The sequence below is a fragment of the Phocoena phocoena genome, chromosome 1 (genome assembly GCF_963924675.1).
Source record: "Phocoena phocoena chromosome 1, mPhoPho1.1, whole genome shotgun sequence".
In the NCBI taxonomy this organism is placed as follows: domain Eukaryota; kingdom Metazoa; phylum Chordata; class Mammalia; order Artiodactyla; family Phocoenidae; genus Phocoena; species Phocoena phocoena.
Genome location: NC_089219.1, coordinates 164,854,670 through 164,998,848, shown reverse-complemented (window position 1 = coordinate 164,998,848; position 144,179 = coordinate 164,854,670). Strand labels below are relative to the sequence as shown.

Below are 144,179 nucleotides of genomic sequence, written 5' to 3'. Positions count from 1 at the left end.
CTGGCTACTCTAAGAATTAAATTGACATGACACATGTATTAACAGAAGAAAATCAAACAAAGTTTAATAACATGTATACATGGGAGAGACCCAGGAGAACTGGATAACTGCCAGAATGGCTGAAGCCCTCACCTTAAACACTGTCTTCAGCTAAAGAGAAAAGAGGGTGTTGAGCATGGGGAGAGTCAGTTATTGGAAAGCCAGTTACCAGGAAAAGCACAATAAACAAGGAGAGAATATTCTGCAGATTTAAGTCTTCTCTACTGATAAGTTTCTAGAAATTTGGTCATTCTCCTCTTCCTGGTACAGTGGTGGGTGATACCCTTACAAATGGAGTTTTCCCTTGCAAATGGAAATATTTCTTACAAAAGAGTGATTCCTACTTGGTTTTCAGAGTTTTTCCCAAGTCTGCTGTTTCTTAGAAAATAACCAGCTTAAAATAATATTCCAAAGAAACACATTTTGGGGTGGCAAATTCTGCTCCCTTACGATTGCCATGTCCTACTTTTAAAAAAAATTTTTATTGGAGTACAGTTGATTTACAAAGTTGTGTTAGGTTCAGGTGTACAGCAAAGTGAATCAGTTACACATATACATATAGCCACTCTTTTAGATTCTTTTCCCATATAGGGCATTACAGAGTATTGAGAAGAGTTCCCTGTGCTAGACAGTAGGTCCCTACTAGTTATCTATTTTATATATAGCAGTGAGTCTATGTCAATCCCAATCTCCCAGCAATACCCTACTTTTAATGTAATGGAACTTGGACATAGGGTGGTAGCAATGGCAATGGAAAAAGGTTCAATTTGAAAGACTTAGCAAAAGAATAAGGAGGACGTGAATTGGTATTAGACCACTCCCTGCTCCAATGTATGTGATGTCCTGAGCCATTCCCCACTATGAAATAAAATTCATAGTTTATGGCAAGACAAAAAAATTTAAACATAAATATATTTTCTTTGTCCTTTGGCCTCCTCTCTCCCCTCCACTGTGCATTGTGTGTCTGCATTACGCATCAACCAAGCCTACCCATTGGCCCAAATACCTGCTCAACCATAAAGAGCAACGTTCTCCCAGGACCAAGAAGACAACTCCTTAAAAGGTAACATTTCTTCTTGATCTTGTAATGAACCGTGGTGACCCATGACCCACTACTTGCTTTGTACATTTAGATCTGGATGGTGTAAACTGTCAATAATACGTACGTCATTGAATACACAGCCCTCTGTCTCAGAAAACTTATATAAGTGTGCTCTGACCTCTGACAGGCAGAAAAGTTCTCAGAGCTTTCTGAGAGGCTGTGCCCATGTTATAATCCTCAATGTCTTGAATAAAATTTTCCATTTCTTTTTTGTTGTTGGTACTTAGCTCATTTATTTTGTTTTTTGTTTTTGTTTGAATAGGTAATCACAACAATTTAATAATAAAAGTACTATAATAATTATAAACAAAGCCTAACATTTACCAGGGTTTTTTTTAAAATTTTTATTGGAGTATAGTTGATTTACAATGTTGTGTTAGCTCCTGCTATACAGCAAAGTGAATCAGTCATGCATATACACATATCCACTCTTTCTCAGATTCTTTTCCCATATAGGTCATTACAGAGTATTGAGAAGAGTTCCCTGTGCTATACAGTAGGTCCTTATTAGTTATCTATTTTATATATAGTAGTGTATATATGTCTATCCCAATCTCCCAGTTTATCCCTGCCCCCACATTTCCCCCCTGGAAACTGTAAGTTTGTTTTCAAATTTTCCATTTCTTTCTTAGATCAACTGATTAATTTTTTCATCGACATCACTATCTATGTATCTTTCAGATTAGAACACGCTAGTTTTTCCAAATCACTTGTGGCTGCATTAGCCTCACCTATAACTCTTTCCTTGGAAGTAATTCTGCAGAATATGTATTTCTTTGAGATCTTGGTGGGCAACTTTTAAAAAGGATATTTTTGCACACTGATATTGCTTACATCATTCTTAATGTTTCAAAAGCATTTTATTATAATTTCCAGCTTCTTTTTTGTCCCATTCTCTCCTTTATTTATTTATTTATTTCCTTGTTGGTTATCTATTTTATTTTATATTTTTAAAACTTTTTAATATGGGAATTTTCAAATACATATACAAAAGTAGAGAGAATCATGAACCCACATACCCATCACCCAAATTTAACAGTTATCAACATTTTGCCATTCATCTTCATCTGTCCCTCACCTCAATTCTTTCTCTCTCCTGGAATTTTTGTTGTTGTTAGTTTCTGCTTTATAACAAATGAATCAGCTATACATATACACGTATCCCCATATCTCCTCCCTCCTGCGTCTCCCTCCCACCCTCCCTATCCCATCCCTCTAGGTGGTCACAAAGCACCGAGCTGATCTCCCTGTGCCATGCGGCTGCTTCCCACCAGCTATCTATTTTACACTTGGTAGTGTATATGTGTCCATGCCACTCTCTCACTTTTTCCCAGCCCTAGGAAATGAATACTGTGTGCGGCAGCGGGGTAGTGCCGGCATGTGGGCTTGTGCTCTGGCTGCCTGTGCCAAGGCGTGCGCCCTATGGGATTTGGCATTTACACGGGCCTGCGTGGGAATATAGACAGGCTGAAGGAGCCAGAAATAAAGAAGAGTCAGGGATTGGGACAAGGGAGGCTGTGGAGGAGGGCCGGAGACCCAGGACGCCAGCCCTCGTGGGGAGCGTAGCACCCCAGAACACTGAGAGCGATCAGCCACGGCAGTGGACAGGAAATTTTTCCTGGGGTAGGAAATCGGTGTCCAGAGGAGACCAGAAACACCTCAGTAGAGGACAGGGGACAGCATGTGGGCTGGATGCCAACAGGATAGGAAGTTTCCCCCTGTACCCTGGGGCCACCTTGAGAAGGAAGTGGGTGTGCAGCCAGAGTTCCTTTGGAAAGGGGAAGAGAGCTGATAGGGAATTTGAACTTGGAAAGTGAGTGAATCTTTACGTGAAAGAAATGTTTCTAATCTAGAAGAGCCTGAGTTATTTTTTATTGGAAAATTTAAGATTTGTGTATGTGTGTTGTCATTGGGGATTGAGCACAAGGTAAGACTATAAGAAATATTTAGAGAAAATGTTTCTGGTTTCTGCATATTTGAGTTTTATGTAAATGTCAACTTCAATCCCAATCCACCCCTGAACACATATTCTGTTGTGTTTTTCTCCCAGTGTTTCTTTCCTCCACTGAACTGTAAACTCCTCCTAGGTAGAGATGATGTGATACATCTTTGGATATCTGTGTCTCCAAGACCTAATGGTACAATTATGACACAAAGTATGTCCTGATTAAATATTTGTTGAATGAATGGAAAACTTCAAAATGATTAAGTAAAATTTTCTTTTATTTTTCCTCAATATATTTTTGTCAAGTTTTAGTTTTTCATTATTTTTCCAGTTTTATGGAGATACAACTGATATATGGCATTGTATTAATTTTTTTAAAAATTTATTTACTTATTTTTGGCTGCATTGGGTCTTCATTGCTGCGTGCAGGCTTCTTCTAGTAGTGGCGAGCAGGGGCTACTCTTCATTGTGGCACGTGGGCTTCTCATTGTTGTGGCTTCTTGTTGCAGAGCACGGGCTCTAGGCGTGTGGGCTTCAGTAGTTGTGGCACACGGGCTCAGTAGTTGTGGCCTGCAGGCTCTAGAATGCAGGCTCAGTAGTTGTGGTACACGGGCTTAGTTGCTCTGCGGCATGTGGGATCTTCCCGGACCAGGGCTCAAACCCGTGTCCCCTGCATTGGCAGGTGGATTCTTAACCACTGCTCCACCAGGGAAGTCCCTGACACAATACAAAAAGTATTAGTTTTAGATGTGCGCCATAATGATTTGCTATCTGTATATATTGTGAACTGATCACCACAGTAAGTCTAGTTAACATCAATCAACCTCACATAGTTACAAATTTTTTTTATTGTGATGAGAACTTTTAAGATCTATTCTCTTAGCAAATTTCATATATAAAATACAGTATTGTTAACTACATATAATCACCATGCTGTACATTACGTCCCCAGAACTGATTTGTCTTATAACTGTAAGTTTTAACCTCTTGACCACCTTCACCCATTTTTTTCAGGTTTTAATGAGTGTCCAGATTTTCTTAGAGCCCTTGCCTTGGAACTGCCCACTGCAAGAGTATGAAGTCTGGGGAGCAGGCTCAGGGTCCAGGCGGAGCCAGGAGGATGGCAGTGGCTCTAGATATGATGTCTGAGTGTGAATTCCCATTTAGGATTTCTCTAAGCACAAGAGTCATGGCTCTGTGGCAGGGTGTCCTACACCTGTGAATAAATCAGGGATGGAAAAGAGGAATTTTTCCAAAACAGCGCGAAGTTTCTGGTAAGAGCTTTGCTGCTACTTAAGAAATATTTAAAACTTCCACAAGTGTAAATTAATGCAGATGTAGATAACCATTCAGACAACCAGGAATTTGACAAGCAGAGGTGTCTGCCAACATGTCCTGAGTAATTAACTCGATTTTTGCACTTTCTTTCTTTTGCTGGCAGCACTAGGCAACACTTACTTATTTCTTAGCTCTGGCTGGATGCTGCCGATTCTAGGAGTTAAAAAAAGATTTTGGATTTTATTGTCCAACTTCTCAGACTATGGAACCTACTGTGAGAGTAAAGGCTGACCCTAGAAACTTCTGTTCTCGATTCTGAAGCTGGTTTAGCATTAAGCCTTGGGCCAAGCCACTAGCTTCTCCCTGACCCTTTTTTTTTTTTTTGGAGCCATTTCACACGCGATCATTCTATCGATCAATTTTCCAGATCTCCGTGGGAACTGATTAAAGAGGGTGAGCTCTGGTGATGAAAGCGGCTGAGTGAGCACAATCATTGCTGTTCAGAAAACTTGAAAATGCCGAAATTTCCTTTTCTAAGTTTGGATCTGCTTTTGCCTCACCTTTGCCTGGACATTACAACATCTAAATAATTCTCAGGGGCAGAAGCTCAGTGCGTTGCTATTCACAGGCTCTGCCACAGAAGGTCACTGAATTCCCAGCATCTCTGTGCTCATTTCTTGTTCAAGGGCACTTTGAAGGTATAACTGGTCATTGTTTAGTCTCCTCAGATGAGATGGACTATCTGGGGTTAAAGGAAAAATAAGTTACATCCCTTCTATGTGCGGGCAAAGCTGATTTTTGTCCTGTGAACTGCAGGCTGCAGCTTCTTTTTGAAGCTGACTCTTGGAGGGTTTGGCCAAGGGCTGATTTTTTGGATTTTTTTTTTTTTTCCAACAGTTGGCCACTTATCTCTGATGGCTGCTCTGTAGCTTAAAGTGATATTTCTGCCCCAAACTCAAGTTTCAGGGATGAGAAAAGATTTTTAACCCAGAATACACACACAGCTGGCCAGCTCCAGGGAAGGACTCCTTGGTCAGAGCGAGAGAGCTCCTTTGGGTGTTCTTTGAGTCTCTTCGGCCCTCACCTCCACACGTCAGTGTGGCACTGAGAGAGGAGAGTGAGGGCCCTGAGGGCGGGGCTGGGGCTTTCCAGCAGCACCCAAATGGGGGCTTGGTGGGGACCAAGTGGGACCTTATTGTTTTGCTTGGAGTTTTGCGAATTACCAGTATATCGGCATATTTGCTTTTAAATGTGAACACAGTACTTGGCATGTGGTCGACCATGAATAAATGTTTGTTAAACAAATGGAAAAATAATTGATGCCCCAATTCCACCACTGATCATATGAAAGATTTTTGGGTTATCGGTTCCTTGGGGTGGTTTTACCACTAACTTCCTCGCTTCTCACGGTAACTGCTCTCCGTCTTAATCTTGAACCTGAGGCTGTACCTATGCCACAGTCTTCCTTTCCATGGCTTTGACTCTTTCCCACCATCTCCCCTCCCAGGTGATGGGTCCTGGCTGAATTTGTGACAGCAGTGTCTGGAGGCTGGTAGGACTCCTGGGGCTATTATGCATTACATTTTGCTGTAAGATTTATAGGGGTCTTGGCCACAGAAACAGCTCCTTCCCTAGAGTTGCATGTACAGAAACATGATGTGGAAGTCAATTGGAAAGGCAGACTCTAACTTCTCTTCAACCTGCTTTTATTTAATCCGGGTCAGTGTTCAAGGCAGCAAACCTACTTTTCTAATTAAGCTTCCCTTCTCACTTTTATTAATAAACTCACAGCCAAGCTAATCTGTTCAGTGGGGTCCTGCACCCCATCACCTCCATATATCCCACCCACCTGTTCCTCCAAGTGTCGCTAAAGGGTCAACTCCTCCATCAAGTTTCCCCTCTCTCCCAGCCACCACCCCCTCTGAACTGTGAAGTCATTTATGACCTGCATTACCCCGGTACAGTTAGTCCAGTCCCTTTGTGAAGTGTGGGATTTGGGAAATCTGTGGTCAGGTTGCCTGGCTTTGAATCCCGACCCGTCCATCTACTAGCTGTGTGTTGCTGGCAAAGTTACCTAACTTCTCTGTACCTCTGGAACTTACAGATGGCATCTGGGAGGAGCTTGGTCTCACTGGGGGAGATGGGCTCCTTGGAGGCCTGTTCCCGAGGATCAGGAGAGAACACAGACTAATCAGGTCCAACTGTTTTGGTACCTGCTCCCTGCTCTGCACACCAGGACATAAAGGTTGGCACAGTCCCAGCTGCAGATCTTCCATTTTTATAGACCCCTGGCACTGTAAAATGTAAAGCAGGGGCTTCCCTGGTGGCACAGTGGTTGAGAGTCCACCTGCCGATGCGGGGGACATGGGTTAGTGCCCCGGTTGTGGAGGATCCCACGTGCCGCGGAGCGGCTGGGCCCGTGCGCTGGGCCTGCGCGTCCGGAGCCTGTGATCTGCAATGGGAGAGGCCACAACAGTGAGAGGCCCGCGTACTGCAAAAAAAAAAAAAAAGAAAAAAATGTAAAGCAGCCCATTTTTACTCCCAGACGCGTAGCTGCCAGGTTTCCGCAGTCTCTCTCCAGGAAGCCAGCATCCCTCGGCTTCCACCTATGACGTACAGTGAGGGGGCTTTAGAGTCAGAGCTGGACGTGGAGCCTAGCAGGCTCTGCTACTTACTGTGTGACCTTAGGCAAGGGCCTTACCTCTCTGAGTCTCAGTTTTCTCATTGGTAAAATGGAGATGATAAATCTCCACAGTGCAGAGTGTGGGAATGAGAGGAGAGAGTGAATGTCAAGTGCTTGCCCAGGATCTGGCCCCCAGTAAGCACCCAGCATTCGGATTCATTTTTTTTCCTATTTTTAAATTTATTTTTAATATCTTTATTGGAGTATAATTGCTTTACAATGGTGTCGTATTTTCTGCCGTATAACACAGTGAATCAGCTATACATATACATATATCCCCATTTCTCCTCCCTCTAGCGTCTCCCTCCACCCTCCCTATCCCACCCCTCTAGGTGGTCACAAAGCAACGAGCTGATCTCCCTGTGCTATGCGGCTGCTTCCCACTAGCTATCTATTTTACATTTGGTAGTGTATATATGTCCATGCCACTCTCTCACTTCATCCCAGCTTACCCTTCCCCCTCCCTGTGTCCTCAAGTCCTGCATCTTTATTCCTGTCCTGCCCCTAGGTTCTTCAGAACCTTTTTTTTTTTTTTAGATTCCATATATATGTGTTTTAGCATATGGTATTTGTTTTTCTTTTGCTGACTTCACTCTGTATGACAGTCTCTAAGTCCATCCACCCCATGACAAATAACTCAATTTCATTTCTTTTTATGGCTAACTAATATTCCGTTGTATATATGTGTCACATCTTCTTAATCCATTCATCTGTCGATGGACACTTAGGTTGCTTCCATGTCCTGCCGATAGTAAATAGTGCTGCAATGAACATTGTGGTACATGAGTCTTTTTGAATTCTGGTTTTCTCAGGGTATATGCCCAGTAGTGGGATTGCTGTGTTGTATGGTAGTTCTATTTTTAGTTTTCGAAGGAACCTCCATACTGTTCTCCATAGTGGCTGTATCAACTTACATTCCCACCAACAGTGCAAGAGGGTTCCCTTTTCTCCACACCCTTTCCAGCATTTATTGTCTGTAGATTTTTTGATGATGGCCATTCTGACGGGTGTGAGGTGATACCTCATTGTAGTTTTGATTTGCATATCTCTGTTGATTAGTGATGTTGAGCATCCTTTCATGTGTTTGTTGGCAATCTGTACATCTTCTCTGGAGAAATGTCTATTGAGGTTTTCTGCCCATTTTTGGATTGGGTTGTTTGCTTTTTAAAATTGAGCTGCATGAGCTGCTTGTAGATCTTGGAGATTAATCCTTTGTCAGTTGCTTCATTTGCAAATATTTTATCCCATTCTGAGGGTTGCCTTTTTGTCTTCTTTATGGCTTCCTTTGCTGTGCAAAAGCTTTTAAGTTTCATTAGGTCCCATTTGTTTATTTTTGTTTTTATTTCCAGTTCTCTAGGCAGTGGGTCAAAATGGATCTTGCTGTGATTTATGTCATAGAGTGTTCTGCCTGTGTTTTCCTCTAAGGGTTTGATAGTGTCTGGCCTTACATTTAGGTCTCTAATCCATCTTGAGTTTATTTTTGTATATGGTGTTAGGGAGTGTTCTAATTTCATTCTTTTACATGTAGCTGTCCAGTTTTCCCAGCAGCACTTATTGAAGAGGTTGTCTTTTCTCCATTGTATATTCTTGCCTCCTTTATCAAAGATAAGGTGACCATACGTGCATGGGTTTATCTCTGGGTTTCTATCCTGTTCCAGTGATCTATAGTTCTGTTTTTGTGCCAGTACCATACTGTCTTGATTACTGTAGCTTTGTAGTATAGTCTGAAGTTTGGGAGCCTGATTCCTCCAGCTCTGTTTTTGTTTCTCAAGATTGCTTTGGCTATTTGGAGTCTTTTGTGTTTCCATACAAATTGTGAACTTTTTTGTTCTAGTTCTGTGAAAAATGTCATTGGTAGTTAGATAGGGATTGCATTGAACCTGCAGATTGCTTTGGGTAGTACAGTCATTTTCACAATGCTGATTCTTCCAGTCCAAGGACATGGTATGTCTCTCTGTCTGTTTGTATCATCTTTAATTTCTTTCATCAGGGTCTTGTAGTTTTCTGCATACAGGTCTTTTGTCTCTTTTGTCTTAGGTAGGTTGATTCCTAGGTATTTTATTCTTTTTGTTGCAAAGGTAAATGTGAATGTTTCCTTAATTTCTTTTTCAGATTTTTTCGTCATTGGTGTATAGGAATGCAAGAGGTTTCTGTGCATTAATTTTGTATTCTGCTACTTTACCAAATTCATTGATTAACTCTAGTAGTGTTCTGGTAGCATCTTTAGGATTCTCTATGTATAGTATCATGTCATCTGCAAACAGTGACAGCTTTACTTCTTCTTTTCCGATTTGGACTCCTTTTATTTCTTTTTCTTCTCTGCTTGCTGCGGCTAAAACTTCCAAAGCTATGTTGAATAAGAGTGGTGAGAGTCGGCAACCTTGTCTTTTTCCTGATCTTAGTGGAAATGTTTTGAGTTATTCACCTTTAAGAACGATGTTGGCTGTGGGTTTGTCATATATGGCATTTATTATGCTGAGGTAAGTTCCCTCTATGTCTACTTTCTGGAAGGTTTTTATCATAAATGGGTATTGAATTTTGTCGAAAGCTTTTCTGCATCTATGGAGATGATCATATGGTTTTTATCCTTCAGTTTGTTAATATGGCATATCACATTGATTGGTTTGCATATATTGAAGAATTCTTGCATTCCTAATATAAACCCCGCTTGATCATGATGTATGATCCTTTTAATGTGCTGTTGGATTCTGTTTGCTAGTATTTTGTTGAGGATTTTTGCATCTATGTTCATCGGTGATATTGGCCTGAAGTTTTATTTTTTTGTGGCATCTTTTTCTGGTTTTGGTATCAGGGTGATGGTGGCCTCGTAGAATGAGTTGGGGAGTTTTCCTCCCTCTGCTATATTTTGGAAGTGTTTGAGAAGGATGGATGTTAGCTCTTCTCTAAATGTTTGCTAGAATTCACCTGTGAAGCCATCTGGTCCTGGGCTTTTGTTTGTTGGAAGATTTTTTAATCACAGTTTCAATTTCAGTGCTTGTGATTGGTCTGTTTATATTTTCTATTTCTTCCTGATTCAGTCTCTGAAGGTTTGCTTTTCTAAGAATTTGTCCATTTCTTCCAGGTTGTCCAATATAGTTGCTTGTAGTAATCTCTCATGATCTTTTGTATTTCTGCAGTGTCAGTTGTTACTTCTCCTCTTTCATTTCTAATTCTATTGATTTGAGTCTTCTCCCTTTTTTTCTTGAAGAGTTTGGCTGATGTTTTATCAAGTTTGTTTATCTTCTCAAAGAACCAGCTTTTAGTTTTATTGATCTTTGCTATGGTTTCCTTCATTTCTTTTTCATTTATTTCTGATCTGATCTTTGTGATCTCTTTCCTTTTGTGAACTTCGGGTTTTTTTGGTTCTTCTTTCTCTAATTGCTTTAGGTGTAAGGTTATGTTGTTTATTTGAGATGTTTGTTGTTTCTTGAGGTAGTATTGTATTGCTATAAACTTCCCTCTTAGAATTGCTTTTGCTTCATCCCATAGATTTTGGGTCATCGTGTTTTCATTGTCTTTTGTTTCTATGTATTGTTTGATTTCCTCTTTGATTTCTTCAATGGTCTCTTGGTTATTTAGTTTAGCCTCCATGTGTTTGTATTTTATTTGTTTAGCCTCCATGTGTTTGTATTTTTTACAGATTTTTTTCCTGTAATTGGTATGTAGTCTCATAGCATTGTAGTCAGAAAAGATACTTGATATGATATCAGTTTTCTTAAATTTACCAAGGTTTGATTTGTGACCCAAGGTATGATCTATCCTGGAGAATGTTCCATGAGAACTTGAGAAGAGAGTGTATTCCGTTGTTTTTGGACAGAATGTCCTATAAATATCAATTAAGTGCATCTTGTTTAATGTATCATTTAAAGCTTGTGTGTCCTTATTTATTTCCATTTTGGATGATTTGTCCATTGGTTAAAGGGTGTGTTAAAATCCTCTACTATTATTGTGTTACTGTCGATTACCCCTTTTAGGGCTGTTAGCATTTGCCTTATGTATTGAGGTGCTCCTATGTTGCATGCAAAAATATTTACAATTGTTATATCTTCTTCTTTGATTGATCCCTCAATCATTATGTAGTGTCCTCCTTTGTCTCTTGTAATAGTCTTTATTTTAAAGTCTGTTTTGTCTGATATGAGAATTACTCATCATAATTGCTACTCATCAAAATTTCTTTTGATTTCCATTTGCATGGAATATCTTTTTCCATCCCTTCACTTTCAGTCTGTATGTGTCCCTAGATCTGAAGTGGGTCTCTTGTAGACAGCATATATACAGGTCTTGTTTTTTTATCCATTCACCAGTCTGTGACTTTTGGTGGGAGCATTTAATCCATTTACATTTAAGGTTGTTATCGATATGTATGTTCCTATTACCGTTTTCTTAATTGTTTTGGGTTTGTTATTGTAGGTCTTTTCCTTTTCTTGTGTTTCCTGCCTAGAGAAGTTCCTTAAGCATTTGTTGTAAAGCTGGTTTGGTGGTGCTGAATTCTCTTAGCTTTTTCTTGTCTGTAAAGGTTTTAATTTCTCCGTCGATTCTGAATGAGATCCTTGCTGGGTTGAGTAATCTTGGTTGTAGGTTTTTCCCTTTCATCACTTTCAATATGTCCTGCCGCTCCCTTCCGGCTTGTAGAGTTTCCGCTGAAAGATCAGCTGTTGACCTTATGGGGATTCCCTTGTGTGGTATTTATCCCTTGCTGCTTTTAATATTTTTCCTTTGTATTTAATTTTTGATAGTTTGATTAATATATGTGTTGGTGTGTTTCTCCTTAGATTTATCCTATATGGAACTCTCTGTGCTTCCTGGACTTGATTGACTATTTCCTTTCCCATATTAGGGAAGTTTTCAATTATAATCTCTTCAAATATTTTCTCAGTCTCTTTTTTTTTCTTTTCTTCTTCTGGGACCCCTATAATTCTAATGTTGGTGCATTTAATGTCCCCAGAGGTCTCTGAGAGTATCCTCAGTACTTTTCATTCTTTTTTCTTTATTCTGCTCTGCAGTAGTTACTTCCACTATTTTATCTTCCAGGTTACTTGTCTGTTCTTCTGCCTCAGTTATTCTGCTATTGATTCCTTCTAGAGATTTTAAAATTTCATTTATTGTGTTGTTCATCATTGTTTGTTTTCTGTTTAGTTCTTCTAGGTCCTTGTTGAATGTTTCTTGCATTTTGTCCATTCTATTTCCAAGATTTTGGATCATCTTTACTATCATTATTCTGAAGTCTTTTTCGGGTAGACTGCCTATTTCCTCTTCATTTGTTTGGTCTGGTGGGTTTTTACCTTCTCCTTCATCTGCTGTGTATTTCTCTGTCTTCTCTTTTTGCTTAACTTACTGTGTTTGGGGCCTCCTTTTTGCAGTATGCAGGTTCGTAGTTGCTGTTGTTTTTTGTGTCTGCACCCAGTGGGTAAGGTTGGTTCAGTGGGTTGTGTAGGTTTCCTGGTGGAGGAGACTGTTGCCTGTGTTCTGGTGGATGAGGCTGGATCTTGTGTTTCTGGTGGGCAGGACCACGTCTGGTGGCATGTTTTGTGGTGTCTGTGAACTTATTATGATTTTATGCAACCTCTCTGCTAATGGGTGCAGTTGTGTTCCTGTCTTGCTTGTTGTTTGGCATAGTGTGTCCAGCACTGTTGCTCGCTTGTCGTTGAATGGAGCTGGGTCTTAGCGTTGAGATGGAGACCTCTGGGAGAGCTTTTGCCATGTGATATTACATGGGGCTGGGAGGTCTCTGGTGGACCAATGTCCTGAACTCAGCTCTCCCACCTCAGAGACTCAGGCCTCACACCCAGCCGGAGCACCAAGACTCTGTCAGTCAGTCGTCTCAGAAGAAAAGGGAGAAAAAACAAGAAAGACAGAAAGAATAAAATAATAAAGTTATTAAAATAAAAAGTATTATTAAAAATAAAAATGCATTTTAAAAAAAACAAAGAGAAGAGCAACCAAACTAAAAAACAAATCCACCAATGATAATAAGTGCTAAAAACTGTACAAAAGAAAACAAAACAATAAAACAGACAGACAGAACCCTAGGACAAATGGTAAAAGCAATGGTGTACAGACAAAGTCACACAAAGAAGCATACACAGAGACACTCACAAAAAGAGGAAAAGGAAAAAATATATATATATTAAAAGAAAAGGAAGAGAGCAACCAAATCAATAAACAAATCTACCAATGATAATAAGCTCTAAATACTAAACTAAGATAAACATAAAACCAGAAACAAATTAGATGCAGAAAGCAAACCCCAATTCTATTGTTGCTCCCAAAGTCCATTGCCTCAATTTTGGGATGATTTGTTGTCTGTTCAGGTATTCCACAGATGCAGGTACATCAAGTTGACTGTGGAGATTTAATCCGCTGCTGCTGAGGCTGCTGGGAGGGATTTCCCTTTCTCTTCTTTGTTCGCACAGCTCCTGGGGTTCAGCTTTGGATTTGGCCCCGCCTCTGCGTGTAGGTCGCCTGAGGGCATCTGTTCTTTGCTCAGACAAGATGGGGTTATAGGAGCAGCTGATTAGGGGGCTCTGGCTCACTTAGGCAGGGGGGAAGGAGGAGTACGGATGCGGGGCGAGCCTGCGGCGGCAGAGGCCAGTGTGACATTTCAACAATCTGAGGCATGCCGTGTGTTCTCCCAGTGAAGTTGTTCCTGGATCATGGGACCCTGGCAGCGGCAGGCTGCACAGTCTCCTGGGAGGGGAGGTGTGGATAGTGAACTGTGCTTGCACACAGGCTTCTTTGTGGCTACAGCAGCAGCCTTAGCGTTTCATGCTTGTGTCTGGTGTCTGCGCTGATAGCCGTGCTGCCGCGGCTTGCACCCATCTCTGGAGCTCATTTAGGCGGTGCTCTGAATCCCCTCTCCTCACGCACCCCAAAACGACAGTCTCTTGCCTCTTAGGCAGTCCCAGAGCTCTCCCTGAGCTCCTTCCTGGCTAGCTGTGGTGCACTAGCCCCCTTTAGGCTGTGTTCACGCAGCCAACCCGTCTTCTCCCTGGGATCTAACCTCCGAAGCCCGAGCCTCAGCTCCCAGCCCCCGCCCACCCCAGCAGGTGAGCAGACAAGCCTCTCGGGCTGGTGAGTGCTGGTCGGTAGGCACCGATCCTCTGTGCGGGGAAACTCTCCGCTTTGCCCTCCACACCCCTGTTGCTGCGCTCTCTTCTGTGGCACTGAAGCTCCCCCCCGCCCCATCTCTGCCAGTGAAGGGGCTTCCTAGTGTGTGGAAACCTTTACTCCTTCACAGCTCCTTCCCACTGGTGCAGGTCCTGTCCCTATTCTTTTGTCTCTGTTTTTTCTTTTTTCTTTTGCCCTACCCAGATATGTGGGGAGTTTCTTGCATTTTGGGAAGTCTGAGGTCTTCTGCTAGCATTCAGTAAGTGTTCTGTAGGAGTTGTTCCACATGTAGATGTATTTTTGATGTATTTGTGGGGAGGAAGGTGATTTCCACGTCTTTCTCCTCCACCGTCTTGAAGGTCCCTTTCCAGGATTCTTAATAACCACTATTTATCCATACTTCCGCAGAACACATAAACGGTTGCTGTTGTTAAGTGGTGGGGTCATTGTGACATCTGGTGCTCATTCAGATGACGCTTCAAGGACTTGTTTTGTTCAAATGTGACAGAACTTACTTCATTCCAAATGCGTGTGTGTGTGTGTGTTGCATGTATGTATACAGACACTCTGATCTTTATAATGATTTCAGATAATCTTTACGAGAACTGAGAAAATGGAATAATTGACTCACAGTGTTTTTGTTCCCAATGAAATTATTTTATTTTATTTATTTGTGTGTGTGTGTGTTTTATTTTAGTTTTTTAAACTTTTTATTTAATATTGGAGTAGAGCTGATTAACGATGTTGTGACAGTTTCAGGTGCACAGCAAAGTGACTCAGCCATACATATACGTGTATCCATTCTCCCCCAAACTTCCCTCCCATCCAGGCTGCCACATAACATTGAGCAGAGTTTCCTGTGCTATACAGTAGGTCCTTGTTGGTTATCAATTTTATTTTAATTTAAAAAAATTTGGCTTCATTGGGTCTTCGTTGCTGCATGTGGGGTTTCTCTAGCTGCAGTGAGTGGGGGCTACTCTTTGTTGTGGTGCGTGCTCTTCTCACTGTGGTGGCTTCTCTTGTTGCAGAGCACGGGCTCTAGGCATACGGGCTTCAGTAGTTGCAGCACGTGGGCTCAGCAGTTGTGGCTCGTGGGCTCTATGGCACGTGGGCTTCCATAGTTTTGGTGCACGGGCTTAGTTGCCCCACGGCATGTGGGATCTTCCCAGACCAGGGATCTAACCTGTGTCCCCTCCATTGGCAGGCAGACTCTTAACCACTGGCACCACCAGGGAAGTCCCTATCCATTTTAAATATAGCAGTGCGTACATGTCAATCCCAAACTCCCTAACTATCCCTTCCCCCCACCCTTTCCCCCTGCTAACCATAAGTTTGTTCTCTAAGTCTGTGGTGACTCACAGCTTTTAAAAACAGAAATGCCGGTAGAGCACAGAGGTGTGGAAAAGCTCAAGGAGAAGAGATGGGACTCTCAGAGCACGTTAAAGAAAGGAAAGGAAATCATGGCAGTAATATTTAGACTCCATAAAATTAGATTCAACATTAATCTTGTGAGTTACAGACTCATAAGCTGTGGGGCTAAACATAGTAGCCTCAGATTTTCTGCAGGACTCCTGAAATTGTTATTAAGGGTGGCATGCCTGCTCACAGCATGTGGGAAGCATGGGAATATATTTCACAACTGACAGAAATGCTCAGAGCCTCAAGTCTCCTCTCTGAATTAGCAAACAGAAAAAAAGTAACGGCATTACAGACTTATCATGTTAATAATAACGCCTGCCCTGTATGTGAAGGCATCCACTTCTGTGCTTTAAGAGGATAAAGGGCCAGACTCCAGCATGTACCATGAACCTCTTCCTGAAAGCTCTACAGTTTAAGACAATTTCGCCTGACACAACAGCTGCCTCTTAAGTGGTATTGTTAAAATAGACGTTATATATCCAGGTGTGGAAGGAGCCAGGACCCAGAACTAAATGGGATGTTTCTAACAAAGGCTCATTGTTTGCCATCTGTTTACAGTGCCTGTTTAACATTGCTAATAATAGCAAAATCACAATTTCCACAGAAGGCAGCGTTGGCAGGAAGATGACACTTAGACGAGTTCAGAACATAAGCAGGGAGCTGCCTCCCATTCCTCTGCTTCCCTAACCCCCGGACCCTCTGAAATGGTCAGTTTTGGGGTTCAAGTCCCTCCCTGGTCCCCCTCTGTCCCTCTCCCCACCATTCTTTTGTGAAAATGTGGCTTCTGTGAAAGGCTGGGTCCTGTCTGCACAGGCCAAGCTGGCTTATAGCTGGTGTTCATGTCAGAACTGAAACACATCTGCAGGGCGTGGAGAGATGAAGTAAGTAATTTGACTAAAGTCACACAGCTTGCAAGTGGAAATTTAAGCTCAAAGCTTCCCGACTAGTTTGTCATCTGATTCAATTCAGTGAAAAATACTCCTATTGAACACATTCTATGTCCAAAGCCTTGTCCTAGGAGCCTGTACAGGTATTTGCACTCCTCTGTTGAGGTTCTTATCGTAGATGGCTCTGTGCATCTCCGTTAGATTCTGAGTTCCTTACAGGCATGGATTGTGCCATGTTTATTGGGCTTGCAGAGTAGTAAGTGCTCTTAGGTAAGTAAGTAAGAGGTAGATATGGTCCATCTGCAGGTTGCTCATCATCAGTGGGGCAGACTAGTTTAAGTCAACTACCATACCACTCAGACCGATAACTGCATCCATCCATCCATCCATCTGTACACATCCATTTCTTGAACACTTACTGGATTAAGTGATACAAGCTTCCAGTTATAAAATAACAAGTCAGGGTGATAGATATACAGCGCAGGGAATGTAGTCAATAATATCAAAATAACTTTGGCGACAGACGGTTACTAGACATCACGGTGATCAATTCACAGTGTATATAACTGTTGAATCAGCGTGTTGTACACCTGAAAATAGTATCATATTGTATGTCAACTATACTTCAATAAAAATTTTTTCTAAATTCTTTTTGCATCACAGCATTACAAACTGTTCATTGATATCAAAAATTCTTTCAGTTTTAGCCTCAGTTCCCAGATCATCAGAGATATTGTTTAATTCTCTTTGTTTATTTGATGTATGGTATTGTTGTGGACTGAACTGTGTCCCCCACTAATTCATATGTTGAAGCCGTAACCCCCAATGCTTGGAGATCGGGACTATAAGGAGGTAATGCAAATTAAGTGAGGTCATAATGGTGGGTCTTTAATCCGATAGGAGTGGTGTCCTTATAAGAAGAGGAAGAGACACAGATTCCTTTCCCTCTTCCTCTCCCTCCCCATCCGTGTGTGCACAGAAGAAAGGTCATGTAAAGACATGGTGAGAGGGCGATCATCTGCAAGCCAGAGAGAGAGCTCTCACCAGAAACTAAACTTTCTGGTACTTTGATCTTGAACCTCTAGCTTCCAGAACTGTGAGAAAATAAATTTCTGTTGTTTAAGCCACCCAGTCCGTGATATTTTGTTATGGCAGCTGGAGCAGACTAATACAATAATAAATACAAAGCTTCAAGAAAAAAATTTACAGTGAATTATTGACTTTACATCTTTCATTGCATCATCCAGGGGTAATTGAATACAGTGACTTAGTGCCAAATTAAAAACATTTAAAAACATTTCTAAAATTTTGGCTGAAATACCAGACTTTCTCCCTAACATACAGGCACTAGCACCATCTGAACAAAAAGTTTCCATGAAAATATATCTCACTGACACCATTTTTCTTAAACATTGACAATAAAGTTTGGTCATTATGTCAAGTATTATTCCTTCCAACTCCACAAGATCAACAAAATTTCTCATTTTAAAATAAAATTTTAATATGCTTTTATATGAAACAGTTGAAGGTTCATAGAAAGTGAATATTTTACTCTTTTGATTTATAACTTTTAAATTAAGTTGTTTTCTCATTTCAGTAGATATATATTTTCCAACAAGTGGGAACATAAATCTAGAATGTAATGTATTCTTATATAGGTACTAGCCTTTTGAAAATGGCTATTGAATATTTCGTGTTTGGAAATGCTTGATTGTGTTTAAGCACATGCTGGCTAGTGCTAACCTTTTAAAAGTTACTTTCTTAATATTTTTAACCATTTAATCAACATTTTGCTAAACTTAGAAGATTTTGTTCTTTCAAATACATTATTGTGTGAAACTGATCTTTTGATTGTTTTTCTCAGTGATAATTACAACTCTCTTTTATTGAACCATGAGCTTTGGCAAAATGTGATTGCCACTCTGATGAATATCTAAATCTTTTAACAGTCAACTCAGAGCACCATTTGCGTCCCATATTTATATCCCTAGCACTGATGAGACACTTGTATTTTTGTTAAAGTAATCTAATTATTTTACATTAAAGAAATAAAAAGTATTGTGTGCATTTGCACTGATTCTTGCACACTGTAAAAATGTTCAGGTCGTTTGGATTTCCACACAGTAAATATTCTAGGCTATACTTCATTATTTTTTTTTTTTTTTTTTTTTGCGGTACGCGGGCCTCTCACTGCTGTGGCCTCTCCCGTTGCGGAGCACACGCTCCGGACGCGCAGGCTCAGCGGCCATGGCTCACGGGCCTAGCCGCTCCGCGGCATGTGGGATCTTCCCGGACCGGGGCACAAACCCGCGTCCCCTGCATCGGCAGGCGGACTCTCAACCACTGCGCCACCAGGGAAGCCCTATACTTCATTATTAATATTGCTTGTTCTTTTCAGGCTCAGAAGATTGAGTTGTATGATATTTAAATGGAACATTAAAAAATGTATCCATGTTGGTTTTCTCTTTAGTCTGTGGGTTTGTTTTTAATATTTTATTTATAAATTCTTAAGTTTATAAATATTGAAACACTACATTTACCACTTACACAAGCATTACAATGCACAAATACAAGTAAAGTGACAACTATTTGGAATCAGTGGCAACCACATGATTTCAATATAGTGATAAACCAGGATGTCAATAGCACAGTGTGCTCTGTGATAAATAAGCATCCGAGAGGCCCGTTTGTCAATGATCCTTGTGACATCCTATGACAACTGGCCCAAATGAATGAGTTTAATTTAGAATTTTTAATTATTTATTAATTTTCCTGTTTGCTGCAGCAACTGTAATACTTACCAACTGGAACAGAAATCTTTCAAGAGTATCACAATCACTGCAGTTATACCAGTGAGGGAATAGGAAGTTCAGGGCTGGTGGAGTGGCCTAGTTATGATGCCAGTGGTATTTCCTCCCTCTGTCTTTTTGGCTTCTCCACTCTTAATGTGTTGATTTCCTTCTCATGATCACAAGATGGCTGGTGTGCCTCCAGGCATCAGGTTTGCATTCCGGGTAAAAAGAAGTATATATCTCACAGGTTCAAGCTGTGTCACATGGCCACTCCTACCTGCACAGTGGCTAGGAAAAAAAAAAAATCAAGGAATTGGCTTTTCAATGTCTACAGTAGCTGAAACAATGTAGGTTGGCAGCATATTATGATTTATAAGAAATATATCAATAGATTTGGTCATTCAAATGTCCACCATCTTAGCTCTGCTCCCAAAACCCCTGAAATGTCCTGAGTGATAAGAGCAGTGGGAGCATCTTTTGTGATAATATTTAGTCTCTTGTCCTCAGTTCCTGAAATCACTTCAGAGTCAGAAAGGTGAAATGGTGTCTCGTTATTCATAACAAGCCCCTTTCCACCACAACTGGGTTTATGTTAATGGTGTGACTCCTGGAAAGCATATAAGGATGGGGGCTAGTTGTGCAGGCAATCAACCATGAATAGAGGGTTGGAACTTTTAGTCCCACTCCCTGATTTCTGGGAAGGGGAGAGGGGATAGAGGTTGACTCTGTTACCAATGATTTAATCCATCATGCTTGTGTAATGAAGCCTCCACAACAGTCTAAGAGGACAAGATTTGGAGAGCTTCCATGTTGCTGAACCAGAACCCATCACTGTAGGTGGTGCATCCCAAACTCCACGGGGACAGATGTTCCTGTGTTCAGGACATTTTCAGATTTTGTCCTGCGTATCTCTGGATCTGGCTGTTCATTCGTATCCTTTAATATCCTTTGTAATAAACTGGTAATCTACTATGTAGACTAGATTGCTAAGTACTGTGAACCATTCTAGCAAATTAATCAAACCCAAGGAAGGAGTCCTTGGAACCTCCAAATCAACAGCCAGCCAGCAGAAGCACAGGTAACAACCTGGTCTTGTGATTGGCATCTGAATTGGAGGACTGGCTTATGAGACTGAGCCCTTAACCTGTAGAATCTGATACTATCTCCAGGTAGACAGTGTCAGAATCGAGTTGAATTGTAGGTCACCAGCTGGTTTCTGAGGGGTGCGTGGTGATGTGGGAAAATCCTCCACATTGGAATTGGGTGCAGAACACTTTAGCTGGTCACTCAACATCTATTTCTAATCACTTTATTTCTTGTCTTCCTATACTGTGTCATAGCCACTTTTTTTTTAAGACACTGCCTGGTGAAAGAGTTATTAATTACCTCAGCAGTTAGACTGGGAACCTTGTGGATCCCTAACGATGCCCACAACATATGGGTACTAAACAACAGTTGTTGAATAAATAGTAACTGCCTGGGGTTCTTATTTTCTGAAATTCTATCACTGCAGTCACCTTTACTGAGATACCATTCTATAACCAATAAAACTAAATAAAGCATGGCTGGGGAAAGGGCAAGAAAAATAGAGGCTGTGATATGGATGGAGACTTGAAAGTCAGAGTGGTAGGATAATGAAAATTTCTCCTGATGTAGAGACTTCTGCTGCTGGTAATGCTGGGCTAGATAATTCAGACCAATCCTCCGACTGAACACAATTTTAAAAGCTGGATGAAATATAAAAACATCTTCTTAAAAGCACCAAAGACTCAACAAGGGAGTAAGAAATTACTGGGGTCAAGTTCTGAGAGTGGTTGGGAATCCAGAAACATCAGCCTAGCACTTGGGGTCAATTTTGCCCCAGAGGCATTTGCTAATCTAGAACAGGTGGCTGAGAGGCTGCTTTTAGTGCTTTGCAGGGTTGGAGCAAAAGTCAGAGTCCAAGGACCACCAAGACTTGGGACTTGAAAACCCACTCGCTTTGGCTTGGGATCCAAAAGGACTGTTGCATGTGAATAAGAGTGAACCATAAAAAAACCAGCCCTTACACAGACCACAGTCAATGGGTAGCCCACAAATCTCAATCCCTGAAATTGGACTGAGGTAATTCTAGAGTGTTCATTTCCCCTAGACACTTGGTAAATGAAGTAGAAATTTTTCTTTGGAGGAAGATAACATCATCTCAGACCTCAAATTTCCACAAGAACTTTTAAAAACAATGTTTGACATACAATAAAAAATTACTAGACAGATGAGGTGCTAGGACTCCGGAAGCAAGAACCGGCAGAAACAAATGACAACAGATCAGCCTTAAAGGGACTCCAAATATTGAATGGTCAAATTTCCCTTTGAGATTATAGTATCGTTTTGGTGTTACAAAAATTTATGCAGTATAATTACAACAATTAAAAGAAATAATTGATATCAAGTAAAAAGCAAAAATAGAGCTAGAAAGAAATATACCAACCACTTTTGTGTTAGTGGTGTCTGAGGGTGGTAAATTATAGCGTTTGCTTCATCTTTTCCCATCTCTGTATTTGCAAATTTTCCTTAATGAAACTTTATACTTGGAGACATACTTTGGTGAAAGATAAAGTGGCAACAAATACAACACAGAGCAGGGCTGAAATCACAGGTATGCAACCTCTACAGTTGCGGGGCGTGGGGCGGGGGAAGTCCTGTACTCAGAAGGGCCTCACCCCTGGTTTAAAACTCTGACGGTTGCTCTCTTGAAATTCTTTATATATCAATACATTTAAACAAGAAGCCCCACATTTTCATTTCGCGCTTGGCGGTGCAATGGAGACCTAGAGGCAATTACATGTTGACCCTTATGCAGATAAGGAAACCGAGATTTAAAGAGGTTTAGAAAGTTGCTCTTAGAACGCCGAGTCTGACTGCAAAAGCACATGCTCTTGACACTTTAGACCAACACCAATACACACAGAGTCACTGCTGCCGCCTTTCCGGCCCACAATAGTCCTCAAAGTCTAGTTTCCTCATTCCCAAGGTCAGACGGCGGGGGAGGGTGGAGGCGGCGAGTGAAAGACGCTCATGCAGAATTCTTCAGGGATGCGCTGCAAACGCAGCCCGGAGTATTAAATCCACAGCTCGGGAAAACCCACCCGAACAACCCTGGGTTCCAAGAGCTTGTCCTGTGTGCCCAACCAACACGCTTCCAACTGCCTCGGCGCCACATTTCTCACTGCCGAGCAAGTGGCGAGATACGGAGCGGCTCCTGCAACCTTTACGTACGAGGTACACACATACCCTTCCGCAGCTTCCCGCCTCCTTCAGACGCACGTGTTTAAAGAGTCCCTGCTCCTCCCCACCCAGCCCCACCTCGGCGCGGCCGTCCTGCCCCGCCTACGCCGCTGGCTCCAAGTTTCCTCGGAGAGGCCCGCTGGCGCAACCGCAGCGGCGGCGGCGACCGGGATCCTGCCTGCGCTTGGCCGCCCACCTTTCCCCAGCCTCGGCCGCCTCAGTCTCCGCCCGCCGAGGAGGGCGTGCTCGGCGGAACCGGAGCCGAGAGGGAGGGGATCCCCGGCTGCGCGTCTTCACTTCTCGCAGTGGCACAGGCGGCGGCAGCAGCAGGTGGAGCGAGCTTCCGCGGCGAGCGGCTCTTGGCCCGAGATCCACTCCAGCTCCCCGGGCGGGAGCAGGCCCGCTGGGCTGGAGCCCGTGCCCGGCCCGGTCCAACCCCTCGTTTCCGGGGAACTTGTATTACCGAGGCCGGTGGGCCGGGGGCCGCAGCAGGGGCCGGGCGCGCCCAAGAGCGCAGGGCAGCCGTGGAATCCGCGTCCGGGGCGCAGGACCAAGGGGACCTGGCTCTTCCCGGCTACCTGAAGACCTGTTCTCCAGGGACTTGGGAGCAGCTCGGGGTCTGCCCGGGCACCTCGCTGGACGCTCTCGGTTGGCTCCTGGCTGGCGCGGGAGAGTCCCGAGCGGCGCTGTCGGCTCTCCTGTGTGGCTTAGGCGCGGAAGGCAGGGGGCTCTTCCCTGGGATTCCGGGGCCACGGGAGCTGTTCACGCGGTCCTCCGTGGAGTCCTCGCAGCCCTCGCCGTGTTGTCTCGAGAAGCTCGCCGGTTGACGCTAATCTGCAGGAGCTCTCTACTGATTTGGTTTCTTCCTCGATTTGGGGACAGTTCCCGCCAACGACGCCCGACGCACTTATTTTCGCAAACAAGCAGGAGTCCCGGGTCGCCAGAGCCTGCGGGAATCCTGGCCCCGTTCGCGGACCCTCAAGGCGCTTTCCGCTTGGCGTACCTTTTTTGCCCCCCTTTTGAGGGAGTGCGGTCCTTGAGGGGGACAACGGCTTCCTAGGCGCTGCTTTGTGTGTGGTGGGGTTGGAGTGCGGGCGGCCCCCGGCCGGCCATGGCCTTCACTTTCGCTGCTTTCTGCTACATGCTGTCGCTGGTGCTGTGCGCTGCGCTCATCTTTTTCGCCATCTGGCACGTGAGTAACCGGCAGCGGCTTCTAACTCTTTCCTTTCGCCCCCAAACGCGCCCCTGGCGACCTCCTTCCTCAGGTTCCCGAAGATGCCACCTCACTTTATCCACATTGCGAGTGTGGACGGATGGGAGGCCGGCTGCGGCGCACCCGAGGTTAGACTCTCTGCCGCTCCGTTGTCCCAGGGCGGGAGACGGTTCGCGGCAATCCTGAGGCCGGGCGCGCCTTCGGTGCCCTGGCTACTGGCTGTAGGCGGAGAGACCGCCGGTTTCCGGGGCAGAGCACCCTTGCCAGGGCCTGGCCTTGTGTCCCAGACCCCGGGGACTAGCGTCTACAGCCCCATCTACCCCCTTACTTCCCCGGCCGCCTCCTCTGCTGCCCGCGGGAGGCGAAGGAGAAGTGCCACTGTCGGCCCGGCAATTAGTCAAGTAACTATAACAACTAAACATTTAAAATGTCAGTATCTGTGGTGGGTTGCATTTAGACATAATTGGAGACAAAGTGGAAACACGACGGGAGCGCCTTGTAAGAGGAAGTAGGGAGAGGCCGGGCCCGGGGAGCGGAGTGGACGGGAACCAGGTGATGGGGTTTGGCAAGGAAGGCAGCGGGCGGTGAGGACGAGAGAAAAGCCAGGAGAAGGCAAGGGAGACTGGGGAAAGACGGGCGTGAATGAGGCTGTGCAGGGTGGTCACGTAGAGAGAGGCGAAGGAGGGCGAGTTTCCTCCTTTGCCTTCCTGGGGTCCGAGACAACCAAGTCCCGAAAGACTTTGCAGGTGGCACATCCCCGCTTGGCCAGGTGCGCAGCATCTCCAGCGGGCACAGACTTGCGTGCTGCCCTTCCTGGGGCTACACCAGGTTGAGGGCAGTCTTGGTGAGTCCTGGTTCTGCAGGGGTGGTGTGGGAATAGTGGACAGAGTGCTTCTGAAGAGAGGGAGAGAGGAGTGAGGAATGCTGATTCTCTCATAAAGACAGCACAACATTGGCCAAGTCAGTTGAACTCCCAGAACTTGGTCCTCTGAGGTTGTTTAAGCTCCCTGGCTTCACCCTCAGAAATTTGGTGGGAAGAATGGTTAAGGTCACACGTTTTAGAAGGAGAAGCACCTCAGTGCATCTTCCTGCCCAGCAAGTCAGGCGGCAGGGAAGGATCCCAAGATGAATTCCTGGACAAGGCTCTCTGGCAGGGAGGAGGGAGAACCCCGGGAGGAGGAAGACTTCTAATTATGTCACCTTAGGGAAGACATCTCAAAAGTGAGAAAGTTGACCTGGATGATCTCCAAGCCTCCCCTGATGTCTAAGATGTTGTAAGTCTGTGAATCAGTTGCCTTAGGAATCTGGGGGTGAGAGAGAAGGAATTCAGACGTGGGAATTTCGGGACCGATCAAAAATGCTGCGAGTGAGAAGTGATGGGATTTTGCACCATCTCTTCCTCTGCACGGGAGGGTGGGTCTAATCTGCAGTGGAGAACTGAGCCTTGAAGTTGTTGGCAGTTGTTAAGGGAAAACAAACCTTTACCTAACTTAGAATGAACAAGGGGTGCAGAGCAGATCATGCCCAAACAGTACAGTGGACCTCTACTAATGTGTTAGAAAGGAGTTTTCTGTGCTTCTTTGGATTTGGTAAGGTGTTTGAAATGTAGAAGGCTAACTACCTCTCTTCTTCAGAAATACTTTATTTGCTGTTTCTTTATGTTTTTGCCTTGGCCAGAGAGTGGCAGGTACCAGGGAGCTCCATCCAACTGTCAGGCTTGGAGTTCTCTGAATTAGCCCTTGAAGCCAAGCAGGTAACCAGAAAGAATAATTTTCTCTCACTCGGGAAGACAATAAATAATTCAAGAGCAGGTTAATTAAATAGGTGGTTTGTGCACCTGGTTGACTAACAGACATTTGACTCAAAATCAGGCATTCCTGTGATCCCATTGATGGCCTCTACTCTTCAGGTTTCCAACACTCACCCCCTTGTCTAGGGGTAGCTGAATGCAGTCAGATTCCAAGTCTGGGTCAGGTCCTGACCTCATCCCTGACCTGGCAAGATTCCAGTTTCTAATGATGAAAAGAATTCGTGCTCTTTGAATTCAAATTGCGGTAACAACTCCTAAGTCTCAGCCCCTTTTCCTTTCCTAGTCTTTTCCTTCTCCCTGTGTCCAAATCAAACATCTCAAAGCCCTACTGCGTTGCTTTGGTTGCTGAACATTGAAAGGGGAAATCTGAGACACATCGACACAATCTGTGTACGCATTGTATGTGTGGGTGTTGGTTATAGGCGGGTAATTATTTCAACCAAAATTTATGTTGGTCTGTGTTAGACTCTGTGTTTGCTTTCTTTTCAGCTTCTATTCCTTGTATATTTCTCGATCTGACGAACCATATTGATTGCTTACTCTATATTGACATCCCAAATAGTGAATTGGGCACTTCACAGTATATAGCAGTTAAAAGACCCACCCCACTGCCATGTCTGGGTTGTAAGATAAGAGGTTAGCACTTTTTCTTATTTAATGGTACACACCTACTTAGGGATAGTAAGAGTAGTTACTATTTATTGAGTGTCTGTAGTAGGCCAGTCTCAGGCATTTACAGAGGACCCCTCAGATGTACCTCCAACTGTTTACCTGCCTCTTCCTCCCACTGGAGGTCTGGAAACAAGGATGGATGTGGCCGGCTGTAGCACAACATTTCTTTCCAGTCTTGGTTTTTACTTTGAAAATTTATCTGCATTTGTTTTCAAATGAGAAGATTTCAAATTACCAATTTATTTTATATGAGCCACTGTCTTTGAGTACATTTGTCACATTTGGAAGATGCAGAATAAAACCGAGGGTTTTGGTTTTTTGTTGTGTGTGTGTGTGTGGCTTTTCATACCATCAGGCACATGGCCCCTTACTGCCCAGGCAGCCTTTTCATCCTCACAACTGACATTTTACAGATGAAGAAACTGTATCAGAGAAGTTATGAAACTTGCCCAAGGTTGCACAGCTGGGATGTATTAGATCTGAGATTTTAGCTGAGTCTGAGACTCTTACGCCCATGTCCTTTTTTTTAACCCTAGTCACTGCCTTTGGATTGTTTAACTTTGATAATAGTGAATAATGTTTCTATCCAAAGGATTACCTTTCTCTGTATAAATGAAATATTTGGAGTTGGAATTTCTGATTGGAGTTGAAACAAGAAGAAGATGACACCAAACATACTATGTATCCTTTTTAAAAAGAGGAAATTCTGTTTCATTTTTTTAAAAATTATTTTTCTGCTTATAAAATTCTACAGGTTCATTGCCCCAAATTTTGAAAGTACAGGGACATAATAAAGGAACAAAATCACTACTAATCTTACCATCCAGAAGAGATTTGGGTGTCTCTTTTTCCAAATATGGTGTATACGTGTATCTTAAAACATTGCATACTGGATGTTTAGAAGAAAAAAAAAGTGTTCTAAAGGGTTTCAGATGTGAAGTGATGTCTGCTTCCAGCCAGTATAAAATGAACAGTGTTTATTAGTAAGAGCCCTCTCAGCTCCAGCTTGGTTGAGCCTGTTTGCAGACTGTCTCTTTTATATAAAGACAGATGAAACCATTCTTTGGAAAGATCAAAGATTCATACCAGTTATTTCAGGTTAAAAGAAATTTTTTAAAAATATCTAGAGTCACTTTTTAAAACTCTGAGTTTTGACAACATACAAATAAAATTAATTCCCAATAATATTTCATTGGATTCCCAGCAGCATTTGCTACTGGAGAGTTTTAACGGGGCCCTGACAGATGATGACAAGTAGTACGTACTGAGGGACAGTTTTGCTAGGTGAAATGTCTTTATGGTTGATCCTTTCAGCCAGTTCTAGCCTGTCAGAGATTCAGTCATAGGGAACTGAGTAAACCCCTCAGTTTCTCAGATTATCCATCTGGAAACAAAAAATGGGTTTACATAAATGATAGGACGCCTGGGGTTGGCGACAGCCTGTCCCTTGAGGACCTACTTTGGCCTATTCATATGATGCTGAGCTCTTAGCCATGTCTTATCTGGTCTCCACTTTATGTTCTGTCTGAGGCATCCCCATACCCCCCACCCCCGCCGGTATCTCACTTTGACATGTGATGTTTGCACCTCCTGCCTCCCCGATTCCCCTCGTCTCTGGTGCCTCCACCTCGTTCTCCACTGCCTCATAGCTAGCACAGGAGGCTGCTCCATGAGAGCAGGGACCCTTTCTGCTCACCATGGTTTCTCCGGAGGCTGGAACTGTGTCTGCCATGTAGAAGGGGCTCAGTATATCCTCATACAACTTAATGATGAGGCTGGCAATATTCTTAATTTGGCATAGAAAGAGAGGCAAACAGGAGACATTCTTACATATGCTAAAATACAGCCAAAATATAAAACACTAAAAGAGATAGCTAAACCAAGATTAAGCTTTTAGACTCTCATAGAGCCACCAACGTTTCTGTGCAAAGTGTCGGAGGCATTTAACGACTTGGTTGGGACAATCCCTGCTACAGGGCACAGGGACTGCAGACTAAGGGTGGGATCTCAGGATATCTTATGGGACAATGTCCACATCAGTTTGGTGTTGTGGGGGGGGCCCTGTCATGGAGTGGTGTCTACCTACCCCTGCCGCCAGTCTCCCACTCTTGCCGTCTCACAGCCCCAACTCCATAGGTAGATTCTGTTGCCTCCTGGAAATGTGCATTTTATTCCTCTTTGCAAAAGGAAAGACTTCTACCCTCTTGGATCTAAATTCTGCACAGTTTTTTCACTGTCTCACTCACATCTCACCATCATCAACTCTGCTCACTCCAGCCTCCCACAGACTCCCGAGACAGCTCACATGGCTCTCTTGCTCTTGTGCACATATGACCTTGCATGAGGACACACTTTCACATGTGTGTGCCTGGGCTGTCTACGTGCAGGAGAAGCAGATGGAGGGCAGGGCCCTTACCTGTCCACGTTATGCATTTGCAGAACTTAGGAGGACACAGTGACCACGTGGGGAGCGCGTGGCTGGTGGTTCTCAGACTGGCCGTGGAAGGAGGAGTGAACGTCCCATCTTTGGTAGCCTTGTTTGGCTTGGGAACTCAGAACTCACCCTTCAAAGAAACGAGGGAGCCTGCGGCTCTGGGCTGTGGTGGCTGGCTGTGGGAGCAGTGCCTGGGAACTGGCCCGGCTGGGTGCTGTGGGTGCTGGGTGCACTGGCAGCTGCTCCTACCATCTGCTCTGAGACTCGACTCGGAAGGGAGAGTCAGCGCAGTACAGCCTCCGGGATGCAGCGGCCAGGGTCAGGGCCGGGTGCCACTGTCAGAGACAATGGCTTCACCCTCCGGGGCTGGCCACCACCACAGGCCTCGGCACTCCTGTCTGTGATGGGGTGCTGAGAACAGAACCTTCATCACCACCTGACTCCGAGGCCATTGTCATAAATGAACAAGTCCATTGCTCTGGCTAAAGGGTTTGTAAGGGCCTCAGTTACATACAGGCCTAGAGAGACAGAGGTTGTGCAGACGCTAATTCAGCGTGTGTTGAATTGGACTGGGTGTTCCTGTCCAGTCTCCATCAGTTAATTACTCTAGCCCAGGTTGAGACTCAGCCTACCTGGTCAAGCAGTCTGTTTTCTCTAGTTCTATCCTGTTGCTGCCTTTTGCTCAACCTTCTCTGTGTTGCCCTGGTTACCTGAGAGAGAAAGTGATTTCACCTAGCCCCACAGTTTCTACTTTGGGCTGTCTCTGGCTCCTCTAGTTTTTCAAATTGATTTAAAAAAATTTTTTTTAATTGGGTAAAGTAGACATAACATCAAATTGACCATTTTAACTCAGTTTTAAGCGTACGGGTCAGTGGCATTAAGTACATTCACATGGGCGTGCAGCCATCACTACCATCCCTCTCCAGAACTTTCTCATCATCCCAAACTAAAACTCCATATCCATTAAACAATAACTCCTCATTCCCCCTTCCCCTCAGCCCCCGGCAACCACCTTTCTACCTTCCGTCTTTAGGAATTTGACTACTCTATGTACCTTACATAAGTGGATTTATACAGTATTTGTCCTTTATGTCTGGCTTATTTTACTTAGCATAACGTCCTGATTGTTCATCCATGTTGTATCATGTGACAGCAATTCATACCTTTTAAGGTTGAAAATATTCTGTTGTATGTATGTACCACATTTTGTTTATCCGTTCATCTGTTGGTTCCACCTTTTGGCTGTTTTTGTGAATAGTGCCGCTGTGAACATGGGTGTGCAAGATATCTCTGTGATACCCTGTTTTTCATGTTTTTGGTGTATATACCCACAAGTGGAAATGCAGGATGAAATCGTAATTCTGTGTTTAATTTTTGGTGGCTCCTCTGATTTTACAAGCAGGAACTCTCTTGGTGCCTGGTCTTTGTTGCACCAGCTCTGCCCTTTGTTGACCCTCTGGCCCCTGTGCGTTGCTTCTCTCTGTGTTCCTCTAGGATGGACCAACAGTAGGGTCCCAAACATCCCATGTTTATTTGCTTGCTTAAATATCTGGTCTGTTTGGCTACATCACTCTGGAATCCTCAGGTCTTTCAGGTGAATAAAATAGTTACAGAATCTTTCTTCAAGTCTTAGCATTGGGTCCTAGCTGTCAGAAGTTATAAATGCTCCTTAAACAGATTTTACCGGAGACAAATCTTGCGGTTGGCCGTCATCCCTTGACCACAGTCATTTCTTCCAAGGGATTTCATCAGGAAGAGCTAAAAGTGTTTTCCAGGATTTTAGGCCTGCGAATGTTTTGGGTATGTGAGAACTGAGAAATGTACCTGACATTGAGAACGAAGGGCTCTTGTGCAAAAATTCGTTGTTGTTGTTCATTTAAACCATTGCATTTCAGCTCTTGAATCAGTGGGAGGCCCAAAGGCCCAGCACTTCATTTGGTGGCTGCCAGGGAGGGGGACAGGCAACCTTACCTGGGCCACAGAGGAGTCAAAGACTCAAGTTCGGGCTTCCCTGGTGGCGCAGTGGTTGAGAGTCTGCCTACCGATGCAGGGGACACGGGTTTGTGTCCTGGTCCGGGAAGATCCCACATGCCGCGGAGCGGCTGGGCCCGTGAGCCATGGCCGCTGGGCCTGCGCGTCCAGAGCCTGTGCTCCCCAACGGGAGAGGCCACAACAGTGAGAGGCCTGCGTACTGAAAAGAAAAGAAAAAAAAAAAAAAGACTCAAGTTCATTTCTGCTCCTAAGCTGGGGACTGCTGGGGCTTGGAAGTGAAGCAGGTTTGAGCTCACAGGGAGACAGTTTGGAGGATGGCTTCATTTCCTAGTCTCTTTAATCTGCCTTGGGTCACAAAAGTGGTTTTAAAAGACAAACCAGATTTGTAAAAATGTCATTCACACACACGTGCACACAATTAACACCACAACGAAAAATACTCCCCAGCAATGCAAATCCCACACTTTCCTGGCCATGAACTTTGGGAGGATGGAATTAGCTTTTCTCTGTCTCTCTGGGGTCAGGGTGGGTGTAGGAGGTGGGGCATCCCTGTGTGTCCATTTGCAGTCCACACGGTTGGGGTTGAATGCCTTAGTGGGAGCAGTTAACTGTGCACACGTACCCAACCAGTGTCTGCTTCTCACCACCCAGAGGCTCGGGGCCAAGGGCCCCCACCTGTGTCTGCATAGTCTGCCCTTGAGTACAACCAACACCTGGGACTTCTGGTGAGCTGAGGCCGTATTTCTGTGATGCCGTCTGGCCAGATGGAGCCATGGCCTCTTGTCCTTTGCAGTGTCCGTAAAAGCTGTAGGTCTGTACTCAGGACATGTTTCCAGCTGAATGACACACTGATCACTTTTCTCTGGATGCCTTTCCTTTCTAGCCAGGAAGAAACTGCAGGCCAGGCCACTGTGAATCCAAGGTTCATCCCCCTCTCTCCGTTCCTTAGCTTTCCCATTCACGTTCTTTTCCGGTTTTGGCTTCCCATTTGTATTGTTTCCTTCCCTGGCCAGCGGCCTGCACCCAGAGCTCTGCTCCCGGGCTGCCCGGCAGGTGCTCCAGGCTGGCTGGCATCTGCGGTTGTTGGTGATTCCCTGGCATTAGGGATCCCAGGCCTTGACGGCTCTCTTTCCTTCCTTCCTTTTCCCCTTTTTCTACTGCTTCCTTTTCTTCCTTTTCCTCTGCATATATCTTAGCTCTGCCGGAGGCCACACAATATTACTTAGCCCAGCTGGAGGGCCTGAGCGCTGGGAAGTTAGCTGACACCACCTCCCTCCCCCAAGGCATCTAGAACTGTGGGCTGATATTTCCAGAACATTAGTTTTAGGTATCTTTTCTGTTTTTGTGTTCACATGGTCCATTTTGATGATGGAATAAAGCTCTCCTGCTGAGGAAAAATGCAGGGGAGGAGAGCAGAGTCTTGGAGCTGACTTCCTTTTTTTTTTTTTTTCCTTATTGGCAACTGATTCATGAACCCTAAAAAAAGAGTTGATAGCAACATAGCCAGCTAGCGATAGCAGCCCAGATGGTCCCCTATATAATAGAGACATTTGTATCTTGGATAAAAAAATATTTAAATGTGTTCTGTGAACCTTATTGAGAAAGGAATTAGCAACAACTGCATTCAAGGGCTGTGGGTATGGAAATAGCCAAAAGATTCTAGTCCCCCTGAATGCAAAAATGAAGAAATGGAAATTGCGAGGTGTCAGGCTGAGATATGGGGGACTCCAGTGCGGGGAAGATGGGTTTGGAACACATGGCACTGCTCTTGTCTGTCGGCCTGAGGTAACCCACCCTCGGGTGTGTCAGGGGAGAGGGGTCCAGTCCGGTCGTGTGTGTGTGGAGGTGGAGCTACGTGTCCGGTCTGTGTCCACCCAGGCATACTGCCAGCTGTGGAGGCTTCACAGCAGCTGTAGGCAGACCAGGGCCAAAGAGAACAGGTTGGTGCCAACGGTCTCTAAATTTTACATCGAAGAGATACACAGATGCTGCTTCCCATCTTCCTTTCTCTGTTCACTGGGAGATGGTACAGGCCCAGTGAATCCCACGGGCCTGCCTGAAATCTTCATAGAACTTTTATCCTCCTTGTCCTATATCCTAAGCGGGCCATTGCGGGGGGCTTGGAGATTCTTGAGAGGCGTTCTGAATTGGGTGGCATCAAGCTTACGTTGGCCACTTTGGAGGATGGAGGGGGAGGTGATTAGTAACAGTCACTGAACTGGAGTGTGTGAGGGGCAGTGCGTGGGGAAAGCCGGCCTCTTAGAGCACATGGAGTCACTGTCTGGAGTTAGGAGCAGGGACCAGAGGCTGAGAGCGTAAAGCCGCTTCGTCATTACCGGACTGTGACTTATCCCGCGATAACTTTGCTTGGAGGTTCTGGAGAGTGATGAGGAAATTGAGCTGAGACCAACCAAGCATATGTGCTGACTGGAGAAAAATGACTGGAGAAGAATGTGTTTGGGCTTGACATCCTTTTCTCTCATTGGTTGGCAGTTTTAGAAGCAAAAGGCCTGCCCTAGAAAGGGGCTGACAGCTAATGAGGCCGATGAGCTGCTGCTGCAGCGGCTCTCAGCGAGCTGCTCGGGGCTTTAGACGAGTCCCTGCATCTCCCTGGGCCTTTTGTTTTCGTGTGTGTAAAATGAAGGCGCTGAGCCAAGTGATCCCTAAGCTCCTGTCCAGCTCCAGACTCTGTGGTTCTTGCACTGCCTGCTGTATGCATCTCATCCAGTGCTTGCTGCGTGCATCTTGTATTTCTCTTCCTTTTCTCTTGTCATAGCTTTTCTTTTCCAATGGCCTCCCTGGGCATTCGGTATCAGATTTCTGTGTAGGGAATGTACTGATTAAGGTTCTTAGAAATCAGTGCAGGCCACCTTAATCAAAGAAGGAATTATGGAAATAGAATTGGAGTGCTCCTAGAAGGATGGAAAGCCTGGGAAACAAGACTTGCAGCAACAGGATAACCTTGATTTTGATTGCTGCCCACTCTGTCTTCTGTCCCTCATTCTCCTTCTAAGGATAGAGAGTCTTACGGGCTGAGCCTGGGTCAGTGCCCCCTGTGGGTTGTACCGAGTGGTGGGTAGAAGTAAGACAGGGATCTCCAGGCCTCCCCGGTGGAAAGACAGGCCCCTGGGTTTACCCTCCCACCAGGACTGTGCTCAAAAGGAGCGAGGTAATTCTCCAGAGGAAATCAGACCGGTGTAGGAAGGGGGCATGGATGTTGAGTGACCAAAAAAAATGACAGATGTTCACTGCTTGAGCTCTTCAGTTTAACTGTCACCTCCCCTGTAATCGGAGAAAGCAAAATTTTCTCTAAAGCGAAGGTTAACTTGTTACCACAGGCCCTGTGATGTGTTTTCCCAAGGGAGTTGCCGGAAACGATCTTATTTATCTTCATTCTCAGCTTGATGAGGAACAGCTGTGCTCTGGCCAGGAGGATGGACTTACTGGACTCCTGGTCCTGAGTGTGTTTCCCCCACTTGAGTGATGACTGCCCACTGCCCTTTGTAAAGTCTCCATCTTCCAATCCTTAAAACATTCCATGGAGGCAAGGTGATGGAGCCTGCAGCTTTTACAGAGGCCACTGGATGACAGCTTTGTAGGAATTTAGCAAAGTGCGTGCTAACCTAGAAGGTGGAACAGCAGTTGTGTGAATCAAGAATAAGAAAAAATGGTGTCTTGCCAGTTTGGTGTCCTCCAGGCTATTTAGCCCCAAATTCTAGAGCGTACATGGTAAAGTGAAACCCAGCTCTTCCTTTTCCTCTTGGAAAAGCAAACCTGTACCCTCAAATTCCCTCCTCTTTCTGAGAAAGTCCCCCACTGCCCCTCATCTAGACTGTGCTGAGCAGATCTGCTCAATTTCCATTCCCTGCTTCATACAGAGCCCGGGGCAGGGGGGCTCCCTCCCAAGCCCTGTCTGAACCACTTAATATGACCCCTCTGCATTCCTACCAGGAGTCACTCTCTTATAATTAGCAAAGTTGGCAACTTCCACCACTGTACAGAGTAAGTTATTTTGCTTACTTTGACAACTGAGGCAGCATCAGTTGTCTCCCGAGGGGAGAGGTGATGTTACGGCTCAGAGCTATGCCGTGTGCTGGCACCTCTGTTAAAATTAGCTCCTCCGTCATTCCAGGGTTGTCATGAAGGAACCAAAATGAAGTTTGGTGTGGCAGGATTATTAAAGCCAAGGGAGAAATGACTCTAGGACCAGCATGGTGTTTTCAAGAGGTCAGTCCCACTGAGCCACAGGGAGGCCATCGAAGTGCTGGGCCTGAGACATTGACCTTGGAGAGAGAACGCCGGCAGCACCACACAGAGAACTGGTTGCTGGAGCTGCTTCTTAGTCCATGTAGTCCCTCAGTTTTTCAGTTTTTCCTTTCTTATGTCAAAACACCAAGTGGAGGGCTTCCCTGGTGGCGCAGTGGTTGAGAGTCCGCCTGCCGATGCAGGGGACAGGGGATGCCCCAGTCTGGGAAGATCCCACATGCCGCAGAGCGGCTGGGCCCGTGAGTCACGGCCGTTGAGCCTGCGCGTCCGGAGCCTGTGCTCCGCAACGGGAGAGGCCCCAACAGTGAGAGGCCCGCGTACCGCAAAAAAAACAAAAACAAAAAAAACCCACCAAGTGGAATATCTTTTTCAAGAAAAAAAAAATCGATAAAACAAATGAAAACCCAAGCTAGTAAAGCGTCTGGGGTCCAGGCTCAGTCAGCTGTTAGGGAGCGTGGGTTGCTGTGCCTTGGCCCGTGGCACCCTGCACTCTACTTCTTCTGGAAATGAGGCCGAGTTGGATGGGTTAGCTTTACGGTTTGCTGATTTGTTTTCTTTTTATTGACTTACATTGCTGACAGAGGACAGAGTCATATAATCGTATAGTCCTGGAATCCCGACACGTAAGGCGACCTAAGATCATCTGGTCTGTCTTCACGTCTGGAATGAGGTACTTGAACCCAGAGAGGCGAGGTCATGGCCAAGCCCAGAGCAAATCTCTAGGTTTCCAAATTCCCCTGCCAGTTGCTTCCTCCAGTCCAGAGGGGTTTCATCAGGCAACTTGTCACGTTTTACAGCTACTGAAATAAAGAATAAAAATGTATCTCCTTGACCGTCCCAGCTGTGCAGACTAAATCCTCATACTTCCCCAACAACTCGCTATCGGATTTTGTGACATTTGGTTGTTTTCTAGATGGAGCTAAAGAGAACAATGTTGGTTGAATTAAGAAAAGAGGGACATGTAATATTCCGGCAATCCCCATATTTAATTTGTTGCACAACTCTGAGGAAGATGTGCGTTGAGGGTTGTTTTAAAATTTTCGTTTATTTACAATGCTTTATCTTTGAGAGGTGCCTTCTCCCCTCGTGGACAGAGGTTTCCATTTGCGAGGCCCGGACACGTGGGTAGTCCAGATTCAGGGTCCTGATTCAGGACGTGTGCAGTGCCTGGTGCCCATCCCCAAACCACGTGACATGTCAATTCACCTCTCTTTGGGTTGCAATGTCTTTGCTCTTCAAACAAGTGGGTCTTTTCTTCTTCCTGGTGTCCTGACTTGAGGGTCACCTTCTTTCCTGCAGCTTTTGTGCAAGATGTTTTGGTCACACATCTTCAGGGTCAGGTTTCGCACTGGCCCCCCGCCCCAGCCCCTTGCCTTGAGAAGAGCCACACCGTTCCTCCCTTTTGTCATGGTGTCTGTCCTCTGACTCAGCCTTAAAGGACACAAGGTCCTAAGCTAGGCGACGGCTGGCTTGTTGCTCACACTGCGGCTGTGTAACCACCGCCCTCTCAGCTGGGTGTGGACAGCGCTACGGCAGTGTGTCCTCCACCACTAGATTTTCAGTTGATCCCTTTGGCCAGTGAACACCCACCCTCGGCACCCCGACTCCCAATCCCTCCCAGGTGCTCCCCTCCCTGCCAGCAGCGCGTGCGACCCTTGCCTTGCAGAGGACAGTCAGATGCGCTTGTGATTTCGATGCTTTGCCAATGGATGAATAAGAAAGACATACAAAGCAAGTGGCATTTCCGGTTTAGTATAGTGACTCCAAGATAGAAACCCCGCTTTGGAGTTAGATGGGAAGAATGCTTCGCAGCCACGTCTGGGGAGAAGGTGCCAACCTGCCGGTGGACGAGGCAGGGCTAACCTGCGCCTTGGACCCGGGACCCGCGAGCGTTGGCCCCGCTCCCTGAGCTTTACGGTCGCTCCGGGTGATGCTGAACCGCCCGGGAGACGGCGGGCGGTGTCTGCAGAGGATGAAGGCGAAGAGTTGGAAGCCACAGGGAGATGCTGGAGGGACACAGGATGGTGATGGCGCTTCAGCCCAGCCCCTGCCTCCAGGCTGGGCAGGGCCCGCCTTTTGTGGAACCTCTGCGAGGCTCCGCGGCCCACCTCTGCACTCTGTCCGCCAGGATGCTCATCCCAACGGTCAGGTGGATTCTCTTCGCCTGTTGTGGACCCTTCTTCCCTGTGTCACGTCAGGCCTGACGTTCTGAATCTGGGCTCTAGAACTCTCCTCCCGTTTGTCTTTCCAGACTTCACCACCCACATTCCACTGCTCTGGGCCTCACCTTCCTGCTCTGTGAAAGGAGGTGGCCGGGCTAGTGTCACCCCGAGATGTTATTTCTCAGAAGGGTAGGGGCCGGGACTCTGTATTTTTAGAAAGCTCCCAGGTGATTGGGACACGCAGGCAGCGTTAGGAAGTGGCGGGCACTGGACCGGGGATCTCCCCAACGGTCCATGGCTCTTTTGAATCTTATTTGCGAATGATTCCTTTCCAGGACACCACGTTAAATAAAGTTAATCACCTGGTCGTTCCTTTACTCTCAGTTTGGTTCCACATGTGTACCTCTAGCGTGTGATCCTTTTATTGCAGTTCTATTTTCTATTTATCCGTACAGTATTTCCATTTTTTCCTTCTCCAGGAAGCTTCCTATGATTTGCTCCCTACTCACTGGTTTCTCTTTTGATTCAGGGCTCCCGTACGCCCTCAAGGAGGTGTATCTATCTCACAACAGAGGGCAGTCCTTACTGTTTTGATGAGGAAGTGTGTTCTCTTGGTTGTTTGGTCTGTGAATTTTCATTCCCCCCCTAACTAGGTGGACCCCTGACTGTTCTCGCCTCCCAGCAAGGAGCCTGGTTGTCAGTAATCAGAGGTCCAGTAAACACGATTGATCTTTGACCTCTGTCTTCTACGGCAGTGGTCCCTAAACATTTTGGCACCAGGGACCGGTTTCGTGGAAGACAGTTTTTCCACAGACGGGGGGTGGGGGGGCGGGTAGGGGAAGGGGGTGGCTCAGGCGGTAATGCGAGCGCTGGGGAGCAATGGGGGGCGGCAAATGAAGCTTCCCTCACCTGCCCACCGCTCCCCTCCTGCTGTGCGGCCCGGTTCCTAACAGGCCGCGGACTGGTACCACTCCGTGGCCCGGGGCTTGGGGACCCCTGTTCTATGGGACATTGACGGCGCTGCTTCACTCTTTCCTTGAAGTGGACTTTCAAATACAGGAAGCCCCTTTATCTGATGCTTCTGTGCTTCAGACCTCGGGTCCACTTGTCCCCTCCTCCCCCAACACCGCCCCAGCTTCAGGCCCAGCTGGCTCGAGTAGGAGGGGGTCAGGGCGGAAGAGGAGTGGCATCGGCTGCCCGCCTTGTGGCCTGCAGTTTCCTTTGGCTCCCCGTCGTGTGGGAGTGCAGGCCGGAACACCTCTGCTTGGTGACAACGGTCTTCCTACATCACGGCCTCAGCCCACCTCTCTGGGCCGTGGTTTTCCCATCTGTAAAGTGAGGGCGTGGGCATGGTGACAGCTGAAGCCCCTTTCTGTTCTTAGGAGAGGCCCCACTCACGGCCCGGTGCCCTTAACAGCAGGTACCCACAGAAGCGGTTGATGAGAGCTGCTCACAAAAGTCCTTTCTTTGCAAAGGATGTTGGTGTCAAGTCTGTCAGGGGAAGCCACGTGTGCGCTCTGGTGGTTCAGACTCTCGGGGCCCTTTGTGTCTTTTGGTTCCTGTGATGATCTGAATAATTTATTTCCTCTCAGCATCCCCACTGTCTTTTCCACCTCTTCTCTGCTCGTTAGTGTCTGTGCCCTGAGTGGGCAAGGCCCAGAGGGGCAAGGGAAGTGAGGATGAATTGGTGGAGCGGGGGCGGCACTGGGCCCAGGGACAAGAGGTTTGGGTGATGAGGGAGGACCTCTGCCACCATCTGCTGAGATGCCCTGTGTGCTGTCACTCGAGGGATGGTGAGTGGTCGTTAAGGGGCAGGACTGTTAGGGGTGTGCCGAAGACCACTGCTTGTCGCTTCCTAAGCGGCGGGTCCAAAGGTGAAGGAAGAAGGAACACTCGATTGTGAAGAGGAGTTGGAGGTGACACGTTTCCCTTGAAACAGTTGACGTTCCACCATGATGACACTGAATTATTGTACTTTGCATTTGCTATATTTGCTTCCTTGAGCAGGCAAGTGCAATCCCCCAGGGCCCCCGAGGCTTATCTTCAGTGCAATTGGGATACGAAGATGCTGCACTTAGAGTCTTCGAGGCGCGGTGTGGTGGTGACAGAGCTGCTGAGGGGAGCGGCCCGGGCATCACCCCGGGCTGACTTGAAGGGCGGCACCTGCTGCGTGGAAGGCGGTTTAGCCCCACCTGTAGGGCAGGCCTGCAGTGCCTTCGGGAGGAAAACAGAAGGTTCCCTTGCCAGGGAATGCGCCTCCCTGCTCACCAGTCATTTCCTGGGGATGTGCCCAACATGACCATGTATGACCCAGCCGGGAATCCCCCCTCCATCCATCCCGAGCTGGCCTCTCTGAAGTCCTGCTTTTATTCAGCGATGCTGTCCTTTCCCAGGCACGCTGGAGACCCTGAGAGAGCTCTTCCTTGCCTCTCCATCCCCCAACCCTGTGTGCGGAGAAGCAGGGCCTTGCGGTACCTTCCAGTCTTTGCTTCCCCTTGCAGCCACCAGCTCAGCCCAGGACCCCAATTTCTTAGGCCCCGAAGGAAGCCAGGAGCCACCAGCTCTGTGACTAATCAACGTCATGACGTCCGAGTGGAACATTGCCGAGAGCACGGTTTCCACAGGCGTGGCCTCTGCTCCTGCAGATTGAACTGGATTCCAGGGTCTATCTCAGCAGTGGTGCGTTTCTCAAACGAAGGACAGCCAGCTCTCAGAGGCTGTGGGCCTCTCGCTACAAACACACTTCCTTTTTCCTCTGTCACGTTCTCTTTGTCGTGTTCTAGCATCTCTCTCATAGGATGGGGATATTGGCCTCTCCCCACCTCCAACAATTCCTGAAGCTGCCAGGCCCCCACTTTCCTTCCGCATCAATAGTTAATGGAAACTAAATGGGCTGTCATTTGTGAGACTCCTGGGGCAGTGGTTTTTGATTTGTCAAGACAGTTGAAGGAGCGGTCACATCTAAATCACTTGCACGTCACCTGAGATTAGGACCGTGAACCGTCGCGTCTTGTGTGCTCTCTTCCCCCCTGTTCTGTTTCCTCTGATGATGATGGTTAATTGACGAGAATGGAACACTGAATTGTCTTTGTAGAACCGGTGAAAGCTATAGGTTCCGTTCCTCCTGCATCTTGCTGTAGTTTCATTTAGGGTATCCCCTACAGGTATGCTCAAACTTGAGTATGCATGTGAATCACCGGGAAACTTTCACAAAGTTCAGATTAATTCCTGCCCTTGGGGATTAAGGCTTGGGTGGGTGGGCTGGTCATACTCAGTTTGGGCATAGAGATTGGTTAGAGAATGATCTTTTACATGGATTGCTATTCTGTGCATGGATGGGGAGGCTATTAGCTACGATGATAGCTAATCTTGATTGAATACTTAGTCCACCAGGCACTGCCCTAACTGTAGTGACTCATTTAATCCTTACAGTGTCCTCTTGTGCAGATCCTGTTGTTAGCTCTAGTTTGCAGAGGAGTAGACGGAAGCACAGAAAAAGTGCCCGTGGTCACACAGGTAGTGCATGGCCAAGCCAGGAGTGATTCCAGGCGGTCCGATCCCAGAGTATGGCTCCTTTCCATGTGTTACCCCACCTCTTTGCTCTGCTGTAGCTTTTGAGTAACGGTTTCAAGCTCTCTGTGCTCTGTAGGTAGAGATTTTTGTGTGTGTTTTTTTTTTAAAGAGAATGATTGGTATTTGATTTCTCATAGTCCTAGAACTGCACGTACATGTGAGTAGCTCTGATGAGAGAAAACCCAAAGGTGGTTGGGTCCTCCATCTCGAAATAGAAAGCCTGACCCCTACTCAATACTCTGTAATGACCTATACGGGAAAAGAAAAAAGAGTAGATTTATGTATATGTATAACAGAGTCACTTTGCTGTACACCTGAAACTAACACAACATTGTAAATCAACTCTACTCCAATAAAAACTAAAAACAAAAAGGAAGCCTGACCCTGTGAGGTTGAAGATAGGGGGTTAGGCAGAAGAAGAAGTTGGGACATTGTTAACGGACGCTGCTGTGAGTCATAAACTCTTTTCTAAGAGAGTTCTTGGCAATGCATCTGGACATAAAAGTCAAGATGCAGCCCTTCTCCAAGACCCCCAAAGGGTCCCTATTTCTGCCTGTGTCAGCCAGCTACGACCTGGCAGCTTGGATACATCTGCAGGCCTTCTGTGGTCCTGGTGGCTCTAGGCAGGCGTTTGGAGAGTGTGCATTTTGGTTTTAGCTCTTATATTCCTGTCCTCAAATGCATATAGTCATTCCACAATTATCAAGTACCTACCAAGGATCCTGGGCCTCAGGAATAAGGGAGGAACAAAATATGGCCGGCCCTGAAGGAGATAGCAGTCTACAGGAGAAAATGCCCACGGTGTGAGCAATTGCACTCTGGTGTGCTGGTTGCTGTCTCCACAGAGCATCTTATTTGCAGTACCTTTTGGATATTGGTTCCAGCCGCATCTACGTGGAGGCTCATTCACACTTAAGGAAACTGGAGAAGATGCAATAGATGTTAAATATAACCACACTGGTCCTGCTTTGACCCCTGCAGGCCCGTCACCTTGATGGGAGTGACTGAGGCAGGACAGCGGGGCCAGGAGGCAGGACCAGGCGAGGCAGGAGGCCAGGCAGCCTCCTTGCTGTGGTCCCGATGTTCGGGGCACCTGGGGTGAGAATCCAGCCCAGGCGAGGCAACTCCAGCGTCTCCAAAGCTGGGAGGTGGCTACAGGTGCAACCCTGCTGAATCTGGTGGGGCGTTTGAACTGGGGTAGAGGCTGAGTGACCCTGGGGGCCTCTTAGACTGGACATTCTCCGTGAAGGCGGTGCTGAGTCTGCCTTGCTTTAACCATCACCCCAGCGCCTGCATGTACCAGGCACTCAACATTTGCTTGGTGACTGAATGTGTAGAAGAGACTGTAAGTATCTCTACTGGATAATTTCACATCCAAGGTGGTCGGTAGCTATGGAGCTAGATTACGGCTTATCGGAGAGAGTGGGTTTGGACTAGGTGGTGTCTGAGGGACCTTTCAGCTCTAACGTGCTGCCCGGCATACAGCAGCATGCATTTGTTGAAACAAATTCTACAGTTCTCTGGAGGAAAAAAGCATCCACATAACCCTTCCCCGTTTATCTTTGTTCTCATCCGTCCTTCGTTAAGTTTCTCCTGGCTGCTGCAACGGGACGACTGTCCTTCATCCCGCAGACAGCTGACCGTTCCAAACAGCCGCGTCTTCAATTTGAGACCCAGTTTTTTCTCTAATTCGCTGTAATGCTCATCCCCTGCCACTAGGAGGCCGAGGCCTTCCGGATCAGCCTCCAGTTCAAAGGTCTGGGAAACTGGACAGTAGGCAAAGGCCAGTCCTGAGGACTCAGCAGTAGATGCGTAAGCGGCCAGGCGCCTGCACATCTGAGCTGGGGGCGCAGGGGGACGGCGATGGCTCCAGTGCCAGCAGCCCCTGGGCAGTGGTGGCCGAGGTCTCTGTGTGGCTAAGGGAGGTGGGACTGTGTTAGACCCCGTGTGGGCTGTGCCCACGGGGGTGACAGCGGCTGCCTCGCCACTTTGAGCCTTGAGCAGTATGAAACTGCTCTCTTTCTCTGGGAGGGCGGGGCTTGTTTTATTTTAAAGGGGCAGAAATACTCAGAAGGAATATTTCTTTCCTTTACGGAGGAAAATGGTATGCTTGCTCTCTGTGCCTCCCTAATGTGTTTGAAGCTTCTTGCTGTCTCGTCTCCCCCCCTCCCCCCCCTGCCCCGCCTCTCCTTTGCTGCTTTGGCTCACCCCTCTCCTCCTCTCTCCTGCATTACTCTCTTGGGTTTTGCCTTCTTTGGTGTCTGGCCATTGCTGGGTGCTGCTCTGGGTACTCAAGCCCAGCTCTAGAAGGGAAATCCAAAAAGGAGTGACCAAGAGACTGGGCGTGGCCTCCCATCCCTGGCTCCCTGCCTGTTACGGAACTTGCCATGGAGGATGCAAAGCCAGCGGTGCCGAGCGTTTTCAACCTGCTCTGCAGTCAGGGCTGCGCAGCTCACCCAGGAACATGTGTGCGACACGGCCTCCGTGCTCCTGATGTGTCCGTTTCCAGAGCACGGAGGGTAGTGAGGTTTAGGCCCTGGTCCAATTTGGGCTGTTGACACATCGAGGGGTCCTAGTCTGGAAGCCTCTGCTATGGCAGCATGTACAGCAACCATTATGGGCACCGAATGTTTACATCTACCTTAGCTTGAAAATCTAAGGAAAAGCAGATCCAAAAGCCAGTCGTTTCCACCACGCCACCCCCCGCCACGCACCGCCAAATGTAGGAGTTTATGTTGTAGCGTATATATTCTCTTTCCCCAGCCATACCTTCCCTGAAAGAGTTAATAAGGGCTGAAATGACCAACCGGCAGGAAGCAGCGGGGGGAGATGCAAGGAAAGGATGGACCATGTTTAATTCATGGATCAGATCATCTCTTGCCCTTGGCAATGTGTGGGATATTTTCAGCCCTGAGCTGGGCAGCCCTTTAGGGAAACGAGTTGTATTTAATTCTATTCATATTTATTAAGCACTCGGTTGTCAGTCACTTGTGTTTGGACTTACAAGAGACATAAAGTGTAAGATAAAGGCCCAGTCCTCAGAGATCTTGGAGTCTAAGATAATAAGTATAAGATAGGGCCGCTGAGGTCTATGATGGAGGTTCAAAGTGAGGTCACCTCTGATTGGGGGCATCACGGAGAGGTGACATTTATATGGGCCTGAGCACTCTGGCAGATGGAGAGGAGGAGAAAGATGGAGGGATTAGTCCAAATGGTTGGGACGCATTTGGGGAGCTCTTACGTAGTCTGGCCTGGCATGTCCATGGAGTATGAACTTCAAGGAGGGAATGTTGAGGTGAAACAGGAGTGCCTGGGCCCGGGGACCAGGAGTGGGCAGAAGCTGGCTAAGCATTTGCTGGCAGAGACTTGGTTCTATGTGGCCAAGGCTGTGGCAGGAAGTTCTCACCCAAGACTGAGGTGATGACAAGAACCAAAGCAGTGAGCTGGGTCAGAAACCCTAGGAGAAACTGAAGCTCAAAAACTTGGGAGACCCTAAAAGAAATGCACCGGCAAGCCATGAAAAGGCTTGAAGGAAACCTGACTGCATATTACTGTGTGGAAGAAGCTAATCTGAAAAGGCCATGTACTGTGTGATTCCAACTCTATGACATTCTGGAAAAGGCAAAACTGTGGAGACATAAAAACATCAGTGGTTGCTAGGGGTTGAGGGAGGGATGAATACGCAGAGCACAGAGGATTTTTAGGGCAGAGAAACTCTGTGTGATACTATAATGTGGATATACGCCATTATACATTTGTCCAAACCCATAGAATGTACAACACCAAGCGTGACCCTTAATGTAACTGTGCGCTTTCGGTGATGATGACGTGTCGGTGTAGGTTATCAACTGCGACAAATGTACCACTCTGGTGGAGGATGTTGTTAATGGGGGAAGCTGTGCGTATGTAGGGATAGGGCGTAGCAGGGGAAACCTCTGCGTCTTCCACTCAGTTTTGCCGTGAACCTAGAGCTGCTCTAACAGATCAAGTCTTAAACGACTTGGGAGAATATGCGTTAACCTCAATTCTGGAGAGGACAAAGGCTGGCATGGGGCTGAGACTCCGTGAGCCAAGAAGTTGTGGCTTGGTGGCAGAGTGGTCAACAAGAAAGCAGGTTGGATGCAAGTAGGGTGGTGGAGAGAAGAGGAGACATCCTAGGAGATGGTCAGATCATCAGCCGGTGAACCCAGATCAGTGTAATGAGCAGGTAGAGGGTCTGGGTGGGTGAGACTGGCTTAAGTGACCAGTGGCAGGTGGATGAGAAAAGAGTTAAAAATAGATGGAGTCTCTGAGCCCCTCTTAGGGGTGCCGCTTACAGAAATGGGAGGAGCTTTTGGAGAGGTGTGTTCATGAGTTCTTTTCTGGGCATGTTGTGTTTGAGGTTTTGGAGGACGCTGGTGAGGAAACTTCAGGTCTGGAGCTGGGGAGAGAGTGAAGCTGTCCAGCTTGGAGTTATCAGTCTAGCCATGATAGTGGAACTTGTGGGAAGGGATGAGTTCACCAAAGGAAAGAGCATGGAGAGAGAATGTTTTCCATTCTTTTCCTCATTCATCTAATGTTTGTGTAGCACCAGGAACTGTAATAGACAATCGTCATTATTCAGAGTCATCTAGGAGCCGAGAGCACTGTTTGGGCTTGGGGAGAAGTTTGCTTATTAAGGTGATGTTGGAGCTAGTGACGCAGGAATATCTGAATTTTTTGTCACTTCTACCCTGGGATGTTTCTGAATGAGATGTGGTTATAAGGAACGAGAAAGCACTCTGGGAAACGAGGATTCACTTCATCACGGCCCAGGCCAGTGCTCAGGACTCTCCCCAGTGCAGGGAGCTCCAGCAAAGCTGCACGGGGGCTCACGGCTCGTATTTAATGCCGAACTGGGAATCTCTACCTCCTCTTAGCTCAAATCCAAATTTGATCACCAGCTAGCGTCCACACCCACAGGGCGCGATGGAGAGCTAAGATGGCAGGGCGTTTGGCTCAGGAGAGAGGAACGTCTTGTGAGGGCTTAGTGAGCTTTTCGTGCACGGGGACCTTGCCCACCAGTAAGCAGGGCACTCAGGTTCTGCAGTCAGGCTGGTAATTGTTCCTTCCTCGGTGGGAGGAGCGAGGAGGTTCTCAGCCCTTCTACACGCATGGGCTCCAACCACCACTACAAAATGCTCTACAGAAATAGCAGGAAATAGCAGGCCCAGAACTGCGATTTGTCCTGAGTTGTGAATAACCCACTGTCCCTTGTTCCTTGAGTTTCTTCCTTTGGGAATCCCTGCCCTCCGCAGCCAGCCCGTAAGTGGTGGGGCTTCCCTTAATTATTGTGCCCACAGATTGTGGTAGAAAGATGCCCCAAAGATGTCCACGCCCCATCCTTGGAAACTGTGACTGTGTTACCTCACGTAGCAAGAGGGACTTTGCAGATGTGATTAAGTTAAGGACACCGAGGTGGGGGAATATCTGAGTGAGCCCAGTGTAATCACAAAGGTCCTTTTAAGAGGGAGACGGGAGGGTCAGAGTCAGAGAAGGAGATGTGATGATAGAAGCAGAGGTCAGAGGGATGCCATCGCTGGCTGAGGCCCACAGCCAGGGAATGCGGGCGGCTCTAGAAGCTGGGAGAGAGAAGGAAACAGATTTTCCCCTAGAGCCTGCAGGACTGTTGACGCTTGATTTTAGCCCCTTGTGACCCATTTTAGAATTCTGACCTGCAGGACTGTAAAATAATAAATATTTGTTGTTTTAAACCACTGTGCTTGTGGTAATTTGATACAGCAGCTATAGGGAACCAATACACCAGTATCTACCTGATTTCCAATATATACCTACATATAGGTGCTCAATTAAATTTATTGGATGAATAATTTAACTCTAAAGCCCAAGGTAGTGCTCTTGACAGTATTTTCCCGAATCTGCTTGGCTTCATTTGGGTAGGTAGAAACTTGGGGGAAACTGCCCAAGCCAGGAAATCCCCAGGGGCTGCTCCTTTGTTAATTGCAAAATGATCAGTTCTCTAGTCCAGGCCGCCCAACGGAGCAGAGCGTCTGCTGAGCGGCCCTGCGAGGGCTGATTTGATCGCCTCCGCTCTGACTTACGCTTCACTGCTTCCACACTCTCTCCATCGCAAATCCAAATCCAGGAGATTCCCAGTGAGTTCAGAGAGCCAGGTGGAGTGATAGCTGCACGTGGACTGGAGTGATAGCTGCACGTGGACGTTGTCCTTGACGAAATCTTAGCGGTCTTGGAATTGGCAGGAATTTAGAGTGAGCAAGGTGTGACAGAGAGTGGAGTCAGATGGGCGTTTGTCTCAGGAGAGAGGAACAGTGTGTAAGGGCTTGTTGAACGCGTGTGCTTCCTACTCTCAAGGTGCTCATACAGGCCAGTGGCTGTTGTCTGTAATGATCTACGGAAGAGCTCTTGTGTCGGGGCGACAGCTGAAGCTCTGCTTTGCACACAACCTAAGTATCCTGAAAGAGGTGAATTCCCCAACGCTGGGCCTGGGGCCCTGCTGGCCACACCCTCAACCAGCTTCTGAGGCCAAGGAACCATTCTGGGCTGGGCTGGGGGGGCTGGGGCTGGGGAGGGAGGATGGAGAGCTGGGAAGTGGGGGGAGCCTCCCCCAGAGGACTTTCTGGAGTGTGGAACAGGCACTCCTTGCTTAAGTGGCGCTTTTCAATGCGATAGCTGCGTCTCAGGACCCAGACCAAGCAGGGAGGCTAGTTGGACACATACTTCCAAGAAGTTGCAGAAACTAAGCAATTTGATTTAAAAAGCTTGGAATTAGGCCTCTTGAGACCCACGTGTAAATTTGCACAAGTAAGTGCCAGAGCCATGTGGCCTGGCCCGGCTCCCTGGCTCCGGACGGCGCCCCTGACCCTGTTGCCCCGTGTGTGGCTCTGTTTTTGGCTCTCGGACTCTGGGCTGTCGTGTTGGCAAAATGTGGGCAGGAGTGGGCGGTAGAGGGAAGGACTGTGCCAACGGCCACAGCAAGGAAAATTCATTCAGTGCATTGGTGTGCTGTCCTACACAGCTTTCTATTCACAAGGTTTTAGAGGCCTTATAAACTCTCTGCTTTGAAGTGAGAAGTTAGGAGAAGATTTGTCAGAACCCAACTCCTGACATGGTGATTGAAGAGAAGGCTCCTTGGCTGTCTGGTGGAGCCGCCATTGCTGCTGCCGGAACTCAGGCAGGGCTCCCCCGAGCTTGGTTTAAGACCTGGGCTCCCTCCTCCCACAAAGGTGAGGAGGTAGGTATGACCCGCCTGCCTGTGTTCAGTATAGACACTGGCCTTGATGGGGTCTTCTGGCCCAAGTCAGAGAGAGAGAAGAGGATGGTATATCACACACATGCACGCACACACGTCAACACTGAGTCCAGTGCAGTGGGCAGCTGCCTCTATGATGCGGTTTATTTGGTTGGAAGGAAGGACTTCGGAATGACAATACAGTTAGAAAAGCAGGGGAATAAAAACAATTAACAGTAAAATAGCTTTGAAGAGTATTTTTCTGATTATATGAATAATTCATATTATTATAAAAATGCAAATAATACAGGAATGGTATAAGGCAACCACCTAGTGATAACCTCTATTATCGTTGTGGTGACTATACTTTCATCTCTCTTTTTATGGATAAGCATAACATAATTTTACATAGATGAAATTACATGGAATTATGTCATAAATTCTATTATTTTTACCACCACTTTACATATTTTTAATATTTATTTATTTATTTTTGGCTGTGTAGGGTCTTCATTGTGGCGCACGGGCTTCTCTCTAGTCGTGGCACGCAGGCTTCTCTCTAGTCGTGGTGCCCGGGCTCCAGTAGTTGTGGCGCGCGGGCTTAGTTGCTCCACGGCATGCGGGATCTTAGTTCCCCACCCAGGGATTGAACCCACATCCCCTGCATTAGAAGGCGGATACTGAACCACTGGACCACCAGGGAAGTCCCTTTACCACCACTTTAAAAAGTTCTGTTTTTTGTTGCTGTTCTTGTTCGACTGTTCCCTCCACCTGTGGACACTTGTCTTCCCCTCCCATATTCAAGGTCACCAGTGTTGGCAGCCTGGTGAACATCCTTCATATATTTCTTCATGGTCATGTAATCATATACAAACACAAATGCTCTTTAAGGGTGTGTCTTGGTATTGGTTTTAAATTTTTCTGCACCTTGCCTGTCTCACTGAACTCAATGAAGTCCCTCTCAGTACACCAGTATAGATCCAGCTCAGGGCTGCATCAGAAGCCATGGATTGGATGCATCACTGCTTAGGCAGTAATTCTCTTATTGATGAGCACTTACTGTGTCTCCAATTTTTTTTTTGCCATGTCAAACAGTGCTTGGACATCTAGTCTTACTTAGTGGTGCCTTTATTTCAATAAGCCAGAACCCCAGAAGCAGGACTGCTGGGTGAAAGGTGCGTATATTTTCCTTCACAAGAGGTGTTATCACATTGCCTTTCAAAGGCTGTGTCCCTTCACATTCTCACCAGTAGTGGGTGGGGCTTCGTTTTTCTCTGCTTCCCCGATATCAGTTGACTTATCACAATTAAATTTCTTTTCCATCTGATAGGTATCAAGTAATATCTCGTTGTTACCTTCATTTGCATTCCTTCGCCTATCAGTGAGGTTGAGAAACTTCCATAACGTTATTGACCTGTTGGCTATTCCTGCAAAGAAGTACTGCATGGAAGTTTGACCTGTAATTTCTGGGTTTTGGGCGGATGGAAGGTAATTGGCCTGTGACCTCACCCAGACTTTTCTTCCCTGTGTTGTGCCTAGAGCTAAAGGCTTGGTCGAAAGGGAGCAGGCAGATGGTGTCTGTGTTGAAGCAGATCAACAACGGGGAATGGGGGAACTTTAATGCCTGGACTGGGACTCCACATAGGGTGGCGGGAAATAATGCAGCCCCAGTCCCCGAGGGGATGCTGGGTGGTCTGTGCACAAAAGCCAACAGGTTTGATGAGTTTAGCAGCGGCAGGGAGGCTGCTGAAAGTCAGGTTGGCACAAGTATCCATTCCAGGTAATCAGTCCTTTTGCAGTCAGCTGGACCCTAGCCGGTTGCTTGGTATAGGAGGAAAGGGGGTGGGGTAAGGGGAACAGACTCAAGGCCCCTAGGAGAGGGGTAGACAAGGGCTAAGCAGTGCTGGGGCCCTGACAAGTACATTCCTTATTCAGCAAGCAAGTGCTATACTGGGCGGGGTGGCTGAGGAAGGATCCTGGTTGTACAAACCACATCCACATAGAAAGAGCATGAAAGACAGCAGAGATGCCCCACAGGGTTACCTCTGGACTTCCTTTAGAAACCAAACCCAGGGAAGCAAAACTAAGTCTAGTCTGCAGCAACTGGTGGGCCTGGGGCTGCTAATGTGTTTCCTGTTCCTGGTGAGGATGGCCCAGGTCATGGGCTTCTGTTCTGCACCCAGACCTATCCAGGCAGGTCTCAGCAGCTCTGGCTGTGCAGGAGTAGAGAGGGCAGAGGTAGTGGAAATGAGGCAGAAGCAGGAGTCATCAGAAATTTCCTTCACCAATGGTGAGGGCCGACACAAGGAAAGGAAAACATTTTGTACCAACCCAGTTGAGTGGCCACTTTTTAACAGCTAAAATAAATTGTGGATTAGGTTACATATTACTTCTAAATCATTTTTTGGCTAATCGTATTTCAAACTGGGAAGACCTCATCCTTAGAAGCGACCGTATCTTATTACACATTGCATCTGCAGTTGTTTTTCTTCCTTAAGTTATGGGTCTGCATTTCTCAGACCAGTATTTTACATGAGGAGCAGTTGGGTTTCGAGTATCTCTACCTTATATCGATCACTTGAACATACTTCACTCAGGAAGGAATCTGTTAAAGAAAATATAAGACTGTCTTAGGCTTTCACTCTGTGGATGGTGAAGCTGTATGAACGCAACAGAAACTCAGTTACTGTTGCTTTGTAACATTGTTGCAAGTCAGTGTAGACTCCAGAGGCCTCCTACTAGGTCAGCTATCCGTTTTGAACAAAGTAAGGCAGCTGTGTTCCAGCCCCTCTTCCTTCTTTAACCTAAGCTTAAAGATTAGAAGTTGCTTTTAGATAATTTAGGTGCATGTCTCCTTGCTCTGGAGCTTGTCTTTTTTTTTTTTTTTAATAGGATTTTCTATATGCTGATCATACAGTTTTTTTCTTTTTTAACTTCGGTCATAAGCTAAGAACGATTGCAATAGACACTTATTTTAGCCATTGTGTGAAGCCTAGTTCTAAAACCAGCAGCAGCAGATGTCCTGCAAAATTTAATTGGTTACATCCAATAACTCCATATAGCAGGTTACTTCCTTTAGTTACTTTGAGACACACTTTGCATGTAACTCATCCTGAAGAATTCATTAGGAAGCTGTGTTGTTCAAAGCCAGCTCTTTCCAAGAAAGCTGCCAACCCATTCCCTTATGTGTCTAGCCAACCGTGAAAAAGCACCTCTAAATTACCCCCTGCTCACTTGACTGAGGAAGTAGCGTTTGTTTTTATTTTCTAGGACAGTCAATCAGTCATATGTGATGGAAATAAAGATAAATACCAACCCCCCCAAAAAAAGCCAGCTGTTTCACATGAGTCTTACTGAGATCAAACAAACAAACAAACAAACACACCCCTCTCTCTGCTGAGCAACTGGTAACTAGTAGTACTTGCTTTGAAATTTCTCCAGGCCAAAATGGTTCCATTCTTTTTTTTTTTTTTTTTTGCGGTACTCGGGCCCCTCACTGCTGTGGCCTCTCCCGTCGCGGAGCACAGGCTCCAGACGCGCAGGCTCAGCCGCTCCGCGGCATGTGGGATCCTCCCGGACAGGGGCACAAACCCGCGTCCCCTGCATCGGCAGGCGGACTCTCAACCACTGCGCCACCAGGGAAGCCCAAAATGGTTCCATTCTGTGCACTATATAGAACGTTGAGGACTTGTTCAGTCATCTATTCACATACTGGAATGTATCCAGAGTATTTATTTGTTTGGTTTGGTACCAAATTACTTTATTTGAAGGAATGGTACTAAGAAAAGAACTTAAGTAGATGTTTTGTTATTAGAGTATTTATTTGTTTAATTTTTCGTTAGACCTGGCCTAACCTTCATGCCTCTGGTTGGCTCTGTATTGGTCAGGGTCCCAGTAGAAGACATATGACACATTCAGAGGAGGGTTTAATGAAAGGACTATTTACAGAGGAGGGGCTGGGGTAAGAAACCAACAGGGATGGTGAAGCACCAGGGTCTAGCAGAAGGGGAAGCTGGTACTCCCCTAGGTCTGGAGAGGCAAGAGGGCGGCAGTTACCAGAACTTCACGAGAGTTATGGGGTTGGGGGTGCCTCCTGATGGGCCTGTGGCCTCAGGTGGAGGAACAGAGACACTGCCAAGCCAAGGTCCAGCAGGAAGGGACCCGGGGCATAAGTGCCCTGCTGGTGGCTCCTAGTGGCCTGACGTAATGAGAAGCCAGAGGGCAAGGAAGGCCAGGTGGTACATTTCTCAAGAGACTGAGCATAGGGTGGAGGAGGGTGGAACGGGATCTGGAGGGGCAAATGGAGACTTTTCAGCATAGCTTACCTTCAGGTGGAAGGAAAATGGACATCCAGGCAGGAGAGAGGAGCCTGGTTAGACTCCTCATTTTCGCAAATCATTGTCAGGGTCACTGGCGGCCACTGGAGTTCCATGTGGTAGGAGCAGCACAGATCACCTGCAGTTGAGGTCTCTGCTGAAACCCAACCTCTTTCTGCGTGTTCTCCAACTGTTCAGATGCCTTGTTGGGAGACAGATTAGTAGAAGACTATTTGCAGCACATTCAAAATCTGGGTGCTGTTGTCCTGCCTCCATAAAATGTTTTTCCTGAGTCACATTTTGTGTTGACTTCTCAGCCATCATTGAAGGTGGTGCCAAGGAAAAGTCTAATACCTGTTGCTGTGTTGCTGTTACTTGTGTGTGTCCTCTACTGTGGTTAAAATAGTGCGGTAAATAATTTTCAGATGTGAGTGTTGGGGATAGTTTGTTTCCTCCGAAGAACCTTTTTCTTTCTGGACATTGAGAACTACGTGTCTGATTTCTCTTCCTACTTTAGCTTCTGGGAAGCTTAGATCCAAATTTTCAAACCAACTTATTTGGCTTCCTTTGGGATGCGAGAGAGAGAGAGAGAGAGAGAGAGAGAGAGATTCCTTCTCTCAACTATGGGTAAATTCAGTTAATCACTTAGGGGGTCTGGAGGAGAACGATCTGGATGGAGGTTTTGAATCCTGGGACCTGCCTCTTGATGGATGGACATGTGACTGCCCTCAGGGAACTACCCTCCTGAATGCTTGAGTCCCCCAGGGCTCCATCTTTGGTGCGGAGATAATTTGTTCTTAAGCGCAAACAAATCCACTTAGGAAGACTAGCGTGGGGTAGGAGAAAGACATCCCCCACTTTGTCTGTAAGAAGCATTGGGTGGGTGGTGTGATCAACTAATGAAATATTTATACAGATATTTTGAGAAGTTTAAAATGTTCCATGCTTGTTCATGCACTCATTTAATGTTTATTGCAAACACTGGGCCAAGGATACAAAGATGGGCAAACTCGTTCATTCATCTTTTTTTTTTTTTTGCGGTACGCGGGCCTATCACTGTTGTGGCCTCTCCCGTTGCGGAGCACAGGCTCCGGACGCTCAGGCTCAGTGGCCATGGCTCAAGGGCCCAGCCGCTCCGCGCGGCATGTGGGATCTTCCCAGACCGGGGCACGAACCCGCGTCCTCTGCATCGGCAGGTGGACTCTCAACCACTGCGCCACCAGGGAAGCCCTATTCATCTTTTTAATAGATATTTATTGAGTAACTACTGTCTGCCTGGTCCTGATCCAAGAGCTGAGGATGCAGCCATATAAGGAAAAACTGAGGGTTTTCCCTTTCTGTTGTGTTTCCATTACTGCTTCACTTCTGGTCACCAAGTGTGTGGAGGTTTTTTCCCCACACCAAGAAATCAGCTTGGGTGTCCTACAGTTTAACTCAATTCTAACACCGTCTGCATGGAGACAGTGTCAGATCCCACAGTTGAAGGGCTCAGTCCCACAGGACGGCTGCCCATTTCAGATATCAACTGTAAGTGGTAGGTCCCCACTTTCCATACAACTTCTGGCTACAAACTGGAGGTTCCCACGATCCCCTCCTCAGTTTCGATTAATTTGCCTCAGCGGCTCACAGAACTCAGGGAAACACTTCTTACGTTTACCAGGTTATTAAAGGATATGATAAAAGATACAGATGAACGGCCAGATGAAGAGATACATAAGGCGAGGTCTGGGAGGGTCCTGAGCACAGGCACTTCTCTCCTCATGGACTTGGGGTGCATCCTCCTCCCAGTGTGGATGTCTTCACGAACCTATGAGCTCTCCAAAGCCTATACTCTTGGGATCTTATGGAAGCTTCCTCTTATGGGCAGCATCAATCATTTACTCATTTCCAGCCCCTCACCCCTCTCCGGAGAATGGGGAGCTGAAAGTTCCAAACTTCTAATCATGACTTGGTCTTTCTGGTGACCAGCCCCCATCCAGGAGACCACCCAGAGTTGCCTCAGTAGGACGAAAGATGTTCCCACTCCCTTAGGAATTTGTAACAGTTTTAGGAACTCTGTGCCAAGAACAGGGGCAGAGAACAATATATCTATTTTCTATTGTCTCACAGTAGTGATGAACGAAACGGTGTCTCCTCTCGCAGAGCATTGCATCCTGAAATCCCACTCATAACCCAATGGGATCCTCTGCATATATTCTTTGCATATGTGGTATGTGCCAGGACTCACTTTTGAGATCAAAGCTATGTTTCCAATTAGGGTTACTATGTTAAAGATGTTTGTATTTGCAAAGAGATTTACAGCTTTTTTCCCATTCTCCCTACACCATGGAATGGTATCTACAGGTGAGAGTTAAAGACTTAGTGATAAACCTGAGGACTGTCTGTAGTTCCTGAGAAGGCTAATGTGCTGGGCTTTTATTGTCTGAAGGGTGCTGCAGGTCATGTGACGTGATAACATTCTCCAAGTCTCACACAGCACATTAGAGCTGGAGCGATGGTCAGGTAGTTCTCAGCTGGCCCTGGCAACGCTATCCTCCAGTTTTTTTTTGTTTTTTTTTTTTTTTTTGCGGTACGCGGGCCTCTCACTGATGTGGCCTCTCCCGTTGCGGAGCACAGGCTCCACATGCGCAGGCTCAGCAGCCATGGCTCACGGGCCCAGCCGCTCCGCGGCATGTGGGATCTTCCCGGACCGGGGCACGAACCCGTGTCCCCTGCATCGGCAGGCGGACTCTCAACCACTGCGCCACCAGGGAAGCCCCTATCCTCCAGTTTTGATTTAACAGATCCAGGGCAGGGCCCATGCCCCCTTGTGTTTTGACAACTTCCCTAAGAAAGCTGAAATGCTTACCATTCCTGTCCCACGTTCAGAAATGCTGATCTGCTCCCATGTGCTGATTTGGCACACAAGGAAACTGAGGCACAAGAGGGCAAAGAGATTGCCCCACATCACACAGTCAAGAGCAAAGCCAGGACCCAAACTCAAGTTCCTGACTCCCATGCAGGAAAGTGCCCTTTCCGTGAACCCAGGCTGTTTACCTTATATAAGCGTGCAGGTAGTGAGGGTAGGGATGTGGGGTGTTGACACACCCTTGCTGTGAAGTTATCCATCCCGCTTTCTCCCCTGCTCTGGAAGGAGTGCCAGCAGGAGCATGGCCTGGGCATTTTAGTTTCATTCTCACTTGATACTGTAGTTGCTGTTCTTCCATTGAAGTATTTCAATTATTAAATTTATAGCGTCTGGCTCTTAAGACTTCTCAAAGCAGATGGTGCTCCTTTAAAAACCTTAATAAACAAAATGTTTAGGTATTCCCCTGGTGGTGGGAGAGTCTCTCGGCAGGAGATCATTCCAGTGGGCATTTGCTACCAGAAGTGTCACAGCAGCCCATGTAGGTTTCCACAGAGAGTTATGGCTCAGCCTTCCTTCACCAAACTCATTCGTGGGCGTGTGTGGGTTTGGAGGAAATGACTCTAAGAAAATGGCTTTACAAGGAAGGAGTCTGCCCATTAGGTGCACCATGGAGGCTGAGTTGAGTGCATTTGATCCATTTTTTCTTAGTGATTGATTCCGCATTTGGTTTTGAGGACTTGAATATTAAAGCCTTACATTCTAGTCCTGGTACAAATCCTTCTAGATTGGGAAAAGAATTCTTTTTTTTTTTTTTATTGAAGTATAGTTGATTTAGAATGTTGTGTTAATTTCAGGTGTACAGCAAAGTGATTCAGTTATATATCAATATATACATATATATGTGTGTGTGTATATATATATGTATATATTCTTTTTCAAATTCTTTTCCCTTATAGGTATTACAGAATATTGAGTATAGTTCCCCGTGCTATACAGTAGATCCTTGTTGGTTATCTATTTTATATATAGTGGTGTGTATATGTTAATCCCAAATTCCTAATTTATCCCTCCCACCTCCTTTCCCCTTTGGTAACCATAAGTTTGTTTTCTGTGTCTGTGGGTCTATTTCTGTTTTGTATATAAACAGTTCACTTGTATAATTTTTGTATAATTTTTTTTTTAAGATTCCACATATAAGCAATATCATATGGTATTTGTCTTTGGCTTACTTCACTTAGTATGATAATCTCTGGGTCCATCCATGTTGCTGCAAATGGCAATATTTCATTCCTTTTTTATGGCTGAGTCATATTCCATTGTGTATATATACAGCACATCTTCTTTATCCATTCATCTGTCGGTGGACATTTAAGTTGCTTCCATGTCTTAGCTATTGTAAATAGTGCTGCAATGAACATTGGGGTGCATATATCTTTTCAAATTATAGTTTTCTCCAGATATGTGCCCAGAAGTGGGATTGCAGGATCATATGGTGGCTCTATTTTTAGTTGTTGTGTTTTTTTCTTGACAAAGTTTTTTTTTTAATTAATTTATTTGTTTTTTAAAAATTTTTGCTTGTGTTGGGTCTTTGTTGTCGTGTGCAGGCTTCCTCTAGTTGCGGCGAGCGGGGGCTGCTCTTTGTTGTGGTACGCAAGCTTCTCATTGCGGTGGCTTCTCTTGTTGCGGAGCACGGGCTCTAGGCACGTGGGCTTTAGTAGTTGTGGCACACGGGCTCAGTAGTTGTGGCTCATAGGCTCTAGAGCGCAGGCTCAGTAGCTGTGGTGCGCAGGCTTAGTTGCTCCATGGCATGTGGGATCTTCCCGGACCAGGACCAGGGCTCGAACCTGTGTCCACTGCGTTGGCAGGCAGATTCTTAACCACTGCACCACCAGGGAAGCCCTATTTTTAGTTTTTTAAGGAATCTCCATACTGTTCTCCATAGTGGCTGTACCAATTTGCGTTAGACTGGGAAAGGAATTCTAAAGCCCCAAGGATGTTCCTCTCTGGGCTATTCTTGGGATATACAAATATTTGCATAGTTATTTTCATCTGACCTGCATATGATTTACATATGCCTAATGGACTTGGACTTGGACTTCCCTGGTGGCGCAGTGGTTAAGAGTCTGCCTGCCAATTCAGGGGACATGGGTTCGAGCCCTGGTCTGGGAAGATCCCACATGCCGCAGAGCAAGCCCATGTGCCCCAACTACTGAGCCTGCACTCCAGAGCCCGTGAGCCACAACTACTGAGCCCACGAGCCACAACTACTGAGCCCGTGTGCCTAGAACCTGTGCTCCACAACAAGGGAAGCCACTGCAGTGAGAAGCTCGTGCACCACAATGAAGAGTAGCCCTCACTCACCGCAACTAGAGAAAGCCCACGTGCAGCAATGAAGACCCAACACAGCCAAATAAATAAATAAATAAATTTATTTAAAGAATATATGCACACAAACATGCACATTTTGGAAGAACACAACAAAGAGAAAGATATACATTAAACATAAACCAATAATCACCTATGATGGAGGGAAAGGGCTAATGGGAGAAAAGGAAATGAATAGATGAGTAAATAAAGTAAGAGAGGGCCTTTCTCAGACCCATGGTGATAATGTGTCATGAACCAAGTAGTACGGTTAATTCACCCTCTGCTCCTGAGGATCTCAAACCAAAAGAAGCAACTCACCGCCAACAACTTTAAAAAACTTAAGTTCTGGCCCAGAGCTTGGAGTTCTGCCTCCCTTTATACACATTCCACCTTCAATTTGATTAAAGAGTTCACACTTACATTTGGAAAAATCAATGTCTTGCTTAATAGGCTACTGCTCCCAGAGGATGTTGCTTTTTTAATACAAGAGAATAAATCGAAGTTGGTGTTAAAAAAAAATTTTTTTTTCTGGCACTTGTTAAAGTGGTAAGGAAGACTTCATTCAGGGCTATTGCAATAGGGGAGAGATTGGGCTTAATTCTGAATACAAGGACAACAGGGATTTGTAGCCAAGGAGCAGGGTGAAGGGGTTGGTGATGGAAAATCACTAAGAGGTGATATCAAGGGTGGGGGGACTTTTACTACACTGACGTAATAGGATTCTTGCTGAAGACAGCCCAGGGTGATCAGGTATCGAGAGTGGGGATTCTCTCCAAAGCAACTTAGCGGGATTCTTGCTAAAACTAGACTGCAAGGATGGACATGGAGCCCAGGGCTGAAGCCTAGCTGGGAAGAGGGCTCAGAAGAGCCTGGGCATGGAGAGAGCCTTGGTCACTGGTAGAGCCCAGTGCCTGTCTGCCTTTCTTTTTGTAGTATCTCCAGTTCTTACCACAGTGCCTGGAAAATGGTAGGTCCTAGTAAGTATTTTTTAAGAATGACTAATGATGGCTCTTTCTGGGAGATTCTTTGGAGTGTGGGGACCTCACTGATGCATGTTCACAGTCACCCTTGGGTGTGCACTCCCCCCAGAGCTTGGGCCCGCTGGCTGTGGAGTGCTCCAGGCCTGGGGGCTGGAGGAGGCATTTGCTTGCCCCAAGGAGCAGAGGATGCTGGAACCATCAAGGGGAACAATTCCAAGAGCCATGTGGGAGGCTGATGGCCAAGACCCCAAAGGGTGTCTGGAGGGTCCCCGAACCCTTCAGGCCAGAAATTCCTCCTGAAATCTCACGTCTGAGAACCAAGGATGGCAGAGCAAACACAAACTTGGTAGGAGGAAGGGGGAACTGGGGCTGGCACTAGTTGCTTAGAACACTCTGTGGTTTGCGACTTGCTTCTTGTGGTGGGCTGTGGCACTGCGGGTGCTGGCTGAGCTGGGGGCTGGGAGAAGCAGACGGCTGGGGCCTGATCGAGTGGGACCGGGAAGACCCCAGAATGCTGCCTGCTGCTGCCTTCCTCCTGTTAGTGAGTCCAAGCTCGTACTGCTCACCACAAGACAGGTCAATAAATCGAGAGGCGAATTGTCGGGACAAGGAATAGTGACTTTATTTGGAAAGCCAGCCGACTGAGAAGATGGTGGACTAGTGTCCCAAAGAACCATCTTACCCAAGTTAGAATTCAGGCTTCTTATATACTAAAAGTTGTTGGTTGTTGCAGACTTCTTGGTGTCAGAACCCTTTGTTCTTGCAGCTGTCCCTATAGGTGTCTATAGGTCGTGATGGTCCTGTAAACCTCCAACAAGACAAATGTTATTCTCTGTTCTGCAACTTTTTATCTCTGTGTGAGTGGAAAAGTGTTATACCTTTAAAGTTCAGAGCCTTGAGAATGGGCTATCCTGTATATTTCAGGCTATAGGCAATATTCTTGCAGAAAAAGCAATAGAATACAAAGGTTAAAGTAAAAGAAACAGATCCAATATGGAGTCACATTTGTTCTTCCCTATTACACTCCCACCCCTGCCTCACAGCATGTGTTCTTCAGAGGGGCTGCCTTGCCCACCACAAGTCAGCAGAAGGTGGGGGGCCTTCTCATCCCCTCCTCCCCTCTGGATTTCACCCTGACCGGGATGGCTGCTGGCTGGAGCTGGGGACTGCCCTGCTGAGTGTCGGCAGGAGAAAGTCGGCTGAGCCTGCCTGGTCTCCTCTCTTGCCTCCCATCCCAGATGTGCCTGGTTCTGGGGGGTTCTTTGTTTTCTGTTAACTAGACGGGGACCAGGAAAGCAATGTCAGAACCACCTGTGTCTTCAAATTCTGGCAGAGGCAATGGCTGATAGGCCGTGTCCAGTGTTCCCCAATTTGTACTCATTATTCAGGTCTAGGGGCTGGTCTGGGAGCAGCTGATACCTCCTTTCCCAGCTCACCTGCTGATCCCAGCCTCCTTCCCGGCATCCCAGTGTTCAGTCTCCCACCTGTGACAGGATGGGCCCTAGCGCTTTCTCACCCACACGTGTCGTCAGAGCAGCTCTGCCCTTCGCTCCTACGTACATCCTCCTTCCCTAAAGTGCCTGGGTTCTCCTGGATCCAGACTGTGTGTTGCTAATGACTGTGCTCAAAATCAGGGAGGCGGGGCCCAAACATCTGTACGGTGGTAATAACTACAGCGATAATAGTAGTAATTAATGTTTATTGTTGCTATGCACTAGGCATTGCGCCCAGTGCTTTATGGACATTATTTCATTTGATCCTCACAGCCGCAGTCGGAGGTAGGAACCCTTACTGTCTCCTCTTTCTATTTGAGGACACTGAGCTTGGAGAGGTTAAACACTTTGCCTGCAGTCACTCAGATAGATGAGGTGGAGTTTGGATTTGAACTGAGGGTTTCTGACTCACAGGCACATGCTAACCATTCTGCCGTGTGGAGCCTTTTATATAATGGCAGTTCGTTCTTCATCCAACACCATCTTTATTTCTCCTGCTCTGACACTGTGGTCTCTGGCACCTCATTTCACGTGGCAACCAGTTGACGTAGGGAGAGTTATTATTCCCATTTTGTGGATAAGGAAACCACAGCCTGGAAAAGTGATGACAAGCCCAAGGTTACACAGCTAGTCCCTGCAGGGTAAAGACCCCACCGAGCCCTCCTCCAGGTGCAGGGCTCTTCCCTCTAAAGAGGCAGCACCTGTCGTGACGCAGGTAGGCATGGAGCCAATGGTGGCTCACCCTGTGATGGTGAGGGAAGGGGACATGGGGCCTACACGCGTGGTACGCATGAGTGTGGAGTCCATCTTCTTGGGGGTTCAGGTGTGGCTTAGCAAACAGTTGCCTGTAGCAGTTTAGAATCAGTGAACAGAACCTTTAGGACTCTTCAGCTGCTCCAGCGTCAGACATAAAAGCGACACTAGACCTAAGCCCCATGTGTTACAGCCAATAAAGCTGTTCCCGTGCCCCGTCTCTCTCCCATCCGGTGGAGCTCCTGACTCTCAAAAACGGCCCCAAGGCTGGGGCAGTGGTTTGAAGGAATTGCTCTTGTTGGGACAAGACATGGAGAGGAAGTGAAAAACTGACTTCTTTCTAAATTAGAAGTATATTCTTAGTGTGGCTTTAGGGAACTTACAGGAAGGCTTGTAGTGAGTATAAAAGCCTGCTTCCCCGGGGAGGTATTTATTTTGGGTTGGAAATGCTCCTGTCTGTTTCTTTCACTAACTAACATTCACTGGTGGCACCGAAAGCCATTTTTTCCTGATAACATCTTAGGTCACAGCAGCAACGGTTTCAGCTATTTTGCAAGTGGACTCTATATGTTTCCCAGGGTTGCCTTAACTAATTACCACAAACTAGGTGACTTAATTGGAATTTATTCTCTCATAGTTCTGGAAGCTGGAAGTGTGAAGTCAGGGCAGGGCCCTACTCCCTCTGACGGCTCTAGGGAAGATCCTTCCCTGTGTCTTCCGGCTTCTGGTAGCCCCTGACAACCCTCGGTGCTTCTTGGTTTGTGGCTGCATCACTCCCCATTTCTGTGTGTCCTTTTCTGTGTCTTATAGGGACGCTGGATTTTGGGCCTCTAGTCTAATATGATCTTATTTTAACTGATTATATCCGTAGAGACCCTATTTCCAAATAAGGCCACATTCTGAGGTTTGAGGTGACTTTGGGGGGGACACTATTCAACTTATAACATGGAGAAATCAAGAAGTTCTGCCCAGGTGGCCCTACTGTAGATAGGAGTCTGAATGCACACCTGGGTGACAGAGCTGTCCCTGTTTATAGATGGATCGGTAGGCGGAAATTCTGGGGGGCTCAGGCCCCCCGTGTCCTCTCGTTAGAAGACTTTGGACAGCTTTTCCCAGTGTCCGATTGCTCTCTGGGGTGGGTTAGCCCCAAATCATTCTCTGGCTTCCTGGGTCTGACTAGCCAGGATTCCTGGTCTTTTCTCATACTGCCTCTGACCACTGACTTTTCTTTTGGGTGAATTAGCGGCCTTGCAGAAAGGACCCAAAGATCGTCATCCCACCACCTACTCCTCAGTGTGCGTACCTGACACTGCATTCACACACGCTGACCTGTCTCATCAACGTCCCCCTTGGTACCACCCCTTTGTTGGATTGTGAGACCACAAGCAGCAAACGCACTCAGTTCTGTGAGTAACGTAGAGGCCGTATCACCAATGGAGCAGTTGGGCTGAGCAGGGTTTCAGCTCACAGGTCTGCTTCGCGGAGCCGGTTAGATGAGTCCCACACCAGGTGGGATTCTTGGTCAGTCCTGCTCTTGGCCTCATCCCCTCCCAGTGTCTCTTTCTGTCACTGGGCTTCAGCTGCCGTGGCCTTTCGGCACCTCATCCCTGCCGACCTTGTTTCCCACTAGGGCCTCTGCAGGCCCTAGTAACTTCCTTCTGGAAATTTCCACGTCTGGCTCCTGGTCATTCAGCCTCTCACCTGAAACGGCACCTCCTCCAAGAGGCCTTCCTTGACCACCCCCCTGTTCTAAGTCTTCCTATCACCCTGTTGTATTATACTTCCTTCAGGCAGCCTATCATTTTAAGATATTTTTCTTGTTTATTTATTGATTCCATCCCCTGCCCCTGTCTGTGAGCACAGGGACCTTATCTTCTGGCTCACCACTGTATTCCAGAGCCAAGAGCAGTGCCAGGGACATGGTGGGTGCCTAGGAAAGAGTCTTTTGGGCATCTTTAATAACTCAACACTTTCTTTTAACGATTTCAAGTCACAGAGAGACAACGCACTGTGCTACATGGAGCGTCAGCTGATCAGGATTCAGAAACCCGGATCCTGGTGTGGGCTGTTACTCACCCACTGTGCCATGGCCAGTACTTCATTCAAACGCTCTGCCTGGGGCTTGGTTTCCCGAACTGTACACTAGAGGGACATCCAGTGCACGGAGTCCTTGTGCAGATGGAATGTTTCAGTGAGATAATGTGATACAAATCCAAGATTGTGAGGCTTCAACCAGTGTAGATCTTTCAGAAACCAGAGGACACTGTGGAACGAACACGGGGGAGAGAATGTTCCAGACAAAAGAGGCTTCTCCGAATGCTAAACTCTGTGATGGGGCAGCCCTGGGGACTTATTAGCTAATGGAGGTTGACTTTTCTCTCATTCTTACTCTACCAGGAAGGTTTTTTCATAGTAGAGCATAGTTATTTTTAGCAGAATAACTGTTTCAGACAAGCAAGGTGACTTTTGATCTCCTAATTATAAACGCTGTGGGCCTAAAGAAAGAAGCCTTCTTGAGATGCTTTGTAGAGGATTTCTGTAATTCCCTGCCTCTTGAAGTGGGTCCAGGCTGCTTCCCACCTCGGGATGAGGCCCGATGGGATGGAGGCTGTCTAGAGTTAGGGCTGACCCACACCCGGCTGACATTGCACAAGAGGGGCTCTGATCCCTGGTGAGGCCCCTCACAGGGCCTTCATTTTGACCAGTGAATTTTTATTGAAGTATGGTTGGTTTACAATGTTGTGTTAGTTTCTGATATACAGCAAGGTGATTCAGTTTTATGTATATACTTTTTTAGATTCTCTTCCATTATAGATTATTACAAGATATTGAATATAGTTCCCTGTGCTAAACAGTAGGACCTTGTTGTTTATCTATTTTATATCTAGTAGTGCGTATCTGTTAATCCCAAGCTCCTAATTTATCCCTCCCCCCCTTTCCCCTTTAGTAACCGTAAATTTGTTTCTATGTCTGTGAGTCTATTTCAGTTTTGTAAAAAAGCCCATTTGTATCATTCTTTTAGATTCCACATATAAGTGATATCATATGATACTTGTCTTTCTCTGTCTGACTTACTTCACTTAGTATGATAATCTCTAGTTCCGTCTATGTTGCTGCAAATGACATTATTTCATTCTTTTTTATGGCTGAGTAACATTCCATGGTATATATATATACCACATCTTTATCTATTCATCTGTCAATGGACATTTAGGTTGCTTCCATGTCTTGGCTACTGTAAATAGTGGTGCCATGAACACTGGGGCCCATACATCTTTTCAAATTTTTTTTTCAACTTTGAGACATTTTATTTTATTTATTTATTTATTTGCGGTACGCGGGCCTCTCACTGTTGTGGCCTCTCTCGTTGCAGAGCACAGGCTCCGGACACGCAGGCCCAGCGGCCATGGCTCACGGGCCCAGCCGCTCCGCGGCATGTGGGATCTTCCCGGACCGGGGCACGAACCCGTGTCCCCTGCATCGGCAGGCGGACTCTCAACCACTGCGCCACCAAGGAGGCCCACATCTTTTCAAATTTGAGTTTTCATCTTTTCCATATATATGCCTATGAGTGGGATTGCTGGATTGTATGGTAGCTCTATTTTTTTTTTTTTTAAAGAAACTCCATACTGTTTTCCATAGTGGCTGCACCAGTTTACATTCCCACCAGCAGTGTAGGAGGGTCATCTTTTCTCCACACCCTCTCCAGCATTTATTATTCGTAGGCTTTCTAATGATGGCCATTCTGACTGGTGTGAGGTGATACCTCATTGTAGTTTTGATTTGCATTTCTCTAGTATTAGTGGTGTTGAGCGTCTTTTCATGTGCCTATTTGCCATCTGTATGTCTTCTTTGCAGGAATGTCTGTTTAGGTCTCCTGCCCAGTTTTTGGTTTTTCGTTTTTTGATATTGAGCTATATCAGCTCTTTGTATAATTTGGAAATTAGTTCCTTGTCAGTCGTATCACTTGCAGATATTTTCTCCCATTCTGTAGGTTGTCTTTTCGTTTGGTTTATGGTTTCCTTTGGTGTGCAAAAGCTTATAAGTTTGATTTGATTAGGTGTCTCTCTCTCTCTCTTTTTTTTTTTTTTTTGCTTTTATTTCTTTTGCCTTAGGAGACTGCCCTAAGAAAACATTGCTATGGTTTACATCAGAGAATGTTTTGCCTGTGTTCTCTTCTAGGAATTCTATGGTGTCATGTCTTATATTTAAGTCTTTAACCCATTTTGAGTTTATTTTTGTGTGTGGTGTGAGACAGTGTTCTAACTTCATTGATTTACATGCAGCTGTCCAGCTCCCCCAGCACCACTTGCTGAAGAGACTGTCTTTTCTCCATTGTATATCCTTGCCTCCTTTGTCGAAGATTACTTGACTGTAGGTGTGAAGATTTATTTCTGGGCTCTCTATTCTGTTCCATTGATACGTATGTCTGTTTTTGTGCCAATACCATGCTGTTTTGATGACCACAGCTTTGTAGTATTGTCTGAAGTTCAGAGGGTTATGCCTCCTGCTTCGTTCTTTTTCCTCAGGATTGCTTTGGCAATTCTGGATCTTTTGTGCTTCCATATAAATTTTATGATTATTTGTTCTATTTCTGTAAAATATGTCATGGGTACTTTGATAGGGATCACATAAAATCTGTAGATTGCTTTGGGTAGTAAGGCCATTTTAACAATATTAATTCTTCCAAAGGCCAGTGAATTGTTGATTCATGATCCTGGGGCCAGGGGTGCTGGGGAGCAGCTGGATGGTTTGGGTCAGGACTTTTGGGGGATGAGTTAGCCCAAGACTAGTGGTGGCAGAGTCAGGGCTCAAGTTTCACAGAAACAGCTTCTCATCGAGTGTGTTTCTCTTCTTGGAGCTCCCTTCCTTTCTGGACTTCTCTGTGGACTCCCCAGCCCCTGGCTCTGCCTCTCTTGGAGCCTCCAGCTCCATACACAACTAGGTCCTGGCATCTGACCTTCTCTTCCTCTTGAGCATCACCTCCTGCACAGCCCAGCCCCAGGCAAGGTCATAGACAATCTGATTAGCTAGAACCTCTGTTATGCAGCTTGTGGAAGAACTGTTTCTCTTGCTTTGTTTCCACTGTTCAGCTGCTGCCTTTTCTAGCCTTTTCTGTGCTCACTCAAGCCTCCATCTCAAAAGTTTAGCAAGAAAACCAAGAGGGGAGATACCCTATGAGGGAAAATGAAACAAGCAGTGAGGGTGGCTCGGAATATAAATTCGACCTATAAATTTGACAACTTTGGTGAAATCAGCCAGTTCCTTAAGGTCACAAATGCTCCAAGCTCATGTAATAAGAAATAAATAAACAGATAGTCCTAAATCTATTAAAGAAATTGAATTTTTAGTTTAAACCATAAAGAAAACCCTAGGTTTTAGAAGAAAAACCTAGGAGAAAATCTCTGTGGCCTTAAGAGTTCTTAGGTCCAAAAGAGTTCTTAGATCCAACACCAAAAGTATGATCAATATAAGAAAAACTGATAAATTGGATAAACTGTTAAATGTTAAAATGAAGAACTTTTGCTCTGAGAAACATCCTATAAAGAATGAAAAGACAAGATACAGAATAGAAGAAAATATTTGCATACGATACAAATGAACTTATTTACAAAACAGAAATAGACTCACAGACAAAGAAAACAAACTTGTGGTTACCAAAGGGGAAAGTGGGGTGGGGGGATAAATTAGGAGTTTGGGATTAACAGATACGCACTACTATATATAAAAGATAAACAACAAGGTCCTACTGTATAGCACAATATCTTGTAACAAACCATAATGGAAAAGAATATGAAAAATAATATATCTATATACATACAGCTGAATCACTTTGCTATACGCCAGAAACTAACACAATATTATAAATCAACTATTCTTCAATTAAAAAAATTTTTTTAATTCGCAATTTGCATAGCTGACAAAGGACTTGTATCCAGAATGTATAAAGAATTCTCAAAAATCATCAATAAGAAAGCAGCTAAATTTAAGAAAATAAAATAGGCAAATGATTTAAACACACACTTCACCAAAGAAGACACACAGACGGCCATTAAGCCCATGAAAAGCTGCTCAACATAATTAGTCATTGGAGAAATGCATATTAAAATTATAATGAGATACCTCTACACACCCATTGAAATGGCTAAAATGAAAGAAACCCAAACTGACAATACTAAGTTTTGGTGAGGAAGTGGAGTGACTGGAACTCTCATATGTTGCTGGTGGGCATACAGAATGGTACAGCCACTTTGGAAAAGAGTTTCTCCATTTCTTTTATAAACATACACTTACCACGTGAACCAGCGATCCATTTCCTCTTTGCCAAAGAAAATTGAAAACTTACATTTAGATGAAAACTGTTATGCAGATGTCTCTAGCAGCTTTATTCATAACTGTAAAAAACTGGAAACAACCCACCTGTTCTTTAACAGGTGAATGAATAAACCGTGGTTCGTCTCTGTAATGGAATACTACTCAGCAACAAAAAGGCACAAACTGATGATACAGGCGACAACGTGGCTGAATCTTAAATGCGTTACCTTAAGTGAACGAAACCAGACTCAAAAGCCAAGATACGGCGTGGTGGCACTTACATGACTTTCTGGAAAAGACAAAACTATAGGGATGGAGAAGAGGTTCATGGTTGCCGGGTCGGGGTAGGGGGTGGGGGTGAGGTTAGGGTTAGGGATGGGGGAAGGGTTGGCTCCAAAGGAGCCACAGGAGAGAATTTTGGGGGGTGATGGAGCCGTTCCGTGTTTTGACTGTGGAGGTGCTGGGATATGATGAGCGTGCAATAAATGTTAGCTATTATTATAGTCGTCTTGTTTATATAGCACGTATCACATTGTAGCAGAATGATTTGTTTACATGCTTGTCTTCCTTTCTAGCCCAGGAACTTGGTGAGGACAGGATCTGTATCTTGTTGATTTTTGTACCTGCGGGGGCTAGCCCCGTCAGTGCCTGTGTGTGAAAGGTGCTCACTGAATGTTTGTCAAGCGAATGGAAGGATCATTTAGTGAGTAGTTAGCGGGGGTAGGGATGCTGAAAGCCTTTATCCTCACTGTGCACATCGTCATCACCATCATCACCATCATCAGAAAGTACCCGTTATCTCATGGAGCTCAAAGGCGTAAGTTGCACTCTGGTCTTCCTCTCTTCACACCCTCCTCCAAGTCGGGACCTGAGTTGGGCAGTGGTTGCCCGCTCTCAGGTGCACTTAGCAACTCGGAATCCCCATGGCTCCTCTCCTGCTGCTTTATGCACCGGCAGCCTTTGCTCCCTTCAGCCCAGACCCACGTCCCGGCACTTAGACAGGGACATGGGCCCAGGTCAGGGCTGGAGGTGGGAATTACACAAGTGTGTCTTCAGTCATGGCCATGACGTAGGGCTTGACTCCTTCCGTCGCTGAGCTTCCGGCCTCTTTGGGGAGCTTATATATGCTGCACCAACAGTTATTGGGTTCTGATGCTATCCAGAGATTTACTTTCAGTTGACTGGCTCAAAAGATGATGAATTGTCTTTATAATTAGGTAAATAATGAGCCGAAAGATTGCTTATGTCAGCCTCCTGGGAGCTAGGAGTGGCGAGCTTTGGGTTCTGCCCTTGGTCCTGCTCTGTTTGTATTTAGATCACGGTGAATGTGGATAATGAACACATGTTCATTAGGATTTGTAGTTGGGAGATAGATCATATCTCAACAGATTAGACCCACAGGGAGGAATTAAAAGGGATAAATGTCAGTTTCTGCTCTTAGGTGTCCGAATCCAATAATGGACATGTTGGAATGAGGTGGGCTTAGTTAAACTGAAACACATGAAGAAGACCTGGGCTTTTAGGCAATGCAAGCTCGGTGTGAAACCAGGTGTGTGATGTGGCTACCAGTAGGTTAATGCTATCAGGTTACATTAACAGAGGCATAGTTTACAGAACAGAGGAGGGGAGTGAGACGTTTACTCTCTGAGCCAGCTGACCTCACCTTGAGCATGGTGTTCAGTTCTGACAGTCATGTTTTAGTAAAGACATTTACAACCTGTAATGTCAGTGAAGGGAAATCAGAATGATGAGGCAACTTAGTGCCAGTTAATCTAAGTAAAGGTTGGAGAGATTTCGCCTGAAGAAGAAAGATTGGCTGCATTCACCATAGCCGGCAATACTTAAAGGGGTTTCTTGTGGAAGAGTGATTCAACGATTCCCTGTGCCTCTAAAGCAGTGCTGTACACAATAGAACTTTCTGTGATGATGGGAATGTTTTACATCTGTGCTGTTTAATAGCTACTAGACAGATGTGATTTTGAGCAATTAAAGTGTAGTGACCGAATTTTACATTTAATTTTAACTAATTAAAATAGCCAAATGTGGCTACCATATTGGACACTGCCACTCTAGAGGAGAAATAAAAGAATAGAATAGGGGTTGGCAAATTTTTTTTTTGTAAAGGGTGAGATACTAACTATTTTGGGCTTTGCTGGCCATATGGTGTTTGTGCAGCTACTGAGCTCTGCCATCATAGTGTAAGAATATAGACCATATATAAAAGAATCATTGTGTCTATGTTCCAATGAACCTTTATTGATGGAAATTGAAATTTGAATATGGTATAGTTTTTACATGCCACAAAATAGTATTCTTCTTTTGATTTTTTTCTACTATATTAAAGGTGTAAAAACCATTGTTAGCTTACAGGTTGTACAGAAATGTGTGGCAGGCTAGATTTGGCCCTCAGGCTGTAGTTTGCTGACCCTGGCTTAGTGTGTGGGTGAAAACCTTAGGGAGTTATATGTAAGTTCAGTAAAGGAAGATGATGATTAATTAGAGGTAACCAGGGATGGAAGGAGCGTCTTCAGTAAGTGGTCAGTTTCTTCTTACTACAGCGTTCAGGTATAGGCTGGATAATGAACTATCTTGCGAGGGATGATATAGAAATGTGTCTATTTAATACAACTTGTACTAGAGTTTCCCCCTAATTCTGCAGGAGTATTGAAATCAGGATGACACGTGATTGCTCTAAAAGCATACTTGCTTTTTCGAGGGAAGCGTGTTGTTTTCCCTCACTTGGTACTTACTTTCACCTCCATGCTGCAGGAACAGGGACTGTTGAGGGTGGGGTGGCAGCTTCATTGCTTCAGCAATTCTGCCCAGTGTTCAGGGACCCCTGGGATGTGCCTTCCTGGGGGAGTTGGTTTGTCCATTTGCATGCAGCCCAGGAGAGGACCTAAGACATCCACACCCTAAGAGAGGACACTCTCCTGTCTGAATGCCACCTTGTTCTGTCCCTGAGTCTCCCTGGGGACATCTGGGGGACAAGGTGGGCCAGGGTTAGGAAGCTTCACCTCTAGTTAGTTCTTTCTGTGCCTGGGTCACGCCTCGTTCTGTGACCAGAGAAGGTCACTTCCAACATTCTCCCCTCCAGACAAAGGGGGAAACCATTGCTCTCTGGGGACCTCTGAGTCTCTGTCCAGAATGACCTTGAGAACCCAAGTCCAATGGACCAAGGTGTGACGCCTTGACTGTCCAGGAGCTGATCGTCCAGGCTGTGGACGGCTAGAGATTGGGTTGTTTCTATTCCTGTCAACTCTGCTTTCTTGATTTTTCTCTTCTCCCATTTGCCTGACTTCTATCCATTTAACTTCTAATCAGCATCTCTGCCAGAATAAACAAAAATAAAAAGTAAACAGCTTTTTCCTGAAGGAGAAAATGGAAAGTGCTGGTTTGAAGTTTTAAATTTTTTATGCCTTTATCCAAACCTCAAACTACTCTCATCGAAACAGAGTTATCTCTACATTTTTGTGAAGCACAGGAAACTTAAAAAACTTTATTTTGGGGATTTAAAAAATTGAGATATATTTGACTTACAGCATTGAGTACATTTAAGGTGTACAGCCTAGAGATTTCCTACATTTATGTTGCAATATGGTTGCCACTGCAGCGTTAGCTAACACCTCTGTCCCATCACATAGTTACCATTTCTTCAAGTACTGGGAACAATTAAGATCTAGTCTCTTAGCAAGTTTAATGTTTATAATACGATTTTGTTGTCTATGATCACTGTACTGTGTTAGGTCTCCAGGACTTATTTATCTGTTAGTTTTAAGTATCTACCTTTAAACAACATCCCTCCCGTTCCCTCTTTTGGGGATTTTTTTTTTTTTTTTTTTTTTTTTTTTGCCGTACGCGGGCCTCTCACTGCTGTAGCCTCTCCCGTTGCGGAGCACAGGCTCCGGACGCGCAGGCTCAGTGGCCATGGCTCACGGGCCCAGCCGCTCCACGGCATGTGGGATCTTCCCAGACCAGGGCACGAACCCGTGTCCCCTGTGTCGGCAGGCGGACTCTCCACCATTGCGCCACCAGGGAAGCCCTCTTTTGGGGATTTTTAAGCATACACAGACATAGACAGGAGAGTACAATCAACCCCAGGTGCCCATTACCAGCTTTGACAGTGATTGACTCCTGGCCAGTCTTGTGTCATTGATATACTTTGCCCGCCTCCTGAGTTATTTTGGACCAAATCAGAGGAAGCTTTTGATATGGTGCATTGACACTAACATCTTGATTCTGTGTTTTCTGTTTCAGATAATTGCCTTTGATGAGTTAAGGACGGATTTTAAGAACCCCATCGACCAGTGCAACCCTGTTCACGCGGTAAGTGGTGGGTGCTGGTGACCTGAAGGGTGGTGTCACCCCAGGCCACCCAGGGTCTGTGAAGGAGGGCGAGGTCTCCGTGAGGAGGATGAGTGAAGCGCAGGCTCGGCCCGGGCTGCATCTCCATGCCTGGCTCGGGGCGGTCCTTCCTCAGGCGGTTGAGGTCTCCATTTATCATGCAAAGTCAAGTACAGCAGTCCCACCCCCCGGGTGGGAGAGGTCTGTGTGATGTGGCTGCGGAGTCCTCAAGGCCCCATGTTAGTGGGTTTTGGCTACACCCCCTTAAACAAGGAGAGAGGCTCAGGCTGGCCACCATGTTGGCAGGTGTAGGAGTATCACCATGGCTGTCCCCGCTCTGCACTTGGCCAGGTTTCTCCGAGGGAGGCTTGCAGGGGCGTTGATGTATGCAGCTACTCACCCCATATCCGTCACCCGGGAAGCATTCATCTCGGGAGGCTCTGCAGGCCTGAGGTCAGCTTGCCTCCCCCTGGGGAACCCGATGCCGTCTGGTTGTCCGGTCCGGGTTCAGCATGTGAGAGACCTCCTACCCCAGCACCTGCTCTTCCCAGAGTTCTGCTGAGCCATCTGGCTTGTCGGGCCGTGCCTGCTGCCCTCCCACGTGCCCTGGAATGGATGCAGAAAGAGGCCTCGACGCGGGGAGAGGAGGGGGACCTCATGTTTGTTGAGTGGGGGTGGGTGTTGGCTGTCCGCCCCTCTACTCAATGCAGCCCACATCCCAGAGCCAGGCACCAGCCTGCCTGTGGACAGAGCCTTTTCCGGGCCCAAAGGATGGAGCTCACAGTTCATGCGAGTCCATCTCTCAGTCTAAGCTCACTGGACCTGCATGGAGTTGAACTTCCTTCCAGGCCCTGGTTTCCAGTGCTAAGGCACGCTTTGTTTTAATAATTCTGTTGATAGTTTGATAGTTTGAGTCAGAAGTTTTAGAGAGAACACTGGAATTTTCTAGTGTGCATATATATATATGAAAAATATATATTAGTATGACTATTAACCTGGAAGGCTTATGGCATCATTCTTTAGTGACAGGGACAAGAGGTCTGTTCTCCTTAACTGCAGGCCCCCTGAAGAGGGCTGTGCTCTTAGGGAGGTACCAGAAGACCAGGGGAGCAGGCTTTGGTGTCACCCTCTGTAAAGTACAGGGTTATTATTGGAGTTGTTTTTTTGAGTTTTTACTACATGCTAGGACCTATATATATGTAACCTATAATCCTCACAGCTCTGCTAGACAGGCATTATTTACCCAGTTTATAGACTCTTATCCAAGGACTCAAAGCTCATGAGCAGTGAAGTCACGATTGGAGCCCAAGTCTGCCTGTGTTCTTACCACCTACTCTACATTGTGCCTTTAAGAGCCTGATTTTATAATCCCTTTGGCATCAAATTCTTTGATTCTATGAAAGAGAGCCTAACCCTCTCCAAGTCAACTGTGTGAAGCGGAATTTTGTGACAAGTTGGAAGAATCCCTAAGATCCACCTGAAAACTTACTATATCTTATGAAACTTGTCATTATTAAAATCCGTTTTGTTTCCAACTGCCAGCCTCACCACCACCAGTGATAACTTGGCTCCTGTAGGCCTGAACGCGTTGCACCTTTGGGCTCCTTTCTTTCTGGATGTTTTTGTGTTTGGCCCCAGCATCACACACTTGGCTCGTCAACATCGACCAGGTGCACAGAGCTGCCCTAGTCCAAGAGGGTGCTTCTGTTTGGAATGCCAGGGAGTCAATTGCCTGCTTCCCTTCCTCCTGGTGGCTTGGGCTCAAGTTAGAAAGCGGCTCACTTAGAACACCCAGAGTTTCTTGTGTGATCCCAGGGTAAATACTAGTGAAGAAATAGTGCCCTGCCCCTCAATTCCATCATGCGAATTCAACACTGGGGTGGCAGGAGGTTGGCCAAACCATGAGACAGGTTTGTGGAGCCCGTTTCCATCTCACCTTGGCAGGTTCCTTAGTTCAGGCAGAACAAAGAAAATTAGGACCCGTGTATGTCCCACTGGGAGCTTCTGTGCAAGGTCAGTGCAAGGACAGAAACTGCACACAGTAGGCGCTCTATTTGTTGATGAAAGAATGAATGACTGAAGGGTGAGGTTGCATAGCAGAGAAGCTGGATCTCAACTCTTTATTCCTATTATTAAAGACACACTTCTTCACAGATGTAGGAAACAAATTTATGATTATCAGGGGAAGTGGGGGATGAATTGGGAGATTGGGATTGACTTATACACACCACTATATGTAAAATAGATAACTAATAAGGACCTACTGTATAGTATAGGGAGCTCTACTCAGTACTCTGTAAAGACCTATATGGGAAAAGAATCTTACAAAGAGTGTATATCTGTATATGTATAACTGATTCACTTTACTGTACACCCGAAACTAACACAACTTTGTAAATCAACTATACTCCAATAAAAATTAAAAAGAATAAAGCCACACTTTTAATTAGTTAATGAATTAATTAAGGAATCTGGACCCCGAAGGCCAGACATCTCATGGATAGACTCAAGCCCTTAAGTAAAGGACTCTTGTCTGAGATTTTTTTTTAAAAATCCATAGAAACCCTAAATGGAAGTGTATTAGACACATTTCCCCCAGTTTTTATGATGTTCCTCCCCGGCAGGAACTTAAACGCTTTGGAAGCCTCATTTAACTCATCTTTAAGCTCTTTGGGCCCCTGTAGATCCTCTGAAGCAGCATCTCAGGCTCAGGTGGCTTGACAAAGCTGCTTCCCTGCTCGGTAACTCCAGCCCTGGATGGACTTGTGTTGCAAACAATTGCTGATGGGTGTGATGCTTTTTTTTTTTTTTTAAAGAAGATGTTGGGGGTAGGAGTTTATTAATTAATTTATTTTGGCTCTGCTGTGTCTTCATTTCTGTGCGAGGGCTTTCTCTAGTTGTGGCAAGCAGGGGCCACTCTTCATCGCGGTGCGCGGGCCTCTCACGATCGCGGCCTCCCTTGTTGCGGAGCACAGGCTCCAGACGCGCACAGGCTCGGTAGTTGTGGCTCCTGGGCCCACTCGCTCCGCGGCATGTGGGATCCTCCCAGACCAGGGCTACGAACCCGTGTCCCCTGCATTAGCAGGCAGATTCTCAACCACTGCACCACCGGGGAAGCCCGGTGTGGTGCATTTCTAAATCAATGTGCATGAGGCCCACTGGTTCTTTGGATTTAAGCTCCACATATTGTCAGACCCTCTGGGTGGACCCCTCTTCCATGTGGTAGGAAGAGGAGGAATGTTTGTTTTTACTCCTAGTTTCTCACGTTAACCCTTTCCCCTTCCTTTTGCCAGCTGGGCATTTAATATCACTGTAAAGTAATGAGAAATGTCCTTTAGAGGATCTGACTTGCTGGGGAAGGAGCTAGCGTGCGTCCTGAACCTCCCTCTTACATGCCTGTTATCTCACACCTTTTCCCACTATTCTCCATTAGGCAGCCCAGCTGTGTTTGTGCTTGTGCGTGCACGCATGCACACACACGTGTGTTGAGGAGGATGTGGTCTGTCTTCCTAGCCATGTGGATGCTAATTTGTCCTGATGTGGGCTCTTTCCTCTGGGCTTAAAGGGTGCACGGGAATCAGTATATTTATGATTTAATTAGGGAAATTGAAGCATCCCAGCCACCTGTCTTCTCCTGAGCCACGAGGAATCTCATTATGATCACATCGACCGCAACCAAATTGCCTCAGTAATGACGCACTGGGAGATGCCACAGCTGTGTTCAGAGAGGCTTCAGAAATCGCAGAAGTCTCTGCGGGAAAGGGGAGGCGGCACTTAGCGTGTTAGGCGAGCACCATCACCTGTGCGGCCCCGGAGCATCTTCCTTTGGCAGCGAGCCAGACTCTGGAGATAGACTTGGGCATCTTGAAAAGTCTTAGCCCCCGGGGCACTGCTGGTGTCTAATTGAGTGGGAAGATTGCTTCCTCTAAATACAGCCACTTTAGAAAAATAAAACCGATGGGCAGAGAACTTCCCCACCTCACACACTAATCAGGCAGACATGCTCTTCGCGGCTTGAATGGGAAGCCCTCCCGGGGGACCCGACCGCAGGCTTTGGATTCACGCGTATGTGGTGCCCGTTCTGCGGTTTGACTGTCCTATAGGGACACAGAGGCTGCAGGAAAAAGTACAGAAACCTGTGCTGGGCTGAGAGGGAAGCTGAGCCCATGCTGTGTGCTGGGAAAGTTCAGTTAAGAGCAAATAACTATGACAAGGTAGATGGAGAAAAGCTCAAAGCTCTTTTTTTCCTTTCAATTTCATTGAAATATAACTGACATATAGCAGTGTATTTAGTTTAAGCTGTATAGCACAATGACTTGACTTGTATATATTGCTTAATTGGTTAACATCCATCATTTCATACAGATACAAAAGAGAAAAGAAAAAAAGTGATGAAAATTTTGGGATTTATTCACTTAGCAGCCTTCAAATATGCCACACAGCAGTGTTAGCTGTAGTCATCACGTTGTACATGACATCCCCAGGAGTTACATCTTATGACTGGAAGATTGTACCTTTTGATCGCCTTTATCCAATTCCCTCTCCAGCTCTGATTACCACAGCTATGAGTTGGTTTTGTTGTTCTTGTTTTGTTTTGTTTTTAGATTCCACATGTAAGTGAGATCATACAGTATTTGTCTTTCTCTGACTTACTTCACTTAACACAGTGCCCTTGAGGTCCATCCATGTTGTCGCAAAAGGCAAGATTTACTTCTTTCTCATGGCTGAATAATATTCCATTATATGTGTGTATACCACAACTGCTTTATCCATTCATTTGTCAATGGACACTTAGGTTGTTTCCATGCCTCGGCTATTGTAAAAACTGCTGTTATGAGCGTGGGGGTGTAGATATCTCTTCAACGTAGTGATTTTGTTTCCTTTGGCTATATCCGGAAGTGGAACGATGGATCATGTGGTACTTCTATTTTTAACTTTTTGAGGAACCTCCATACTGTTTTCCACAGTGGCTGTGTCAATTCACATCCCCACCAACAGTGCACCAGGGTTCCCTTTTTTCCCACAGCCTCACCAGCACTTGTTACCTCTTTTCTTTCTGAGGCTAGTCATTCTAACAGGTGTGAGGTGATATCTCGTTGTGGGTTTAATTTGCATTTCCCTGGTGATTAGTGATATTGAGCACCTTTTCAGGTACCTGGGGGCCATCTGTGTGTCTTCTTTGGAAGAATGTCTATTTTCCTCTGCCCATTTTTAATTGGATCATTTGGTGTTTTGCTGTTGAGTTGTACGAGCAGAAACTCTTGTTAGGGACAGCCACTTGAGTGAGAGCATGGAGGTCATGACTGGGAGGGATCTGTGGTGGGTTCTGCCTCCTCTACTAGGGGCTGAATGTGGGGCTTCTCATGTTCTTTCAGCAGAAAATCTAACCTCCCGTCTCTTTTCTTTCCCATGCATCCTGATAGAGGGAACGGCTGAGGAACATCGAGCGCATCTGCTTCCTTCTACGAAAGGTCAGTGCAAGCACCCGGTGACGGAATTTGGATGGTCACGGTGGTCACACAGTGGGAGGGGCTGGTGAGGCTCAGTGCCTGCTTCGGTCCTGTCTCCCCACAGAGGCAAATGGTGGCGGGGGAGGAGGAGGTGGGAGCACGTGATCACTTCTTTGGAAACCTCCAGAGACAGGAGGAGCTAATTAAAAGGGATGGCCATCAATCAGTGTCAGGACAGCACTGGATATTTGCAAGCCCTCTGGTTGGATTTAGAGGTTCTTTATCTTTGCATGATGATGGATGGCATTTACAGCTGATGTTGCCTCACAGCCTTTGTTCCTGTCTGATGCGGGGCTCAGAAACGCTCCCACCTTGGCTCAGCCAAGTTTTTAACTGGTTGTTGGGTTTCCTTTGAGGTTTCAACCTGCCACTCAGCTTTGCAGTTTGATTGACAGCATCATCAGGAGTGCCGGAGGGGTGGGAAGGGGGATGTTATTAAAGCGGGAACCAAGCATTTAGAGAGTTGCTCTGAATGGCTGGGCAGTAGGTCACAGCCACCCTCGATGCATTCAGGAAGCACACGTGTGCACGCATATTCACGTGTCAATGTGCAGCTCCAGTTTAGTATTTAGCAGGGCTCTGTGACGTAGCTGGGGTACCCCTGTGGCAGAGAGACCAGTCTGCCACACTCCGGTAAGGAAAGCGAGTACTTGTTTGCAGCCAAGTGTGGAGAACCGCAACTTGCATGTAAAACTAACAGTGTCCATTGCCTTGAGCCAAAGGACATCCCCGATCTCTTCAGAGCAGATGCGCTACAGGCCATAGGAAAGCCACCTGTCAACCCAAAAGAAGTTTTTGAGCCTTATGTGAATAGGAGAGAAACCAAATGCCATGCCAAAAATTGACGGAAGGGAAACAATTTTGCAAGCTTTTGAAATCTTTTCTATATTTCAATTAATGATACCTTTCCTTGGGAGAGAGAGCTTAATCAAGAAGTCAATGATTTTTCTAGCTAATTACTTGTCCTTTAATGTTTTCCAAGAGACTCAGTATGTCATAGTTCCACATCTTTGTCACAGTGGGGAAGTAAGCTCAGATAATGGTATACATTTGGTATTAATACATTTATATTTGGCTTAATACATTTGGTATTAAGGGAACTTCATGAATTTGTAAATTATTTTCCCAGATAATGTCTCGGACACCAATAACCTGCTCCAGCTGTCACTTCCCTAGACTCTAGTTTGTTCTTTAAGACTGACACCCAAGTGTCTTTCACACTGCAAATTGCCCTTTTTTCCCCATTTTGAATGTACCATCCTGAATTCTCTGGCAGAGCAATAACCTGCATCCATCACATTTGAGCTTTGCTCATTTTTCTGTGTTGCTTCACAACTGACTCTAGCCAGACAGCAGGCAATGGCCTGTGGCTGCCTCTGCCGAGGTCCTACTTTACAGTCCTGTGCTACACGGTAAATCCTGTTACTTAACCTATTTTGTGTAAAGGAGTTTGTATCTGCTAATCCCATGCTCTTCATTTGTGCTTCCCCTCCTCCCTCTCCCCTTTGGAAACCATACATCTGTTTTCTATGTCTGTGAGTCTGTTTCTTCTGTTTTGTATATAGATTCATTTATCTTATTTTTTAGATTCTACATAGAAGTGATTTCATTTAGTATTTCTTTCTCTGTCTGACTTACTCAACTAAGCATAATATTCTCCAGGTCCATCCATGTTGCTGCAAATGGCAATATTTCATTCCTGTTTTATGGCTGAGTCATATTCCATTGTATATATACATACCACATCTTCTTTATCCGTTCATCTGTTGATGGACATTTGGGTTGCTTTCGTGTCTTGGCTACTGTAAATAGTGCTGCAACTAACATTGGGGTGCATGTATCTTGTGGAATTATAGTTTTGTCCGGGTATATGCCCAGGACTGGGACTGCTGGATCATATGGTAGCTCTATTTTTAGTGTTTTAAGGAATCTCCATACTGTTCTCCATAGTGGCTGCACCAATTTACATTCCCACCAATAGTGCAAGAGGGTTCCCTTTTCTCCACACCCTCTCCAGCATTTATTTTTTGTAGACTTTTTGATGATGGCCATTCTGACAGGTGTGAGGTAATACCTCGTTGTAGTTTTGATTTGCATTTCTCCAGTGATGTTGAGCATCTTTTCATGTGCCTATCGGCCATTTTTGTATGTCTCCTTTGGAGAAATGTCTATTTAGGTCTTCTGCCCATTTTTTGATTGGGTTTTTTGTTTTTTGATATTGAGTTGTATGAGCTGTTTGTATGGTTTGGAGATTAACTCCCTGTTAGTTGCCTCGTCTGCACATATTTCCTCGCATTCCATGGGTTGTCTTTCTGTTTTGTTGATGGTTTCCTTTGCTGTGCAAAAGCTTTTAAGTTTGATTAGGTCCCGTAATAGTCTTTTCATTTCTTCATCAGTGTCCATGACATAGCACAAAACTTATATTTTACCACATGTACTCCTTACATCATATTTGTATTTTTAAATCAAATTTAACTCTTTATTGTATTCCTTACGGCACAGAAGGTCTCTAGCCTACGGTTTCCATCCCATTCCCTTCCTCTGTGTTTATGCCCTCTCCCCTCTTTGTAGTCTGTATTTTAACCTTACAAATAAGTTCTCAAGCCAGTTCTGGTTCCTTGCACTGGAAGAGTGGTGGAGGGTGGTGGTGACGTATACAGGCTTCTGCTGCTTCCTGCCTGTGCCCCTCAGTGTGACTCTGAAGTGGGGGTGATAAGTACAGCACCCTCCTCCTCGTGGAGTTGTGAGAATTAAATGAGACAATCCACGTGCGTCTCGCTCATCAATGCTCGGCACGTATTAAATGTTATTGTCATTATTATATGACACCCAGCCGATACCTAAAACTTCCTGTAACATCCCCGAGCACACCCGTGGTGCTGAAGGAAGCTGAGGTGATCCTCGGCTGGCGGCAGCCCCCTTAGCACCTCCTCCCATTTTCTTGGGTAACTGTCATTTGACGTTTGAGCAGAGTCGCAGGGCAGGAAGGCCTGGGCCTGCTCTCTCCTGGCTCATTTTGAATGGGCTTCTGAGTTCAGATTCCCAAGCTGGGAGCACATGCTGGGGGCGGTGGAGAGGGCTGATGGACTTCGTTAGCAATCACCACCTTCTGGGAACTGTACCTTCCAAGAAATTTCTTGGAGCTCGTCTCCTAAACACCCCGGAATGTGATGCATCTCAGGCGCTGACTGTTGTTAAACCACCTCCTCAGCTTTCTCGGGAGAAAGGAAGGGATTTTCAAAGTGGATCCGTTTTTAGCTCTATAATTACCAGAAAATGTGCTCTTCGGGTGATTGTCTGAACTGCAGGATTCTTGTGTCGATTTGTGCTCATGCTTCATTCTTTCATGGCGAGAGCCACTTGCCCCTTGCGCTGTGCTCCCCACCGGGCACGCTGTCACTCTGAGGGTCGCTGTCAGGTGCGGGTTTGGGAGCGTGGAGAGCGTGGAGAGCAGACGTTGGTTAGATGGCTGCTCTCGGGCACGCGAAAGGACCTCGTCCGGAGGACACTGTCTAGGGGCCTCCTGTTGCGTCTCCAAGTTCAGGCAATGGTTAGAGGAAGTGAACTTAAGTGAGAGCCGCAGATTGGCATGAGAATAAAGAGAAACTTTCTTCATAAGCAGCTGTCCTCTAACCTTGAGGTTGGTCGTCCTGGGGGCTAAGAGATGTTCACCTCCTTTAGGCGGAGTTAGACAGCCTGAGGTCTGCGATGGTTTTGAGTTAGACGGAGCCCGCCTGAGAGGGGCGACTTAGTTGCATAGTTTGGGATGTCCCTTTGGTTTGACAAATCTGTGATTCTCCATTTCACCCCCTGATTTCCCCGAGAGTGTGTCCAGTCTCACTGCAGGTTTTCTGACAGTGGTGGATATAAAAAGCTCTAGTGTGTGGATAATTTTCGCTCTCTTCATTGAGAAGTTGCAGTGGGACAAGAAAGAGGACGGTGAGTGGGTTGGGGGTGAGGGTGAGGGTGACGGTGTTGAGTCCCTTGGGGAGGTATAACCAGTCTGGTGGCGGGTGGGGGGGGCGGCAGGTGCTCCAAGTTTAATTCTGGAGAGAACAAGGCAGTGGTAAGGCCACGAGTGTAATCACTGATGGCCACGAATGCCCCTCCCCGTTTCACGCTTATCAGAACCACACATCTGTCTCAGGGGAGGCATCACGCTGTGAAGTGAAGCTGAATGGTGTGAACCTGGTTGCACTGCAGAAATGCCGCGATGTGCTTCTGAAAGCAGGGGCTGGGGGATCTGGGGAATGGATATGACACTTCTATAGTGTAAAGTCAGTTTGCTAAGTAGGAAGATTGCGTTATTGTTCCCAATTCTTCACCCTCCCCCGTATCCAGGACTGGCTATGTAATTTGCAGGGCCCAGTTAAAAATGAAAATGTGGGGCTCCGTGATGAGAAGTTATTAGGGATCTTACGAAGCTGACAGCAGAGGACTCAGCCAAAGGTGGGACCCTTCTGAGCGTGGGACCCAGGTGCATCTGCACGGGTGACATGTCCCTGAAGCCGGCCCTGCCTGTATCCGTGACCTTTGCATATGATTTTGCAGTTCCCCCTGAGAGAAGCAGAGTACATTTCCCCCTCCCTGCTGATGGAGGGCTCTGCCATGTGACGGGATGTGCCCACTGGAATGTGGCTGGGCTTGTGTGTACTGAGGCCTTAAGAGTTACTGGGTGTTTCTGCTCCTTTTCTTGCACTTCTGACATCATCAAGGCCAGCCCTCTGGTGCAAGGAGCATGAGACGCAGGGGATACAGACCTGAGCCCACCTGTAGCTCAGAGCCAAGCACACTAGATCAGGTGACCCCCAGTCAACCTCTAGATGCATGAGCAAGTATAAATGATTATTGTTTTAGGGCATCGAATTTTGGAGTGATTTGTTATGCAGCATTATTATGGCAATAGCTAACTGATACTATAAGCATCTGCCACTTTTATAAGGGGGAAAATCTTTTTTTTTTTTTAAAGAGATTTTATTCTGTGCCAGAGATCAGCCATTTGCTGACTCTACAAATTTATAAAATAGACAGTTTCAAAGTCTGTTCCAACTTCTTTGATCTAAGAGGAAGCTACTAAATACATTTATGTACCAGAACCTAGAGAAAGACTCATGTCACTTTGGAGCACACAATTTGTCGTGCATTAACTGCTTGGGAGGATGGTGACGACGGTGCCTTTTCTGTAATTACTGGCACTCCCTGCCACAAGGGATTGGCTTGATTTCCGGTCTTTTTAGCCGTTAACACAGTTCTTCCTGCAGAGCTCTGGAGGGAATGGTCTATTTTCATGGAGAGACATAATACAGGGAAAAGGGACACAGAAACTCAGAGGCAGTTGTGTGGAATGCCTTTGAGAGGCCATCCTTGACTCAGAAGTTTTCCAGATCAGAATTCTCTGTGGCTTGGGGAATTGCTAAGGCGTGACAATGCTGCTCACTTTTCCTGAGTGACTCCTGTATGCCTTTGAAAGGATTAACTCTTTCAATCCTCACAACATTTCTATGAAGCAGTCATGATTAATAGCCCCACTTAAAAGATGAGGAAATCAAGGTGTAGAGAGGTTAAGTATATATCCCGGAGTGTCATATTTCATAAGCTGGTAGAGCTGGGATTTGAAGGCAAGTCTGTTTGAACGGAGTCCACATTTTCAATCACCACATGAAAGGGGAAATTGTTGGTTCGCTTTGAAACATGCTCCTTAAGGACCACTACTACAGCAATATTGCTCAGCTATTTTAGAGGGAAGATACAAATACCAAAGCTACAGAGGGCTTCCGGGACCCTATAATATGCTTGGCTCACCGTCATGGGCCAAGTGGATTCCTTTAAGGCTCTTTTCTAATTCTATTTAATTTCTTGGTGGGATGGTTCACCCCTAGAGGGAATGTTTGAAGAAAAGTAAAAATATCCTGGAATAAGACTTGCATAGTTCAGAAACCATGTCTCACGTATAATTTATTTACAGATGCTTTCTGTGGCAAACTCCTTGTTAGTCAGAGGGAAAGATGGGACATTTTACTCACTGTGTAAATAGTGATGCTGTCACGGGGTTGCTGAACCAGAAGCCAGAGGAGGAGCCCTGTCCTCGCTTCACTCCACTCCCAAGACTGCAGCAGGAGAAGCTGAGGACTTCACAACAGCTGCCCTACGTATGGGCTCTGGCCTCTCACTCGAATCTGGGGAGCTGGCTGGCCCTATCCTTATTAGTTCTCCATTGCCATGATATTAGCAACTCAGGACAACTACGATTTATACTTCTCACGAGTCCATGGGTCATCTGGTGGTTCCACTGATCTTGGCTGGGCTTATAGGGAGAAGGGGGTGTTCTTCTGGTCTTGGCTGGGGCTCATTCATGTGTCTGGCAGGCAGCAGACCGTAAGCTAATCTAGGATGGCCTCAGCTGGGATGGGCCATCTCATTCTCCAAAGACTAATCTAGACTTGTTCTCATGGTGTCATAGAGAAGCAAGAGAAGAAGTGGAAATACACAAGCGCTTTTTCAAGCTTTGGTTTGCATCAGATCTATTAGTGTCCTATTACTGGCCGAAGTGAGTCACATGGCCAAGCCCAGGGTCACAGTGAGAGGGACTACAGAGTTACAGGGCAAAGGGTATGGATACAGGGAGACCATTAATGGATACCATGAATGCCATCAATCTACCATATATTTGTAGGAAAGGGATGAGTTATCACCTTACTCCTGTTAGAATGGAGATGAGATAGCAGATGCTAGTGAGGATGTGGAGAAAAGGGATTCCTTGTGAACTGTTGGTGGGATTGTAAATTGGTACAGCCCCCTGTGAAAAACAGTATGGAGGTTCTCCAAAAAGTTAAAAATAGAACTTCCATGTGATTCAGAAATTCCACTTCTAGGTATATATCCAAAGGAAATAAAAACACTATGTTGAAGTGATGACCTGCACCCCCATGTCCATAGCAGCTTGTTTTTTTACAATAGCAAAGACATGGAAACAACCTAAGTGTCCACTGACAGATGAATGGCTAAAGCACTTGTGATATATATATATTTCAGACATAAAAAAGAAGGAAATCCTGCCATTTGTGACAACGTGGCATTGTGCTAAGTGAAATAAGTCAGACAAAGACAAATGCTGTATGATCTCACTTATGTGTGGAATCTAAAAATAAAATAATAACAAAACAAACTCATAAAAAAGAGATCAGATTTTTGGTTATCAGAGGGGGAGAGGGAATTTGAAGGAGGTGATCAAAAGGTTCAAATTTCCAGTGTATAAGACGATGAAGCACTAGGGATGTAAGGTATAGCACGATGACTGCGGTTAACTGGTATATGCTATATTTGAAAGTTAGGAAAGTAAATCCTAAGAGTTCTCATCACAAGGAAAAAAACATTTTTCTTCTTCTTTTGTATCTATATGAAATGATGGATGTTCACTAAACTTATTGTGGTAATCATTTCACAGTATATGTAAGTCAAATCATTATGCTATATGCCTTAAATTTACACAGTGCTGTATGTCAATTATATCTCAATGAAACCGGGGGGAAAAGGCTCAGAGGTTGGAAATTTTGCAGATTTTCTCTAGGATGGTGACATAGACTCTTAGACGTGTGGGTCTACACCTCTATGGTGGTACTTGCAACACTGCATCATTGTCTCTTTGGATGCCTGCCTCTCCCATTAGTTTGTGAGTTCCACGAAGGAGGAACCCAACGTCTTATTCGTCTTTGAATTCCTAGTACATAGGGGACATGAGGTTGATGTTCACTATATGATTAGGAGATGAAACGCTAGAACTGGAACAGACCTTGGAGGTCATCTAGCCAGATCCCTCCTTTTCAGAGGGGAAATTGAGACCAGAGGGCTAATGGTGAGGTGACACCAGAACCAGTGTGTCCTGGGCTGCTTGTGCAGCTTGGCCACAGTGTCCTTCTCAGAGACTGGGGTCACTGCAGCTGAACAGAGCTCGACTCAACAGCAAGCTCTCTGGAGACAGGGACCATCCCTTCCTTGTTCACTAGTGTGTCTATAGGACCAAGCATGGTGTCTTTCAATGAGTAACATTTCCCCCATCCCTACCCCCTATCAGTGGCCATTTCACTGTGAGTTGCATTTACTATGCATGAATTCTGTCTTTCCTCCCTGGGTACTGATCTCAGAGGGACAGCAGTAAGCGGTCTCGAAGAGACATCTTAGTTCCCTGCCCAGGAACTGAACCTGGGTAGCCTGTGTGAAAACCAGGAATCCTAGGTGCTACTCCACCAGGGGCTAGAGGCTAGAAGCAAAGTTCCCTGGCTCTTGCCCCGTTTGAAAGCAAAAATGTTTCAAGGAGGCAAAAACTGCAAAAACAGGTACAAAATTTATTATTAGAGACACAGCACAATAAGTGGGAGAGCACACAGAGAAGGTTTGTTTATTTAATACAGAAGCAAGGCAGAAATACACACCTGGAGAGAAGGACTTTGGGCACCCTCTCTAATGAGAGGTGATTTAAATCACTTATGTAGGACAGTCCTTCCGGGTCTTTGTTTACCTTTAGCCAATTATCTCATTTCTTTTCCCACATCTGACCTGTTCTAAGACCCTCCCCAACATGCGTGCGCAACTTTTTGCTAAGGTGGATTCTACCGCGGAGGCCTGTAGGGATATGTCCACACTTATTATGGGGTGGTGCCTCTTCCCTTTTTCCCTTCCCCAAGGAACCTTCCTGCGCATGTGCAGACAGGGAAGTTTTCCTTCACCTCAGGAGTGGTCATCCTATCTCTTTACTCCAGCAGAGCTCAGCTTCTGCCACCAGCTTTGTCTTTGGAGTGTCTGGGGAAAACAAGGCTTCAATTTTACTCCGCTTAACAGACACCAGCTGTCCAGCCCAGGGGTCCATCTATCTCCTACCTCAGTACAACCCCACACCAAGTTGGCATCTGATAGACCTGGGAATAAGGCTGTACACCTTTATATTGTGGAGTTCCAGGCAAATATTGTGGAAAAGATCGACAGAGAAAGACCAAGCATCGTATAATATCCCTTTCATAGAGAATCTTTTAAAAATGATACAAATGAACTTATTTATAAAACAGAAACAGACTCTAAGAAATATACAGTGAACTTATGGTTACCAGGGGGGAAGCGGGGAATAGATTGGGAGTTTGGAATTGATATGTACACACTGCTATATTTAAAATAGTTAACCAGGACTTCCCTGGTGGCGCAGTGATTAAGAATCCGCCTGCCAGTGCAGGGGACACAGGTTCGATCCCTGGTCCGGGAAGATCCCACATCTTCCCAGACCAGGAAGGCAACTAAACCCCTGCGCCACAACTACTGCGCCACAACTACTGAGCCCGCATGCCCCAACTACTCAAGCCTGTGCGCCTAGAGCCCGTGTTCCACAACAAGAGAAGCCCGCACACTGCAACGAAGAGAAGCCCCCGCTCACCGCAACTAGAGAAAGCCCATGTGCAGCAACAAAAACCCAACACAGCCAAAAGTAAATAAATATATAAATAATTTTTTAAAAGGTGCTTTAAAAACTAAATTAAAAAGCAAAATAGATAACAAACAAGGACCAACTGTATAGCACAGGGAACTCTGCTCAATATTCTGTAATAACCTAAATGGGAAAAGAATTTGAAAAAGAATAGGTACATGTAGATGTATCACTGAATCACTTTGCTGTACACCTGAAACTAACACAACATTGTTACATAACTGTACTCCAATATAAAATAAAAATTAAAAAAGAAACAAAATAAGCAGTTCTCTAGTGCAAAGTGGTCTCTTTTAGGTGGATTCATGGGGGGCAGGCCCTGCTTGGGCAATATTATCACGTGCACCCGAATTCCAAGTGTGAGGAGAGTTCCATAAACATCCCTCCCGTGACTACTCTACATATCCTCCTGTCATGACAACTATACAGAAACCTTAGTTCCTTCCCATCATAGGAGGTGGTCTCATTAGTACTGTAAGTATTCAAGGACTTTATTTTCATAATTCTGACCATCTGTGAGCAGCTCTGAAGGTCAGCCACGTGTAGTAATCTGCGATAGTAATCTGCGATAAATCGGCGTCATGAATTTGAACCCTGCATGTTTTGAGGCTACTGGCACGAACGAGCCTAGTCAGCTGCCTAGCACCCTCATCTTAACAGGCTTCGTTGTTCTCCACTCATTATTGTACATCCAGGAATTCTCATTGATAGCTCAGAGAGAGCACTTAGAATTTACTGTGAAACTCTGCTGCCTTTATTGTGAAAAATCATACGCTAGGATGGTGTCAGGAAGTGGCGAACGGTAGAGTTCACCGTTCTGTTGTGTCTGTCATTAGTGGCACTGGTGGTTTCTAATCGTTATGCATCTCAAAATCCCCCATGGAGATTTTCCAGCATACATCTGCTTAAGAAACACTTCCAGAAATGCTGCTCTAGTAGGGAGGGTCCAGTATTTAGAAAATGCCCATATGTGCTTCTCCTGAGTGGCCAAGGTCGGGGAACACTGTGGGAAATATTTGGTGAGCTGGGTAGTTGGTGAATGTGCTGCTGATTCATAAGCAGCTCCCCAAAAGACTCCCCAGGATCTGGAGAATTGAGTCTGCTGAGGGAGAGGGGAAAGGGAGAAGAGCTTCAACCCATAGAGGCTGGCAGTGGGCGGGAAATACGGCCGGCTGCCGACTCCTTTGTGGATTGCCCAGGGGTGCTGAGCCCTGGGCTTGAGGAACATCTCCCCAGCCTGCTCCGTCCTGGCTGTATGTGGAGGGAGCATCTTCCTGACTCATGGCATGATGGAAGCTTGTGCCGGTCAGCTTCACAAAGGAAGTCCAGAGGCCCTTGTAGTGGTGGAGGAAGAAATCCTGAAACCATGATTGACCTTAGGGTGCATCATTGAGAGTGGTCCCCAAATTTGACTCTGCCTCACATCATATCTGGACAGGTTATTAAAAATACAGATTCATGGGACTTCCCTGGTGGCGCAGTGGTTAAGAATCTGCCTGCCAATGCAGGGGACACAGGTTTGAGCCCTGGTCCGGGAAGATCCCACATGCCACGGAGCAACTACGACCATGCGCCACAACTACTGAGCCTGTGCTCTAGAGCCCGTGAACCACAACTACTGAGCCCACTGGCCACAACTGCTGAAGCCCGTGTGCCTAGAGCCTGAGCTCTGCAACAAGAGAAGCCACCACAATGAGAAGCCCACACACCACAACGAAGAGTAGCCCCCGCTCGCTGCGACTAGAGAAAGCCCATGCGCAGCAATGAAGACCCAATGCAGACAAAAATAAATAAATAAGTTAAAAAACAAACAAACAAAAAAACCAACTTTAAAAAAAAATACAGATTCATGAATGCCCACTCCCTGTGATGCTTAATTTTATATGTCAAATTGGCTGGGCCATGGTGCCCAGGTATGTGGTTGGACATTATTCTAGATGTTTCTTTGAGGGTATTTCTTGGAGGCGATTAATGTTTAAATTGGTGGACTTTGAATAAAACAGATTACCCTCCATAAGGTGGGTGGGCCTCATCCAATCAGTTGAAGGTCTCGATGGAACAAAGACTGACCTCCCCAAATAAGAGGGATTTCTGCAGGAAATGGCCTTCAGACTTCAACTGCAAGGCTTGCTCTTCCTGGATCTCCAGGCTGTTAGCCCTCCTGCAAAATTTGGCCTTCCAAACCACTACAATTGCCTGAGCTGATTCCTTAAAATCTCTTTCTCTCTGTATCTCTCTCTCTCTCTATATATGTCTATATCTCTGTGTATCTATAAACACACACATACATGCATCCTGTTCGTTCTGTTTCTCTGGAGAATCCTAACATATCCCCATCAATCCTGGGAAGTTCAGGTTCAGTAGGTCTGTGGAGGGGCCCTGGGCCTGCTGTGTAATTGAATCTCCTGTGAGTTGGATAAAATGATCTGCCTTCACCAAATGGTAAATATTTGCTCCAGGTCACTCAGCTCATGGGTCTGGTTCCAGAGCCCATGCTTACTCCCCTTCTCTCTTGCTGCTTCCGTCCATAGGAGCTGGTAACTTTGCACACCTTTTGTAGAGCTTCTGTTGACCCTAGCGGTCAGTCTCTACAGGCGGCTAACCAAGAGAGTGACGACACTCAGTTTCCCCTGTAGTCTTCACAGACTGTGTGGGCCAGAAGAAGGAGGCTGGTTAACTTAACCGCATTCATCGGCAAAGCAGATTCTCACAGCAGGACCTAAGCAGATTTATGGACTCTCAGTAGTTTTGCTATGAGAAATCGCCAAGTCATTGACCGTTCTGACAGAAATCGTTTGCTTTTCTGTCACACCTTTTTCCTCTCCTTAATATACAAAGGAACTCCAGGTATTGTAGGACGTGATGGAGGCAGGAAAGTGTATTGGGATATGGGTTCCACTGTGAATAAAAGATACAAGGGAGCCTGCGCTGTCTGGGGGGGAGCCCGTCCAGGCTGAGGGTGGGATGGGAGGGGGACCCTGCCTGCCAGGGTTGTCTGGGGACCCAGGCTCCTCCTGCCCTCATAGCTCTGCCATCGTTAGGGCATTTTCTTGTCTATGTGGTCCATGAGGGCATCACACCATGATGTCCTTTCAAGCAGTAGGATGGAGGGCGAAGAGGAAAAGGGCCGTTTCCGTAAAGGATGTGACCCGGAAGCTGCACACATCACTTCCGCTTAACTCATCAGCCAGACCGTAGGCGAATGGCCACATCTGGTCTTTTGAGGGGGTCTCTATGCTCAGCTCCAAATTGAGGATTTTATTCCATAGAGAAGGGGGGGTGGACGCTGGATGACAGCTGCAGGCCTTGGTCTCAGGGAGGAATTCAGTCAGCAGAGTGGCCAGGGCAGGGCACCCAGCCACCGACGTGCACCCCAGAACTCCAAGGGCAGTGTGAGATGGCCAGTGGGGATGGCGGGCAGAGAGACTAGGCACTAGAGGTTGAGGTGATGTCTGATGGTACCTGGAGGAGCCTGGGCATGGTCGAGGGTGGAGAGAGGAGCTGGGGAGTCCTGGGTGTTGGTCTTGGCTTCCGATGGGAGCCAATCTGAATTTCTTCATTCATTCAACTGGAGTTCCTTTAGACCTGCTATGTACATAGTCCTGTATTATGTGTTGATGGGTGTGTGTGAGTGTGTGATGTGTCAGTTGTGAAGACCTCCATTCAGCTAAAAGGGGTCTCGTTTTTCTCTCTGATTTCCTTCCCGAGAATTTCAAAGCTCTGATCACACAATATCTTGTATTACAGTCACTTGTACACATTATCTTCCACAGCTGTGTTCTTGAAGGTGGAGATCATGTCCTCCTAATTTCTGTATCTGCTGTGTTGCCTAACGTGGTATCTGATTCACGTTAATTAGCTAAATGTATTGGTGAACATGAGCCTGGCAACCACACAATGGCTTGGATTATGAGTTTCATAATGTGTGTGGCAGAATGATCACTGCTGAGCATGGGATTAAGGCAAGTGAAGGAAACCAAAGAAAGGGCCATGGCACGTGTGATGTGCTTTGTCTTATCAGAGCACCTTCACTGCCCAGAGGGTGAGCATGGGAATGGATGTAGTTAGAGGGCCGGTCCTCAAGCTTGGCTGTACCTTGGAATCACCTGGGGAGCTTTTTAAAAAGAACTGTTCCTGGATCCCACCCCCAGAGTTTCTGTTTCGTTGGCCTGGAATGCAGCCTGGGCATTGGCGGGAGTGGAGGGGAGGTTTGAAAAACTCCCTAGGTGATTCTAATGTGTAGCAAGGCTGCAAATCACTGAGTTGGAGGGTAGGGCAGGCTTCGGCAATGCAGGTGGGGAGGCATTTTCCTTTTCTCGGTCCCCCAGAGTATGATTTAGAGAGCCATAATTTTCTAAATGGTACCAGAGTAAAAGCAATAATTTACCAACGGGTGCCCAGGTGAACTGAAGGAATGAGCGCCTGACTTCCTGCTTCCCAGGAGACGGTCAACCCAGCAGGTGACTCATTGCAAGTAATCGGCAGACAACTTGTTTTCTTGGTGGGAGGTTTGCTTCTAGATGCTCCCTTTTCCAAAATGTGATGAGAAGTAAAAATTCTGTTTTTCGACCCCCCAAACGCCCAGCCTTTCAGATACTCAATTCTTGCCTTTTCTAAATTGCTGAAAAAGCAAGAAACATTTCTGGGTCACGTTTCTAGGCCACAAAATGTGCCAGTATTACCAAATCCTGATGGCCTCTTATTCCCTGTAGCACTGGCCAGTCTCTGTCTCTCCCTACAATTGGAACCGGGTACCAGCCTCTACCCAGGCAGGGAGCCTGAGAGCCCTGCAACTCAGATGAGAACTCCTACGGGCTCCCGGCTTGCGCTGAATTAATTCCGATGCTCCAGATGTATCTTCTCCCCGTGGCATAGCTGTATTGCGGCATTATAACATGCTGGTTCCATTCGCAACTTGTATGTGGTTTGTTATTCTTTAAGCAGTTTGGGGCATCGGGCCTCCCCCAGCACAGAGTTTCACTGGCTCTGATTCCTAAGCTGTCTCTATGGCACAGACAATTACGAAACACATGGGGTTTTGTTTCATTAGGATAAAACCCGGCCATAGACAAGAAAATGCACTGAATACGTTAAATGTGCTATACAAATGCAAAATGCCATTATTATAAAGGGACAGAAAAAGCCATACTGTTCCCTTCCTGCGTCTGCTAAATGGTCAAAGCAGTGATGAAATTCTGGAAGACAGTGATCACCGATTATAGCACAGAGAGGTGGGCGGGCAACACACAGCAAGAGCAGCTCGGCTACTGTGGCCTCTTTACTGGTGATATCACTGCTGTTACCACTCAGGGCATCGGCATAAAGTGGCGCCAGTGCCACTGGTGTCCTGGTAGAAACTAAATAACGGAGCCACTTAGGCAAGGGTCCTGCCTTCGGGAATGTGTACGCTGTTCAGATGACGTCAGCAGGACGGACTGGTAAAACGACCGACAGTGCATTTTCTGCGAGGGTCTGTATGATGCTCTTTGTATAAACTAGACTTCAATACACACATGACTGTGGTACTTCAAATGCTTTCTGATAGCGGTGATGCCAACTGTTAATAGAGACCCAAAGTGATGGACGTTGGGTTGTTTTCAAACACTTGACATTTGTGTTATTCAAGTTATTGATAAAGTACTTCAAGCCCAAATATTCTGGACTTTAAAAGGAAGGAAGTGTGGGAGGGGAAAGTCAGAGGTATGATTCTTTGTAAAATGTTTGTTTTCCTTAGTCGGCTATAAAGTCGGTGAGGGCAGGGTCTGGGTATCTTGTTCACTGCTTCTCATTTTACCTGGAAAATAGCACCTATTCAGTAACTCTTTGCTGGCAGAGTGGCTGAATGTGCTCTGCACTTTACCCGCAGTCTTTGATTTATTCTTACGCCAGCTCTGTGAGGTGAAGATGGGGAACTGAGACCCGAGGGCTTGCATCACTTGCCCAGGTCACTCAGGGTAGTGAGTGCTGGGTCTGGATTCAAATCACTGACTCCCAAACTCCTGCCCTTTCTAGCAGTCCTTATGTCTCCAGGCACTAGGGATTAAAAGCACGTTTCTTTGCATTTCCCAGGACAGTTCCGTACTCTGAGTTTTGCAGAGCACACTTGGACACAACCCTCTGACACACTGGCATCAGACGATCCACTGTCAGCCACGTGCATGTGCGTGTCTTGCACTTCTCCAGTCTATCAGAAGGAGGTGAAGAGGTTTTGACTAAAGGCCTCTTCTCAATTTTAAGAGACTGTTGGGAAACGGAAACTTGGGAGAAAGAACCTACAGAAGACACTGTACCCTCTAGTGCTGGTACCCTTGGGATCTGTGTTAGTCCGCTAGGGCTGCTGTAACGTAGTAGCCACGGGTTGGGTGGTTTAGACAACAGAAATTTATTTCCCCACAGTCTGGAAGTCCAAGATTAAGGTGTCAGCAGGGTGGGCTTCTTCTGAGGCCTCTCTCCTTGGCTGGCAGATGGCCACCTACTTTTTGTGTCCTCACATGGTCACCCCTCTGTATATCTGTGCCATAATGTCCTCCTCTTATAAGGACAGCAGTCATATTGGATCAGGGCCCCTTCTAATGACCTGATTTAACCTTAATTACTGCTTTAAAGACCCTCTCTCCAAATACAGTCACATTGTGATTTACTGGGGGTTAGGGCTTCAACGTATGAATTTTGGGAGGCGGGGGGCGGGGGGGACACAATTCAACCCATCACAGGATCCATGCACCAGGGAAGAGTTTTTATGGAAATGACATCCCCTTGGTTAGGAGCAGGGATTGGCCTTACCTTGGATTCTACTTCTTGGCAAATAGCAAACAAGAGTGAAGAGTGAGCCCCTGGGTTTAGATTTCAGGAACATTTTCTTATCATCCACGGGTGGAATCTGGTGAAAGAGAAGGCAAGACTCTGATTCTTTGTGTTGGATTTTATTGCACTTTTATCAGAATAAAGAGCAAACATATTCTGAGCAAAGCCTGTGAAGAATTGCTCCCATCATTCTCCAGGAGAGATGGTCTGAGCAGAAGGGACAGAGCCTGGCCTCTTCATGCTGTCACACCTCTTGCAGGGAGCAGCGTGTGAAGCCAGTCACCCAGGCGTAGACAGTTGACTCAGCGCACGTGGGACGAGCCTGGGTCATTCATCATTCTAATTAGCCCTGGCTACTCTCTCCCCAGCAGGCCCAGGGTCAGGACCAAATCGAGGTATATGTTGTGAGCTTGTGCAGAAGGGCCAATTGCTAAGGTGGACTGAAGTTATATAATTATCGTAACTATTTTTGTTTATAGGACATCCTTTCCCAGGAGAGAAGCACTTCCCTTCCCAGGCATTTCCCTGCCCAGAAGTTGTCACTTCGTAGCAGGACGGCATGATCCATTCTGGGGCTGGAGGAAGTAATAAAGAACACCGCCCACCCATAGGGCCGTGCAGGCTGCACAAAAAGTCATTATATGCATGGCTCCAGGGAAGGTCGACACGAGGCTCCTTCTGCAATGCAGACAGTGACAAGGGGGCTTGGGTTCTTTTTCTTTGCTGGGAGAGGTGAGCTTACCTAGACGTAGAAGGTTGGTCCTTAGTGGCCTAGGAAAAGCTTTTACCATGACAACAGTGTTTATTAAGTTACTGCATGTGGCCTAGAACATGCCAGATGTTGTGCCAAGAGCTTGAATGGGTCGTCTCACTTAATGCTTATCTCTGACGTGGATGCCATTATGATGTGGGCATCACTGTGGTCCCCTTTCACCGATGAGCATGTTGAGGGCAGAGGGGTTAAGGAACTGAGGCTAGTACGTGCAAAGCCAGGATTTGAATCTGGGTTGTCTTACCCCAGAGCTTGCTCTTTGGGTTTTCTTCATTAATTATTATTATTGTTATTTTTTTTTTCGGTACGCGGGCCTCTCACTGCTGTGGCCTCTCCCGTTGCGGAGCACAGGCTCCGGACGCGCAGGCTCAGCGGCCATGGCTCACGGGCCCAGCCGCTCCGCAGCATGTGGGATCTTCCCGGACCGGGGCACGAACCCGTGTCCCCTGCATCGGCAGGCGGACTCTCAACCACTGCGCCACCAGGGAAGCCCTTCATTAATTACTTTAATTGTAGAAGTAGGACGTCCTTGTTTTAACTAGAAAGTGATGCTCAGTTAATATGAAGAAAATACTAATAAGCCCCCAACCCCTCTCTATTCCTGACTCTCTGACATAACTCATGTTAAAAGCTTGGGTCTCTGCCCTGCTCTTATCTCCATGCACAAACACAGACAAATGTACACACACGTGTGTATGTGCATACACTCAGAGTTGGCCTTTTGTTTTTTTCCCAATAATTGGAAAATTTTTTCCTATAACTTTTCCCGCCACATACCATTTCGTTATGGACACCCCTCTAGATCAATATAGTACTAGAGATCTAACTCCTTTAAAAATAACCGCACAAACTCTCATAATATTCCATAGTACACACAATTGAGTCGGTCATGTCCATATTTATGGACATTCTGTCTGTTTTCAGTTTTATTTGGCCCCTGTCTGTAACCCTGCAATAAACACCTTTGTGTGTTTATATCCTAGGAGTGGGGTTATCAAGTTAAACAGTATATGAATTTGTACTTCTTAAAAATTTGTCGGATTACTTTCCCAAAAAGGTTGCAGCAATCTGTGTTCCCACCGATGGTGTAAGAAGGTGTCTGTTTCTGACATCGTCGTCACCATGGTGGGGCGTTATTGGGGAGCCCTCCCCACTTTGCTGTCTGCAGGTACAGCCCCGGGAAAAATGCAGAGCTCAGCGGTCGGGGAGTTGTTCTCATAGACCCGAGTTTCTCTGTCTTGGAAGCACACTTGAATCTCCTGGGGAGATTTTAAAATCTCGGTGCAGGGGCCCCATCCACAGAGAGCCTCTCTTAATTGGTCGAGGGGGCACAGGCAGCGGTGTTTGCAAAGCTGCCCAGGGGATTCTAATGGTCCGCCAGGGAGGAGAGCTTTTGAGGGCGATCCTGCAGACACCAGGGTCCTTCCTCACTTCCCTTTCTCTTTCCCTCACTCCCTCGCCACTCACCCCTAACCCTAACCCTAACCCTAGCCCTAACCCCCTCATTGCCCTTTCTCTTCCCCTCATCCCTTCCTCCCTCCTCGGGACCCTCTCCTCGCAGGTCAGTGGAGTCTTTACTGGAAGCTGCAGGTACTGTCCTTCCGCCAGCAGCCTCTCACTCACTGTCCTGGTCCCACAGAAGCGCACTGGTTGGAAGGGCTGACTTTAGCCCTTGCAGCACGTGCCCTGCTGGAGAGCCTTCAGGACCTTGGACGGCTGACGCTCTTGCGAGAGCCTCCTGGCTCATGCGGGTTTGGAGCACTGTCTCCGGGAGAGAAGGGGCTATGCATCACTCCTCTTTCAGGACCAGAGAAGCGTGGAAATGCTGCCCTCCTGCTGCGTTGGTGACGTCATTTTCATCCCACAGTCTACAGACCTTCCGTTCTTCCACCTGGCACCCCACCCCTGGTCCCCTGCAGTGTGTGCACTGGTGTGACCCGCACAACTGCCCCCAGAATAGCAGCCCAAAAGCCCTCACTCTACTGTAGGTATACAGACCACTTGCAAAGTCTAATGCCCCGGAACTTCAGCCTCTTTCATGGCCTGATGGGTACACAGCTCTTCACTGCCATCCAATGCTTATCCTGAGACAGAACATTTAGAGTGCCCCACAGGCTGCTATGGGGAGCCTGCAGACCAGCAGCGACCCAGGTGTTTTATACACAGGGCGTGTGTGTGTGTTTGTTTGGTGGCGGGGGTGTGTCCGCGCCAGCGCTTACCTTGTTCTGCCTAAATGCCCGCTGGGTGTTGACCCAGCCCATGGCTGGATGGGACAGGCAGAGTCCTGCAGAGCTGGGAGATAGGTCACATGTATGAAAATACTAGGAATAGTTTTGCTTCATGAAAGAGGATGAGCCTCTGGTCTTCCCTGGTGGCGCAGTGGTTAAGAATCAGCCTGCCAATGCAGGGGACGTGGGTTCCATCCCTGGTCTGGAAAGATCCCACATGCCGTGGAGCAACTAAGCCCATGCACCACAGCTACTGAGCCTGCGCTCTAGAGCCCATGAGCCACAACTACTGAGCCCACGTGCTGCAGCTACTGAAATCCGCGTGCCTAGAGCCCGTGCTCCGCAACAAGAGAAGCCACCGCAATGAGAAGCCCGCACACCGCAACGAAGGGTAGCCCCTGCTCACTGCAACTAGAGAAAGCCTGGGCACAGTGATGAAGACCTAACGCAGCCAAAAATAAATTTAAAAAATAAAATAAAAATTTAAGAAGTGAGATATCTTTAAAAAAAAAAAAAAAGAGGACAAGCTTCTTTCAGGAAACAAATTCCTTCAGAAACTCTGTTCTTAGCTCCAGAAGTGGTTAGGATACTTGAAAGAGGCAAGCAGGCAGGTAAAGACACCTGTGATAATGGAAGATCTGTAGCTGGCCATCACCGTTGTCAGGCCCATATTAACCACGGTATCTACCATTTGCAAAACGCTCTTTAAGGCACTGTTTTTCAAACTTGGCAGCACATTGGAATCACTTGGGGAGTTTTAAGAAATTTTGATGCCTGAGTCCCATCTTCAGAGATGCTGACTTAATTCGTTTGGAATAAATCCTGGGCGTCAGGAGTTTTAAAACTTCCCCTGGGTGATTGTAATATGCACCCAAGTTTGAGACCCTTAGCCAAGCAGGGTTCAGCATTCAGGTTCATTACTGCACGTAAGTGCCCTGTGTGGCCTGACTGCTGAGGTCAGCGGGGCGGGGGATTGAATCCCACCTTGGCCCTGCCCCTCCCCTCCTTAGTCAGGGCGGGGCACAGACACCTGGTCATTAGCTCTCCCCATATCTCCTGGCACCCCCAACTGTTGGAAAAGCCTTTGAGCAGCTGGGACGATGCGTAGGCTTTTAGAGATCAGAGGTATTTCCAGCTCCAACAAGAAACAGGGCAGTGGTTTTCATTCTTGCCTGAACCAAGCGCCTTCTTGGCAGTGTTCATAAAATGCTGGGGCGCAGTCCCCACCCTCTGAGGTTTGCACATGGGAACTTAAAAAAATTTTTTTCGGGGGGCGGGAGAAATGTCAAATGTAAGGGGATGTTTTAAGAGTAGTATAATGAATACCTAAATAGCTTTCACCAAGATTCATCCCTCGCCACATTTGCTGTGTCTGTTCTCCCCTCCCCTCCCAGGTAGGGACACACACTCTTTCTTTGGCTGGGCCATTTAGTTGCACATATTGTGATTCTCCACCCCTAAGTACACTTCCCAACATCACCACACTACCACGATCACACTCAAGGACGTTGTCATAATAATGTTATCTGAATGTCGTTCGTAGTCGCGTTTCCCGTGTCCCCAGTCATGTTCTTTATCAGCCTCTGGTTGGCTATCTCTCCTTTCTGACCATGGGAAAGAGAAGTCCACTTTAACGAGAGTGTAAGCGAGATGTAATCAGGAGAGCACATTTGTTGGATGAAAACTAACAATCACAAAACCACTCCTCAACCTTGAAGAAAGGCTTCTGTACTGCTTTGGAACATCACAGGGACCCCCTCTATTGGTATGGGCAACTGAGAGTTTACCATCAAGTTCACGGAAGCAGTTTTTCTATTCTCCCTCCTCTATGTGGAATTGGCCAACTAGCAATGGGAGTCCAGCAGCAGTGGCATCACCTGGGAGCTTGTGATAAATGCAGACGCTCAGGCCCCTCCCAGACCTATGGGATCCTAGTCTGCATTTTAACAAGATCTCCAGGAGGTCCGTGTGCACGTTATTTTGAGCAGCATGGCTGAGGCCCCTCACTGTCAGATACAGAGCTGACTGGCTACACTGTTCTTCAGTATTTACCTATCTCCTTTGTGACTCCTCTTCTCTCAACATCCCAAATGCAGGTGTTCATTGATGTTCTGCCCTTGGCCTTGTTATCTTCTTGTTCTATACTAGGAGTTGCAGTCAGCAGCCTGTGGGTCATATATGGCCTGCAAATTTGTTTTGTTTGTCCCATTCAATATTTTAAGAACCTGAAAATTTCGTACAAAAATCTGGATTTTCAGCTTCTTTGGGGGAAAAATTGCAAGGGATCTGGCAATATTGGAACCATATCCCTCAAGGCAGCCATCAGCTGGAGTTAAGTACTGGATGACCCCTTTAGATGGGAACTGTGTTCTTCAGATCACCTCCACTCTGACCACTCCCCCACCTGTCTAGTACCATATGCATTTGAGTGTAAGATTCTGCTTTCTTTGAGCTCCTCCCCTCCAATGCTGGAGCTTCTATCATCATCCGTCTTAGAGTGGGCCCCGAACGTATACCTTCTCTCCTACTCTCTCTTCCTTTTGAATTCCAGGCAAGCATTTGAAGCCTTCTGTTGGGTATCTTTCCCTGGTCTGCTCCTTGTACCTCAAACTCAGTATTGGGGGTAGGAGTGCTGACGAATCCTACTTCTCTACCTCTTTGGATTTGCACCAATTGAGAACAGACATGAGTCTAGATGAGGCTTGAAATGCGGTGTCATATCCATCCAGCTCTGTGGTTGGTCATGGTAGGACTGCAGCACCTTGGAGAGTGAGTGCCAAAGAGGGGTGGGCTCCAGGCTTGTCTTGCCACAGAGGCAGGCTTTGGGCCCTGGCCACAAAAACCTACCACATGCTCGCAGAAGTGGAAGAAGAGAGTACGTGCAGTTCAAGGACAGGCAGTCCCCAAAGCAGGATAAGTGAGGCCACAAGCTTCCTCCCTAATACTTCCCCAAGATGTGGAAACTGTTGCTTGCAATTCTGATTTTATGGAATGGGGTAGGGTAGGAATGCAGAGAAAGGAATTGAAGGGCTGAGTTCTCCCTTCTTCCACCTGTCATAAACGTATTATAGGTTTACAGCCTGCTCTTTTAGTTAACCCATCTTGGTTAACTGAGACACTGTCTTTCATGCCACTCAGGTTTAACACCACATCTGTTGTTGGTGGTGGATTCTGTTTCCAAAGCGCTTCATGAATTGCAACTCTCTTCCCCCAAGCCACTTCCTCGAGAGCTCAGACTCTCATTTCTTTTGCCTGGACCATTGCAGTAGCTTCCTAGGTGTTTTCTTTCCCCTCTGGCTTTTGCTCTGCTCCCTGGTCTTCCTCCTCGATTCACCCTGCACATCATTGTTGGGGTGATCTAAGCAAACCTTTATCGTATAGAGCTTCCTTATCGGGAAGCCTTCTCGGGATCCCGATTTTGGAGAGTAAATGACCAATACTTAGCATTGCTTCTAAGGTCCTCTTTGATTTCCTAACCTCTCTTTTTTTTTTTTTTTTTTGCGTTACACGGGCGTCTCACCGTTGTGACCTCTCCCGTTGCGGAGCACAGGCTCCGGACGCGCAGGCCCAGCGGCCACGGCCCACGGGCCCAGCCGCTCCGCGGCACGCGGGATCCCCCCGGACCGGGGCACGAACCCGCGCCCCCTGCATCGGCCGGCGGACCCCCAACCACTGCGCCACCAGGGAAGCCCCTAACCTCTCTTTTAAGCTTACTGAAATCTACTTCCTTTCAAATACTCATTTGCTCTCCCAACATTTAGCGAGTACCTACTATGTTCCAGGAATTGTGCCAAGTCCTGTGGATAGAGACATAAGACTGTGATTTTCTTTCTTTGTGCCTTTTCTTACACTATTGCATCACTTGGAATGGTCTTCTCTGTGGGCTAAAATGTTATCTTTTAGTTTCAGCTCAAATGTAATCTCTTCCATGAACTCTTTTTTAATCCACTGAACAAGAAATAGTATCTCTCCTATTGGCTGTTCTCTGCCTCATTGGCTTTTTAAGTGGTCTTCCTACATAGTCGTATCTTATTTACATATTTGATTCCTTACCTGGCTGCAGTCTTCCCGAGGGCCAGTGCTGTGTCTTCTTCAACCTTGCGTTCTCTGTGGTGCCTGTGCTGTCCTAGCACGTAGGAGGCACTCTATTGATGCGTTTATAAAATTGCATTTTCTCCAAAGCTGGAAATAGAACAAACCCAGAGAAAAGTGTTGAAGAACACAAATAGATTAAGCATGATCCTAAGTATTACTAAATATAGCTGTACAGAGACAAATATGTCATGACTAATTAACAACACATTTGTGAGCCACCTACAATCCGTTTTGAAATAAAGCAGTATGTTAAGACGTTAAATAATGTTTCTTTACCTCTTCCTTTTCATTCCTACTGTAACCAACTTCAGTTTTTATTTCTTTACTCAAGAGCCAGAGGTTTCCTTATAAACTTCTTTAAAACCAGATGCCAACTTTTGCCGGTCCATCCACTGTAACTCTGCCAAATTATTTCTGCTGAAACTGCTGTACACACAGTCCCTCGTGTGATTAGAGGCCTTTCATTGTTTCTCATTGTCTGTTGTATCGGGTCCCAATTTCCCTTGACCTTCCTGGCCCTCCCAGCGGCCTTTCCCAGGCTGTCGTCCTGCTTCTCCCCAGCTTGAACTCAGGCCAGACAGGGAACACCCCCTCCACTTGGGTACCATTATCTTCCCTAGACTCCAAAGGCTCACCTAAAGCCCATCCACTTCCATGAAACCTTTATCGTTTCAGCTGAGGGTGAGTTCTTCTTCCTCTCACGGTTAGCAGCTGTTTCCATGAAACCTTTATCGTTTCAGCTGAGGGTGAGTTCTTCTTCCTCTCACGGTTAGCAGCTGTTTCCATGAAACCTTTATCGTTTCAGCTGAGGGTGAGTTTTGGGAACCAGTGACGTTCAGGACCCTACAATTTCATGATAGGATCTCACATTGCCTTGTGTGGCATTTATGGATCTCTTTAATCTCTCCTCCCTGAAGGACTCTTCCTAAAGTCGGGACCATGTCACTGAGTTATCTTGCCTTTGGCAGGATATCTGGCTCACGGTAATATGATAAGTTACTCAACAAGTGTTTGTTGAATGAACGAATGATTGCATGCACGTATGAGAGGCTTTTTCGAAGAGATGAGATGACGGGTAGAAGGAACTTTTAATGCAGTCTGAAATTGAGAGGAAATTCAAGTGGAGAGAGGAGCTTTAAATTGCAATATTTTGTGCAAAAGGCAGGTGATAAAACTTTGGGGAGTCACTTTGAAATCTGTTTGCTTCCAAGGTCAAAATATTGCTCATAGATGGAATTATTTCCAGTTTTGAGAAAATGCTTATCTATATAAGAATTTCCAATGTGTATTCAATTATTTGGTTGATTCATTTCTGGCTTTCTGATGATCAACTGGGTGTTTTTAAAATAGAATGTTTCAGCTCCTCCAGGATCTGGTCCCTGAGGTTGCTCTGGCAACCACCTTGAGAACTCCGGAAAGCTTTATCTGAAGTTTCCAAACTTCTCAGATTTTCCAGCTGCCACATTCGTGTTTTAGCAGTTGCCTTGACTGAAAGATTAACATTAAATCTTAATAAATTTAACTAAATTTCCTAAAACTCCTTCAACCAACCACCCCTGCCCCCGCCCCGCCCCACCCAGCATTCCGAGCAGCGCTGTTGTATATGCCCCTCGTGACTGTACTGGTATTAAACCCTGGATCTTCAGGGAAGTATGATCTTCAGCAGCGTGTTAACCAGGCATCAGACACACACTGCCCGGGAGACCTCCCTCTGCAGCCTGATAGTTTATTTAAAACATAATCACTGCACCTCTGGCTTCCAGGCATGTCTCTGGTTTTACTGAAAAGCCAAATAGAGGAAAGAAACAGGTCACTGCTGAGAAGCACGTGTGGTTTTTGATCGTCATGGTGAAGTCTTTGCACAGTTCCAAGCAGTATGGTGGACATCACAGCTCTCGCCTTGTTTCGCTTGTTCAGTGTGTGTTGGTTCATACACTCTCCCCTGTATATGGAGGGCAGGGAGAGACCGCACAGAAAGGCAGACCACTCCAGACTGGTAGGTGGCAGGTTTAATAAGCAAGGGCGCTTACCTACAAGGTTGTTTTGGGTGCCAGCAAGATGAGCAAATCTCCACACCCGCCCCCCAGAATCTTTTTTTTTTTTAACATCTTTATTGGAGTATAATTGCTTTACAATGGTGTGTTAGTTTCTGCTTTACAACAAAATGAATCAGTTATATATATACATATGTTCCCATATCTCTTCCCTCTTGCGTCTCCCTCCCTGCCATCCTCCCTATCCCACCCCTCCAGGCGGTCACAAAGCACCGAGCTGATCTTCCTGTGCTATGCGGCTGCTTCCCACTAGCTATCTACCTTACGTTTGGTGGTGTATATATGTCCATGCCACTCTCTCGCTTTGTCACAGCTTACCCTTCCCCCTCCGCATATCCTCAAGTCCATTCTCTAGTAGGTCTGTGTCTTTATTCCTGTTTTACCCCTAGGTTCTTTGTGACATTTTTTTCCCCTTAAATTCCATATATATGTGTTAGCATATGGTATTTGTCTCTCTCTTTCTGACTTACTTCACTCTCTATGACAGACTCTAGGTCTATCCACCTCATTTCAAATAGCTCAATTTCGTTTCTTTTTATGGCTGAGTAATATTCCATTGTATATATGTGCCACATCTTCTTTATCCATTCATCCGATGATGGACACTTAGGTTGTTTCCATCTCCGGCCTATTGTAAATAGAGCTGCAATGAACATTTTGGTACATGACTCTTTTTGAATTATGGTTTTCTCAGGGTATATGCCCAGTAGTGGGATTGCTGGGTCATATGGTAGTTCTATTTGTAGTTTTTTAAGGAACCTCCATACCGTTCTCCACAGTGGCTGTATCAATTTACATTCCCACCAACAGTGCAAGAACCCCCCAGAATCTTAAAAGTTTTTATAGAGGCCTTAACTGGGTTAGTCATGTATTCAGGCCACAAGGTCTCAATAACACCTCACTCTCAAGGATATGTCCTTGGAACAGGTCCCACCGTGAGAACAGTAGACAGAGTGTATATTCCAAGGACAGGGGAGGGGGTGAGGAGCCTTTGATTCCCTGGGCGCCCCCTCAAGGATCAGCCAGCAATCACGTCCTCTGGGTGACCTCCTCCAACACTTCATCCTTCATGACCGGCCATTACAATCTTATATGTCCCCCTTCCGTAATGTGCCCTGAGTGGTCAGCAAGGGGTTTCCTCAGCACGGAAGTGCTCATTTGGAGGCTGTCTGGCTGCATTGAAAACGGTTGCCACAGTCTATAGACACATGCAAGAGAAAACACAGATTAAGGTAATGATTCCTAAAGTAAGTAACAATTATTTTTTCATCAAGAGCCCTGTTGGAGCTCAGGGCAGGCCACCCCAAACTATGCCTCAATGACATATTGATTATTTTGAATTAAAGTTACTTAAGAAATGGTTGATGCAAAAGGAACAATTTCACCCTTCTCTCTGTTTCCCTGAAAAGCAGTAAATAGTCTCTCATGCGAAAGGTGTACTCCCTGCATCTGGATGTAGAAGGTCCCCCTTATCACCAGAGATAGGGCATTTGGGGCCGAGAAGCCAGGTAAACATACCTTGTTACTGCTTTCATTTACTACCCCAAGACCAGACTGTTCAGATGCTTCACTATTTGAGCACCCAAAGCTTAATTTCTTTGTCCTGTCAATTCCTCACAAATCTATTTTTTCTTTGCCTAAAAAGTATAAAAACTGCCTGCCCCTGGCCACGTCTTAGGTCCCACTTCTGTAAGACCTCCACGCAGATGAATTAAAATTTGTTTCATTTTCTCCTGTTCACCTGTCTTGTGTCAATTTTATTATTAGTCCAGCCACAAGAACTCAAGAAGGGTAGAGGGGGAAATTTCCCCCTCCCTGACGGCCCTATGATCTGAATCATTGATTTATGAAGTCCCCTAGGCTGGGGGTCGGGTCACTCAGGGCATTCATCTGTGCCTTTATGGGATTTAATAAAGATGACACATTGGCAGACTCATCAGGTATGTACATACTACATTCTGTTTGGAAAATGGCACGGGTGCCTCCTTAAGACATAATGACCAAGGCCATACTCTTCTGGAGGACAGCTTTTCTCATTAGAGACGTTTCAGTGTTCAATAAGGGCAGGCTTTGTTGGCTTAAACCATTAGAAGCTTGCTGGGTGAATTTTGTAAGGGCTTCTGTGTGTGTGTGAAAATGTCCTCCAAGCCAATGGAGAGGACAAAGATGGTGGCCAAATGATTGTACCAGTGGAGAGCAGAATGTGTCCATTCTGGGCTGGCAGTTTTAGGACTTGAGCTGGTCGAGCGTACCATCCATGTCAGCTGGAGGAGGGAGGCAGCACTGCCAGGCCCGAGAGATGGATTGGGGGCCGGGGTATGCCAGGCTAGGACCCCCACCTTCTCCCTCTTCCAATGGTACATGTTCCACTCCAGCTACAGTGTGTTTTAACAGACCCAGCTTGCAGCAGGACAATGGGATCCCACCAGAGACTGAGTTGTTATCCCTTACCCCGGGAGGGGGGGGGCAGGTAACCCACCCATCCTGGTGGTATATCCCACTGCAAATTCCAGTAGGTAACTTCTTTCCCAGGCGCGATGGGGCTTGGGGTTCTGAGCAGCAGAGCAGGTTGATACACGGTGGGAGTCGGCGCAATGGCTGTTTCTTATCGTTTCCACACTTTTATAGTGTTGGGTGCATCGGGAGGTACCCCCAGTCTGGTGTATGTGGTAACAGGCTCTACTGGTTGATCATTCAAATCCGTTAAATCCTGGAACAGTACTTTAGTCTATCCGGCCAAGATCATTTTACTTGTTAGGAATTTTATCCGCTGCTTTACTATTTCATATTATCTTTCTATTAATCCTGCTGCTTGTGGATTATAGGGGAGATGGAACCTCCATTTAATGTCATGGTCTTCTGTCCAGTCTTGCATATCATGACCTTTGAAGTGTGACCCCTGATCACTGTCTGATCGATGAGGGTATCCACACATGGTACTCAGTTTCTTTAATCCCTTAATGGTGGTAGCCTGGTTGGCATGGCAACAGGGAAAAGCTTGGGTTAAGCCAGACGCAATGTCTACACAAACCAGGGCATGCTTAAAATGTTTGCTCAGAGGGAGGTGGCCAATATAATCAGTGTGCCAGTCCCTCACTGGTTGGGAACTTCGTGGATGGTCCCAGACTCCTTTGGCAATTGCCTTGGGTATAGTTTTGAATACACAGGGCATGCTGTTACTGCATTAAGCAAGTCACTGTATTTCAAGGGCAGCCTAGCATTCTTGGTAATGTGTCATCCCACCCAGGTGCTGTGGTAGCTGCTCTTTCTATGTATCCTATCTTCTGTATATACTGGAGAGTCAGTTGCTAGGGCCCGTACCTGAGCTAGGGCATCAGCTTCCTGGTTGCCGGGGGGTATCAGCGCCTTCTGAGCTGGGGCATGGATGAGTGAGGACTGCCTCAGGCTCTAGCAGATGAACCCAAATGTCTTTCCGTGTACCCTGACCCCACAAGGGTTTATTTAGGATCACCCATCCCCTGACTTCCCATTGTCGAAGCCACAGGGTTAATTCCTTTAGAACAGCCCAGCTGTCAGTGTAAAGGGTTAACAGCCTGGGCTCATGAGTAATCACCAGCCAAACTGCTCTGAGTTCAGCCCATTGGCTGGTGTGGTTTGTTCCTGTTTCCAGGCATCTGTATACCAAGTATCAGCGGGAAACTCCACCATTCCCTTTCTGTAGGCCATGGGGACTGCTGTGGGAATAGAAATAGGGTCATTTGGAGGATATACATACTTTACGGGGCCTAGTAACACCTGCATTTTTAGAGACAGTGGGCTGGTGGACAGGTGCTTCTCTGCAGCCAATGAGCATGCCATTGAGTCAAAGTGGGAGCCAGGGCAGAGGTGGGTCAATGGAACATATTCCAGTCCATCCCTTGACAGGAAGGGATGTTCTTACCATGATATGCTGCTCCTTTGTGAGACCTTCTACCTGGAGGAGTACTGTGTACGTTGCTAGGAGCTGTTGCTCTATGGGGGTGTGTCAAGTTTGTGCCCCCTTTTAGAGCTGGGACCAAAATCCTCGGGGTACTCTCTCCTTCTCTTGCCTCTGCTATAGTGACTAACTTCCAGAGTCATAGTTTCATATAACTCAAATGGTAGACCTGCTGGGGAGATGCCCAGAGCTTTAATCTGCTTCACTAGGATTTTTGCCTCCTCAAAGGCGGCTTGGTGCTGTGATCTCCACTCCCACATGTACCTTCTGTTTCCCAGGCAGAGAGGGGATGGAGGCTCCCTGCCAGGTGGGGAAAAAAGTGGCTGTGCCGCTTGGCAGCGGCGCCCTGGCTGCGGCGGCTGCAGCACTTGTCCCTTTTTCTGGCTCAGGGACGTGTCTTCTTGCCCACGACATTACTCCTGTGGGGAGACGGTCTTAATCTTCTGATGCTTCCACCTTTCTGTTCAGGCCGTGTGCCCAGTAACCTGGCCTGATCTTTGTGTGATAGTGAGCCTGGGCCACTGAAGAGTAACATGGCTCCACTGGACACAGGAGGATGGAATCAATAGGCAGGGGCCTTTTTTTAGCCTTTAGAGAAGGAAATGGAATGATTTCATCTTTGGACTTTTAAATACTCTTGCAATGATTTTTTTTTCTTCTTTCTAAACAGGGAAAATAATGTTATAAAAGGATCTTTTTTGTTATTTGTTTGCATCCCTCCCCCACACTCTGGTGTTTTAAAAATGCAAAAAATATATATATATACTTTTTTTTGTACAAAAACACTTAAAAGATTAAAAACAAAAAACCCAAATCCCTGCAAAGGCTTGCATCATTTTCATGTTTTTAGGGGTTTGGATAGGCTTGTATCTTATCAGTCACAGCTTCTTGGACAACATGCATCTTACCTGACCAAATGATTCTCCAAAACTTTGTGGTGACGCCTGGACCTTCAGTTTTCCGCATTTTTACCACATCTCTCTCACACAGATATTCCAGCAAAGCCTGCAGAGTGTCCTGCAGCAGAGGCAAGTCTCCATATGTTACCATTGTATCATCACTAATGGGCCCATTTTACTGATGTGGGGAAGAAAAACAGGGACAGATCTCAGGTTACCATCCCATGATATATTAGGATGCTGTGCAGGTAGCCTTGCAGGAGTACTTGAAAGGTACACTGTTGTCCCTCACATATGAAGACAAATTGATCTTAGCAGAAACCTGTACTTGTCAGAGTCCTTTCCATGAATCTCCTTGAAGATGAAGTACTTTTTCAGGAACATTTATATTAACGACATATATAAAATAACCTAAAGAAAGTTTAGCATCATTTCTTATTTGATAATGTTTCCCATGTAACTTAACCTATCGAATAAGCCTAATTAGTTTAATATCTCTCTTTTATAAGGAGAGAAAACACATCTTTTGAGATGTTCCAGGGGCCCTCTGGAAAACCCCAAAGTTAGTTCAAAGTCAACAAGACTTCATTTAGAATTTGATTTGGTCCAAAATTTGGTCCAAAATTTGGTCCAAAATTTATAGCTGATTCACTTTGTTATAAAGCAGAAACTAATACACCATTGTAAAGCAATTATACTCCAATAAAGATGTTAAAAAAAAAAAGAAAAAGGGCTTCCCTGGTGGCGCAGTGGTTAGGAGTCCGCCTGCCGATGCAGGGGACACAGGTTCGTGCCCCGGTCCAGGAAGATCCCACATGCCGCAGAGCGGCTGGGCCCATGAGCCATGGCCGCCGGGCCTGAGCGTCCGGAGCCCGTGCTCCGCAACGGGAGAGGCCACAACAGTGAGAGGCCCGCGTACCGCAAAAAAAAAAAAAAAAAAAAAAAAAAAATCAAAAGTTTAAAACGCTTGATTAATTAGGGTTATAGGTCACTGTGAGACAATACTTAGTTATCCATTTAACCAAAGTGACAACTAAAGACTTCAAAGGCAAATGCAGAGTTATATAGTTACAGAAGAAAAACTTAGCTCTTTTAATAGAGAATATTCAGTTTTCTTAAGACCTGATAAAGATGATATTAAGCACAGGAAATTATTTTTATAAAACACAGAATCTTTGTTTTCTAGGCAGATTACTTAAAAGGTAAAGAAAAATCTTTCATAATCTTATCAAGAACAGACCAATAGTCCAAAAACCCTTTTTCCTTTTAGCAGATGAAAAAAAACTGAGTTTCAGTTTTATATAAGTACATTATTGATATTAAAGCTCATTTTTTTTCTTTAAGCCAATTAAATAGGGCTCTTTTATAAAGTAACTTTGGTGATACTTTCCACAGGTAGAAACACTTCATATATACATAACATATATACACATACATACCTAAACAGACGGACCCAAACAGAGACCCCATAGCTTTCATTCCAAAACTTTAGCCATGAATTAGGTTCTCATTCACATGGCTAAAGCTTTTTACCAATATTTGTGAGGAAGACTTTTAAGATTTACATTTGCCCTTGACGAATACTGTCAAGGAGGCTGTGGACTAGATTTTGGGCAAGGGAGCTTCTATAACAGCTTGTATTTTAAAAAAAGCTCCTTTCTCCCCCTTTTTTTCTTCAGTCTTTGTGGGCAGTGACTTAGTTATCTCTTGGGGTGTTTACATTTCAAAGACCTGACAAGATTTACAATTTCAAGGGACAGAGGAAGAATGGAAATTTGCTCCTAGGAGTTTTGGGTGTCTACTCTCAGAAGTCTAGGGTAATTGCTATTTAAAATTTTCCTTTGTATTAGGGGTTGGATGACATGGGGCACTCTGTTTCATTGTCAATTACCCTAATATCCTCCCCTTCATTATCCTCACTTTCCCAGGGATTCTACCTCTAGTGTCCTAACCAGGCTTTGTCACAAGTGCTCAGATCTCAATCTGTGGCAGCTTGTGCCCTCCTAGCTTTGCAAAATGGCATACTAAGGTCTCCAGTTTTTTATTCTGTTCTCCCACCTGATCTGCCAGCCCCAAAGCTAGCAAAGTAGTGGACAACTGCAAGTTGTTTTTTTTTTTTTTTTTTTTCTAATTTCTGCTCTTCTTCCAACTCTCCAACCTGAGCTTTAGCCTGCAGTTGGGCATTGGTGGCCACTGACCTGCCCACGGTAAAGGCCATTTACTGGGGCAGCCATTCATTTCTCTTCTTTGCCACAGTATGCTATGCATAGTTTTCCAAACAAACGCATTAAAGCAATGGCATTCTGGGGGCTGCCCATACTCGTGCAGTGGTCCACAATCATCTCACGTCTAGGCCACCTCTACCCACATAGAAGTTTCTGGCCAACGTGGGATTTCCCTCGCAGATGCCTCCTTCCTAAAGCCCATTTCTTTAGCGTCCTGGCTGGCTCGCCAATTGTTGGTTTGTAAATTAGTCTTTGTATACAGAGGGCAAGGAGAGACCAAAGAAAGAGGCATACCGCTCCAGATTGGTAGGTGGCAGGTTTAATAAGCAAAAGAACTTATTTATAAGGCTTGTCTTAGGTGGCCGTAAAATGAGTAGATCTCTGCACCCACCCACCAGAATCTTAAAGTTTATATAGAGGCCTTAATGGAGTTGTCTCATATTCAGTCCAGATGGTCTCAACAATACCTTACTCTCTCAAGGGTACATCCTTGGAACAGCTGCCACTGTGGGAACAGTAGGCCTAGTATATCTTCCAAGGACAGGGGAAGGGGTAAGGAGCCTTCAGTTGCTCCGGTCCAGCTTGAGGTTCAACTGGTGGTGATGTCCTCTTGATGACCTCCTCCAGTACGTTGTCCACATGTATGTGATGTGTGTGTGTGTCCAGGGGTTTACTTCTGTGAGTCTACACTCAGTAGTCCTGGTTGAGTCAGGGCCAAATGACCTTGGGCAAGTTACTATGACTTCTCTGAGCTTCAGTTTCCTGCTCTGTAAAATGAGGATCATGAAAGCACCTACTTTAGAGCTTGTTGCAAGGAATACATGAGATAAGGCAGTAAATACTTAACATAGTGGTTAGGGCTGAATAAACATTAGCTGTTATTATTATTATCAACCAACATATATGCATATAGTCGGCTTTATTGGGAGAAAGGAGAAAAGCATGTGCTATTTATTACCCAGTTAAATCTGTCTGTTTTAGTACTTTGATCTGACTTTTGATCCTCCTGTTTCAGTGTAATTTTTAATTGTTCTGAAACACATAGCATTAATGTATATTCTAAGCAGCCTCTACAAGGCCTCAGCTCCCTGAAATTAAAGGAGCCTTCAGAAACCAGCTTGGGAGTCCCAGACAGGATGACACCAGTAGCCCTTATATTTTAGTCAAACATTTCCAGAGTTCTCTGTCTGAACAGCTTCACAGAAATATACACATTCATAAGACTCCCTCACTCCTTAAACTCACTGAGAATCATCTTATTGAGACAGATTTCTTACATGGCACCAGGGAAAATGTGAAAGATACTGAGGGGTCAAGTGGAGATGTGTACTGGCCCATTTCCTTTGCTCTTTGCCGGACGTAAACACACACTGTGGACCCTCACTTTGCAAGGAGTGTGAAGAGCTGCATGCTTTGCACTTCCCCGGTGGCAGGAAGACGTGTTTTGAAGGACTTGCTGTATCCCCTGCATCTTTACTCTGTGGGGTGGTATAAGGCTACCTAGGCCAGGCCCTGGTACATGCTAGGCCCTGAATAATGTCTGTTGAATGAGTGGATGGAATGAATGAGCGGACCACGATTAAAATTCCAGGGAGGAGTGATTAATGGGACCTACGGGTCATTCCATTCATGCACTCATTGATGAGTTATCGTTGAACACCTACTCTAGGACACCTGCCAACACTGTCCCCGAGAGCCGCGGGGGCACAGGAGAAGCACGGGCTGTCCCCAACTTATAAATGGATTGTTTGCCTTCCGGAAATTCACCTGGAAGCTGATGGTTTGATTTGAAAACCCCTTTTCCACCTGCTGTTCAGTCTTTAGGCTATCCAGAGATTCATGTCACCTATGTGGTGAGGGATAGGATCACTATTACTGTAGAACGTTATCACCACATAAAGTTGTGTTTATCTCATGTACCTTCCCAAAGACAAACAAACAAACAAACAAAAAAAGCCCTTATTCCCATATGCCTGTCCAGCTACTGCCCTTCACCAGCCTCCTTTTCACAGCCACACTTCTCCCAAAAGTGAACGAAGTGGCAATCACTTCCCTGTCCCCAAATCCGATGGGTGTCTTTCCCTCCTGTGATGTTCGTCTCCCCCAGCAGTGTTTGGCTGTCCATTTCTCTTTCCATCTTTAACCACCGAGATCCCCTGGCTTTCCTGACCCTGTGTCCTCTTGTCCTGCCTGTCTGGTTGCCCTTTCTTAGCCTTCTCAGTCTGCTCTTCTTTCTGTGCTCATCCCTTGAATATTGGTGAACCCAAGGACTTAATCCTGGACTTTGTTCTTGATCTCATCTCACTCTGCTTTCTCCTACCAGGCAATCTGAATTTCATTTACCATCAATGTTTCTATAACCTCTAAATCCCTCTTCTGAGGATCAGTTCTCTACACCCAACTCTCGTACAGACACCTCAAATCCTGGCCAATCCTGAGCCCTTATCTTCCACCCACCCCCCACAAAACATTTTCTCTTCCAATGCTACTCATCTCCATGAAATCCATGATCTAGCTGTTGAAGATTTCTGAGAGTGATCCTTGATTCCGCCTCTCCCTCACACGCACTTCTCATCTAATCAATTACTAAGTTCTACAGATAGAGCCTCCTAAGTATTTTTCAAATCTATCAATGTGACTCCATCCCCTCTGCACCCATCCTGACCTAACCACCACTCTGTCTTGCCTGGGCCACTGCAAAGAAAGGATGAGGCCAGAGGATGACCCCTCCTCTTCAAGGCAGCCTTCCCAGAATTCCAGACCCCCAGACCTTCAACCATCTGTTTTGCCACCCATTTTTCATACCAGTACGTGTTTTCCACACTAGGACATAAGCTCCATACAGACAGGGGTGATGTCTTATCCCCTTTTTCTATAACCCTCACAGCATATAGGACCTGGTGTATAATGAATGTTGGGTGAACGAGTGAGTGAATAAATACAATGAATATGTGTCTGAGTGTTTGCTTGGGAATCACAGAAGCCAACTCTCCCTACTTTAGCCTTGGCTTCTCAAAGGACAAGTTAGCTCCAGGAGTGGGGTGTTGGGGGCAGATGCATAGAGTACAAGATTCTTGGGATTAGAAGCAGGGATGGAGATTTGGGGAAAGAATGGAGTACAGTATGAAGACTTGTGGGTTTATGAAGTAGACTGAGAACTTTGGAAGGAGGTTTCAGGGAGCCTAGAAGGGAACTGAGAGGCACTCCATGGAGCAGAAGGAGCTGTGGGGCAAGGAGTGAGGTCCTCAAGTGGGATCTGTCTTTCCATCCTCTCTTGCCCTTCTCTGCTATTTCTTGGCTGCCCAGAGGTGGGAATGATGAGAAATGGAGATGAGAAAGGTGGGGAAATGTGTTCTTGCAACAATCTAGTGCAGCTTCTTGTTGGGCCCCATTGGAGCTCCTACATCTATCGAAAGGACTGATGGAAGCCCCTGCTGGGAGCCTGGAGTGGGGACCTCAGGAACAGCAGAGGGTTCTGGACAATAGCTGGGGACAGGTGACAGGTGGCGTTTTGTCACTTTCTCATAACACTGGCCGGCCCATTCTACTGCTTCACACCTGTGCCCTGACAGTGGGGAGAAGTAGGAGGAAGCTACCCTGAGGCACTCACTGTGCATGTGTGTGCATCTTAATATGCTCGGGCTGCTATAACAAAACTTCCATAGACTGGGTGGCTGAAGCGACAGAGATTTATTGCTAACTGGGAAGTCTGAGATGAAGGTGGCAGTGTTGTAGCAGTCTAGTGAGGGCTTTCTTCTTGGTTTGCAGATGGCCATCTTCTTGCTGTATCCTCATATGGCAGAGAGAGAGAGAGATCATCTCTCTCATGTCTCTTCTTATAAAGGCACTAATCCCGTTCATGAGGGCTCCACCCTCATGACCTAATTACCTCCCATAGGCCCCACCTCCAAATATCATCACATTGGAGACTAGGCTTCAACATCTGAATTTTGGGGGGCACGTTCATTCCATTGCACTGCTTATCCTAGCAAGGGCAGGTGTTAGCAAATCTGTTTCCTTCCTCCTTTGAACCTACTATGCTTATACTTCCATTTTGCTTGTCCCCACCTTCTGCTTTGGATTTTATAGTCACTTAGGTGTTCACCGTATCTCCCCTTGTCTATTGTAAGCTCTCTGGGTCTTACTCATTGCTGGGCCTCCTGCCATATTTAACCCAGCACCTTGGGTGCTTAGAGCTCAGAGAGTTGAGCCGAGTTTGAATTTGCACTGATTCTCCTTTGCTCAAGCCCTTCATGACCAGTTGTACACATCTGTAAGGGACCAGCCAGGGCTGGGGCTACAGTCTGTGGATATGTGACAAACAGATACTGAACTGGCGCCAGACCCACTGAACCTGAGTCTTGCTAAATTAGTGTTGAACTGGCACTATTTTTTAGTCTATTGAGATGGCTCTTAGGGTTTTTCATACTCAAAAATTAACTTGATGTTGGCGATAGCTTTGTTTGTGTGGGGAAAAGAGTAGTTTATTTATAAACTCAACAAAAAATTGCCCTGTGTGCCAGCCATTGTTCTAGGCATTGTGAATAAAGTTGTGAACAAAACAGGCTGCCCTCATGGAACAGTCTAGTGTGGAAAACAGACAACAAACAAGTAAACAAGTGTATAATTGATGTATTTTCAGGAAATGATGATAAGTGCCACGAAGAAACTAAAGCAAATAAGGAGAGAACCATGTCGGATGGAGAGGGAAGGCTCATGTGAGGAGGTGACCTTGAGTAGATTCCTGAATGATGAGGCGGACACAGATGTGAGAATGTCTGGGGAGGGCCTTTCCAGTCAGAGGCAACAGCACACGCTAAGGCCCTGAGGTGGGAACAGACAGGCAGGGGTATCAGGAACAACAAAGGGACAGATGCCACTGGAGTAGAGTGAGCAAGGGAGCCATGGTGGGGTGTGGGGTCAGAAGGGCACAGAGGCCAGATCATGTAGGCCCTTAGAGGTCATTGTAAGGAGTTTGGGTTTTATTCTAGGAGCAATGGGAGGGTTGAGCGAAGAACTGACATGATCTAATTTACATTTCAAAAATAGATTGGGAGCAGGGGTGGGGTGGAAGAGGGGAGACAGGTCGGGAAGAGACTGCCGTTGTTCCTGTGAGAGCTGGTAGAGGCTGGGACTGGCCCAAGGTGTTTCCGTTTTTCTGCAGCAGGTTCTCTTTCCCCATGGCTGCCGGCTAGGCTGTGTGCCTGCCTCTGGTCTTCCACTGCCTCTGATTCAGGCCGTTTCTTTCGACTCATTTGCTTCCCATTGTCTAAGTGCAGCCTGCAGCACATTCTGTTGTTCAGCTGTTGGTCTCTCGCACCAGCCTGGGGATGCCTGAAGCACAGTCACAGTGCTCATCTAATGCGTCCTGGTGCCTCCAGTGCCTGCCACAGTGTTTGACACCTCATGGTAGGCTTTCACTGCACGTTTGTTGAATGAATAAATGGTGAGTTTGCTGAGCACTTACTGTGTAATGTACTGATAGAACAATTGTATGGAGAGAGACCCACAAAGACACATACAGACAAACACAGATATCCACATGTACAATAGTGACTCAGGAAGGATGAGGAAATCATTCTTCAGGAGCATGGGGAAGTATATTACTTAGGAGTCATTATTATTGACACACAAAAGGATCAGATTCCACAGAACACATGTTTCTAGGCATAGGAATTAGTGGAGAAAGAGGATTTAAAAACTTTGCAAACACCTAGAAATAGATTGGAGAGGGAAAAGGAAGATACATTGGTTAAATTTTCAAGGAAGTTTAATTGCTGCTTTTTACAAATTATATGGAATATTTGAGCTGAAAACAACCGTAGGGGTTGTGCAGTTCAAACACCCCTTCAAACATTGTATGATCTCATATGTGGAATCTAAAAAAACAAAACAAACAAAACAAAATGACAACAGTCACAACAAAGCCATTAATTATGATTATTAATAACTAATAATCATAGTTATTATTTATGGAGTGTTACTATGTGCCAGGTGCTATTTTAAGAGCTTCACACATATTAACTCATTTAATACTCATAACAGTCCTATGAAGTTGATATGATTATTATTTCCATTTTATAGATGAGGAAACTGAGCCCATTGAGATTAAATAGTTCACCCAAAGTTCTACAGCTTAATAGGCAGGTCTAGAGCCCAAGTCTCTTGTTCCTTAATCTAATACTATTTTCACTAAGAAACTGTCACTCGAGCCCTTACTGGAAGCAAAAGTTATGATATTATTTTGTATTTTTTTCACAATATTAATTTGCTAAATCAAACTTCTGGTAAACCTTGGCACAATCCAGCTAATATTAATCTTAGACAGACTTTGGACAAACCCATCTGTGTGTACTTGCATTCAGACCACCCCCTTACCTGGGCAGTCTGGAGGGCTATATTGGAATATGGTTGACTTAAAATATTATGTTAATTTCAGGTGTACAACGTAGTGATTTAACATTTAAATACATTATGAAAATGATCACCATGGTAAGCCTAGTAACAATTTGTCCCCATACAAAGTTATTACAATATTATTGGCATATTCTTTATGGTGTATGTTATATCCCTGTGACTTATTTATTTTACACTGGTAGTTTGTACCTCTTAATACCCTTCACCTATTTCCCCCAACCCCCTCCCCCTTCCACTCTGGCAACCACCCAGTTTTCCTCTGCTTCAGTGACTCTGTTGTCATTTTGTTTTGTTTGTTTTGTTTTTTTAGATTCCACATATGAGATCATACAATGTTTGTCTTCCTCTGTCTGACTTATTTCATTTAGCATAGTACCCTCTAGATCCATCCAAGTTGTTGCACATGGCAAGATTTCGTTTTTTATGGCAGGGTAATATTCCATTGTAGATATATACCACATCTTCTTTATCCATTCATCTATCCATGGACACTTAGGTTGCTTCCATATCTTGGTTATTGTAAAAAAATGCTGCAGTCAACATAGGGGTGCATATATCTTTTCAAATTAGTGTTTTTGTTTTGTTCTGTTAAATACTCAGAAGTGAAATTGCTAGATAGTATGGTAGTTTTATTTTTAATTTTTTGAGGAACCTCCATACTGTTTTCCATAGTGGCTGCACCAATTTACAATCCCACCAATAGTGCACAAGGGTTTCCTTTCTCCACATCCTCACCAACCCTTGTTATTTGTTTCCTTTTTGGTGAGAGCCATTCTGACAAGTGTGAGGTGATATCTCATTGTGGTTTTGATTTGCATTTCCCTGATGATTAGTGATGTTGAGAATCTTTTCATGTGTCTGTTGATCATCTGTATGTCTTCTTTGGAAACTGTCTATTCAGATCCTCTGCCCCTTTTAATTAGATTGCTTTTTCTTGATATTGAGTTGTCTGAGTTCTTTATATATTTTGCATATTAATAAACCCTTATCAGATATATCATTTGCAAGTATCTTCTTCCCATTCAGTAGGCTGCCTTTTTGTTTTGTTGATGATTTGCTTCACTGTGCAAAAGCTTTTAGTTCGACGTAGTCCTATTTGTTTATTTTTGCCTTTGTTGCCCATGACTGAGGAGACAGATCCAAAAAATATTGCTAAGACTGATTTCAAGGAGCATACTGTCTTTGTTTTCTTCTAGGAGTTTGATGGTTTCAGGTCTTGCATTTATGTCTTTAATCCATTTTGAATTTATTTTTTACATGGTGTGAGAATGTAGTCCACAACCACATGATCCTTTTGCATGTAGTTGTCCAGTTTTCCCAACACCATTTATTGAAGAGGCTGTCTTTTCCCCATTGTGTATTCTTGGCTCCTTTGTCATGAATTAATTGACCATATGAGCATGGGTTTATGTCTGGGCTCTTTATTCTGTTCCATTGATCTATGTGTTTGTTTTTACCAGTACCATACTGTGTTTTTTTTTTTTTTTTTTTTTTTTGTGGTACGCGGACCTCTCACTGTTGTGGCCTCTCCCGTTACGGAGCACAGACTCCGGATGCGCAGGCTCAGCGGCCATGGCTCACGGGCCCAGCCGCTCTGCGGCATGTGGGATCTTCCTGGACCGGGGCACGAACCCTTGTCCCCTGCATTGGCAGGCGGACTCTCAACCACTGCGCCACCAGGGAAGCCCCCCATACTGTGTTTTGATTACTGTAGCTTTGTAGTACAGTTTGAAATCAAGGAGCATTATACCCCCAGCTTTGTTCTTCTTTCACAAGACCATTCTGGCTGATTGGAGTCTTTTGTGGTTCCATACAAATTTTAGGATTATTTGTTCTAGTTCTGTGAAAAATGCCGTTGGTATTTTGATAGGGATTGCATTGAATCTGTAGGTTGCCTTTGGTAGTATGGACATTTTTATAATATTAATTCTTCCAATCCATGACCATGGTGTATTTTTCCAGTTGTTTGTGTCATATTCAATATCTTTCATCAGTGTCCTAATTTTGAGTACAGGTCTTTTACCTCCTTGGTTAGATTTATCCCTAGGTATTTTATTCTTTTTGGCGCAATTGTAAATGGAATTGTTTTCTTATTTCTCTTTCTGGTAGTTCATTATTAGTGTACAGAAACACAACAGATTTCTGTCTGTTAATTTTGTATCCTATAAATTTATTGAGTTTATTTATTAGTTCTGCTAGTTTTTTTTGCAGCATCTTTAGGGTTTTCTCCATATAATGTCATGTCTTCTACAAACAGAGATAGTGTTATTTCCTTTCCAATTTGGATTTCTTTTATTTCTTTTTCTCATCTGATTGCTATGGCTAGGACTTTCAATGTTATGTTGAATAAAAGTGGTGAGAGTGGGCATACCTGTCTTTTTCCTCATCTTAGAGGAAATGTTTTCAACCTTTCACCATTGAGTATGATGTTGGCTGTAGGTTTGTCATATCGACCTTTATTATGTAGCGGTATGTTCCCTTTATACCTACTTTATTGAGGGTGTTGATCATAAATAGATTTAAGTCTTGTCAAAAGCTTTTTGTGCATTTATTGAGATGATTGTATGATTTTTATTCTTTAATTTGTTAATGTGGTATGTCACATGGATAGATTTGTAGAGACTGAACCATCCTTGCATCCCTGGGATAAATCCCACTTGATCATGGTGTGTGATCCTTTTAGTATATTGTTGAATTTGATTCGCTAATATTTTATTTTGTTGAGGATTTTCCTTCTATGTTCATCAGTGATATTGGCCTGTAATTTTCTTTTTTGTATTGTCTTTGTCTGGTTTTGGTATCAAGGTGACACTGGTCTAATAGAATGAGTTCAGAAGCATTGCTTCCTCTGAAACTTTTTGGAATACTTTGAGAAGGATAGGTGTTAACTCTTCTCTCAATGTTTGGTAGAATTTATCTGTGAATCCATCTTGTCCTGGACTTTTGTTTGTTGGGAGTTTTTGATTACTGATTCAATTTCATTACTGTTAATTGGTCTGTACATGTTTCTTATTTCTTCCTGATTCCGTCTTGGAAGACTGTATGTTTCTAGGAATTTATTCTAGGTTGTCCAATTTGTTGATGTATAGTTGTTTGTAGTAGTCTCTTACAATCTTTTGTTTCTGTGGTATTGGTTGTAACTTCTGTTTCATTTCTGATTTTATTGATTTGGGCCCTCTCTCTTTTTTATTGATGAGTCTGGCTAAAGGTTTATCAATTTGGTTTATCTTTTCAAAGAACCAGCTCTTAGTTTCATTCATCTTTTCTACTGTATTTTTTAGTCTCTATTTCATTTATTTCCACTCTGATCTTATTATTTCTTTCTCCTACTAACTTTGAGTTTGTTTGTTCTTCTTTTTCTAGTTCCCTTAAATGTAAGGTTAGGTTGTTTATTTGATATTTTTCTTGTTTCCTGAGGTAGGCCTATATTAATGTAAACTTTCCTCTTAGAACTGCTTTTGCTACATTCCATAGATTTTGGAACATTTTATTTCCATTTTTATTGTCTCAAGGTATTTTTTATTTCCTCTTTGATTTCTTCAGTAATCCATTGGTTGTTTAGTATCATGTTTAAACTCCACAAATTTGTGTTTTTTCTCATTTTTTTCTCATACTTGATTTCTATCCTCATACCTTTTTGTTTGGAAAAGATGCTTGATATGATTTCAATCTTCTTAAATTTATTGAGACATTTTTGTGGCCTATCATGTGATCTCTCTTGGAGGATGTTACATGTGCACTTGAAAATAATGTGTATTCTGCAGCTTTCGGATGGAATGTTTGTATATATTTATTAAGTCCATCTAACCTAATGTATCACTTCAGGCCTATGTAACCTTATTGATTTTCTTTCTGCATGATCTGTCCACTGAGGTAAGTGAGGTGTTAACATCCCCTGCTATTATTGTATAACTGTTAATTTCTACTTTTATGTTTGTTAATATTCGATTTATGTATTTAGGTGCTCCTATGCTGTGTGCATAAATATTTACAGGTATAATATCTTGTTGGATTGATCCCTTTATCATTATGTAAAATGCCTTTTTTTTCTTGTTACAGTCTTTGTTTTAAAGTCTATTTTGTCTGATATAAGTATTGCTATTCCAGCTCTTTTTTTGTTTTCATTTGCATGGAATATCTTGCCCGCCACCTCACTTTCACTGTGTATGTGTGTGTGTATCTTTAGATCTGAAGTGAGTCTCTTGTAGGTATCAGATATATGGGTCTTGATTTTTTAATCCATTCAGCTGCCCTTTGTCTTTTGATTGGAACATTTAGTCCATTTACATATGAAGTAGTTATTGATAGGTATGTACTTATTGCCATTTTGTTAATTGCTTTCTTTTCTTTTCTTTTTTGGTAATTCTTCTCTGTTCCTTTTTTCCTCTTTTTCTTTCTTCCCTTATAATGTTATGACTCTTCTCAGTGTTATGTTTAGATTCCTTTCTTTTTATTTTTTGTGTGTCTATTTTAGGTTTTTGGTTTTTCATCACTGTGAGGTTCATATATATAACAATTCAATGGTCGTTTAAGTTGGAGTGAATTCTAACTACCCTGCATTTTACTCCTACATCCCATGTTTAATATTTTTGACATCATATTTTACATCCCATTGTTTTGTATATCCCTTAACTACTTATTGTAGATATAGATGATTTTACTACTTTTGTCTTTTAACCTTCCCACTAGCTTTATAAGTGGTGATTCACTACCTTTATCTTTTTAACATTTTTATTGGAGTATAATTGCTATATAATGATGTGTTAGTTTCTGCTTTATAACAAAGTGAATCAGTTATACATATACATATGTTCCCATATCTCTTGCATCTCCCTCCCTCACCCTCCCTATCCCACCCCTCTAGGCGGTCACAAAGCACCAAGATGATCTCCCTATGCTATGCAGCTGCTTCCCACTAGCTATCTATTTTACGTTTGGTAGTGTATATATGTCCATGCCACTCTCTCACTTTGTCACAGCTTACCCTTCCCCCTCCGCATATCCTCAAGTCCCTTCTCTATTAGGTCTGTGTTTTTATTCCTGTCTTACCCCTAGGTTCTTCATGACCTCTTTTTTTTTTTTTTAATTTTTTTTAGATTCCATACATATGTCCCTGCCTTTATTTTGTGTTTGCTTTTACCAGTGAGATTATTTTTTCATAATTTTCTTATTTCTGGTTGTGCCCCTTTTTTTTTTCCACTTAGAGAAGTCCCTTTAACATTTCTTGTAAGGCTGGTTTGGTGTGATGAATGCTTTTAGCTTTGCTTATCTATAAAACTCCTTATCTCTCTTTTAAATCCAAATTAACGCCTTGCCTGGTAGAGTATTCTTAGTTGTAGGTTTTTCCCTTACATCACTTTGAACATATTGTGCCACTCCCTTCTGGCTTGCCAAGTTTCTGCTGAAAAGTCAGCTGATAGTCTTATGGGAGTTTCCTTGTATGTAGCTAGTTGCATTTCTCTTGTTGCCTTTAAGATTCTATCTTTAATTTTTGCCATTTTAATGACAGTGTTTCTTGGTGTAGACCTTTTGGGGTTCATCTTGTTTGGGACTCTCTGTACTTCCTGTACCTGGATGTCTGTTTCCTTTCCCAGGTTTGGAAGTTTTCTGCTATTATTTCTTTAAATAGGTTTTCTGTCCCTCCCTCTTTCTCTCTTCTTCTTCTTCTGGGACCCCTATAATGTGAATGTTAGTATGCTTGATGTTGTCCCAGAGGTCTCTTAAGCTATCCTCATCTTTTTAAATTCTCTTTTCTTTTTTTCTGTTCAGCTTGTGGGATTTCAACTAATCTGTCTTCCTGATCAATGATCTGTTCCTTTGTGTTTTCTAATCTAGTTTTGGTTCCTTCTAATGTATTTTTCATTTCATTTATTGTATTCTTCAGATCTGAAGGAGATTCTCTAAGATCAGCAAGTGGGTCTGACCCAGGTGTCTCAAATTACTGCCTCTATTCTGGAACTTGGAGCATGTGAGGTTTTGCACATGCCCTTTAAGAGTAGAGTTTCTGTTTCCTATAGCCCTCTGGCTTTTCTGAACTCACTCCTGGGTTACTTTCAAAGCCAGATGTCCTAGGGACTTGTCTTTCCAGTGCGGGATTCCTGGGCTGGGAAGCCTGATATGGGGCTTGGACCTCTTGCTCCTTGGGGACAAGCTTTTTGGTTGTGATATTCGTCTTGGCTGTGGGCTTCCAACCTGAGGTTGTGGGTCCTGGGTCCTGCCTATATCATGTCTCTGCTTCTCCCACCCATCTTGTTATGGCTCCTTCTTTATATCTTTGGTTGTGGAAAATCTTTTCTGCTAGTCCTCAGGTTGTTCTCACAGAGAGTTGCTCTTTAAGGAGTTGCAATTCTGGCATGCCCATAGGAGGAGGTGAGCTCAGGGTCTTTCTCCTCCGCCATCTTGATGCCCCTCCCTCAGTTAATATTAATTGATGGTGATGGTGGCAGTTTGCTCTCCTTCCCCAGATGCCAATACTTGTTCTCTCATTCAATCTACCCTTTTTTGCTTGTTTTGAGTAAATTTCCTCTAACTTGCTGAAAGTAACAGGTAATTAACACCGCTTAATAGCTGTTAAGTGGGATAATCATCTGTTTTTATCCTGCTATGGTGATGCTCAAGACCACCCAGGCTGCTGCTCAGTCTGCTCTAATAAGGGAAGATCTGTGGGGCAATGAGAGAAACTCCCTTTGCTGAAAACAGCAGGTGCCTGTTACATAAATGATGTGGCAACAGAAGCCTTACATGGAAAATACCACTCTAGGAGGGCAGGGAGTTAGGAAGACCCTGGGGTTTCGGGACCCTTTGTTCCCTACAAGAGTTGAGCTCCTTCCCTTCAAGTTGGGCTGGAGAGGGGAGGGCAGGGCTAGCAGCTGTACCTAAGTTCACTGGTGAACTCTATGAATGTGAGTCCAATGTCGAGACTAATTATCATGCCCTGTGCATAGAGCTTTCCACTTGGGCAGGAGATGACTTGTTTCTGGCCTTGGCCTCCTTCCTGTCACTGTGGTCAGGTAAAATCATCATGACTGTTCTCTGGAAATCTTACAGGCTGGTAGAAGGGATTTTTGATCTCAAGGTCATTTCTGTGGAAGGTTTGGAAGCGGTGTTTTTCTAGGACACGAGGAAAAAAGTGACTATCTCAAACACCTCCATGAAGGGTGATGCCGAGTGTCGTTGGGGAGGCCCCCAGCTTGGGTATTCTGCTTCCTCCCATACAACTTATCCTCTAAATCTCGACTCAGAGGTCATTCTCCTCCAAGGAACCCTCCTTCATTTCCTCATTCAGAGTGGATGGTTTCTTCTTTCCTTTCTCCCTGCCTCGTGTTGCTTGAATCTACCTCTGTACGTCGGCTCCCATTTTGTTGTGCTGTAGAAGCCATGGTTTCCGTGGTCATTTACATGGCAGTCTCCCCCAGCTAGGCTGCTTTGCACTCACTGCCTCGTAAGGGCTTATAATAAATATTTGCTGACTGAGTGCCTAAGTGGGGCTCTTCGGCACTGGAAAGCTTGTTAATCACTTATCCTTCCGCCCTTCTCATCCTAGAACTTTCCCTTCTTTTAGTCTTTCTCCTCTCAAACAATCTGAACTTTTGCCTAATCACTTCCTGTATTCTGAACATGACAATTCCTACTTCCCTCATCCCTGGCTTAGAGAAAGGAAGAAAGGAGTGGGTAGCTACAAGTGTTAACTTAAGATGTCTTTGAATTGCCCACTAGTTGTAGGAGAATTTTGTCCCTTTAAAAATCTGGCATTGCTTGAGAGAGTGCTTTTATTCTCACCTCCTCCCTGAGTGGGCTCTTAGTTCAGTAATTTTACAAGTATGTGAGGAAACTGGCAGAGAGGCTTTTGAAATTCAAGTGTATCTTGAAGCTGCATGAAAATGGTGATAAAGGCAGACTGGGAGGTATGGGCAGGGCAGGGCAGGGCTGGAATCCCAAAGATTTGGTCCTAAAATGAACCAGTCACCTTCCAGGTTTAGAAAGTCCACTGAGACACAGGGAAGGCCAGAGACAGGCAGAAGGAGCTTGTGACAGTGAAGGGCAGAGGTGACCTGCCGAGGACAGGCAGAAGATGGCGGAAACTAGAGGCTGCGAGGTTCTGGAGGTGGGAGGATGCTGGAGAGAAGACCTCTCCATCCCTGGAAGATACCAAGACCAACCCTTCAAGATCAGAGACCATGGCCATGGGTTCTAAGGGAGCTTCATGGGTGTTCTTCCACACGGTGGTGGCTTGGAGAGCCAGGAGCCAGACACTACTGCCCTTATCTGCCAATGCTACCTACCCAGACTCAAGTCCGTGAGCAGTAGTTAGTGAGCCTGGCTCTGTGAGCGCAGGACTGTCACAGCCCTGCTGGGGCACTGGGACCCTGGGTCTTCAGAATGGAAGCCTCTGCCTTGTGTGTTTGGTCTGTGGATCTCAGCTCAAATATTTAACAAAATCACCTGGGATGCTTCTGAAAAATGCATATTTCTGGCCACAGTTTATCTTAGCAGACGGGTATAGCACCCAGAAATCTGCATTTTAAACCAAGTGTCCCAGGCAGTTCTGCTACAGGTGGCTGGAGGATCCTATTTTGGGATTCAGTGCTGACCAGTCATTTCTTAAACTTTAAGGTGCATGTAAATCACCTGGGGATTTTGTTAAAACCCACCGGGTTCTGGGATGGAGCCTAAATTCTGTATTTCCAACAAGAATTTGTTGGAAATTCTGTATTTCCAACAAGCTCCTGGGTGATGCTGGCGATGCCGGTCCTGGGACCACACCTGGAGGCACAAAGTTCTCAGTGCTTCACCTGGGAACTGGTTAGAAAGGCAGATTCTTAGGCCCCACCCAGACCTACTGAATCTGAAACTGGGTGTAGGGCCCAGCCATCTGTTTCAGCAAGACTCCCAGGTGACTCGGAAGTACCATAACGTTTGGGAATCGGTGCTGGATGATGGTGAAGCTTAAAGACATGGGCTGGAGGAGGGGGGCCAGTGGGAGTGCCAGGGTGGTAGAGCAGCGAGCAAAACCCGTTCTGTTACTTCTTGTCCCGGTTTCCTTCTCCTCCAGAAGCGAAACTGAGACCCTTGTGAACTTGACTGGAGGGAGCCCCTTCCGCATGCTGTTGTGCACGCACGCTTTTCCTTCCGTGTCCCCGGCACACAGCACAGCTGGTGGTGAGGGCCCACGGGAAATGGCAGGGGGACTAGGGGTGCTGGAGCCCATGCGAGTCAGTCAGAGTGGAAGCTGGTCCCCGAGGAGCAGTTAGGACAGGAAGGCTCAGGCAGTTCCTGGGAGTCTGCGCAGGGAGCCAGGGAGCCAGAGTGGTCCACGGTGGCTGGGCCGGGGTCTGCAGCACATCAGTGCACAGCCAAGTCCCAACGGGGGCCTCTGGGCCGAGCTGTGAACTGGGCCCTCCTCACTCTAGGTGGCCAGGAGCAGTGGGCAGCGGGGGTATGGGCTTACCCCGCACCGCACCTCCTCTCCCTGGGCCTTTTCCTCTCTCTGTTGCCTTCTCCGCATGCAGAGTGAGCCCCTGTGGGTGTCAGGAAAGCTGCAGAAGCTTCCCCAGCGTGGATTAAACGTGCTCAGGGAGGATGGATGGAGAGAGGGGAAGAAGCCAGAGGGCCCCATGGGGTTGGACAGTGGGAGGCCTGCAGAGGAAGCCCCCTGGGGCTGGAAGCAGCGCTCCGTGGTTCCCTGCTCCACCTCTGTGCCCTCACTGAACTCCTGGCCTCTGCAGGCCAGAAGGAAAATGTTCCTGTTTCTACGTCCTGGGTCACTCAGGCAGGATCTCCTTCCCTTGCTGTCGCCCCCTCTTGCCCCTGTGTTTCTGGGTAACAGGCCCGTGGGGAACATGTTCGGTGACTGATTTCCCCTGAGGCCTGTCTCAGTCTCCTGGGATCAGCCGTGAGGCTCTGATCCTGACCGAGACAAGGTCGAAGCAATACTTGGCCCAGGCATTTAGGAGAAGTGCTGGCAGCGAAGGGCACAGAACCAGGTCCACAGTTCCTGGTGTGTGTACAGTCAGCATACATCAGAATAATTTATGGTGACTTTTGTTTTCTTATTTTTTCTTACAGTGTTGTGTTAATTTCAGGTGTAGAGCAAAGTGATTCATATATTTTTTTTCCAGATTTTTTTCCATTATAGGTTATTACAAGATATTGAATAGAGTTCCCTGTGCTATACGGTAGGTCCCTGTTGTTTATTTTGTATATAGTAGTGTGTATCTGTTAATCTCAAACTCCTAATTTATCCTTCCTTCCCCTCCCCCAATTTTATGGTGACTTTTTAAATTACAGTTCTAGACTCGGTGATTCTCTGTTGAGTATGTCCCAGAGGCATCCGCTCTCCCCTTTAAAATATTGGCTAAACACCGTGCAAAATCCAGGAGGTCAAACAGTTTAACGTACCAGCATCATCAAATAGGCAACACTCTAGTCGGCCCGACCGGTGTTCCCGCTTAATCATGTCATCTGAGGTCGGGGTGCCAGCTCTTAGCCGGAGGCACCGGAGGCTGCTGGGAGCCTTGCCCCTGGGAGGGCTGGCCCGCCCTCCCAACCCCCGGGCTGGTGCAGGCTTTTGCCTGACTGCTGTGAGGCAGCGCCCTCTCTAGGAGAGCTTTACCCAGAGCAATTAAAGAGAAAGTGGCCTTCTAGGAAGGGCCTCAGACAGAATAAGGTTTCCTGATAGTGCTTGAATGCTTTTCTCAGTCTTCCATTTGGCAAAATCCCAGGTTCCTAAGCTGCCATCCTGTCCTTCCTTCCCGCTGTCTCCTCCCGACGTGGGTCTCGTGCACAGTTGTTCATTTGGGGACAAATAGAGAACGGCTCTCCATGCTGGACATTTCTGAGAAGATTGCCTCCTCCCTGCTCATCCCAGAAGGGCTCCTCTGTTTTAGGGCCAGTTTGGTGTGGGCTGGGAAATCAGATGAAAGAGACATTATCTTTTGCTTCTTTTTAATATTCACTGGCTCCTGGGCAGATAAACCTTAGGACAGATACAACAGTACAGGACAATACAACGAAGGGAACTGGGTTATTGTTGTCTGAAAACAGGCGGAGATTGGGGTTTTTATGGTTTGAGAGGCAGGCTGTCAAACAACCCTTGGTTTTTTCTTTCCACCTGGCAAAGCTGGGAGCCTGGTTTAATCAGAGCGGGGGTCAGAGGAGACCGGATGGAGAATCGGGAAACCAGATCTGGTTCTGGGCCATTTCACTGACTTTCAGGGTAAGAGTGACAAGTCCTGAGAATGGTAAATAGCTCATTTGTGATTGTTAACAGTAACACTGATCACATTCATCGCGATAACGGCATCTTCCTTTCTTTGATGCTTCTTCCCCTTTGAAGAGCACTCTCAGAGGACACCCTGTGTCCCTTTTAGCACCCTTGCTGGTAGGTTGTAAATGTGGGCATCTAGAGATGAGATAAATAAGGCTCAACATGCTTAGCTGCTTTTCTCAATATCACACAGTCGATCGTTATGTAACTGGTAAGAATTTATGTAACACTTTGAGATAGTGGGCTAATATTTTTAGCCCAATGTGATCACAGCAGAAAAGCTTGTTGTCTGAGTCAACAGGGTTCACTGAGAGATGGGTGGAATCTCTGGGTCTCACAGCTGCCACTCCCTTCAAGCTACTCTCAGCCCTGGAACCTACCCCTAGGCTTCTGTGGCTTGACTTTTAGGGTGTTTGGTCCCAGCCATGCTTATACCAGCTCCTCAGAAATCCTGCCCCCCTTGGGATGCATGGTGGGAACCAGGAGCACATCTCCAGCACTAGGGTGCTGGCCACGCCTTCTCCTCCTTCACCGCCCCCTCCTCCCCAGTCTTAGGGAATCCCCGCTCTCCCCCAGGGAGCTTCATTCCTTTGCTTCCCAAGCATCCCCTCTCTCTTTCCTCTCCCTCTGGGGGTTAGAAGAGCTTCTCCTCTTGCCTCCTGATACCCCTCTCCTCCACAGCAATGAAATAAGACATTGATACATTATTATAGTATTCTCCTATCATAGGTAAAAGTTACCAGTCAGCTGCAAATCGCTTGGGGGCTAAAGCCGGAGCATGAATGGATGCATGAATGAATGAGATGATGCATAAGTAGAAATAAGATAGTTTTAATACAAATAAAATAAAATTTCCAGGAAAACAAGGTTGTGGATGAAAGCTCAGAGCGGAGCTGAATGTGGCACTTACAGAGGAGAAGAGATAGCTGCTCTGTTGGACAGAGGGAGCAGGGTCCAGGGACAGAAACCTGCTAGAAGGTTCCGGCACTGCCTTGGGAGGATGTGCAGGGGCCCAGACCAGTAAGGGGCAGTAGAAATAAAAAAGGAGAAACAAACCCAGGTGGCTGTGAAGAAGAAATGACAAGATTTGGAAACAGACGGGTGAGGAAATGGATGAGACAGAGAAATCAGAGATAGCTATTATTAGCAGAAATCGGAAATTTAGGAGATAAAGGTTACGGGTGTTGGGAGGAGAGTGAGTTTTCAGCACACGGTGGCTGTGGGCTATCGAGATGGAAATGACTGCCAGGAAATGAAAATTGAGGACGAGAATCTGGGCAGGAAGTCAGGACAGGCAATCCTTCCCAGATGCCACATCCATCCTCTTAGAAGTGATGGAAGAAGCGGGGGAGTGGGTGAAATCTTTGAAGTCTGCACTGACAAGTGTCTGAGCTTTGCTGGCGTGCGCTGAGAGCTTCAGCTGACATGGGACCTCTGCGTACATCAGGGCAGGGGATAGTGGGAGGAGGCTGTGTTGTCATCATACTCTCATGGCAGGCCCCCACCCCTCAGTTTACGATGGTGACACACAAAGCCTCCAGCACCAGGGGCTGAGAAGGCTGAGTCCCAGCAGGAGGGGAATAAAATGAACATTTGCCCAGAACTTGACCCACGTCAGGCCTGGCGTTAACCCATTAAATGATGAGTAAGTGACCGTTTTCGATGGGCTTGTGCAGAACCCGCCCAGGTGGTGACTGTCACCTCTCTGCTTTTGTTCTCACGGTTCCTCTTCCTGGAATGCTGACCTCTGGCTTCCTCGCATGATGAGGTTTTACTCATCCTTTCAAGTTCCCTTGATTCCGCCTTGATCGCAAAACCTTCTGTGAGCCCCCCTGGTTGGAGGGAATTGCAGTCTTTTCAGCAACCCCACAATACCTGTATTGAGACCACTTATTTAGTATTTATAACTCTGTAAAGCAGGGCATAATAAGACACGGGAATTCAATAGACTGTGGCCTGCATGAAACAGTCCCTCTGTTGTGTGAAAGAATGAGAGTGGCACCATTCCAACAGCTTGTCATAAGACAAGGAAACAGTGTTCTGCAGTGTGAGGGTATGACTCAGGATGGAGGGCGGGCGGGCGGTCCTCCCCTCAGCGTTTCTGTGGTTGGCCGGGGAGATTCAGGGGTGGTCTTTGTATAACCGAGATAAGCAAGGTTGGGAGGGGACAGCTAGTCCAACTGCCCACACGAATGAATAAGCATTATGCCCGCCTGGTGGTCATTCAGCCCCTGCCTCAGCGTGCCCAGTGTTTGTGAAAGGAAAGGCGGGCTGGCTGATCCGGGGAAGGATAAAGAGGGATGATTACCTCTTGGCTTTTCTCACTGATTACTCATTTTGTACCAGACAAGATGGGTTAAATCACGCTGTGGTTAAGAAACAACTCCCAAATCTCAGTAGCTTAGAACACGGTCCAGTGGTCAGGACTCCGCGCTTCCATGGCACGGGGCACGGGTTCAATCCCTGGTCGGGGAACTGAGATCCCACATGCCCCGCGGGGCAGCCAGAAAAAAACCCCAAAACACCCCACAAGTTTCTTTCTTGTTCATGTTTGGTGTCCATCACCGGCTGCTCCAGCGCGCCTCTCCTCGCTTATGGCTTCCGGATGCTGGAGGACCCTCCAGCCTAAGTGCATTTTGCTGTGTCAGAGGGCAGAGAGAGAGAGCCTGGAGCGCTTTGCATCGGCTGGTAAATGCTCCAGCCGTTTCTGCTCACAGCCCTTTGGCCCCACCTTCCCGACGACGGGTACGGGAAGTGTGTGGAGGGAAGCAGTAATGCCCGCTGGTCAAGGCTGGTGCTCATGGCCCAACCAAGGTTCACTGGGTTCATAAGTCTCCCCGGCCATTGCGACAGGGACTGCCTGAGGAAGCGGGAGAGAAACAATGTGTGGACGTAAAGGGCACCCTCGCCCTCCCACCTGCAAGGATGCGCTGCTCAGTGATAAGAAGAGGCAGCTGGGGAGAAGCCACCCCGAAGAGCAGCCTGGATTCTGCAGCTTTTATCCCACCCCCGGCAGGTGGGGCACCTCTGGACCCAGCTGGCCTCCCTTAATCAGTTTTCCTGAGTGTGGTGACAGTGACAAATCCTCCCTGCTTAGCAGATTGCAGCTCCCACTACAAATCAAGCCTCGAAGAGAGAAGAAACAGTGGTGCTGAATAGAGGGACCTGAGATCCAAACTGTAATAGTCAGAGATTTGTGAGACGGGGATGATCCAGGCCTGGGGTGGCTGTCTCTTAACATGTTAATTACCTCGGCCTAAGTGGCTGAAATCAATGATTAAAAAATGTAGAGACATGCATAGGAGAGGTCACAGCCGCTACCCCCTGGGGCTGGCAAGCCGAGAACAGGGGCTTTCTCTTCGAACAGGAGGAGGTAAGGTGGTGTCTTGGCTGGCCGCAGATGGGGTTGGAAAGGATGGCTGCAAGGTCCTGTGAGGAGAAATGTTGAGACGTACCCCCTCCCACCAGGTCGTTGAGGCTCACAGGGGCTAGCTGTGCCGGTTCACCCACTGAGGCCACTGCCTCTGGACCGCTGGCTCTTGTACGTTGATTCCAGGGTTACTGCCCGAGAATTCTAAGAGGCGGGCTAATGCAATTCATTCTTCACTGGACTTGAGAATGAAGAAGATGCCACTTAGTTACAAAATGCATTTCTTAACACCTGTGCCTCTGCATGTATTTATTTCAAATGTGTGTCCCCCACTGTATTTCCCATCTGGGGCGGTTAGCTCACCTGACTAAAGTGGGAGATGAACGAGACCAAAGTCATGTTCCTTCCCCAAATAGGAGAGTTCAAGGCAGTTTGTTTTCCCCCCAGAGAAATCTTGGTTTGTGACCACAGGCTGCATCCCTAATGCCAGCCAACCATGCTCCAAACATATGCACTTGGTCAGTTCAATTCATTTTATCAAATACTTGTTCAGTCTCTGCTAAGTACAAAAAAGCACTTTGCAAATGGAGATGAGAAAAGAATAGAGTTTGGCCAAGGTGGCTCATAGACTAGGGGTAGATCCGTGTGTGTCAAGAGGTAGGAAAGAAGGTAATGACTCCATCGTGGACAGGTTATGGAAAGTCCCCCTGAGTGAGGGTCGGAAAGCATGCTGTGGGGCTGCAGGGTGGGGTGAGGTGAGGTGGGGTAGTATGGGCTGAGCTTCCATTAGAAAGTACTGTTTGAGATGGGCCTTGAAGGATGGTTGGAATTTGCTAGACAGAGCGAAGCATTCAGCATGGTCTAAACCAGTACTGGTCCACGGCCTGTTAGGAACCGGGCCACACAGCAGGAGGTGAGCGGTGGGCAAGTGAGCGGAAGCTTCACCTGCCGCTCCCCAGTGCTCCCCATCGCTCGCGTTAGCGCCTGAACCATCCCCCCATGGAAAATTGTCTTCCATGAAACTGGTCCCTGGTGCCAAAAAGGTTGGGGACCGCTGGTCTAAATGACACACAGAGGCTATCCCCCCATATATATATATGAATATGTATATACACATAATGAATATATATATTAACTCTTAATTCATTAAATATTAACTGTTAATGAAATAACTAATTCATTAACTATTCATTCGTTAAGTATTTATTCCTATATGATTGGGAAAGATGGTACATTAATATCTCTATTTTGGGGTTTCCTTGTTACTGGCCCGGGGACCAAATTTCTCCTTTACAGTCACTTTGATTTTTGTTACAGCTTTGATTTCTGTTAAGATGTAAACACACTTGCGGGGGTGGGTTCACAGTCACGTTGAGCTCTTTTTACACCGGTGCAGGTAGATTGGGCTCACGGAGCTCAGTCTTCCTGTTGGTTGCCTTCCACTATCTGACCCTTCTTGGTCTGGGCTGGTTTCTTTCCCCTTGCTCCAGAGGCTAAACTTTCCCTCTTTTGTCGTATACTACATGTTCTTACTCTTGGGTTCCTCTTCATCCACGCAGCATCAAGAAAAATGCTGTTTCTCGCTTTTTCCCCAATGCTTCTGTGTTTGAACAGCATATACATATTTGCTTTAGGTTTGTGAGTTTCTATGGGAGGATACACAGGGCCTAGGAGAACACGAGCAGGGCAGTTACAGAATCACTAGAAAGTCTATCAGTATTTCTTCCAGTGGGTCCTGCCTTGGGCCAGACGTCACAGGGGCTGGATGGCCTCTTCCGCTCTTCCCACCTGTGGTCATCCACAGGTGACCCCCTAAAGCAAGTGCCCTATTCTGGTAAGTAGGGTGCTGAGGGCCTGTGTCCTTTTTGGGTATAAAGCATGGCTCCGGTACCTTAAAGAGGAGAACTTAGCAGAAACGGGTCACAGTCCAGGGGCAGTGACTCTGTGATGCTGCGGGAAGGACCTCTGTGTCACCAGCATGTCAGAGGAAGTGTCCAGGCAGGCGGACGTCAGCCGCTATAGATGCAGGAGTGACTTTTCCTCCCTCTAACGCAGGCCTGTGTCTCTGCTCCCTCTTCAGCTGGTGCTGCCAGAATACTCCATCCACAGCCTCTTCTGCATCATGTTCCTGTGTGCTCAGGAGTGGCTCACCCTGGGGCTGAATGTCCCTCTACTTTTCTATCACTTCTGGAGGTAAGTCTGCTTGGGACTGCCCTGTCCTTCCCCTTTTCTGCTCGGTCAGCCTGCCCTCCAGAGACGACGTCCCCCCAGATGGACCGGCCACTTAGTGCCTTCCTCTCGTCCCTTCCCTTGGTGACCCTTTCCTCAAAGCCTTCTTTGCAAGCTGCTCTCAGACAATAATTCAGGAAGGGAAGGCCCTTCCTGTAGGTTCCACTAACCACAGCCTCAGCTCTCACAGGTCAGCGTTGAAGGCAGCCAGAGCATTATTCACAATGGCCGCAGAGAGGAAACAACCCAAATGTTCATCAGAAGGTGAATGGATAAACACAATGTGGTGTATCCTTTCAATGGAGTCTTATTGGGCAATAAAAAGCAATAAAGTATTGATACACACTACAACATGGGTGAAGCCTGAAAAAATTACAAGTGAAAGAAGCCAGTCCCAAAAGGCCATTTATATGCAAAGTCCAGAATAGGCCAATCTACAGAGACAGAAGGTAGATTGGTGACTGCTAGGGGCTGGAAGGGAGAGGGCGTGAGGTACGACTACACTGCTTTCTTTTGAAAGGGATGAAAATGTTCTGAAATTAGATACTGGTGGTGGTTCTACAACTCTTATGAATATACGAAAAACTGCCGAATTGTATACTTTTAAAAGGTGAATTTTTTTGACAGATGAATTATATCTTAATAGAAATAGCCCACCTACCATATGGGCTGGATTTTCTGGGACTGTTCTGATCTTAAATCTCTTCCCTGCCAAGACCGTGCCTCAGATCATGTGATTTAGGTAAAAGAGAGTCGCCGTGTGGGTATATAGGAGGCAGGGAGGGGGAATACGAAAGTAGTCAAGAATGCAGATGTGCAAATAAGTTAACCACACTTTCCCTTCGTCCCCCAAATAGTTAATCATTGTCATTACAGCATACAATGTAGCCTGTATTTAGTCACATCTAGAACATTCACCCCATTCATTCAGCAAACATATAGAACACATACTACATGCCAGACATTATGGGGGATTCCAAGATGAATGTAGAATAATATCGTTACCCCCAAGGAACATATATACCCTAGTGGTAGAGGGAAATCGATTCTTACCAGATGTATAAGGAACGTAGGTAGGAGTGTAGAGAAATGGAAGTGTGACACTGGGGAATCTGGAAAACCACATTCGAGGCTAAGGGACTAGCCTACTCAGAGGTAAGAAAGCACCTGGTGTGTCTGGGGAACAGTGATTGCTCAGTGTTCTTGGATATGGGGCTCTCAGGTAGAAGGGAGCAGAGATGGGGTTGACAGCTGGGGATCAGGTAAGGAGGGTCTGAAATGATTTGATAGAAAGTTGGAGTTAATTGATTCTGTAAGAGAGGGATACCTCTCAGAAGTTTTGAGGAGGAAAGTGGCAGCGCCTGATCCGAGTTTTAGGAAGGTGACCCTCACAGCCGTAGGAAGGCTGGGTTGGAGGGTGAAACTTTGAGGACGAAATCCAGTTAGGAAGTTCTGATGAAATTCCAGGTGGAGAGACTGGAGGCTTGAAGTTGGAATGGAGAGAGAAGGAGAGGGTTTGGAGAGGTAAACTGGACATGCCTTGGCCAGTAATTGGATGCAGGAGGTGAGGGAGAGGGAGTGTCTAGGCTGGGTGGCTGGGAGGTGACCAAGAGCAGGACGCAGGCTGAGGGAGGAAATAAGACGATTCAGTTACATAACAAAGTCCTTCTATGTAAAGGTAACCTACTAAAATCTGAATTTAGAGAGAAGTCAAATGGAAACATAATGCTGTTGAAATGTATCGCCTACCCACTCAGAGACTTTCCACGCCTACCTCCTCTGGTATCCACAACAAACAGGTGCTTTGGGGTTGCCTCTCCCTGTTTCACACACAGGTTACAAAGACTCACAAAGGTTACGTCATGGCCCAGAATCACTCAGCTGGGATATGGCAGGGCCACCTCTCTATGGATTGCAGGCTGTGTCCTTGTCACCTAGGGGCTGGCTCTTCTCCTTCTAAAATGAATTTATCCCGAGGTCCTTCAAATAGTGTGTTGTCAATCCAAGGTATCAGAAATGTGGTTAATTTACAAAACCTTGATTGGTACACTGCTTCTTAGGGCTATCACTCCTCCAAAAGGGAGGGCGGGAGAGCCAGCCGTGTCCTTAAACTTGGAACGTTTCCGTGTAAAAGAAGGGAGTGACTGCAGTCTCCTTGCCAGTAGGGAGCTTGTCTTACTTTTTTGAATCCCTGACAGGGTCTAGCCTAGTTCTGGTAACTTGTTAAGTACTCAGAAAATGAAAGAAAAAGGAGTGAGGAGGGCAAATGTCCTTTAAAAAATAAGAGTCCTGATTTCTCTGGTGGTCCAGTGGTTAAGACTCAGCGCTTCTACTGCAGGGGGCGCGGGTTCAATCCCTGGTCTGAATGCTGCGCGGTGCGCCCACAAAAAAAAAAAAAAAAAAAAAGAAGAAGAAGAAGAAAAAGAAAAGAAAAAAAATTCAGAGTCCTTGAAACCCCTCTATTTCATTTCCGCTTCCCCCTCCTTTCCAAAGGTCCAGCCGGGCGATGTTTCTAGTGCAGATAAAGCCCCCTCTGCCCTAGCTCCCAGTTTGCTTAAGTACAAGTAGAACTGCAGAACTTTTGTTCAGTACCTGTTCTTTGAGATTTTTTGGACCCATCACCTCACACAATTGTCACAACAGCCCTTTGGAGTAGGCAGTTTCAGTCCTATATTGCAGATGAGAAAGTTGAGGCTCGGAGAGGTTAACAGTTGACACGAGGAATCTCAGTCTGGTGACGGGTGGGCCTCAGGGCCCTGGCTCTGTCCACTGGGCCACTCAGCCACCCTGCCACCCCTTCCTCCACTTAATGAGGCCTCCTGGGAACAAGGCCACAGCAAAAGCAAATAGGTTGTGAAATCTGCTCCTGGGCAGAGGAGAGGTGAGTGGCCTGGAGGGCTGAGACCTGGCAGATGTCATTGAATCTGGCTTGCGGTTTCCTCTCTGCATAGCGTGGATGACAGATAATGTCAGTGCAATCCTTTGAAGCAGATGAAGAGGGATCTGAAATACCAGCTCTGTGAGTTGCTACGTTACAGGGATGCTCTTCAAAGCCGATGTGATTAAGCCCGTCAGACCACTCGTCCGGTCCTCGCTCTCACTCGAGGATCACGGCCTGGCCCAGAGCCTCACGGGAGCCATTAATCTGCCCCCGGCCTCCTGATTCCATTACCAGACTGACAAAAAGAACAGCCCGCTGTGCGATTGCAGCTGCACTTTGTTCTCTGGCTTTGAATGAGGCCCTGGCTGAGGCCCTGGGGGCAGCCATCTGGTGAGGGCCAGAGGGACGGCCTCAGGGACGGGACTTGCCTCCTACCTGACCACTTCCCAAGGTCTCACACAGTGCAGTGGGAGAGTTTCTCTCCTTCCGGAAGCAAGGCCGGTTCACGTTGAGCTGAGGTGATGCTTTGAAGAAGGCGAAGTCTGCATTCACCTCTCTCCTCCCACTGCTCTTAGGTTTACCCAGTTTCCCTCGGGGGCTGCTCTCTCTCCGCGGTGGCCAATATTCTGTTCGCTGTGCTGGGTCCTTACATCAAGAAGAAAATGACCTGTAAACTACTCCACACTCAAGTGGGAATATGATGTCCCTCCCAGAGTATTCAGGATTCTAAAAGGGGGTCTGGGAGGAGGATAACCCAAAAGTAATTAATGTTTAATCCAAATAATTAATGTTCATGGTAGAGTTGTGGTACAGCGACACCAGGCAGCAGATATGCAACTGACATCAACCCGCGCCTGTGCCCCTACTGGCAACGCAGATCCATACACATTGTGGGCCTCCCTCCGCTACCCCCTCACCCCACCAACCCACATCCCTGGAGAAAGGAGGCTCTTCCTGGTATCTCCCAGGTACCACCATGGGACACGTTTTCCTTCTGTCAGAGCAGCTGTGTGTGAGGTGTACCTGATACTGGTGGATCTGAGTATTTGGGCGTTACTACCTGCTAGAAGACAGTGGCTGAGCGACTTTTTAGCAGTGCCTGGGCTGTAATTTGGGCAGTGATTCTGGCAGAAGGCAGACAGCTGCTTAGCAGAGATTCCTCGGATTGGAAGTCTGGCATCAGGGGGACTCAGCCCAGACGACTTCAGACGTCCTGTCCAAGCCTCAGAGCCGATGATGCCGTGCGCTTTCTCTGCAGGTACTTCCACTGTCCGGCAGATAGCTCCGAATTAGCCTACGACCCGCCGGTGGTCATGAACGCAGACACCTTGAGTTACTGTCAGAAGGAGGCCTGGTGTAAGCTGGCCTTCTATCTCCTCTCCTTCTTCTACTACCTTTACTGGTGAGTTTCTGCCCCTTCTTGTGCGTTTGACCCCTGCAGCAAATGGAGAAATTTTCCGGCTTTTGCAGGTAGGAGTCCCAGCCTGTCAAGGATGCTGCCAGCCACCTAACTGGTTCAGGAGAAAGAGCTTCTGTGTAAAGAAGTGGGAGGGGTGGAAGGTCCTGCTGGAGGCCTCGCTGGCTGATAGGAACATCCTTTGGGCTACATGGTGAACACACATTCTGCCAACCCCTCTTAGGAGATTATTGGTGAGGTGCACCTGGTGACTCCTTCCCCATGCAAGGGGCACCCTGTCCCCAGCGACTCCACAGCTCAGACACTCAGGTCACCTGTGGCCCCGGATACATAGCCTCGTTGCCCCCTAGTCTGTGTGAAAGCAGTCTTGGGGACCACAACAGAGACACACCCCCCCCCCCCCCCGTGGCAGTCAGTGCTTCACAAATGGGCATGTTGGGCCATTAAGTGCTTATACTTACAATGCTCCTAATATTACGTAACGCCATTCTAATTAAATAAAACATGCTGGCTTTATAATTCTGTTTCAGGAATCTCCCCTCTTTTCACCTCTTTATTCAGAACATTCTAACTAAGCAGATAGCTATAAACAGACTGTCTCCTGGCTTGATACCCAAGACAGTGTCTTTTCTGAAAATGTCTCTCCTCCTTCCTGTTCCTCTTTGGACTCATCTCTGGGGTGTCTCACCTGTCAGCTTGCTCTCCTGTCGCTACCTGCACCAGACCATGCTATCTCCAGGTACCCCAGCACTGTCTCCAAGTGGCCGGATGGCCAGTAGCCGGGTGAGGAAGCGGAGGCTGGGGATGTTAGACTCCCAGGCTGCCTCGAGGTTCAGGTTAGGCTGGGGCAGCATGGGAAGCAGCTGCATTTATCCAGCATTTAAAAACGAGCCATCCTTCGAGCAAAGAGCGCGATATGTATTTATTGTTCAGTGTATGAGCTAAAGGCTATCATTATCTGCACGTTAACAATGAGGAAACCTCGTCCGAGACGTTAGATAATTTTCCCATGGTCACAGCTCAGAGTGACACAGTGAGAAGTCCCTCTCAGGTCCTGTCCCAAAGATTGAGCTCTTAACTGCTGGCTGTCTTAGGAAACCTCTAGAAAAGGCTTTATCGAAGTGTGGTCTTTGGACCTCCTGCATCAGAATCAGGGGTTGAGGAGGGTGTGCTTCTTAACAGTGCAGATTCCTGGGCTTAGATCTGCTGATTCAGAATTTTGGGGCCAAGCATCACTCTGGAGTTGCTGCCTGGGTCCACCTCGTCTCCCCTCTGCATCCCCAGGATCCAGAAGACTCAGACGCCCCGAGTCTTCTCCTATAACCCTCAGGGCTGTAACTTCCTCCGGAATAATTCGGCCCTGGAGGGGATTCGGAATATTCTACCACATTCTTGTTGGAGTCAAGGGTTGGTTCAGGCTCAGGGTGACCCCTTCTCTCCTCTTCCTGGATGGAGTGTCCTGGGACAATGCCTGCTTCAATTTGCAAGGAGCCTGAGGGCCTCCGAAGCCTCTCCGGGGCTTTCCGAGGTGCCCAGCAGATTGGCCCAAGTCTCCCTGATCTAAGTCTGAACTTTCTAGCAACTAAAGCTTTCTCAGGCTGCTTCCTACCACGGGCAACCCTCATGGGCTTAGCGATTTGGCACCTTGCGCTAACAAGGAGGTTCACTTTCTTCCCCGGAGTGTGCCCAGCCTCTTTGCGGGGCTGCACACAGCTCCTCTGCTGACTCGTAGGCTGAGGGGCCTGTCCCCAGAGACAGCATTGCCCCTCCTCAAAGCCAGCAGAATAAGGGCAGTGCTTTCCCTGGCTCCTGCCCCGTTAGCCTGGGATTCTCTTTAGTCTGGGTGGAGACTGAGGCAGATCAAGCTTCCTCATTTCAGTTTTGTTGCAGCATCTGCTGGAGCCTAAGGCGCCGGAGGGAACGGGGCCTAGGAGTCATAGGAATTTACGGATAGAGAGCTCCTCTGCTCTCTGTCTGCTGGGCTGTGGTGGCCATATTGGGGCTCCTGCCCCTTAGATGACTGTGATCATCCTGTAACTGATTATGTTCCAGGCATTCTGTTCAGTTTGGCGCTGCCTTTACGTTACATGTGTTAATTACTTTGTTTCCAAAACAAAATGGGTATCAATTGCTCCTCCCGCCTCAGCTGGGACCCTGGGTGGCAGGGTTGAGCCTGACATCTTGGAGCTCTTCAGGGTTCCTCAAAGATCCTGTTTCTCCCACCTCAGGGGCTCCCAGCCCCTTAGATCCAGGCTCGTGGAGAGCCAGGACTCTCAGCCCAGGCCACTCTTATAGGAACGGAAGGGGACCCACGTGCATGGAGAGCTGCCTCTGAGCTAAGCACAGTAATAGAGACTCAAGTGACAGCAGCTGGGAACCCTATAAAGGTGGGGTTTGTGTTTTACAGTTTGAGGTTCCTGAGGGGTTCCTAAGGACCTCATGGAGATTAAGAAATGTGTCCGAGGTCCTAGCGGACAGTTAGCAAAGCATCTGGCCTCGGATTCTGGGCTGTCTTCCCACGGTGCTGTGCGAAGCATCCCAGCGTCCAGCGCCACCCGCTTCTCAGGTTGCCTTGTGGACCAGGAGACGTTTGCAGGTTACATGGGATGGGGATTACTTGATACCAATACTGATGCTGATATTAAAACTAAAAATAATAGAAGCTGGTTAGTCTAGTGTGGATTCTGCCTGCTCAATATAAAGATCTTTTCAAATTAAGGGTGTAAACCAGGATGATATTATCTGCCTACGTGGTACCACCCTGCTATCCATTTACTCTGGATCATGCCTGCGTCCCCTCCTGTTCATTTCTCTCACTCAGATGAGGTTATTTATGGTTAACTTGATGGCAGAGGCCTCAACTGTTTCATTCCCCTCTGTATCTGCAGTGCCCTGGCCAGCGCCCGGCACACAGTAGGTGCTCACTAAACCCTTGTTTGCGCTACAGCTTAGCCGTACACTCCCTCGAGGCGGGGGCTGCACACCCGCCATTGTTTCCCGGCACCAAGAATGGCGCCTGGCCCGCAGGAGGCGCTCAATAAATATCGAATGAATGAGGGAAATGAAAGTGAGTAGACAAATACAGTGAAGCTGCATGTTACAATGGAAAGAGCACTGGCTTTGGTGTTGGGACGTGACTCCTAGCCTTGCGTTGTGACCTTGAGCAATCCACTTTTCAGCTGACCCCCGTACTTCCCCATGTTGAATAAGACCCCTCTAGCGCCAGGCCTGGCCAGTGAGGCTCTGTGTCCATGAGGTGCATCAAGTTCTCAAAGGCAGAACTTCAGCTACTCAGAGGGGCTTGTCCGGGCTTCGCAGCTGGAGAGGGTTAGAAGTAAAACACTTTAGTTTCTCGCCTTTGGTTTTGTTTCTTAGATGATCCTTTCTTCTCTCTATATTGTGAAAAGGTGGTGGTTTTTCTTTCTGCCAAATGGAGAGAGTGTATATTTTGGTGTGGAACATTCTTCATTGTTGCAGAATTAGCCTGCAGCCCTTTCTAAGAGCACAGGGATGCGTGACCCCCTCCTTGGTAGCGCTGGGGCTCCACCTTAGGACACAGGCTCGTAATGCATGTTTAATGCCTGGGCTCTGTTAGAAAAAGTAGGGCCAGGGAGTTACCCAATTAAGAATTCATCCGGTTCGTGTGCCCAGAGGGCCTGTGTTCACACAAAAGACCTCACAATAGCCATGCTCATCATTTCCCTAGCACTGCCGTATCATCCACCCTAATCTGGGAGCCCCTGGACACAGCCATGTGGCAGCTGGTGGCATAAAGAATCCACTGCACCCCTCCCACCCCTGGGGACCTGCCCTGCGATTGCAGGAAAGAGGAATAATGGCCACGATAATCGTCCTGATGAGAATAATGATAGCAATCACATCTCTCATCCAAGGAGCGCAGGATGGTCTCGTAACAACGTCTAGTCCAGCATTGTGGGAAGTGGTAGGGGGAAGAGTCCGGGGAGTAGAAAAGATGCTCTCGTGACAGGAATGAGAAAGAAGCAAGGGGTCTGGCTTTTGGAAGGTGCCGCTTTTGAGGGCCGTCTGAGGTCTTTTGTGGGCTCCCACTAATGCCTTCTTTTCCTCTTCTTTCTGCATCCAGCATGATCTACACTTTAGTGAGCTCTTAACTCAAAGACCACGCACATCCTCAGAGACTGGGATGGGAGAGGCCCGAGGCTGCGCAGTCCACTTCCGCTGGTGATGGGAGAAGGGACCAGTGTGGGGATGTGACAGACAGAGACGGGCAGACACTCTGAATCGGGAGCCGGAAGCATGCAGCAGCCAGCGGCCGAGCGCGCACGTGTTGTCACCCTGTGTGTCAGTCTTTGGCGTTCACACCCCACACTCGGGCTGTAGATCCCTTCTGAGCAGCGGGGGCACGAGGGGTGACGAAACGCGAAACCTCTTCTGAGCGAGAATTGCGGCTTCCTGAATCCACTTTATTGAATGGCTCCCTGAAGTTCACACTGCGTTCCTGGGCCGTGGGCGTGGAGGCTGGATGGCTGGCAGGTGCCTGCTAAGGAACAGCGTGACCCAGGGTCAAGGCTGTATCTGTGGGACTGATTGAAGTCCTCAAGGACGTCACCGGCTACCTGAGACTCTCGTGTTTCTTCCAAGCCCTGGCCACGCCCTTCACTTCAGTGGGAGGGGCCTGGAAGGTGTGCAGACTTGCCTTGGGCTATAACCAGCCCTGAGCCTGCAGGGGTGTCTATTTTCCTGCTGTGCTTTGTAAGAGCCCAGCTTAGGATGTTAGTGACATCACAAGCTGAATTTGGGACAGTACGTTGGTAAAGAGTTATGGCCAAAGTCAGGGCTTGGGGGTGGTGAGATGGGAAGCGGGGAATCATAGGAAAAAATGATTTTTTAAAACACTGATGACATGTTCAAGGTGTTATTTCTTCACCACCACAAACTGTATTCTTCTGTTGTCATCCCAAACTATCACAGAGTCGCTGAATGCAAATCAATTGGTCAACACTAGTCAAAGCTACTGACTTTTAAGACTCCCAAAACAATTCTGAGGCCAGAAAAAGCTGGAGTGGCAGCTCTGTACTGTGGGCATCCGGCAGCCGAGAAGTGAGACGACATAATTGTAGCTTCATTTATGATGCTGCATCATTCGTGCTGTTCGGTTCAACACAAGGACATTAGCTCATTTAGAATTTTCCATTCGACATTCTCTCCTTTTTGGGTAGGAGTTGTACTCGGGGGTTGTAAATAATGACAAGGCTGAGATTTTTATTATGTTTAAATTGGGCATCATGATTCTGACCTTATTCCCCAAACTTCCCTTCTTTTCTTCTGTTTGACATACACAGGCTATTTATACATATACCAGCTTCCACCTGAAGTCCGTGACTCAGGTTTATGAATGGTGTTTGTGTAACACATGTGCTGTGTTTAAAACGCAGCGACCGCTCGAGTGTCTCGCCTACCTGGCTGTCTCATTTAAACGCTTTACAGGCTGGCTTCATCTCCATATGGATGGTAAACTGGTAGGTAGACAAAGAGAAGTTTCCAAAAAGCATTTTCCTCCTAAAACTTCTACCGAAAACAAAATGTAGACTTCTGCTCTGAGGTTGAAGGTATGGAACCGGAGGATTCAAGGCAATATTTTGGGGAGCAGGCTTCCCCTTGGCCAATACCCACCGCCCTGGCCGAGTAACTGTGGTTGCGGTGGAGAGTTTCCTTTAGGGCTGGTTGGCTCCGTCTTTGACTCCATTCCTGAGACAACCAGCCACCTTCATCCAGAGAAGCCAGCTCTGGGTTCCAGGCTGCAGGCAGCAAAGCTAACCCCACCGCCATCTTGAAAATGCAACTGAAGTCAGAGGGTAAATGGTCCATGTTACTTCTCACCACGGAGCTGTTGTTTGTTTTTACACTTTGCCTCCTTCCAAAAAGATTTGAAGTGGCTTATAGTAGCAGGCACAAGTATGCAAAGACTGTTAAAATGGAAATAGGAAATCCAAACTTAAAAAGGAGGAGGACACAGAGATACTGACTTCCTGAGGTACTCTACTGGGGATTGAGCATTAAATTTGATATCATTTCCCTTAACAGTAAATAATAGCAATTCACATTTACACAGCGCTTTTCAGATTGCTTTTGTATCTCATTTGACTTTCCTCACCATCCTTTGAAGTTGATACTATTCATTTTCTCATTTTCTAAGTGAGGAAGCTGAGGTTCAGAGAGGGTAAGTGACTTACCTATAGTCACACAGCAGTCCCAGACCTGCCTTTGAACCCGGATTGTCTGACCTTAAAAACCCCATTTTCTTCCGTTTAAAACAGAGCACACGTGTTACACAAACACCATTCATAGACCTGAGTCACAGACTTCATATGGAAGCTGGTACACTGAAGAGCTGACAAAGTAGCTTAGGGTTCTGTTAAGGTTTGATTAGCATTAACTTTTTGAGAGAAAGAGAGTATTTTAAAAAGACAGTTATAGAGAAAGTATATCTTCCTTCAGGTGCTAGCCTCAGTCTTGCTTTATTGTGGGAGGTTCTTCTCTAAGGCGGTCCTCTAAAAGCTTTAAAGGTGTCAAGTGTCTCTTGGGCAGTCCTTACGTTTATGACAGAGAAACATCCAAATATTTCTCTCCCACGAGTTGTGACTGGGAGATAATTCCAGTGGTTGTTGGGAGTTTGAGCCAATTTTCAATTGCTGGGAGAAGCTAATTATGATGATAAGAATCAGAGGAATGCGCACAGTTGGTGGAGCCGTGTTGTGTACCAGGATTTATGCCAGGACCTCTTCCAACTCTCACAATGATCCTACAAGGCAGGTTGCGTATTCTCACCCCCAATTTACAGGTCAGAAAAACGGGGAGGCTCAGGACGGATGAGTCTACCCTGGGTGAGTCAGCCAGACCAGAGCTCGAGGCTACAAATAAATGGCCAAATGATAACAATAGCTAAAATTGAGGTGTTGGGCATTATTCTATATGTTTTGTGTGTTTTTGTCTGATCCTCATAACAATACCATGACGTCGATATTATCTCCGCTTTATAGATGAAGAAAGTTCCAGAGTATGAGTTACTTGCAGAGACCCAGAGCTAGTAAGGGGTGCGTATATAGCTACAGCTGGAATTTAACCCCAGGTCTGCCTTTTCACACATAAATTTTTCCTTCTTGGATATCTTTGTTGCTCATTGTTTGTCCCACAGAAATGACCGAAGGGAGGAAGGGGAGTGAAGCAGGAGATACAGCACCCTGGATAAATCACAAAGTGACTATTACCCTTGGGTGATGGAGAGCTCATCCTACCAAGCATGTATGTGGGCATCAAGGAGGGGGGGGGCACACACATTATGTGG

General features: G+C 46.2%; 1 protein-coding gene across 2 annotated transcripts; it reads left to right on the top strand.

Annotated features, from left to right (window-relative positions):
• The first annotated feature begins 23,627 nt into the window (after nt 1-23,627).
• On the top strand, nt 23,628-141,727 carry CNIH3 (cornichon family AMPA receptor auxiliary protein 3). 2 transcript variants are annotated; one of them, XM_065889946.1, is made up of 6 exons: nt 23,628-23,708; nt 71,196-71,264; nt 76,706-76,753; nt 132,409-132,521; nt 136,697-136,840; nt 140,958-141,727. In XM_065889946.1, exons 1-6 carry the CDS (start codon nt 23,628-23,630, stop codon nt 140,983-140,985), a joined length of 483 nt encoding a protein of 160 aa, XP_065746018.1. In that variant the 3' UTR covers nt 140,986-141,727. The 2 variants fall into 2 exon arrangements, with proteins under 2 accessions (XP_065746018.1, XP_065746026.1); XM_065889954.1 differs by lacking the exon at nt 76,706-76,753 and having other exon boundaries at nt 140,958-140,985.
• The last annotated feature ends 2,452 nt before the right edge of the window (nt 141,728-144,179 follow it).

What these genes read in the sequence shown, in the direction of transcription:
- CNIH3 (XM_065889946.1), top strand. Translation starts at nt 23,628, where the DNA reads ATGGCCTTCACTTTCGCTGCTTTCTGCTACATGCTGTCGCTGGTGCTG. An exon ending in TCTGCTTCCTTCTACGAAAG is followed by an intron (nt 76,754 to 132,408) that starts GTCAGTGCAAGC and finishes CTCCCTCTTCAG; the next exon opens with CTGGTGCTGCCAGAATACTC. An exon ending in TTCTTCTACTACCTTTACTG is followed by an intron (nt 136,841 to 140,957) that starts GTGAGTTTCTGC and finishes TTCTGCATCCAG; the next exon opens with CATGATCTACACTTTAGTGA.